Source organism: Patella vulgata, chromosome 1, assembly GCF_932274485.2.
Source record: "Patella vulgata chromosome 1, xgPatVulg1.2, whole genome shotgun sequence".
Taxonomy (NCBI): Eukaryota; Metazoa; Mollusca; class Gastropoda; family Patellidae; genus Patella; species Patella vulgata.
In genome coordinates this window covers 73,944,090-74,088,268 of record NC_065879.2, presented here as the reverse complement: position 1 = coordinate 74,088,268, position 144,179 = coordinate 73,944,090, and the positions used below count along the sequence as shown (strand labels likewise).

The window sequence follows — 144,179 nt, the reverse complement described above, 5'->3', positions numbered from 1 at the left end:
CTTGATAATACAAGTAGTTTCCCTTTTTAAATAATATATATCACGGTCGATATTTTAAACTATGGCGTTTTTACTCGCATACGTAAAGGAATATCGGGAATTTGGACTACTTTAACGAGTGGGACGAAATTGAGTACTAAAGTAAAACAGTGAAATCCCGCCCAGCGACGACTTCATTATTACTTTTGTGCACTATGCGGACCATTGAAATGAAATGGGGTTTAACGTCATACTGTTCTGCTCCAACAGGACTTATGAAGAGTGTGCTATGAGGGAACTTTTGCCGGGCAGCGGCGCTAGGGCCTACCTTTATATCGAATTCCAACTGCCAATGAACTAAGTGAATGGCAGACCAGGAACGAGAGGAGTTACCTTGCAACAACGACTAACACCCGCTCTTACGAATAACGGGAACTGCATTGGATTGCTAAACTTTGCCCTTATTTGAAACATGTTACCAATAACCAAAATGACACACACGTCTTTGTCTACATTAATTGGTTGTAATTTTAGTTTGACAGCCGAAGATTTGATATTGATTATAAGAATCTAAATATTTCTGTACACGATATAACTAGATTTGTTAACCCTATTTTTAAGCTCTAAATGAAAACAGTTTTCGGAATACTTTTTTTCAGATTGGTAGAATTATTATTTCAGGATGTGTTACGTTCAGTAGTCAGGGACGGAATGAGAAGGAGTGTGGATATGGTAGACTCACGGGCCCCTAAAGACATTATTGATCTCGCGTAGTTTTGTGCCGTTTTTATAGTTTTCTTACCCTTTCTAGTCTTGATTTTAAATCGTACTTGATCGTAATCGTGAGTCCAAGCATGAAACTATTCAATTGTTGTTCGGACAACTAGTTTCATTGCGTATAATAATCGTTGTTAAACTAAATCGGGGAGATTTCGATTTGACAGTTTTTACGTGTTTTTGAAACAGGTTTCGAAGTGTTTTGGTTCTGTTATGCAAGATCTTTTTCGGCGTTCCAAAGTAGATGTACGGTGCTTAGACCACCTAAAGATAAGTTTTAAATGTTCTTTTTATTAATTAGAACAGGTTTCGCTTTAGTTGTTATATTTTACGCTGACATTTTATTGCTTTAAATCTTCCTAGTGCAAAAACGGAAAATTTGACCTTTTGGCCCCCGGGGTCACCAAGAACAAAGGTGAATCTAGCAAGTTAACATTTTTATTGAAAGGTTGATTACTTTCGATCATTTTCAGCATGTTTTCATGATACAAGAATGGCTGCGCATTCACTTTCATTGTAAATGACCTCATTTGACCTTTAACCCCGAATATCTCCAAAACGCCCCAACGACGGACTGATTACCACTCGGCATCGTATTCTACGCAAAATTTTATTCTAGAAAAGTTGGGTCTGGTTTTGTGCCCATTAGATGGACCCCCGCACTGAACCTCCGGTCTATAGATATTAATCTCAACATTTCATATAAAGGAAACAACGTGCACCCTGTGCGATGTTTCATTGAATATGCGATATAAAAGGAATTAAAAATTAAAAGACCAATAAAGAAATAAAATAATTTGCAAGGTAACTCCTCTCCTCCCTGGGCTGCCATTCACTAAGTTCATTCCGCCTGGCTCAGTCATGGTCTGAGCGGCCGTCGTCATTTGCAAGATCCACTGTTCGGAGATGTATTGCATAGTGACTTTAAGATTTGTCTGAATTAAATTAAGTAACTTTAAGGTTTAAGAGCTAAAGATTTATATTATAAATTTTGGAACTCGTATTTTTATTACAAATATTACTACTATAGTAAATTTTAATCTCAACATTTCACATAACGAAACAATGTGCACCGTGTGCGATGTTTAATTGTCAGATGATTATGAGATATAAAAGGAATTAAAAACTAAAATGTCAACAATGTCTTTCACGACCTTCACATTTGTGTATCTGCTTTTTAATACACCCAATGGCGGCCAATGGCTTAACAATTTGATTTTGTTTTCCGCTATAGCTATTTTTGAATTGTTTTATCTTGTTTGTTTGTTTATTCTGAAAATGAAAATGTATGGTCAATGCGAGTCAGCTAAGGCCTCTTTTAAGAAATCTCAACTATGTAACAAATTTTCAGTAAAGAAACACACCGACATATCCTCATGTATTTTTTAAATCATTGATCACATGACATTTTCGTCAGATCGGCATAAAACATACATCCATGCCGATTTTAAACACTACACATGTGTAAATGATTGTTGGTAATTTGCTCATCACTCGGTTATAGAAAAAACCTCACTAAGTGGACGTATTGTAACGTAGTTTACTATTTAAAAGGGGCCCTGACCTGATGGAAGTATCACGAACTAAAAATAACACAATTTATTATTTTTTCAATCGCTGTAGCTCAGTTGCAGATGGTGTTTCGAATTGTCTTGGAGGCAGCATTTTTTAGAATATCTTAGGATATTAGACTATATTTCTGGTCATCTTAATTATTAATATATTTCGTTTCTGATTTGCTATGTTCTGCAATTTTTGGTATACTAGCCAAGTTTATGTCAAACCACTTTCAATTTACTTCTTCAGCCTCTCAAAAGAAGCTAATTTGCACTAAAGTCATTAATCTGGAGGAAATTCTAATACACAAATAATGTGTTAATGAAAGTCAGTGAAATGGAAATTTTAAATGACATTCTGAACTATAAATAACTTTGTTTATCATTGTTGTTTTTATGTTTATTTATTATTAATGTCACTATTTAACATTCTATCTTTTTTCATTGTTCTCCATAAATAACGCATTATTATTTTTTCTATTGTTATGGTGTCTCTGTTGCTATGAGACTAGAACAATGGCAAATGTAAACAATTCTTTTTATTAACGTTTTACAATCAAAGAATTCCATGCTGAATTCATTTATGAATATTTTTCTTGAATATTGCCAAAGAAAACAGACAGCAGAGGACGCGTTTCAAATTATCATATATATGCGCTGTCCCAACAGAAAACACCATATTTCCTCTACGACACACAAATATGACAGAGAGTTGCCAAGAGACACTTGCTATTTTTATGGCCATACGATTTTCTAAACAACAGTTCGCATATTTTCACTATCGGCTTTTATTTAGTCGTACATAATTCTCTCGAGTTTTAACAGCAAGAAACGAATACATAGATGTTTTGTTTGTGATTTTATTGTTTCATTTGGCATTGATGCCGAAAATTGATCAATCCCTGTTTTCTTAGTTCCTTATTTTTAACATCAACTGATAGTCACAGGAATACTCTCGGAATTGCTTAAGCATTTCTTCCGTGGCCTCCACTGATGCAATAACGTTGTTACAGCGCGTTTTTAAGCACTATTGACACACCATTCCCGTTTCCAGAGGTTTGCGGAAGATCTACACGGCCCCGCCCCCTCGGAAATATTGTGTCCTCCCTGTAAAATACTATGTTTACTACTGTCTGTTGGGGCAGTGGGACGAAAAGACATATGCTCGAAGAAAAAGATTTATTTCGAGTTTTGAAGTATTTTAAGATGCCAGAAATCACCATTGACACCGCGATTTTTCAAAATTTTCTCGCCATAAACTGTAATTTGTTTTTAATTACGTTGGTCTTTTAGGTTATTTAGTAGATAGTAAGCTATATATTAAAGACCAGAAATCAATGGACTTCTCCTTTTTTATTAGTTTTCTTTTCTTCTCATGTTTTCTTTAATGTCGAAGTTGAAATACTCTTTTAACAATGACATAGTCCAAATTAGTTTGTATTGAAGCTAATGTCGATAATGATTTCGTCTGGAACTGACTATAGATGTAATTGCTTCGTATTCTGTAGGTTTTTGAATTTATCAAACGGGACAAGCTAGACATATTGTTATTTTGTTGAATAGAATAAGGTTCGTTTTTTCCATACAAAATGTCCATTGAAAGGCTCTAGTAAATTAAATACTGAATTCCATTATTTCTCCTGTGGTACTAAGAAAATAGTAAGAATACTAAATAATAGTGGTTTATTTATTCAATTCTGAGATTTCTTTAAAGGGATATTGCCAGATATTTTCTTTGTGTTTAATCATGCAGTTGTTTGTCGCTGTTACAGTAAACTAATTCGTCTTAAACATTCCATTTATGATTTAATCTGTTTTCACGTCAATCGAGGTAATTTCAGTAAATGTCTCATGTTTACATGTAATTATTTTAATGCGATTAATATAATCTCAGTTATCCACATATTATCATCAAATCCTGAAATGTCTTATTGGATGAAAATTTCAAAATCTTCATTCTCGATTCAAAGATGTTTTCTCCCGGGCAATGTTTACTTGTTCAGTCATCTTATTTTATTTGTAATGTATAAGCCTTAAAGCTACGTTCCCAGAAAAGTATTTATCGGGTGGTTATTTCCAATAAAAGTATGGCAATTTTGGTATATATGGAAAGTAGAAATATCCAATCTTACTAGAAAAATAATGGATTCCCTGAAAAACACTCATGGAGCACATACGGGACAAAAATGTACGGGTTTCCCTAATCGACAGCCCGACGATTAGGAGTGTCTGCACTCGTGACGTCGAAGGTTGCACGCGGAGATTGAGCGCTTGATGTACATGTTGATAAACTTTATGAAGAGTTACACGTACAGCACTTACCGAGATAAAAATTTCGGAAAAAGACATGGGCAGTGGATAATCCGAGAATTTCATTAGGCTTCGATATTTGTAATAGTCAGTGATAATGCAATGAATTCTCCTCTGACCTAGCACCCGTTGTGGTACGTGACACAAAAAGGACCTATTTTGATCGATTTTTTTATAGCCGGCTATTCCGTGACAAATGCAATGTTTTGAGAAGGATTTGAAGCAAAATTATGATAAATTAATTAGTTTGAATATGTTTTTAGTCCAAATATATCATCAAATCACCCAGTTTGTACCCGGGAATGTATCTTTAACTGTAGACTCAAATTGCAATTAAGTAAGTCAGTTGTTACAAAGCGTCAACCACTAATGTTCATATCCTATCGCGTAATAGTAACCTTAATTAAATTTTAATACGAAACTGTGATCAAGTTGGTGGATTGACATATCAGAAAATGCGTGCATCGCAAATATGGATTGGTTAAAAAAGTTCAAAGAAAGGCAAACATAATTACTCATTCAAATTAACCGTCTATAACGGTAACATGCAACTACTTTAGATGTTTCTTTTTATTTATCAGTTGTTGTGTTATGTGGTTTGGAATAAATTTATTTACATCTTATTTAACGATTATAGCCTAGGGTCAGGACTAGAAACTTGAGTCTTTCATGTCAAACATCATGTGACGGGCATGTTATTCCTCCAGGCAATATTTGAAAAAATGGCTGCAATGTTTCGATTAATGTCTGAATCAATACCCATCAAGGAAACCACATTCTCCGCTTTTCTTCCGTTCCGTTTTATTTACAATCCAAAATATAGATTTAACCTGCTCTCAACAGCGGACATATTGATTAATAGTTCGTTACCACTGGGTTCTGGGAATGGAGTTGCTCTCCTTGAGAAACAAATGGATACTTTTTTTTAATCCTCCAAGGATATTTTACAATTATTTATATTTATGTTATTGTATTTGCTATCAACGGTGATTTCCTCGACCACCGCTATCTATCCTAAATACATTTCTATCGATTGGAAAACATATCCAAACTACTGGGAAATTATATTGTATATTCGTCGAGATACTTCCAGAGAAATCTATTTGCCAATCTACAACTTTTGATCTAGCCGACATCATTTATTACATCCACAAGACAAATGAAATGAAATGGAGTTTAACGTCCTACTGTTCTTCTCCTAACCTGGGCTAATGAAGACGGGCATACGCCATACAGTGTGCTATGAGGAAAATTTTGCCCGGACAGCAGCACTACGGCCTACTCTTATATCGAATTCCAACTGCCAAGGGATCATTTACGTGCACGCCCGACCTCCAGGCTAGCGAGCTAGCGTCTTACCCACTTAGCCACGTGATCCCCTCCCCAAGACAATGAATGGTTGAGCACCGGTGTTAGCAAGTAACGCGTGAGTAATGTAAACGCTACGATAGCAAAGTATATCTCAACGGTTGACACTCAGTAATTATGCTCGAGAGAATATATTTTTAAATGCGCATAAACAGATACGAGATGGATAGATAGAATCTTCTACGCAAGTTGATTTCTAATATGTTGAAATCATGACGTAATCCGGCCCTGGTCTTCTTTTTTGGTTAAAATCTTCCCATCGGATCTTGTGGATTCACTTTCGTCCCCTTTCCCAATCTGCGACTCTTTACATTGACAATTTAATCACTGAACTTGCACCAGAGAATTCGGTGTCATCAAACGATGTTCTTTTGCTTTCGTAATGTACTCTCGTTATTAAGTTGAAATACGGCAATTGTTGCATAATTCACAGTTCATCTGGGGTTTAATAGTCTAGACCGCCAACCAGTATGAATTATTGAAACATAAGCTTGTCCAAATTATGGTTCTAAAATTGGTTTGGATAGATCTACGAGTATCAAGTCAAATTAGAAAATATTACTGCAGGCTAACTATAGCTGGAATTCCATGTGTATTGCTTTGTTGCTTAAATAAATCATGATGTACTCTTCTACTCTCAAGAGTCGTGAGTTTATTCTGTTGAAGTTTTTAATTTGTATATACGATTTTTGGGGACCATCCGTATTTCAAAGGGCATCTTAAGTCTAAGGTAGTCTCTTAACTACTAGAGTTCACGTAAATATACGTAACTTTCTGTAAGTTAAGGGTAATTGGTATTCAAAGGCAATGTTAAGTATCAAATTTTCCTCAGAGTTAAGCTGTCTTAACTTATGAGTGTTTAATCTTTTAGTGGTATTCAAAGGCCAGTTTAAGTGAGAAAGATTCACTTAACTTTAAGTGGCCTATGGGGTTATAGTAGCTGACCCGTAATGGCGATTTTAAAAGTTAGGGAATAGAGATTGAAACAAAGACAATGTTGCCGAGTGTAGCTGGCCTCAGATTGTATAGTGCCATAATAGGGTATAAGGTCACCCCCACATAGGTCAAGGTATTTTTCCCCGATCATTTATCATGTTCGTATTGCTTCTATTACCGTACATTTTTATCTCCGCTGTTAAGACAGTTATCTTCTTAATAGTAAGAAACAACAGTGCAACAGTTCTTTTATACATTTCATTTAGCAACCACTGGTTACAAGCATAGATTACAATGAAGTCATTGTCTCAATCCCATTCCACCCAGACTCACTGGGAGTCTGCTGGTAGAAATTTCTACATCTTCTCCCTCTGGAATCTAGAGACTTTCTGTCGAATGCCCAGAAATATTATAGTTTTCTAGCTTTAGGGGTTGGCTGTTAATTATCTAATTGGTCAAATATTACGTAATTAATGATAATGATTGGTTAATTAGCCTAATGTGGTCGAAAACCACCCTTATATGGACAATAGAAACTTTCCACCAGGAGTGTCAGACGTGTTATTTTTGTTTACACATAGAACCAGCTATGTTATGGTTTCATAACCCTTTTTATGTGTCAATCCGTCACTCATCATTTCAGTACATGGGATCTGACTGCTCTACAATACATGTATTACATGTATGTGAACCTAATAATTAATTACAGATATAATGTCATTATTAATTTAAAGAGCAAAAATCCTATCATTCTTATAACATGCTGACCAAAGCGTGCCACCAATGATTTACAATCTATTTCCTGTGTTACCTATTGCGTTTTAATTGGTAGCATTTATTCCGATAGAAAAAAAAACGCCACGTGCATCTTTCGGACACGCGATGCACCGCTATGGCCATGCCTTTGGGATTTTAAAGTGTAGGCACTGACACAATTTCTACAATTTCTCAAAAGATAGATTGATAAACAACACCGAATTATTTGTTCAATCTAACTTTAAAGCCAAAATATGTTGCTAATATGTTGTTTTCTATTTGTTATACATTGTTAAAATAATAAAGTTTACAATACCCGTCATTATACTTCCACTATTCGTTGACTGCAATTGAAATCTATTGTTTTTGAAAATCATCTACTAAAACCACTGTTCCGACAACGGATGCGTACTATCATAATTTATCATAAATAGTCATGCTATTTTCATGCGTTAAAATATAATATTTCGACAAACATTTTCCTAGTAATGACAACTAAGATTTTAATATAGTATAGTGATGCTCTTAAGGGGACAAAACTTGCGTGCTTTTTTGGTAGCGAAGGTTATTCCATAAGTTAAAAATTCATGCTTTTTGGCTATCGTGGGTATTCCATATTTTAGGTGTGCAGTTAAGTTTTCCACATATCCAAGTCTATGTAAAATATAGCCTTTGAATACCGATTTAAGGTAAGACACAAGGTTAAGTAGATTTTTGATATGACGTTACAATTCCATGATGGCGACAAAGACGCCATGCTCGGTTCCTGGAACCTGTTTCACGAAATTTTAACTAAAGATAAAATCCAAATTTTAGTAGATACTTCAATTTTGATTAGCTAAGCACTAAAATCAATCTTATATTATCCAATCAAATTACTAAATTTGGATTTTATCTTAGTTAAAATTTCGTGAAACGGGCCCCTGGTCCATATGCTGTAGCACTATCTGACAAAGTGAAACAATCATCTTGATTTCGGAAGAGGTATCTGGTGTTCAAGAAAGAATGCTCATACACTATTTCGTGTACGATACCCTAACTTTTATAGTTAAATTATGATCAATTAATTTGAATTGGAGTTTCAAGACAGGAAGTGCCTTGTAGAAGTTTTAAAATTGTACTGGTGTCTGCGCTCTCGTTCCGAATAAAGGGTCCGGGGACATTAGTGTGTGTGTCGTCAGCTGACCGGGACTACTATGTCGGCAATTTGGTGTATATATGTATATCATGCATGTGCTTATGTCCAAATTTGAAGAGCACAAATACAGATCATTATCATACGTAATAAAATTAGCGTCGTGAGTAGGCTTGGAAATTAAGAAACAAACAAAAACGAATTATAACTTACAGCTAGTGATAATGTATCTTAATTGAATTTGTATAATTGAGAAACAAACTACTCTTCAAAAAAAGAAACGCATAGCCTATTTTTCATCCTTTTTTAAATTTGAACGGGGTCGTTGTTTCCATAAATCTTACTTGTTTTTCATGTCATTATGAAAGGATAACTGAAATTCATGATTGGTTTTAAATGTAAGGTCGCTAATTGTGACTGGTCATATTTTTTGCCTAAATTTGTTTTCGCTTGATTACACCAAGACACATGAGTTAACAACTTCGCAACCCTTTCGCATGAAATACAAATCTAAGGCCATTAAAATTCCTGGGTTCCCGGTTTCAAAATCAGTTGCACATGTAAACACCTAACGAGCCAAGTGATGCCACATCCGAACGAAGACTAACGCAACAACGCTATTAGTCGGTTACAAGCAAGTGAATCCCAAACAGATGTAGCCAGGCTGCTGAATGTTTCACAGAGTACCATCTCGCGCCTTTGGGAAAAGTACCGACAGCGATGTTCAACATCTGACCGCCCAAGCTCAGACCAAACAAGAGTGATCTCACTTGCCCTGGATCGTCATTTGCGGAAACGGTCCACAACAGCGACCAGACAGCCTGTAAACGCCTACGCGAAACCGGATTACGAGTCAGACGTCCCGTTCGAGCTGCTGTTTTGAAATACGCAGACACCGTTAAATCCGACTTCAATGGGTTCAGACACACAGGGTATGGCTACTGCAACGTTGGAGAACAGTTTGGTTCAGCGACGGGTCGCGGTACCTATTTCAACGAGGCGATGGTAGAGCGAAGGTATACCGATGACGAAATGTCACTATGCGTTTCTTTTTTTGAAGAGTATATAACTTACAGCTAGTGTTATGTATCTTAATTGAATTTGTCGCAAAACAGAGCCATGGAAATAAATTCTGTTTCTTCCAGATGGCATTTTGATGAGAATAATTATAGATTGTTTGGATGATTTGGTGGAATAAACTAAATCCAATTCGTTAGGGACACCAATTTTACATCTGGAATTGGTTATAAAAATATTGATCCGGGTTGGTTAAATTAAAGGTAAAAATATGCCGTAAAGTATGGCGATTGGATAATATTGGGAGAAATTAAATCAGATGTTAAGGGCAGGCCCTCATACGTTCATAGATCATTTATTCTATACTGACAATACTTAATTCTGTCTATAAATAATGTACTACTGTATGCATGTAAAGCTTGACCCAATCAACCGACATGCCGGGGTAAGCTATATATAAGAAATGGCTCTTTCGTTATTCAGACATGCCTGGAACCCCTTTTTAAATAATTACACACAATAACTAACCGTTTGTATTTCTTCGACAATTGTCACATGATTTCGGATGTTTGCAATGCACTAGGGCATATTTTTCTAAGATTCTTTCACGCAAAACTAACCTATTTTATTTTTATATGCCCACATAGAAATGTGGTCGTATATTGTCGTCGCCACGGTCCGTACGTAGGTCCGTTCGTCGTCTACAATTTTCTATTGAACACTCTACATACTACATTTATCATCTGATTGTTTTGAAATTGATTTATGTAGTAAATTACATCAGTGTTATGAAGAAGTCTATTTAATTTCAATAATTTCTTCTGAAGTTATGGTCCTTGTTTCACATTGTTGAACCTTGTGAACGCTATGACGACACAAGTGATCATCCGATTTGTATGGAATTTATATGCATCGTTTAAATTAGTGGCACGAAGACTCCTATTGAATTTCAGCAATTTCTAATAATTACGTCTAGAGTCATCGCCCTTGTTTAACTTTGTTGAACCTTATGACCATTCGAATGACGAAAGTTATCATCTGATTTGTACAAAATTTATATGCATCATATAAATTATTGCAACGAAGAATCCTATTGAATTTCAACAATTTCAAATAATTACTTGTAGAGTTACGGCCCTTGTTGAACCTTGTGAACGCTTGAATGATGAAAGTTATCATCCGATCTATATGAAGAATCCTATTGAATTTCAGCAATTTTCGTCTTATTTCTAAACTTATGGCCCTTGTTTTACTTTGTTGAACTTGTGAACGTTAGAATGACAAAAGTTATAATCCGATCTGATCTGATCTGTATGAAATTGTCTTGTAAATAAATGCCCCCCCCCCCCAAATTATCTACAAAAGAATAAATATGCGACACTCCTTGTCCACCGCTCGGGCGATTAAGCTGCTGTGGACGTATTTTTCGTTACCTGGCAATCTACCTTGAAAATATATCTTGGGCAAACTGACTGTAAAGCAATCAATAACAGAAGGTGGAAAAAGCCAGAGACAGTTTGTATTGCCATGCTTCTCAAATTTGCTCTCAAATATTGTATAGTTTCACTTTTTTGTCTGGGACCACTATAGGTCTGGACAAAATAGCGTCAGTTATCTATGGTGTGTCAAAGTTAATACGGAGACTTCCGTACGTCTTACCATTGATTGTGGTAGAAAGGGGTAGGATCGTTACACTTCGTTGAAAGTATGCAAATTATATTGTTAGCTGGTGTAATAGGACAGAATTTTCCAATATGCAATAATTGCGCAACATGTATACACTAATAGTCAACCTGTCCAGACAATTAATATTCGTTGTTGGCAAGGCGGAGACAATTTGGGCTACAGCGATCATACGGGGATAAACAGTATCTAAAATGAATTAATTTAAAATGATTGGAAGCTTGTGGTCTTCGCTTTCCGCTGAATGGTTTTAATCTATTTCAGAAAATAACAGCTTTAGAGTAAACAAATCAATCGCCATTATTACATGCTGTGTTGACATCCGTTACGTCATTCCATTTAGAGCTGTAATAAATAGGATAATGAACATTTAAAGGTCTACTTTCAGTTTTATCGTACGTCCATCAAATCCCGTGAATCTCATAAAATCTCCTGGATCTCATATAAACCACAATCGGATTTAACCATAGCTTTAAATTATTTCATTATTATTTTTTAAATTTCGTCATTAAGAAAAAAAGACAAGGTAGTGACAGGGAATAGATTAGTCTGCCTAACCATTTTCTTTTTATTTACATAATCCGGTCGTTAGGAGCAAGTGAATTATTAATTTTAAAATAAGAATGTACTATATGATAAAAGATAGTGTCACCGAAGAAGTAATTTTGGGACAGTTCAAATTGTGTAGTGAATTTACACTTTAAGAAACAAAGACAAGGTAGTGACAAGGAATAGATTAGTCTGCCTAACCATTTTATTTTTATTTACATATTCCGGTCATTAGGAGCAAGTGAATTATTAATTTTAAAAAAAGAATGTACCATATGATAAAAGATAGTGTCACCGAAGAAGTAATTTTGTGACAGTTCAAATTGTGTAGTGAATTTACACTTTAAGAAACAAAGACAAGGTAGTGACAAGGAATATATTAGTCTGCCTATAACCATTTGTTTTTTTTACGTATTCCGGTCATTAGGAGCAAGTGAATTATTAATTTTAAAATAAGAATGTACTATATGATAAAAGATATAGTGTAACCGAAGAAGTAATTTTGTCACAGTTCAAATTGTGTAGTGAATTTACACTTCAAGAAAAAAAGATTAGTCTGCCTATAACCATTTGTTTTTTTTACGTATTCCGGTCATTAGGAGCAAGTGAATTATTAATTTTAAAATAAGAATGTACTATATGATAAAAGATATAGTGTCACCGAAGAAGTAATTTTGTCACAGTTCAAATTATGTAGTGAATTTACATGTTAATGTGTCTCTGTTCTCTATGATATGTTGTCTCAAAATTTGTGATGCTTGTATTTCGTACTTAAGCTGTGTATATTAATGGCATTCCTTCTTGTTATATTTGAAAATATAACTCTGGTGTAACAAAGAAAATGTCTAAGGAGATCGAGAAGATTAAAGCTGCGAGGTTTTTCTCGATTATTAGGGGTTTCCAGATAATAGGACAAACTGTGCTGAAAATCAATCACCCTTGATCAAACAGCGAATGCTACTTAGCGGGCAAAATAAACTTTGGCGGAATGATTATTAAAAGAGATGGAACAGACTACAGGTCTTTCAACTGTGCAAATCGGGAGTTCCACCGGTAGCAATGAGTAAAGTTGTCTTCCAAACATCGTGCCCTGCCTCCCCTTCCACGCCCGTAACCAAAGAATCCTGCGCACAGGCGTATTAATCAAATATTGTACGACCTATCTTATCTTGGCGCTTTAATTCAAATTATTTAGGTTGTTGAAAATTTCTTTTTTTTCTTCAAAAAGCCATTAACGTTGTTGATATGATGATAGCCAGTGACAAGCATTGATGGTATGTTTCAAATCACTGAAGTTGATCTTAATTTCGTTTCGTTTACATTGAATGCAGATCATTAGGATTATAAAAAACGGAGCGAAATGTGGGATCAATATCTTCAATAGGTTTGTTTATGGCACGTTTCTCATTAAACGAGTTTTAAAACCAACTAGCTGTACTCCTGCAGTCTATAATATACAGTCTATGTAGTCGAGTCTGACATGTGCCATTGGAATGTGAGAAATCATAGCCCATATTAACTATAACCTAATGCATCAGTTAAGATTGTAAACAAACGGAAAAAGAACTAGAGGATTTGAAAAAAAAAGAAATTCTTGGGTATTCGATTATTATCATTTTGCTTCAAGATATCCGATCTTTGTCATTATTCTGGACTGCGATCCTTCTGCACAAAAAAGGGAACGCATTTGAATTTATTACTATGAAGGCATCATTCGTTAAAAAAAAAAACTAGGATGAAGTCAGTGCGTAGTAATAATCGTTTGTCCAGTGAACTGAAAAGAGCGATGTTGCTATTTAGACAGAGTGGCTCCGGTCCATTAAACGAGTTTTTGTTTACAGGTTTCAATTGTTTATGTTTTTATCTAAGTGTCTTCTTCTTAATCATTGACATATTTTATCGGTCAAGGGGATAATATTGACCGATTGAATCGTTATAATCATTATTATTTAACAAAAAACAAAACAAACCCAATTGATCTGTTTACACGAGATGTTTTCTTTTAACATATACTATTCAAAAAAAGTAGGGGATATTTGATTTTGGGGGCATAATACTAAAATATGCAAATGACTACGAAAAAAGTCACTATAGAACCTAACAGAAGAAACATTTCCAGTTACATGTGACGCCCAAACGCACCAATAGCTACCGCATGGAATGCAGGTGATGCTTGGGATCATCATGGGGGTCCAACCCAAGATTTGCACGACTCTGACTTTGAATGTTACAGTCATTGTGGCATTGAATTCCAGGGTGGAAACATCAGTTTAATTGTTTTAGTGACCAGAAAACAAATTTTGATATGCGTCGGCTTACCCAAAATGAAAGGTAACGTGCCCTTGGCATGCTACAGATCGGCACAACTCAGTCTGTCATAAGCAGGCTATGGTCCAGATACCGTGATACACAATCTGTACAGGACAGACCACGCTCAGGTCGACCAAGGGCGACAACTCAAGCCCAGGATCGATTTATCCGTACCTTGGCCTTGAGAAATCGTGTCATCACAGCAAATCAGATCAGCGCTCGTCTTCAAACAGACACTGGTGTGAGAGTGAGTGGCCAGACGATTCGGAATCGACTGCATAGGGGTCACCTTCGCGCCCGACGTCCTCGCGTGATCCCTTGTTTGAGAGATCATCACATTCAGGCAAGACGTCGTTGGTGTAGGGATCGTCAACACTGGGATAATCGACGCTGGAGCAATGTGATGTTTTCAGATGAGTCAAGGTTCACTGTTGATTTTTTGGACAGACGTAGGAGGGTGTGGCGTCGTCGAAACGAGCGCTTCCAAGACGTTAACGTCATCAGACATGCTCGATTTGGGGGTGGTTCTGTTATGGTGTGGGGAGGCATCACTGTTGCTGGAAGAACGGCTTTACATGTTGTTGCAGGGCGTGTTACTGGCCAGTACTACCGGGACAACATCTTGGCAGTCCATGTTGTGCCGTTCGCACGACGTCATGGCCGCCGTTTCATCTTCCAGGATGACAACGCAAGATGTCACAGGGCCAGGATCGTTACAGGTTACCTCCAACAACAGAACATCACCACATTACCTTGGCCAGCACTGAGTCCCGACCTCTCCCCCATCGAGCATGTCTGGGACATGCTTGGACAGAGTCAACGTCAACAACGTCCTGCCAATGTCCAAGAACTTGCTGCTGCGTTGCAACAGGAATGGGACAATCTGGACCAAAATGACCTTAGACGTCTCATTAGGAGTATGCCACGTCGGATCAATGCTTGTTTGGCAAACAGAGGAGGATTTACCCGTTACTGACTTGGTTGTGATGCTGTGGTAACTTTGCTGTTTGACCCCGGGTATCATTTTACCCTTATAATGGTCAGTCTGTGCCTTACTTAGTCTAACGATCATTTGGAATAAATCGATGAATGTGAACTTCATTTCATTTTGTCATTTGTTTCTTCGTCAGTTTCATTAGGTGACTTTAATAACACTTAAAAATCAAATATCCCCTACTTTTTTTGAATAGTATATTACAAACGCGTTTTGTGTAGACGTTTACTGAAAATGTTAATATCGGTTATAGCAGAGTAAAAACTAAATACGTCGATTATATGAAGCAATATGAACAGCACTATATATAATTTGTTATATTTACATTTAAACTTTTTGTGAAATTAAGTTAGAAATCAACGTTTAAGATAACAGTGTCGTCGTAGTGCATTGGCCCAAGGGCCATCTCTGGCGTGTTTCGGTTTATCTCGCACAAAGGGAGGGTTAAGGTGGGGCCAAGGGTGGCATGGCATTTATTTCCATAAAAGATGTTTAACCTTTAGGATAGAATAATTTATACATAATGAAGCCTACTTACGGGCAAACCACTAAACAGTCCACGAGAGTAGACTAGTTCAAAGAAATGTCACCCATACCCTTCTTTACTACATGTTTGTTTGAACTAAATTAAATATCGACTTGCTTTTGAAGGAAAAGCGATGGTATAATGCATTTAATGGTTGTTGATGTTGAGATATGTCGATCAAAATATTAAAGACTTTTACCACACGTGTCAATGTCTTTTTGAACTATTCTAATAGTAATATAAATCAAACGGACAGAACTAATTGCACAATTTTTATTAAACAAAATTCCCAAAGGAATATACCGTGGAAGATTTCATTTCTACTGTCCTCACTGCTGTAGTCTGTAATCGATTTTTGTTAAGACGAAGGTTTCACTGGAAATGTGTTTAATATGAGATTCAAGTTAATTTAAAATCTTTTAAAATAAATATAACCAAGTAAAAACAGGATGTTTGCAATGCTATAATCCAGAAAAAGAGCATTCTAAATAAAATCCACACATTTATTTAACTTTTAAATCGTCTTTAAGGGTATAGATATCACCTACGGTGCCGCCATATTTTGTCTATTTAAAATGGAGTCGCAAGTATCACCGCTGCTGCATGATCTAGGAGAGTATAATAAAAACAATTTATGAACGAGGCAGTAGTTTTATAATTGCGTCCTAGCTTAAAGCAGTTTCCGTCTTTTCAGTCAAATAAGACAACTTCCGTTATATTTTGATCCGATCTGTCAATACACTATTGACTGTTTCTGATAAATGACCATTAATTACATAGGTGTAGTAAAAGAACTTGTCTTATTTATGTTCGAGAATTTCCGTCCATCTTTAATTAATAGCCATTAATTATATCCAATCAATGAAGTGTCAATAAAGAAAAGTTCAAGGTAGCTCTGTTGCATTTAATTTTGCATTACGGTCACCAAGAGCACAATATTCCAGATCCAGACAAAAAGGCAAATACAGAAATTCCGTTCATTATCGTTTTCTGTCTTAGCACGTCAGTTCACATCCAGTTTATGTTCATTTACTTGTTTTTTGTGTTAAGCTAGAAGACATAATGCAGCTGAAATGTGATTTTTTGGCAATTACTCTGGATAGCAAGCAATAGTCATTATCATGGCTGTCCACCTTTAGCAGCTGCACACGCTATGCAATTTTGCCGGGCCGAGGAGATACTCTTCTGGATGACTGTTTGTATGAAACTAATTAATTATTTCTACAATGCTTTTTCCACTGGCTCTGGGAGTCATGGTGTCTTGAAGTAAAACGTGAGAGGGTTCTCGGTGTTCAGGTGTCAAGCTTGGTATATCGTAACATCTTCCACAGATCTAAAGCAGTTATACCTAGATCTCAGTCACGTGTTACACCCAATGGCTGAACCAAAAACTCATGATTATCAGCATTCCCATTCTGTCAAATTTAATGTTTTGTGAGATAATTGATTATGTTGTTGTCGTGATCTGATGATGTTGTTGCATTCAGAATTGCAAGATTCAAGTGTGCATCTGAAACTAGATTTACAATCCTCCAATTATAAAGGCATAAGTGGAAAATGTTCGATTTTTGACAATCAGTAAATGTGCTATGTTTATACATATCATATTTTAGTAAAATGATTACACCAAGACGTCAAAAGTTCGATTTCCGATTTGAATCCCCGCAGAGACAAAAGTTCGATTCTTCATAATTTTCAAAGACATCATTGTTAAACGATTACATCGAGGCGACAAGTGTTTGATTTCCAGTTTGTATAACTGGGGAAGGTAAAGTTTGATTTGTGACAATTCCATATCCCACCCTTTTGTACCTATTGATATGTGATGTTGGTAATGATCAGACCAAGGTCAATGGAGATCGATTCCCGATGACTCTGTGTATGATGTCTAAAGTTCGATTTTAACAGTTTACAAAATAGATACACAATATTTGCTCGTTTGTGATATTTCATATTATAATGATTAGATCAAGGTGAAGAGGATTCGATTTCGGATATTCAATGTTTCGTTTACTCAGACGTTCTTATCATGAGCATTTACCAAACACGTATGACAAGTCTCAATGTAAATATATTTTTTTAAGATAAATGCTTTGTTAAAATCGATATTTCTCCGACATTTGTGTTTGCTTGCTCGGTGTTCTCGGCTCCTCTGGAGATACTCTGCAATTTGAACTATACTTAAATATTTAAAAAAAAACTGTAACGATCACATCCATATTAACCTATTTTCTTTGATCTTTGAATTGATCTTTAAGAAAAACAACTCCATGCCACCATATTGATTGCAATATTTTAGTCGGCTCTTTTTACTACCATATACAATAAAATGCATTTTTAAATTATTTTTAATAATTTGAACTGTTAAAGGTACAATGCTATAGATTTTAGAACCATACACAATAAGGCAAAAGGCACATCCAGGAAGTACTGAAAACGAGCAACCAAACTTATGTGACCATTTAAAGTTCACTTAGTATTGGTTCCCGCTTCAATTGCTTGTAATTGTATGCATTTCTATCCACTAAAATCGACACCAAGATGCTATCTAACCTTCGTTTTTTGTTTCAATTGCCGAAATTACTATCTAAAGCACATATTTCAGCACTAATTAATTGACTGATCTATATGGAAATAACCCCGGCATTGGTATAGTTGTTCTATAAAAAAAAAACCCAATGTATTTAGTATTTTTGAAAATATTCTTCAGCCAAATTAAAAATTGCACAGAATTGATCTAACCACCATTTTAACACTCTTACTACATAACCTTTCTTCTTTTGGACAATTTTAGTTTTAATTCGGAAATTCTCGTCTAGACCTCCATGTTATTTCCAGCTCATATTCAAATGTCGCGACCTTGTAACTTTAAACTTCACCTCCGTATAGTATATCAATGTCGTCTGTTAAGGGAATTATTTAGAACTACAAAATGAGGATCTGGTCAAAAATAGATTTTAATTAGTTTGTGTAGCTCTGACTGGTCAGTAAAGGGCTAATCAATTACAGATAACCCATTTAAAGTGAAAGTAAAATCGAGACAACAGAATCTAAAGAACAATTCTAATCAATCAAAATGTGGATACTTTTTGGAGGGTTATGGACATAACGGCCAAAAGCAAAAACCGCCAAAACATACTCAACATAGCTCGAAACACCTATCCCAACTATAACTTTTTATTGATAAATTAGTATCAGCATTCGATTGATTCACATACACCATTCGAAATGTACAGCAAACAATCCCAAATCTTCGCCGTCTCTGATATTTCGGGCAATTGCCGCTTCCACCTACATCACAGACCGATGTTTCTGAGGTTATTGGCTAGTTCTAGAACCAACCCTGGGCGATAGCGCGAACCAGCACATGACCGGCACAAAACGGAATGAACCACTCAAATTCCGTGAATAAACCAACTTCCGGGGAAACAAGACGCCACAAAGACACCATTAAAAGTGTCCTGTCTAGGAGAGGTAATTACGTTTAAATGTGGGTTAAGAGTGTTTTCTCTGAGATCCGCTATACCACTTTGCGGTTCCCACTGATGCTTTCGTGTGGCAATTGCTAAACCTTTTAGACTTTGTTGGCGTTAAGAAATATAAAATAAATTTTACATATAGTGTTAATAATCGTATATGTGTATACGTAATGAGAAATGTTCTTCTGATTCTATCACTTTGACAGTAAATTATATATGAAAACGTAAGAGATCAGCTGACAAAAGGACAGCTATAACGAATGGCATGCAATAGGGTTTAACATAAAAGTCCGTCGACCATTTTGAGACTAGCATGCACACATTGCGAGAGATGGGAACAATTCCCGAACAGCGGCTTCTCCGGTTAATCTCTTTACAACTGTACAAGATCGGGCTTAAAAAGACCCAGGCCATTCTAATCGAGAGTCCAGCTCCGTAACCCACAAAAAGTATAACAACAATGAATTTGGGAGGGAAACTGCGTGGTTAGCCGGGTGGCACTGCTCCTTCCCACATACAAACTCAGATGGATTCCAATCCGCTAGATCACTCAACAACACAACCTCTTGGTGTAAATGGAAGACACTTTAGGCTGAAACGACTGTGGCAAATCAATAGATTGGTCGCTTGAACTGTTATTGAATAATATTAGTGAACTTCAGGTGTCGTTAATGATCTTCCCCTGTGTATCATACTTAATACAAGAAATTCGGTTAACGTATTCGGTGTATTAGACTAATGTCTCCACAGTTTAAAGACAATACAGTTCATACTAAGGTTCCATAGTCATCTGGTATACATTGCGAGGGACTTAATTCCAAAAAGGGGAGGGGTGAGAAGAAAGAGAGAGAGAGAGAGAGAGCAGTGGTGTGGGAAACCGGAGAAAACCCACGAAATAAGTCCAGCTACCCTACTCCTTGTCATCTACAAGCTTGCGACCGAAACCACGCCACCTGACTCAATGGTAGACCTTATGATCTAAAGCGCAAGCCTTTAACCACTCGGCCATCCCCACAACCATTATATTTCTATCTTTAGCTACGGTTTACAAATACGTTTTATTTTGGCCTCTTGTATGGCTTTTATTCAAACCACTTTCATGTAAACAATATAATTACTCGTGTGACGATTACTACCATTAGTGCTGGTTTACCTTGATCCTATGTATTAACAGGTGTACTTCAAACGATATGATTATTCTGAAAGTGGCTAGAAATGAAATTGTTTATTTAGTTAAAGGGACAAGACAGCTTTGAATTTGATCAAAATAAATTGTTGAAATTTTATGGTCTGGTTGATGTGTTATAATCAAATCTATTTTATTTTCTCGTAAAGTCAAAAACAGAAACTAAGTCAACTTAATGGGCTGAAATGGAAATGCAATCGTTAACCCAAAAGTGGTGGAAAATTATCGTGTACACCTCCCCCTTTAAATGCTTTTTCTTCTATAAATCTAAGGTTCACACTATAAACCTATCAATGCATTATTTCACCATTAATAAAGCAAATCGATGAAATAAATCTGCCGAGAAAATCTGAACTTGATTATTAGGCTACAATTATTTGTGGAACTGGATTTAAATGTATAATTATTTAAACACAATCATTCTCTTTAAAAGGGGGGTTTAAATCGATTCAGCAGTCGCTGATAAATTATATTACACTTTTTTAACTTTGTGGGTGAATCTAACTGAACACGTTCGGCATGATATGTGCACCATAGTTACTGGCGTGAAAGTGAGCGAGAGAGCAAGCGAACGAGAGAGCGAGAAATGGATTTAAACATATATTGCACAATTTTATTTCAACTCATGTTCACGTATAAGATCCAAACCACACCACTTGACTCAATGACAGATCTTATGATCTAAATCTCAAGCGCTAGACCCCCCCACACCCGTAGCCTAAGGAGTTGATAGGTCATATGTTAACGGCAAGTTTTAAATAGGGTGAATCTTTTGGGTTTAAATTTTTCAAAGTGTATACATATCCAGTAAATTTAAAAAAAGTTCAAAATCTCTTTTTGGTTTCTACTTTTCCTTTATAAATATGAGTGTGCCCAACACACGCATTATATTGTTTGAGTTGTACTTTTGTATTTACATTCAGTGGGTATTTTCCTTGAATCTATTATAACACCCATTGGAGTCAGTGGAGTAATGATTGCGAGTTATCTATCAGTAACAGCGAGTTTTAAACTAGTCTTGCTATCGATTTTTTTCGCTGGGTTACTCACTTAAACACAGTTCATGTTTTCAAACAGTCGATATTTTCACAGTTTCGTCTAGGTTTTTTCTCCTTTTCCACATCACGTTCCATGTTTTGTAACAAACCAGTAATCACGACTCATTTTATTAAGTTGCTTCTCCGGCGCTTGCGTCAATGTTTTTTTTTATGTTCAACCTTTTAGTTAAACATTCGTTCGGTAAACAAAATGAAATGTTTTCATTTATTACATAATATGAATACTTTCCTATGATTTCTATTTTTAAAACACAGACATAATCATTTCGTTATTTCCACATGTTGCATTAGATGGTCTCTCTAAAATGGCCAAAATATAGAATTAATTACCGATTTAACTAGATCAAGAAGCATATTGGTCGAAACAATAATAAGAATCAACCAATCCTAACGTAAATCATGGCCATTCGAAGTTTACATTACGTTCTTTTGATTTCACGGTGTCAACTTTATTGTTAGTTACACCATGAAGGATAATTCATTTGTAGCCACAAACACCTTATTTTTGCGATATTGAAGTTACAAAAATTGATAGAAATGTCTGTAAATTTTTATCATTATTTTATATGTATACATACAAATTTATTACTTCCCTTTTAAAAGAAACTATAAATTATGTAGTACCAGACCATAGACAACAACAACAATAACAAAATACAGACTTGAAAAACACAAGACAATCTCGGGTAGTCGTCCGGGTTTAGAACTGATGGCAATTCTAACGATGTAGAAGGCGTGATTTTGCCTGTAATCCTAGGATTAACTTTGTTTGGATTCTATATCCTAGAGATGACATGTTTCCAACTATTTAATGGATTTCCATTTATACTTTCAGCCCTCCACGTGATTCTAGCTGCGTCATTCCACGAGATACTTATAGGGAAATCAAGCCAAAAATAAAGTTTAAAGGAGCTAAATCGCTCATATTTGGGACCTAGAAATTGACACAAATGGGTCGCAACGCATATAATAATGTAAAAAGGATGTATATAAACTGATTTACATTCAATCGTTTCTGTTTTTATTGTAATTTTTAATCAGTTCGGTGAAATACGCCCGACGTCTCAATCGAATGGCAATCTCTAGCGTCTGGTTATTCAAGTCCACGCCGATAGTATTTATTGCGCATCCTCTCCAGATAAGAATATGCCGTCACCGTTTGACATGACTTGTGGAATATGTCTAGCCTCGTCGAGTCCCTTGTTACAAATGGCGCTGAAACGCATTATGTTACACGATTCGTGTATACCAATAGTATTGGATATCAGAAGCCATTTTTTCCCGATAAGATCACAACATCAATGTTGATTTAAATTAACAAATATTCGTGGTTTGAATGTCGAAGACTGGATGGTATTGAGTTAGAGACTTGGCTACTTTAAGCTCGTACACAGCGAAAGTACGCTCACCCAAAACATATTAATTGAACGACTGTTTAAAGTTTAAATAGTTTCTAGTGATTGCAGCCCGTCATCTGTAATAATAAATGGGCGATGTGATCCACTTGGATTATTTTCCCTTTAATTTATATACCAAGTCAAATCAAAATGTCGATGTATACAAGCAAACACAGAAGTGCAAATCAGTTAGTCCTTGTTGTTAGCTTGATTTTTATTCAATGGGTAATGGGTATTCTTTGAACGGTATAGATAATCATCCTTCTTAAAGAAATGTACCTATGAGTCATAATAATTTTAAAAGGCATACTATTCTAGACTGAAATACAAACCATTCACTTCAAAACAGTAGTATTATACTAAATTACTATCTAACGAAGACTTTTCAGCAGTAATTTTGTAACAACAAAACACATCCTTATGGAAAACAGCTACTAGTGTATTTAAGGCGAAGTTTCGTAGAGTATTCTCTCAACGTTATCAGCTTGATAGCGTTGAGAGCATACTCTACGAAACTTCGCCTTAAATACACTAGTAGCTGTTTTCCATAAGTATGTGTTTTGTTGTTACTCTATCCAGTTACTGAATGCAATTTTTGTTTAGTTTAAATAAAGAATTGTTGTTATAATAATGCAAGTTATGGTGCAGACAGTTTACACAACAAGTTCCAGACAGAGTAAACTAAACATAAGATACCGTTTTCCAAGAAAACATACAATTCAATATGCGTCTACTAGTATTTAACCTGACACTTGGAACATCGCTGACATCCCAATACCATAAACTTGCGACTGTCGGGTCCCTGGGGTGCTGGAGAACAGGGTGTATTAGGGAAAACGCCAGTAAATAACTATTAAAGATGCATTATTCAAATCTGCCTATTAGGCTAAATTTGCCTATTGCGGGCCTTTCTTTAGTCCTTAAATGTTATTTTGCATTATCTATTTTTGAACTATTATAGCAAGAACGGTGAGCTCTTTACCCAAATCTTCCATAATGAAATTCTGGGAAACAATAACGGTACGTATATTGAAAACCATACTATTATTGCGTGGTGGTCTATAAAGTGAACCAGTTGGCACGTGTTAGGGCTACCAGACGCTGTTTGTGCCGATTGTGGCATTGCTATACACGTTTTTGTATAATTGGACATCATTTTTACTCAAGGAACCTAATTCAAATGTCTGGTACTCCTGCCACAGTATATGGATTTTACAGGCTGTTTTTTCCTGAAATATCGGATTGCTGGATCGCACGAGTTTGAGTTATTCGATTCTACTTTAACATATACCCAATAAAGTATATATTATATTATTGCCCACGCCTGTGTATGTGTTTTGACATTAATTCTATAGTTTTTGTCTCATTAACGTTTTAATACAACCGGTTATGCGTATTCTACCCGGAACACCTGATACCACTTGTCACTGTAAGACTCAACTGAGGGGTCCCTAGGTTTCCTATGTGGTAAATTAAACTAATTTCTACCGATTCAAGATTAACTTGACAGTTATAGAATATTACACAGGGGCATATGTAAACCGCAACCAAATATAATCATTGAGCCATTTCAGAAATGAAATAAACTTCTTTTCGCATAATTACGGAAATTCCGAGAACTGGCCGTAGTATATACGAGGATTGTGGGCGATATTCTAAACTTGAAAATCTCAAAAGAATGAAATGTCAAATGGACTATTTTCATGCAAGCATACTCCGATACTAAAGGACACATTGGAAATGCATTGCTCCATGCCAGAAAATATAAGACTAAGAATATATAGTTGTATGTAAGCAGTCGGGTCACAACCCCAGATCCGTGACCATTTCTCGGCGAACAAGTTTTGACCATGGATTCTGATAGAAGTGCCCCCAGTGAAGATATTTGTGATTTGCTACCACTGAAAACTACGGGCTAACTCCAGGGGGCCGTAAATCCAAGATGGCGATCAAAAATGGTCTGACATTGACCTTGACAAACATTGTTGGCGAAATGACCCATGTTATGTATCATTTTATAAGTTTTGTTGTTCTCCGGACCCATCTTGGGCAGTTTCCGACTCACAAACGGTTGATCCAATATGGCCTTCAAAATCCAAAATGGCGACAGAAAGTGTCACGAAAAGTATTCCTTCACTACCAATAGCAATATACACGTGTGGTATGTCGTTTTAGTGGTTATGGGGGGGACGACAAACACGAATATGCCATTTCCGAGCTGATAGAGCTAATTTGAAAGGAGATATAGCATACACAAATTAAGAATTTTCACGACTACAGACCTAAACTTGTAATTAATAACAACCATAAATTGTTCCTGATATCCATGAATCTTATCTTTCATTTACTACAGCTATCATAATACACCATAATGCATTATATAATAATGTATTCCGCAGTATGACTCGTTAATCTCAGAAAACATGCGTCCAGCGTCTGAGTGTTTTGAGTCATCTATCGGACTTCCGCATTCAGATTGAGAAGTAATGTTATTTTGGGAGTTCTTTAAACACTGACACATAGAGCATCGGGTGTGTTATATATACTTTCCAGGCATGCCCAAGGGGCCAATGTGAATTCCGGAGTCTGTAATGTAGCATATGTAGGATTCATCCAAGTTACTGAATGGTTTTTTGTCAAATATCAGTGACCGCTTCCGACTTTAGGCATTTATAGTGTTTTCAAAGGACACTCAAGCCCAAACACATTTAAGTGTCGAATAGAGTTTATATTGCCAAATCTGCGTCTTTTTCAGGATGGGTGAATTGATAACCATGAAACGCGGTAAAGATCACCCTAAGATGATAAAGTTAAGAGTTAGTATGAAAGTAGAGTTGAAGAACTTTGATAAACTGTGGCATCAATGTTACATAGCTTGCGGTTATTGTGATTTAGTCTAATGAAATTACTCGATTATCAAGAAGAACACCTTGATAATCCTGGCAATAGGTTATGAATGTATCTACAAACCATCATAAATTTTAGAAAAATCAACCCCTTCCCCCAATTCCAGGCCTCTGGTCCATATTCTGTCCAGTTGAAAAATCATGGACAAGCATCGTTAAATCAACATCACTCAATTTAAACCCATTAGGTAGTCGAAAATAATCTTTATCAAAATTCTCCAATTACTTTCCGACAAACTCTTATCTTTATCATCTTAGGGTGATCATTACCACATTCCACAAAAATCCAGCCTTTATGAAAAAGAAGCACATTTTCTATAAAATATCTTCTATTTGACTCTTAAATGTGTTTAGGCTTGAGTGCCTATACCCCTTTTAAAGTGAATGCCCCGATTCCGATCCGCTCACTGTTATTAAAAAAAAAACCTATTCAATGACTTGGAAGCATACAATTTGTAGTGTGTACCACGCAAAAGGTCAAAAGAGCTAACTATCAACCCTACATTATGCTGCATTGCAGAATCCAAAATCCACCATTGCCTCTTTGGAATGGCTGGAAAGCAGTGAATAGGAAGTGTTTGTCTATACGATACACAGCCGATGCTCTATGTATTATTGTTTAAAAACAACTTCTCAGTCGATATCTCCCATAATAACAATACTTCTCAATCTGAGTGGCCAAGTCCAACAAATGACTCAAAATACTCAGAATCATTGCACATGTTTTCCGAGATTTGAGAGTCATACTGCGGAATACATGATTATATATTGCATTATAATGTATTATTATGATAGCTGAAATATTTTCAGGATAAGATTCATGGATGTCGGGAACTATTTATGGTTGTTATTATTACACTGTCTTGTAGGTCTGTAGTCGCGAAAATGCTTAATTATTAGATGCTCTCTCCTTTCAAATTAGTTCTATCAGCTTGGGAATGGCATATTCGCATTTTCGTCCCCCACATACCCTGAAACGTGTATGCTGCTATTGGTATTGTAAGAATACCTTTGTGTCGCCATTGTGGATTTTGGCGGCCATATTGGATCAACCTTTTTTCAGCTGAATCGGAAACTGTCCAAAATGGGTACGGTGAACAACAAAACCTAAAATGATATATTACACGGGTCATTTCGCGAATAATGTTTGTCAAGTTCAATTTCAGACCATATTTGGCCGCCATCTTGGATTTTCGACTCTCCTGGAGTTGGCCCATACATTTCAGAGGTAACAAACTCGAATATCTTCACTAGGGTCCTTTCTACCAGAAACAATCGCCAAACCCTGTTCCGCGAGAAATGGTCACGGATATGGGAGGTGTGATCCGACTAAAGGGAAACCAGTACATGTATTATTCGCCTCGACACATTACACATACATGGAAAACTAATACCTACTAGTGAACAACCACTAACCACAAGCTAAAGAGTACAATGGAGATTAAATTGATGTGATTAATTTCTGTTTCCATTCTCGGTTATCAAGACACTTTTCAATAACGTACAAAACAAAATAATGAACGCAAGTCGTCAATTGCTTATATCCATCCAATACACCCCCCGAGGGAAATCTACCAACGAATTTTTTCTCGTACTGGGACAAAGAGTTCCGAATGAAAGATTTGAGTGAGAATAAATGACTGCACAATTGTGACTATGATGGATGTTTAGAAGTGTGATGTCTCATATTAAGATATCTGATATTTAATGATATATATCTAGGCCTACATGCATGAATGACGAGTAGGTCTAGCAGTTTTCATCCAGACATTGTGTCGATAAATGATGTGTAATTGATCATATTTTGTTTCAAGAGAGAGAGAGAAATGGGGTTTAACGTCCACTCGACGCAAACTAGGTCATTTCGGGACTAACGTATGGTTTAATTTTATTTACATAATTCGCTTGCGTGTAGGGGTCTTTAGCAGTGGGAAATTGCATTCGTTCACAGTAAAATACAGTAAGATATCGCCGAAGGACAACACACCACATTCACACAGACGAGAATACATTTAAACTAATTTTATCGTCTCTACAGTGGCGATAATGATCTTTCCGCCCGAACCATAAAAATCTCTTAGAAAATCGTCCTTTATTATCCAGCCATGTTTACCCAGTTTTTGTCACTGACTACTATGTCTTTGTTTTCAGTAGCAACGAAACCATGTTTACAGCTTAAAAAGTATTGTACATAATAGTTCCCTTAAAGAATATCAGAGCATTAATCATCATTATATAACAAGAACTGCAGATTATGACAAAAAATTGCTTTCTTCCCATGTAGATTAGGTTATACAGACCTTGTCTATGTGAATACCATTTATCTCACGATACTTTACTATTTTTATCGTCATTGTCTTTTTTTGATAGACTGGAATGAACCAAGGGAGTAGAAATCAAATCTCAGTCTGAATTTTCCATAATGATGGACATCTCAAACACTTCACTTATTGGCGTGACCTGTCGATGGAAATCATTGAAAAGAGATTATTTACCTCATCATTGAATTGCAATAGCAATAGAAGTTCGCCTTCTGTCTCATTCTGTACGTAGACTAGAGATCTATTTAATTTGAGAATAGTTCACTGGGCCGAATGTCCACCATGCTGAAAAATTAGTGTAATATTTTATTATGCGGTTCTAATCCATTTCATATATTTCATGCACACAAATCATAAAACAATGTTTTAAATTTCATTAAAATATGAAAATGGAAGATAAATAAAGATTTCTCGAAGTTATAGTTGGGTCGGTCACCTATCTTCGCGTCTGTTCTCAAGCTTGCTAATTGCAAGCGGACGGCGTAAGTTTCGTATGCTTCTATCCGTATACAAAATTAAACAACGGCATAATTTCGACCAGATCTGGACGGTAAACCCACCACTGGCGCAAGTTTAGGTATATACCTAAATTCGCGCATTTGGTATATACCTAAACACTGCACTGTAATCACTTATTATGCTATATGAAAATGTAAATATATAACCTGGATAATCGGGATAATATAGTAAGTCACTTCGTTTAACCAAACCATGGACCCCACAAATCGCTCTATGGAAATGTACTTCGATCGGAATTTGCCTCGGTGGTAAATTGCATCGTTAACCATAGTCGTAATACCAGGCAATATCCCTTGAAGGTCGATTGTGATTTATAATATTATACTTCTGCGGATTATATAATATACTATTGTACCACTAGTTTTAAAGGGAATATACCTTTAATATTACCATGCGTAAAGTATACAGTTGTGCTGTGTATGCAATTATTATATTAGTAGAGAAAGAGAATCCATGTCCCCGTAGACCATTAACCAACGTCTACAGAATTATATGAAACAAAATGCCATCCAAACAAAAACGCTAATCCATCATATGGACTAAGTGTTTTTCTATTTACTGTTTAATGGGAATTCCATCAACTCTGCCTGACTTCATTTTAGCAAACAATATGGCGTCTGCATCCGGGCTTTATGGACTGATGTGATCGATTTCATCAAACAATATGGCGTCTATATCCGCACCCTTCAGCTGCTATGATCGATAGTCATTGTCGATAAAAACAAAGTTAACGTATGATAATATTCCGGAATCTAGATACATCATCATTTCTAATCTGTACATACAAGACTGATTAACAGTTGGGGAAAACAATTTGCATTAAGAAGATGTTACCATAGAACGCAGATTAATTGTTAATTAAAAACACATCAGAAATTATTACATCAAAGGCGTATCCACAAGTCTTAAAGTAGCTAAGTCTCTAACTCAATATCATCCAAAATCTTCAACATTGAAAACACAAATTATTTGTCAATTTAAATCAACATTGATGCTGTGATCTTACCGGAAAAAGATAGGCTTCTGATATCCAATATTTAAGACAAAATAAACATTTTACCATTGGTACACGAATCGTGTACCATAATGCGTTTCAGGCCCATTTCTAGCAAGAGACTCGAGGAACGAGGCTAGACATATTGCACCAAACCAAACGGCGAATGTAGACTGGAATAACCAGGCGCTAGAAATTTGCATTCGATGGAGACTGCTGGCTTATTTCGCGGAACATAACTGATTTGAAATTAGAGTAAAAACGGAAACCATTGAATGTATATCAGTTTATATACATTCATATTAAAGTATTATACGAGTTGCGACCCACTTGTGCCAATTTCTAGGTCTCAAATGTTAGAGATTTAGCTCCTTTAAAAGTAGAAGTAAATGAATTTTGATAGTTTAGGGGCCGTACAGGAAATGGCCCTTCCCCATTTGACCAACGACGTATATCCAAATGTCCAGTCCAGTCGTTTCACATTCCAATCAGTTAAAGCAACGTTATCACCCTCATTGAGCAAATAGATGCATGTAGATCGCTTATTACCTAAAATATTAAGCTTTTGCCTGCTTAGAGTACATTGTTTATGAACCATGGTCGTTCAGTTCCTTGAAGCCATAACCTAATATAAATAATTCGACTTAAGCCAAGTCTCTAACTCAATATCATCCAAAATCTTCGACATTGAAAACACGAATTATTGTCAATATAAATCAACATTGATGTTGTGGTCTTACCGGGAAAAGATGGGCTTCTGATATCCAATATTTAAGACAAAATAAACATTTTACCATTGGTACACGAATCGTGTACCATAATGCGTTTCAGGCCCATTTTAACAAAGGACTGGAAGAACGAGGCTAGATATATTCAACAAGTCATGTCAAACGGTGACGGCATATTCATATCGGGAGAGTATGCGCAATAAATACTATATAGACTAGAATAACCAGGCGCTAGTGATTTTCATTCGATTGAGACTTCAGTTAGATGATAGAGTGTACGAAGCGAGGTCGCTGTTGAGCGATGCCGCATGTCAGTTAATTTGTTTGAAAGTTCGATATATTATACGGCCTTGATATTATGTTCAGTTGTGGTTAAAATGAGAGTTTGGATGTTGGTATTATACGCTCTTTTGTCACTTGCGTTTACAGTCAGAAAAATTGATAAACATCGCAGCTAACACCCCAGTTGAATTGCAGCCCCATTGGATCACTGTAGTCTGTAGTGTTTCCTATTTATTTGTCTGCTTCGGGAGGAGTCACGTAGTCATTGGTTTTAAAGTTGATCTTTAAGTATTACATACGCCGGTCGTCAACGAATGTTTGCAGTCGAGCACCCGATCTGTTGTCTTCCATTACTTCTAACGTAGAAGGTGTCTCCACTACCTGTTCAACACGATTTAAACAGTCACTAAAATCGTAAATTCAGGTAGCATTTCCAGTTGCGATGCGTGTGGCCAATCTCAATAATTTTCCTTCAAAAGACTCCTCATTTCAAAAACAGAAGACATTTTGAAAATAAATACGACCCAGACCGTCTTCTATCTACCATAATTGAGTTGCACTTTCGTTCCTACTTTAGGGACCGGTCATTGTAAATACAATTTAAACAGCGCCATCATCTACATACTACGGGTTAGAAGAATATCGTATTTACTACATCTTGTTACATTTGTAAAATGTAAAAATGTTAACCTGCATTAATATCAAACATATGCCAGTAAATTAAAAATAATAATAGAAAAAGAACGAAACACTAACACCGAACGATATATTTAAGAAATAAGTCATACAAATTAGCATGTTTGCATGTGTAAATAGCCAATTTAACACGTGTAAGTAAGAAGTTACATGTATAAGAAGTAAGCATATAAGAGAGACACAGACTAGGTCATTTCGGGACTAACATGGTTCAATTGTATATCAAGCGGGGAATCGAAACCACACCTCTTGCCTCAATGACAGACCTTCTGATCAAGCGCTCGTGAAACACCCCCCCCCCCCCTAAAGCATATTAGAGTACCCCTTTCTAGGTTAAGGGCTAGAACTACATGTATAACGTAAATGCCGCTCCATACCGCTAATAGATGTCATAACGTGCTATTAATTTAGATTTGGTGATTGTATTCCTGATACATGGTAGACTATTATGACATGTCGTGATATTAACGGTAAATCTTAGAATCGTATTAATTGGGGTGAAATGTGATGAGATTTGTAGCGTATGATATATTGACAATGTCACGCGATATGTTTGTAATAAATAGCAACGTAGGCTATATACAATGACATCTGATTGCGTTATGGTACTGTGTCAAAGTGACATTGTAATTTGCATTTATCTGATGTATTGGTTACTGCCTTCTGATGTCTGCTGGGTTGTGATTTCACTGACATTATTTTCATTTGAAGTTTACATTAATTGCCATTGAATTCACACTGCTGCCGAGAAGCATCTGTGTTCATACAAAAAATAGTTGTTCTGAAAAAATAGCACATTCATTATTTTAATATTTTATGTGCTTGGGAATATGTCCTAGTGAATTCAGTAGTTAGTTCATGTTTAACAGAAATCATTTCGGTAACATAGCCTATTGAAAATAATTGTTTTTTTTATATTTATGATATTTAGTATTGCAAAGCAACATGTTAAGCTTTATTGGGCAACACAAAGTCTGAAATCAACAAGAAAAAAATATCGCCCTGCCGGCAGAATTTTCTATTGCTAGCATGGTTATAGAAATAAAAAGTTAATGTAGTTTCAAAATGATAAATTCTGTTTCAGTAAGGTTTCTCAGGAAATATAAGAATGTTTTCAGATGCATATCTTCGCTGTGTGGCGCAAAATTCTCTCCATTACTAGCATTGCCATGGAAATAAAACGTTACTGTAGTTTCCAAATTGCTTATTCGGTGTGTTGCAATAAATTATTTTATTCAGGTTTCTCAACTTGACTCAAGGAAATATACGATGATATCTACACACTAAGCATTTCTAACAATAAACGAATCTGTCTCCATCTAAAAAGCCGAATAACACCATTGTAGACACAACCGGCGTATCATATCAAGCTTTAGTCACAAGATTTCGAGAAGTTTATTTTGTTATGTCTAGAATAATATTTATCATATTGATCAAACTGAGAATCCTGACCTAAGGGTTACCGTGTGATAGATTATGAATGTATATTTCATACTTTTGAATGTCAAGTTGACACTGAGATATTATTTGAAATCGTTATACTGGTTTAGAATACGCGGCTCGCAATGGCAAACGGTTGGGTTTGAAAAAGGATGGGTTTCTTTGTCTGGTATTGATAAATGCAATGAAATGAAATGGGGTTTAACGTCCTACTGTTCTCCAACTGGGTACATGCAGTTTGTTATGGGGGAAACGTTGCCCGGACAGCGGCAATTTCAAATTCCAACTGTCAAGGGTTCTTTTACGTGCACAAAAATGTGTACACGGGACCTCGGTTTTCATTCCACTGCACCACTGACAAGGGGAAACCATGCGGGAAATCCCGAGGAACTTTCTCACCCAACTCCAGGAGCGACCCCGAGACCTCCTGGTTAGCGAGCCAACATCTTACTCACTGAGCCACCGCGAACCCCGTTTTGTTTCGGTTCCTTGTGTACAGGATTCGAGTGGTACCCCTTTGAATATATACTATTTTATCATAGCCGAGAACTGGTAATCCCGTAGCTTCATTTTTCATTGTCTGTATCTATTTCCGTGCTTGGGAACCTTTTAAAAAAACTGTTTATTATTAGTATTATTTGATTTGATTTATATTTTCCTTTCTTCAGCACTGGGTTTTATTGGACTTACTAAGTTCTATATTTTATATCATATAGGCCTATATACATGTACACGAAGGTTAGGGTTGCATATTTTGTTACTATAAAAATTATGGTAATAAGTCAAACCGGATATCGAATCATATGGAAAACAGTTTGAAGAAGAACTATTGCTAATAATTGTCTCTTGTTTTTTTAAGTAAACTAATATTGCGTACGTATACTTAATAGGGTTCTGGTTCCATCCAAGGGACAGGCGCTCAAGTTGGAACCGGATATGAAGCAACCCACACCGGGAGTCAATCAAGATATTTGGTTAAATGACTTGCCGTCTAGACATCTCCGATATACATTTGACGGATTCTGTAGTCAATTCTAAATGTTGTACAACATATTAACGCTCCAAAATCACTACTTCCGTCTGTCTGGACATTATGTAATTAATTATATTCATGCAATATGGTTTTACCATTTATGAATGAAAATGAAATGGAGTGAGGTTTAACGTCCTACATACATTTAGAAAGTAAATGCCATAATATTTTAATTAGGGATTTGAAGTGATTGGCCTTTTAAAGGATTATGTGGACATACAGTGAAATCTTGCCATTAAGATAATACGAAAGCTTACTCAATGCAATGCCCAGGTTAGCTCAGTAAAAGCCAGTACAATTTATTAAGACGCTTTTGTAATTTTGATTTATAACAAAATTACTGTTTTATAAAAACAAATATATGAATTATAGTCCGTTTTTTATCTAAACGTTAGTGGTGGTTAACGTCCGTTTCTAGCAAGGATGATATCGCGGAAAAATATTAGTCTAAATCCAAGCGAGATTTATCAATTACAAGTAAGCACTGCACTCTTTAAGGCGTCGATCGATAAGATCGTGCGCTTTGTATCTTTGTAAATATGGCTACAAATAGCATCCAAGGTACAAACCTATCTTAGGTTCAAAATTCTAACGTGCTATTGTCTAATTTCTAACTTCTATTAATTTGGGAATTGCTATGTCGGTTTTTATTTAATCTTTAGAAGCAAACATTTTAAGGTAAAACTGGCCGGAAACCTTCGACCAATCATAGTAATTTGCAACTGTGGTTCTTGTGCATGAATTTGGTCGAAAGTGTCCAACCAGTTTGCCCTTGAAATGTTTGCTTCTAAAGATTAAATAAAAACCGACATCGCAATTCCCTAATTTAATCTAATGACTGCACGTCGTATATAACTGTATTTGTCAAATTATACACAATTGAATCGCAGCACTTTTACAGCACTGTGGTAATAACTATATTTACTTGCGGGAAAATGTCGTGTCTTAGAATTTATAAATGTAATTCTTTTACCCAATGGCAGTAAGACGTCCGATTCAATGCGACCTATCATTTCTGGGAGAAAAAAACACTGTGCTGAAGACAGCAGCTGCTAAAACACAATATATTTTCAAAGCTGTTATTGCGGGAATGACACTTTGGCTTTAGTGATAATAGATTTAAAATGGGAATAAGTTTCTTTAGTATCATAATGTACAATTATCAACAGCAACATATACATGTATCTGCTTTCAAATGACAGAAATAAAATATTATTGTCCGTCTAATATAATTGTTCTACACATTTTTTAGTACACATGCTTGAAAACTGAGAATATTCTTGGAAATGTCGCCAAAATAAATTAATAATTGTTCTTCTATAAGTATATTGAAGTTTATTGCTTTTTTCAATTTATAAATGCCCCTAAAGAATTATTCATTTTTAGTTTTTTCCATTTACTTACCATGAATTTAGTACATGAAGATCGCTAAAATGTTTATGATTACATAATTGGGCCACATCTTTATTAAGACATTATTCACAAGATATTATCTCTGTCTTATAATTTCTGATGCCATGCACGTGGCGGGATACTATTCTATCTAGAACACATCCTTCTGTTATAGGCTACTTTTCTATTTAAATAAGGTAGGGAAATCCTGAAACCATATCAGACATATGAACCTTTTAGTAATAAGCTAGGTGTCTAGAACAAATTATTCCCGTTTTTACATTTACTTTGCTTGGAATAGTCCGACTTTAAACTGTGATTACATAATCGATTACATTCGATATCTAGAATTGTACGTAAAGAACAATTTATAAGCTCGGAATATTTTTTGCGTCAGATAACTGAATTATGGAGTAGAGGGGTTGAAGGCAGTAATTATAATTAGACATACACAGTATTAATAATATTAAGCTACTTTAATGATGTTGTATCCCATAGAATTAATGAAATTAATCATATCGTTGTAACACATAGAATTAATGAAATTAACGTTCTTTATTCGTTCTTGCAAGATGAACTCTTAATGCCGTTATTTAATCTTTTATGTCAACTATTCCTTACGTTGCTAACGTAACACATCTTTGATCATCACATTAAAGGAGTATTATCACTTTTCACCAAGAAAAAAAGTGTAATTGTGTCTGTACAATTTAAAATTAATCAGATCTAGTAATCTGAAAGGATTGACCTACATAACGCAACGTGGGAGCGTTCGTGAAATCTTTGACCCCCAGCCTCAGAAAATGTTACATGAAGACAGGCAATACGATATTGCTTCATTAATCACAATATTAATGTAGTAAATACACGGACATTGAAGTGCTGGACGACCCTTAATAGTAAATTAATTAAACGCCGTGGACAACTAATATTAAAATAGTCAGTCTTATTAAAATTGTAGCAACTTTCGTTTAATCTAATCCAATTCAGAATAAACGGAACGAAAATAGAAGAGATTCTTATTTTATTTAGATTGACCAAGTTCCTGAGTTAAATTTCCCTCCGTTCAAAGATGGATCTATTACCGTTCCTAGGAATTTAATAATGCTACTTTATATTTCAGATATAAGACGAACGTTTGAATTATTTGATAAGAATGGGGATGGTTGTATTGATGCATGGGAAATAAAAGATGTTGTACACAGTCTTGGTCAATGCATGTCAGAAGGAGATATAGATTTACTGGTTAAAAACGTAGATAAAGACGGTAAGTTATTTCCCTTTGATCCACCCTGTGTATGAAAGTTACCTCCCCTTAGTTTACTATTTTAATACCTATATGGGGTGATCGATTTTTTAAATCCGATTCTAGATTCCATTCGGATGTTTCCGATTCCTGATATGTGAATCTATGATGCATTGATGTGTATTCATGGATTCAAATTGATGGCCCAACAAGTCAACAACATAGTTTGATTGAGGCTATTGTGGTGCATGGACCCATTTAGATAACAAACCTCATCTATCAACCCTCCTTGTTTCGAGATAAGAGATGATGCTATATAGTTCCACGTAGGAAAGTCCAACGCCGATCTCATCGGGCCTCAGTAAGCAAAATTGACAACATTTTTCATCATAACAACGATTGATTATTGTTATTTATAATATTTCTGCCACCTCCAACTACAATTAAGCATAACAATCCTACCTGAAACGGGTATAAATCATCGTATTTCATATCGAGACGTTAAGCCGTTACTGGGAACACCATTTTTAAACGGGAGATGTATGACGGTGTATGTCGGATAAAAACAATTTAAACGCGAATGTTTGTTAGGCGATAGTTGTGCCACTACATTGGCCTCTGTAAGTTTAATTAGTCATAATAATATAAAATTATCTTATTTTTAAGATGTTACATACATTAATAAAGAAATTGAGTTTGCCACTTGGAACTAACGGCACCCAATTGTAGCTAAAAACAAGCACATCAGTATATCTCAACGTTTTTAGCTACGTTCTCGTAGCTAGGACCCATTGAGGATCAGTATCGGAAGGTCCGGTTTTTTGTAACTTTTCATAACTTTTAAAGCTTTAGATATTTTAAAAAACATTTTTCACAAAGATTTCGTCCTTCTCATACCCTACATTATACATTGATCGGCTCCTCTTTCGAAAGGTATTTACACAAGACAGCATAGAAAGTCATGGGATTCATCTTTAAATATAAATAACAAAATTTTCGACCTATGTGTGATATGTAAAAGGGAACGAATTACTGTCATAATACCACTTCGTCGTTACTTTTTTGCTTACTTCCTGTGCAAGACCATCTAATAATGTGTTCTTTACGACCGGCGTTCAACCTAATAGCGTACTCCATATATCAGTTAGATTAATGATCGAATTGGTTTGTATCCCCGAAGCTGATTCTATCCCAATCTACCCATTAACACCAAGTGTATCAATAAATAGCTCACAGTCGCCATGAATAATTGATGATATTTGACTCTTTAGCTAGAATTGGCTTATACTGCCAAGTGTCCATTTTACAATGGCTTCCACAGAAATGCGAATTATCGACAAATAATAGACAATGCTGGACGAATGCACAACAAAACTATAGACAGCTTAGACAATAAGGTGAAAAAAAGGACATCTAAATATTTCAAAATGGCTTACAGTAACGACAATTTATAGTGATAATTATAAGAGCCATAATCTCGAAACAATCTGGAAAATAATATATGTTAATGTACATGTAAAAACTAGAAACTGTGCAAACTTTGTGGTTTGTAGCTTGAAAATTGACTGGGATACGGGCATTTGAGTTTCATGAGTTACCGTGTGCAAATAGACCAAAGTCACCAAAAATAATATCTTATATTAGTAAATCAAAACTGTGTTAATGGATTATGTAAAGACAGATTTTTAAAGATGTATATATTGTATATATCGGTAATTGTTTTATAATAGGCCTACCTGAGACATAAAACTGTTACATATGTTGTATTTTTTATCACATATTTTTGGCAGATAAAATATTCCAGTTGGTGGAAAACAATATAAACCTTTTTTTTTTATATAAAAATTATCATCCATTTTGTCGGGAAAAACCGGTGAGTTTTCGAAACAAGATATGTATCAATAATTTACTCGAGTTGCAGATATCTTATTTTTACCTTTCTAGTGAAGATATACAGCTCGCATTTGGTGTCTTAAAGAACTTTTTGTTTTGATTACGAATCTGCAATCAGATTATGACTATAACCCAGTAACCGATACTTCAAAATTGTTGGAATAAGTATTTCTGGAATGGGAATTCCACAAGAACTCTAAATCTACACTTATATTTGACATCCGGGTGTGTTTTAAAGAGTGGAGAACTTTTAAATTTGACCATGTAGACCATGTGATCTTGAGATTAACTTTCATGAAAAATTTAGCTCAACATGTTTTCTACACAATGTCAAACAATTGGGGGTACAATATCTTTTATAAACACGCAAAATCAACTTATATATTCACACTTGCGGCTGAAAATCAGTGTCTTTGCACTTAAAGCAGGATTATGATCATGGATAAGCTCTGATGATACATAGTAAACTGCCGCAGACTTTCCTAACGCTAGACAACTATGATTCAAACAGTAAGACATCCTCTTTCCCATTCCAGAAATACTTATTCCAGTAATTTTGACCTATCGGTTACTGGGTTATGGTCTTTTGAATAACAGCGCCCACGCCCATCTTGGCCGAAATCCCCAAAATTGGGTGGACCGTATCTCAGGAACCGTTAGTCGGATCAAGCTCATTGGGCGATAATTGACATGGAATGACCCAAACCACACATTTGGAAATAATGGAAAAAATATCAAGATGGCATGGGACAAGAATGACTTTAACATATGTTGGAGACATTAGTATACACACTATAATTACACCAAGTTTCAGAATTTTAGGTGCTCATATACCGGGTTCTTTAGGTTCGAAAATACGAGACAATTTTCGAAAATTTGTGTCTAAAACCATGTTCGAGGCCAATTTTCTGGGAATCTAGTGAAGACGGATGTGTTGCTGTTGTTGTTTTTTTAGTGTTGAACGTCCGAAGGCGATATCACAGACAAGTCTTATTTTTTCATTTTTTAATTATCTTAGCGCACGCGCAGGGGTCTTTCCTGCGGGAGGAAACTGGAGTACCCGGAGTAAACCCACAAGGTTGAGAAGGCGCCCCTATCTCCAAGCCACATACGCTCACACCAGGGATCGATACTGCAAGCCAGAGGTGACCGGCCAGCTAGAGGTCGAAGCGTGACACTCTAGACCACTAGCCCCCGCCCCCCGAGACGGATACGTTCTCATATGTAGTACCTCCGGCAATCTCTGGATAGGTCAAAATATGGGTCTATATCTATCACCTTGTAGCTCCTGATTGTGCAATTCTATTTAATCAAGAGAATTGTCACTACATGTGGAAATTATTATGTCCGTAATTAAATACGTGTATATATGTAGTGGACAGTATATCTTACATCGTAGATCAAAATCGTATGGGGTTCAATGGGTTCACACCAGTGAAAATGTTTTTTTCTGTATTATATTTCTCCAGAATTCTAGTTTTCTTTGAACTTATGTTGCCGATACTTGGTGCATACACTTGCTCTATAACTGATTTGTTACCCAAGGCTTCGTTTTCATCTTGACGTTCTTCTACGACAACAAATGTATCATCTACTGTTCGATACTAGAAGGTGTTTGAAATGATAAGGTTTTTAAAGCAGCGTATTCAAAGGATGTCATGTAAATGTCTGTTATACGAAGGGTAAAAGGAGATCCCACAGGTAGATCATGTACTTTCTCGAAAAAAACAATCTTGCGAGTGAAATTGGCGGGGTCGGTAATGTTTTCTATTTGGTAGTAATTCTTAGACTTACGGGCTGGTAACATCGTGCGCTTCCGAGATTGGAATATTAGTAAAGAATTTGCCCCATCCCCCTGAAAATCAACCATGTTTTGATTAGTCTGATTTACTGTTGCAGAAATCCGACGAATCCTTTATATACGAATCAGCTGGGTTTATAAAGTAGCTATGCTGTATAGATCCTCTTGAGGAGACTAGAGGACGAACGCTCAATGGAATTTTGTGTAACTTAATCTGAGCCTTTTCACATGTTCCTATAGATTCTCGTCAATTTGGTTGTCTGTTTCCCGGTTAAATAGATCCTCTTGAGGAGACTAGAGGACGAACGCTCAATGGAATTTTGTGTAACTTAATCTGAGCCTTTGCACATATTCCTATAGATTCTCGTCAATTTGGTTGTCTGTTTCCCGGTTAAATAAATTGTCTTTCAACTGGTAAACCAATGCGGTAGCAAGGAAGCTGTGGAACACACGTTACGTTATACCTTGCAGTGGCATGCAAAGTCTTCCATATCTGGCACAAACTAAGGGTTGAGCGAATGATTAAAAGGTTTTGTTAGATTAGTGTTGGGATTAGAATATTTGAATAATTAAGATTTGATGACTGCCATTTGAATGAATTACACTCGATGTAACGCCCTGCAAACTGCAAGATATTGTAGACACTGAAGCAGATACCGCATCTCTAAATGATTCAATTTAGTTGAGTACTGAAACTTACACAGAAATGATAAATTGAAATGGCGTATGGTCAAAGCCAGTGTCACCTCTAATCTTCGCTAAAACCTTTAAATGGGCATCTTTTTAATCCAAGTCGGGAGATTATCCATCGTTGATATATTGATTTTTGATACGTAACAACATGTTAAATAATCTACCTAAGTAGCCTACATTTTAGCATGCGTAGCATGATATTTTCAAAAAAAAATGCAATTAACGCACCGAGACCTATTAAAAAGAAGCTAATTGCGTCACTGCTCTATATCCTGCACTCAACAACAGTCATTAACTAAATAACGAACGCGATCCATATATCGTGTTATAAACCGTGATGTAGCATGAACAGACAATGTTTCCTTTGTTATTCTTCATTCATTAAACCATTTATCAATAAATTATTTAAACATCTCGGTCTGACGACATCGATGTTATTTCATTAAACTGTCTTCTTTCACGGTTGTTACAATCACTTTTCTATAAAGTGTCAACGAAAGCCTTACTGGATGAACTACATATTGCAGAACATTTTTTCCAGAACCGATCAAATATCCTGAAACGAATTAAACACGATTAACGAGGCCACTGGATATCATTGTATAAAAGTGACATCTGCTGTAGAGATTCAAAATATTGTATGTTACAATCTATACATGAAAGTTCTTTTCGAAAACTTATTAAGAATTTTATGTTAATTCTCTTTATATACTCTTGATATCATCAACAGTTTCCCTGAACAAAAGCCAATCAATCTGGATTCTTCGGAGATGTTCCGTGAACTTCATACCATACCTTGGAAGTCTTACACGGTAATTACGCATAGAAATGTACGTGTTTGAAACATAATCTTTATGCGGCATTTAAGCAAAACACATTTTTTAGGGAATATCAGTCACTGGTTTATTCTAATATCACATTTCGTCAAGTATCCTCTTGTCGTTATCAAGCACAATGACATTTAGTAAAAATTTACTTTAATCAATATATATGATACCATGGACCTTATAATACATGTACCATGATGATACTAACGGATGGCCGGGCGCTGCATGGGTTGTGTCCGAGACCGAAAGTAGTATAACTCAGAAACCGGAAGCGATAGTGCAGCGCCACCAGGCTTATGTTACCCATATACACCAAATTTCAGCTTTATGCCAGCCCAATTGTATAGCTGCCAACCCTTAACAGACAAATAAACGACAGTCACAAATATAAGTATAGATAGAATATAGAATGAACGCACCGCCGCTTTGAATGATTATATGAGAAAATGCCTCAAGTGTAAATTTCGGTGCTTTATCACAATAGGCCACATGAAACTCTGCCATCATATTAACGAGTCGCAATGAGGTAAAGCAATTAGTATACGACAAAATGAACAACTGTTATAAAGTAATAATTTATCACTGTGTTACATTTATTCAACTTGTGTTAATAATGTCATTACTGTGTTTCCACTTTTAATTAATAAATGATGAACACCAATACAATTTACGCAGCAACATGATGGTTGCTATTAATCAGTTCTAGTCTATGTCAAGTGAAGTTGTTGTTCGGTATCATTAAATCTTGGTGTGTTTGTCACCTTTCGCGCTTTAGAGAAAGTTAACAAGTAGCATTGCATTTCCAAAGTTTAGCGAAAACTGCTAAATTTTATTTTGATATTTCTTAACTTTTTAGCCGCCACTATATCAAGGCAGTATGAAGTTAGCTCGATTTTAGTTTCGAGAAGTTCGTTTTTCATTATTTACCAGGTGGTAGGACTTGATTTCATCTGTTGAAAGATCTGGTATTCATGTAACAGATTAATAATGATTTCTTGATAAAAGTTTACTTTGTGCTAGCTATCGGAGCATTCTCAAAAATTTACAAACCTTTAGATCTGTGGAAAAATTACAAAACCCGGGGCTTAACTTTCGGACCTGTAACGGAAGTACAGTTCACCAAACGCCCCTGTATAGTTTTACAAAGAAACATAGATAACAAATGTTAAAAATTACCACATCAATGAAATAATATGTATGTTGATGAAATTACTAATAAATAATGGTATAATGCTAAGAATGCTGATGATAATTCCTTCTTTACTTAAGTAGTTTCATAGTTCTGAGAATCGACACCCCTTGGCTGCTAACAATCAATGTGGTCATCCAAAGCACGTGGAAAGTCAGTCAGACATTTCAGACGAATTATCTTCAAAATGATAATTGCTCGGAATAATGTTACTGTATGTTTATAAACCACGAGTGCAATTAGCGCCATAAAACATTTTTATTGATATCCTTGACGCTGCCCCAACCTTCCACAAAATTGATTGATATATATTTAAATGAGCTGATCTGTTGATATGTAACCGAACACTACAAAATGGCGTCTTTTTATTGATTGTGGTTCTGGAAACCACACTCATATTTTACAAGGATAAAATTGTAATTGTCATTTACGACTGGTTGGTTCTGTGTTGTAGGCTACAACAAATAAAAACATTGTAAAAAGACGTTCTTTTCATTGATTTGATTTGAGGAACGGGGTACATTAATTGTTAAAAGCTAACTAATAAACCTGTCATATGGCCCTGCCAGTACCTCTAGTGAATATTTATAGACAGTAAGATTGCCGGTCACCTCTGACTTGCGGTCTTGGTTTGAATACTTAGTGGAGGGTATGTGGATTGGACATCATTTTTACCTTGTGGGTTTACACCGGTTTCCTCCCACCGGAAAGATCCTTCCGCATTACATACTAATAGTAAGTGCAGGGGGACTGCACCACACAAAATTTACACAAAAACAAATACACGGACAGGACATCATACTCAGGAAAACACAAACATACAGACAATTAAAAAAAGTGAATGGATCCGGGGGCTAGCCGTAAGCGCAGAAGTTAAACCCTACGAAGAACAACAACGCATTTCAATGGACTGTCCATTGTTTTAATGTGACATTTTTACAGACAAGAACTTTTTTATGTTGTTTACCTGTTAATTATAATGAACCTATCCATAATATGTATTGGGCGTTAAAATTGTAATATAACAAGAACAAGGGTTAACCTAATTCACAACAATCATGACATACCTCAAATGGGTTGTTTTTGTATGGATAAAACATCATGTGATGAATAAGGATACACTTGGAAATTCACGTTCCACTAAGATATTTGTCCGTAAAAACGTACTGTCGTGATGTCCCTAGTGATGTTAGGGGGTTGGATGGCTGAATGGTTAGCACGTGCCCGCTGTATCATAAAGTCTGTCATTGAGTCAACTGGCGTGGTTTCGATTCCCCAGTTGTACGTGACAAGGAGTATATAGTAATTTTGCTTTCTCCTAAATCCCTTCTTTGAATCTGAAATGGCTTCACAATCTGCAGGAACATCAAATCAAATCGATTCTCTGTACACGTGGTCAAAATGATAGACTGGGTGGAAAAGACTATTATTTAATTAGCACTACCTAGTATTTTATACTAAGTAGAATTTAATTACCAGTCTTCGGATTAGATAGTGTTAATGGCTTTTTACATGGCGCCATGATCGAGACGCGGACGTAACAGTCATTGTCCGTCATTATCGTCTGCGACTGAAATACATTAGTCTGTGTGACTAGGTTACTTTTTGTCTTGACCTTTTACCTCTCCATTTTGGTAGTCAGTATGATATAATGGATGAGGAGAGAGTCAGTAATATACTAAAGTCCTTTTTATATGGTTTTTGTTTGATAATCCAACAGATTCGGAAGCTGGATTATTCACCATTCCAAAAACACTTAAAATGTCTTTTTGCACAATACCAATTTAAGTTACAAATGAGGCCTAAAACTCTTCTACACACTATAAATTGAAGCTCACCATATCATTTAGTAGAACAACAAACAAACACTTGTTAGCTTTGTGGTGTCCCCAAATTATGAACAAATATTTGAAGTCAGTTGGTGAAGTAGATTGTATGCGGATAGTAGCTGCGCGGCTGTAGTAGTGTATCGAATTATTTCATAGGCAGTTTGGGACGCTAAGGGCTCATGGCTAATCAGTGTTTAAAGTAGCTAAGTCTCAAACTCAGTATCTATCATCCAAAGTCTTCGACATTGAAAACACAAATTGTTTGTCAATTTAAATCAACACTGATGTTGTGATCTTACCGGTAAAAGATGGGCTTCTGATATCCAATATTTAAGACAAATTAAACATTTTAACATTGGTATACACGAATCGTGTACCACAATGCGTTTCAGCGCCATTTGTAACAAGGGACTCGAAGAACAAGACTAGACAAACGGTATCTGTGTGAAATAGCTTTATTTAACGTCCGCTTCCACCGAAGTGATATCGCAGATATCTGGAGAGCATTCGCAATAAATACTATCGGTGTAGACTGGAATAACGAGACGCTAGAGATTGCCATTTGATTGAGACTTTTTTCGTGTTAAGCCCAACATAAATGATTTGAAATCAGAGTAAAAACGAAAACGATTGAATGTAAATCAGTTTATATACATTCATTTTACATTATTATATGCGTTGCGACCCATTTGTGTCAATTTCTAGGTCCTAAATATTAGCGATTTTACTCCTTTAAATGTTCTTTATTCCAATAAGCCTCCGAAAATAGGTGTGTAACAGCCTAATTAGAGACCATGCTCTGGTACACGTATTTGTCCCAACAGTCGACATTCAACCCCTACCTGCCTACATCAAAGACGCTGTCCTAATCGGGGGAAAAAAACCCAAAGGGTTTCGCGTGAATTTTGTATAGAAACAGAGGGGGTCTACATTGCAGTTACCCGTATAAAGAAATTAGAGTTCATAATATTTAAATTTCATTTTTGTTAATTGTAGGCAATGGTACAGTCGAGTTTGAAGAATTCCTCCACCACTTTGCTCCAAGATATCGAACAAAAGATCAAGTTGAAGCCGAAATGATGGAAGCTTTTAGAGCTTTTGATAAAAATGGGGACGGATTTATCAGTGCGCATGAGTTGCGGGTAGCCTTGACATCTGTTGGAGAATGTCTCACGGATGCCCAAGTGGACGAAGTTTTACGAGATGCTGATAAAGATGGCGATGGACAGATTAGTTATGAAGGTACATATTGTTTTACACACTATAATAGTACTACGACATGACATCACGTATACTGGACCGATATCGCGGTTCCTTTCATAACAGCCAAGTGCTTTTTAAATACCTTGTTCGTTATAGGTCGACTTCGGTACATTGTGTTCTGTAATGAATGTGTTATTTTACTTGTTATGTTACTAAGCTGAAGGCCGCTTTTTTATAACTATATAAATCAGGCACCGAGCTCAATCGGATATAAAGTCAAACCGAAACACTGGAAGGGGCATCTGTACTTTTGTTCTTTCTTCAATACAGCTAGTCTAACAATAACAGATTTTAGTTTATGTTTAATTTACCTGTCATCAAGCTAATGGCAATGAATTGATGCGCTGACTTTTAAGCGATCACAATTGTTTAAATCAGACTTATTTTATTTGAACTAGATTGGGAACACACTGGAATTTCAGGTACGTTGCATTAAAAGCACCCACTATTCAAGACTCCTATGTTGCTTGTGGGTGTGTAATGGGAGTTGTTTGACTTCACCAAATTATGATTAATATGTATTTAATTTTCTATTTTCAGAATTTTCTAAATATCTGTTGTGTGGAATGTAGTGGATTTTTGACTGTTCACAAGTGCTACTTCATCAATCAATTAATTAATTTATAAATACATAGCCTATTATGTAAAGCAGTTAGTTATTATAACAGAAATTGACCTCAGATTAATTAAAGAACTTTCTACTTTCGATTTCTGTTTTGACCACAAGAATGGAGAAAAAAGACTACGATAATTTGAAATCATCGATTGAACCAAAGATCAGAATGAACTGTTCATAAACAGTTTGGTTTAATTAATCTGACGTCAGTTTCTGCCTCATTTAATTTTAAATGGACGCCAGTCCAATGTTTGTTAATCATTCATGCTAATGATGTAAACGAATATGTAATAATCAATTTGTTAGTGGATGGCCGCAGGATTGCTGAAATTTTCATCAGGTCTAATCCATATCAACGAGCTCACTCCCGTCGAAAGACCATGAACTGATACAAAAAACTGCCCATTGGTTGAACGGACCAATTATTAAAAAATATAATAAAATATCGACTATTTTGGCATCGTATTTTTTATTTTTAAATATACAATGCTGTTGCCATAATGATTAAAGGGCATTGATGTGAGATCCAGATAGAGTTTCGACTTTGGCAGTATGGTTGGAACGCGAAAATTCCATTCATCTGACGGTCATAAAGGCGCCAATCTCGCCATACACTAGCAATCATTTAAGATATTCACAATTTCAACTAACATCGAGTCATTTAATCTTTTTCATCATTTTTACCATTTTTCAATTTAAATATTTTGTATTTATCATAGTCTTATTTCTAGTCTTCGGCATTTTTTGATAGTTCGCGTATATGCACGTACGTAGCACTTCGGCAAATTCCGTTACATTCCGTAAGAGTTTGTCCCGGTTGTATTGGGTTATCTTGACACTCTGTCAGCTGTTGTTATTCCAAAACATTACCAATCAAACAGACGTACGAAATGTTATGGAAATTGTTAAAGTAATGAATGTTTATTTTATTAAATGTGGTATGAATGTATTTTGTTCAATTTTGAGGCACGCAATTCTGTGATTTTAAAGACTTATAAATTTATTAAGTAATTCATAGCTTTTCTGTAGTGTTAAGTCCTTCAGGATTGTATCTGCATTAAGGTAAATCTTATATTCAAACTGTTGCCTCACTTTTGCATTGAAAATTTTGATGTTCGTCAGTATTCTGGCACCATTGTTAAATTGTTGTTTCCTTTTTATCAAAAAATCTTTCATGTAAAAATTGACAAGACATATTCCAGTACGTTTTCTTTTCAACAAAAAAATTAAAAAAATGCTGCGGTTGATTCGTGTCGTATGTAAAATAATGGCGTGAGTTTTTTGGACTTAAATACAGCGCTCGAATCACGAAGGGAATAGCCGTTTACATAGAGGTATTCATTTACTTGCATTACTGACATTAACAATTATGGTTCTGTGTATGCTATTACGAAAATGCAAAAAATAACAAAACAAACGAACGCTGTAATAGTAGTGTGGAATAGCTGCCAGTGGTAGCTATAAGAATTAAAACCTAATATACAAAACGGATGCCATGGAAATACAGTGAAATCTCTATGATATATCGAATTAAAAAACTGAATTCCTGTTAGTTATATTATTATTATAATCTCTATAAATCTTGTTATTGCACATAATATACATTGTTGTTGTTTATTATAATATATGTTATTCTGGTCTATTAATACCATATCTTTTAAACATTTTAATCACTCTACAGTGAAATATCGTTATCTCGAATAGAATCAATACTTTGAAATTTCTGTAATTTAATAATCTTTATTAAAACAATCCTGTTGACATACTCTGTTGCACATAATATACATTGTTGTTGTTTATTATAACACCTGTTATTCTAGTCTATTAATATCATTCTTTTAAAATTAAAATCTTTTAATAAGATCTACCAAATGTTGTCGTGTTTATTTGCTACGTTGTCCATTAGTAGCATCGTTGTAAACGGAGAGATTTGAGGGAGAGGGATTATTTAGAGTATTCATAGAGACCATAGCTTATAACTTTCATTATATTAAAAGTACACAGGGTGTATTGAAGTCAAAATATTGAAGTCCATGTTGATGTTCAAGAAATAAATAAAACAGGATCACATGTTTAATATTTCGCGTGTTTAATAACTAACTACACTTGCATGCCGTATCATATCACAAGTCACAAATGGAAACCGATCTTCACAAATCGAGACCCCCGCGTTTACAACGATTTTACTAAGGGAGCGCCCTGGGTGGCCCTCGAGCGCTCATAGTGGTACGCTGATTCCGTCACTGAGTGATCTTTAATACAAGGTGTTCAGCGATAAGAAATAAGGATATTTTAAGGAGAGATGATTGAAAATATATAAAATATTGTTACTAGTATATCACACTCTATTAGCGGCAACTGTGACAGCAAAGCAGCTTTGAAAACGGGTCGCGGTTTGACAAGTAGGTACTTGTTTTATTTTTTTCTCTCCATTTACATCAATTTATGTCTCAGATTGACAGTCACGTTATTGGTTTTGTCTTACAAGTAATTAAAGTAGCTAAGTCTCTAACTCAATATCATCCAAAGTCTTCGACATTGAAAACACTAATTATTTGCCAATTTAAATCAACATTGATGTTGTGCTCTTGTCGGGGAAGAGGGGCTTCTGGTATACAATATTTAAGACAAAATAAACGTTTTACCATTGGTACACGAATCGTGTACCATAATTCGTTTCAGCTTCATTTGTAACAAGGGGCTCGAAGAACGAGGCTAGACATATTCCACAAGTCATGTCAAACGGTGTTACGGTGACCTCATATTCTTGGCTGGGGAGCATGTGCAATAAACACTATCAGTGCAGATTGGAATAACCAGATGCTAGAGATAGCCGAAATGAAATGAAATGAAATGGGGTTTAACGTCCTACTGTTCTGCTCCTAACCTGGGCTAATGAAGACGGGCATACGCCATACAGTGTGCTATGAGGGAAATTTTGCCCGGGCAGCGGCGCTACGGCCCTCTCTTATATCGAATTCCAACTGCCAAGGGATCTTTTACGTGCACGCCAATGTGTACACGGGACCTCGGTTTTTCGTCCCATCCGAACGACTTGACAGCTGTCCTTGTCAGGTCCTCCGTCCTGCATCACTGACAAGGGGAAACCACCTAGAGATAGCCATTCAATTGAGACTTCTGACGTATTTCTCCGAACATAACTGATTAGAAATTACAGTAAAACCGTAAATTTCTAGATCCCAAATATTAGCGATTTAGCTCCTTTAAGTACCTACCTAAAGGTTTTCTTCAATATGTATTCCCATTGCCTCTTGCAATCCAAATTGCAAATAATGGGGGTGAGCAGCGGAAAGGGTGGTTTGTTTATGACCGTATATTTCATTCTTGGAAGGCCTGGGGTATTTACTTTCAGCCCCCATGCAATATAATTTAGAAATATAGGTTCACATCGACTACTATTCATTTCAGTCATTTCACTAGAGTCTGCGCGGCCCTTGTTTTATTGGGTCCAACATCAATACAACGCGTTATCCAGATTTATGTAGCATTCTAAGGAACCAAACGGCTCAAATTTTCGAATGACCTAATAATGACCGCAAGCAAGCCAGTTTATAACAACTGCATAATATCCATTTTTTTACAAGAACTTTAATGACAGGGGTTATCGGATTTGCCGATGGCAAACATCTGTTTCAGGCATTCAAATAGGTGTACCCGGATAGAGCACTGCCATCAATGCTTAAACGATTTTGACAGCATATGAGTACTGATATTTCAATCGTGTCGAATGCGACACTACAAGAAACGCAAAATCTCTGTTGTCCGTGCCCTGGTGATATCATTGCTGTCCCATACGAGTGCAACTTTAGTGCTGTGGCACTTCTTATACGTAGATTAAAATGATTCATCACGTTTCTTGCCTTGGATGTGAGACCTTCTCTTCTGTGGCCTTCAAGAGAGGACTGACTGTTTAGGCTCTGCACCGTAGTTATCGTTTGGCTTGCTTGGAGTCTAATATTTATTGCATCCGTAAACCACTGCTTGATACGTCTGACAGCTAAAGTGTTAGTTTTCTGCGGTAAATGAGAATTGCATGTCACTAATGAGGATTGAATTATAAAGATGTTCTTATGTTTCAACATCGGTTAACTCCTGTATCCTAGATAATATACCAGGCGACACAATATTGACACTAATCAATATCTTCTGTTATCTCGTCATGCACAAGGTTTTCAATTAACAAATGTGCAAACACTAAGAACGCCGCATGAGCTTGTAAAAATGAGCTGGTCACAAACAAGAAACTACGGTGGCTGAGATTCTAAGTCGAGCGCTCGAGATAATTAAAGTTACAATTTCATATTTTTAAGTTATATTTTTAAAATGTATTAAAATAAAGCCCTAAAATAGATGGTATCTATAAACAGTCCTACCTTGTTAAAGAATAATCCTATTAATCCTATAATTCACTATTGCCAGGTGAGAAATTGGCAATAAAATCATTTTCAACTTCAAATTCAAACGTTTGAAGATAGCTATTCCATGGTGGGGAATAGGAAAATAATGGAGGTAATTGTGTTATTATTTCCGGTGTGAAGATTTTTAAGCGTGAGAAAGATAACCTATGATCGTATAATAGTGAGTTGACAACTTATTGAGCAAAAGACATAGAAATAATTATGTTTTGACTTTCTTAGAAAATATGAAATTGTAACTAAGTCGAACGCTCTAAATAATTATGGGCTGTAAAACGAACAAATGAATATATTTATTCTTCAAGTTTATCATTGAATGATGCACAAAATTATACGGCTTGAAACATCTGTTGATTGTATTATCTAGAGCTCTCGACTTATTTATCTCGAGCGCTCGATTTAATTATTTTGAGGGCTCGACTTAATTTTCTCGACGAATTTTATTATAAAGACATAAGTTTTCGTAACAACCACAATTCAGATGATAAATCAAACATTTCCACAATTTGAAATCCTGTGTGGGATAAAAAGACGTACATGTAGGCCTTAACGTTCGAGATTTTCAAGGTTAGTCAGCTCTGTCTTCACTGCGAGGCTGCATGGTATGGGAAATGTGCCTAGTCTATCGAAAATTCAGTGTCCACCGGACAGGCTACATTAATAATAATAATAATAATAATAATCACTTTATTTCAAAAGGGTAGAAACGCTTGACAATATTGGAAATCGCAGAAAACCTAGTAGGCTATCGAAACATCGAAGACCGGGCAAATTTCTCTTACCTGGTAGTTTGTTCAGCAGACAGTATAGACTATTTATCAAACCCATTCCATGTTCGGATAGGGTGGACTGAAGTGAACAGTTTGGACACATTTGATTATTGGTTCGAATTTGTATTGTCCGTCCCACTCTTCTCTGCCTTCTAAATGGTATTTAATTGAAGCCATTTTTAGCTAACGCAAACGAATGTCCCCCCATTCAATTGCCATTAAAGGGGAATAACTACATCATTCATGCATCATGCGGATGCAGACCAGCGAATTTCTATCTAATTCGTGTCTCTTCAGTCTTTGCCCGGTCCACCGTTTTCATAACATATCGCAATGTCTTCTGTCTCTAAACCCTGAATATTCACCCAAACATGACACAGGCGTGCGGATTCGATGACTGTTAGGAGGCAGAACCTGAAATGCCCGAAAAAGTTTCGATAATCTGGAAAATCTGACGGCCGCATAGCGTTTTGCTGCTATTCCAGCAAATGAAATGGGATTTAACGTCCTACTGTTCTGCTCCTATACTGGGCTAATGAAGACGGGCATACGCCATACAGTGTGCTATGAAGGAAATTTTGCCCGGGCAGCGGCACTATCGCCTACTCTTATATCGAATTCCAAATGCTATTCCAGCAACTTTAAAGTGGTCTAATATAGCCTAACATAGGTGGCTGACCTGAATCCCAACCAACCAGACCTCGCTCTCCCACAGAGCATTTTGAGAAATTTAACCGCCACAAAATGCATTTTTCGGCTGTTCTAGCCCTTTATTAAGCAACTTCAAAGTTTCCAATCGATTTGCAACCGAAAATTCACTCTATGTCGACCCGAATTCGAACCATGCAATCAGAATGTTGAACTGCATATACACATTAACAAATAATAATCGATGCCCAATAAATGTCGCCAGGGGCGGATTGGGGCCGGGAAACGGCCCGGGCTCCCGTGTCGGAGCAGCCCCTTTTACTGGCCCGGGAAAATTTTGAAAAATGAACCCCAAATATGCGATTTGGTAACATATCTGATTATAATCTCTGTCAAATTCAGCCAGCAGACCAGCTATCACCAAATTTTGCTGAGGCCTTAAAATCCCCATAAACAGGGCGCAGGTGACTTAATAATTAGTAAATTTGCGGGCGACAGTGTCGGGTGAATCCGATGAAATTTTCGGATGAAATTCTGAATCCCCATTGCAAGATTCCGAATTCCGGCCCACACCCAGCCCAGAAAGTCTATTATACCAGCCCATTCCAGACTCCAGTGATGGCGTGGCCGTGGCGGCCCGTTAAAGCCACCGGCAACATACAACATGATCATCATCGCTCCATGGCCGGTCCAATACCCCCGCCCCCAATATAATGTTCAGCAGAAAAAAGGTTTTTTAGACGAATTGGACAAAATTATTTTTTTCATTTTTTGTCCGACCGGCCCTTCGGGCGATCACCCGATCGCCCGATGGCCCAATCCGCCCCTAAATGTCGCACAAAGTAGGGTGGCTCCAGAAAAAATGTTTTAACCCGTGTTAAAGTTGCAATTTCATATTTTTAATTTATATTTTTAAAATTTATTAAAATAAAGCCTTAAAATAGATGGTATCTATAAACAGTCCTACCTTGTTAAAGAATAATCCTATTAATCATATAATTCACTATTGACAGTTTAGAAATTGGCAAAAATATCATTTTCATCTTCAAATTCCAACGTTTGAAGATAACTAATCCATGGTGGAGAATATAAAACAAGGGAGGTAATTGGGAGGTAATTGTGTTATTATTTCCGGTGTAAATGAGTTTTAAGTGTGAGAATGACACCTATGATCGTATAATAGTGAGTTGGCAACCTCTTGAGCAAAAAATATAGAAATAATTATGTTTTAACTTTCTTAGAAAATATGAAATTGTAACTTTAATGCAGTACAAATTCGTGGTATTTAATTTAAAAGAAAAGTGTTTCATTAGATTTCGGGCACGTACTTTTTCCATCTAGATGAAATAATCATTTTTGTTTTCACTTTACCCATCTGACCGAATAAGATTGCCCGAAAGTTGGGGGGTTGGGGGGGGGGGGGCAGCTATACCAGCCCCTCCGTCTCTTTCGCCTTTAGAACATTGGTGGTCTGCATCCCTTCTGCCGAACGGAGACTACCGATTGAATGGCCTTGGAAGTTAAAGGTTAAAAAGCATAAGAGTTCAAGGGTTATATTTTATTGTCAGATTGGCACGTTCGTTCGTTTGTTTTATCATATTTAACAAAGAGCCTTCGTTTGGACTTACCAAAGCTGAAGATGCAAGAAAGGTGAGTTCTTGGTGAATACAGTATGATTTTATTTTAGTTTTTATATATTGATGTAAGACAGACATACGTGCCATTCTGCACGATTTCCAATTTCATTCATAGGTTATGGAAAGAAAAGAAGGCCAAAAATCCTTTAAAATCCGGAGTCAATTTCCGCATCTCTCACATAGGCAAATGCGTTTTCTGCTTTATTCTAGCCCGTGGGTTAAGTAGCTCAAATGATGTCCAGTGGTTTTGTAACCAAAATCCCACTCTATGCCCACCTGAATTCCAACCATCCAATCAATAAAAATAATCGATGCCCAAAAATGTTGCACAAACAAAGACAAGTAGAGTGGCTCCAGATAAAATGTTTTAATCTGATAGTCAAATGTGAAATAAGTACAAATTCGTGGTATTGAATTAAAAGAAGAGTAAAATTATTTTTTTTATATGTATCAATTGCAATTACAGTTTTGTAAGTTACTTTAGTAACGGATTCTTATCGGACTCTGTCCACTATCGGTTACTGACTGATCCTATACACATCTAATTTGAAAATAAGGCTTTTCCCCCATCTCTAAGGCCATTTTGGAATCCTTTGTATTTTTCACTGTGATTCTTCTTTGTTCGCCCAAAGCAATCATTTCTTGCCACATCCAACCATAGGCGTACGAGCTGGGAAAATTTGGGCACACAATTGTACTTTGTAAAAGTTGTATAAAAAAATATTGTGTTCTTGAATGTATCCAATTTAACAGCGAATTTATTATTATTATGTAACATACTATAATAAGAACCTAACTACATTTTTTGGGCACCAACCACCACCGCCCCCCCCCCCCCTGCCCCAGTCAAAAATTTCCCCGTACGCCTATGCATCCAACATAAATTTATAATAATCCAACACTATTTTTATGTAGAATTTAGAGATTTCTATGTACGGTACCATTGTCGTGCATATAAGATTAGGCTGTAGTGCCGCTGTCCAGGCAAATTTCCCTGCATAGCACACTGTATGGTGTTTTCCCGTCTTCATTAGCCCAGTCAGAGCATAGGACGTTGAACCCTGTTTCATTTCATTTCATTAGTTTGATGGTATTGGCTCACTTCTTATTCTACTGCAGGCAATCTCATGACCTATAGTCCTTATCAAAATCAGGTTAGTCGATGTAGATTATTTTAGAACAGATGACTGATAAGAAAGATTACCATAATACCATACAGTTTTGTAAGAAGAAACTAAATAGCTATAATAGTGAAATATATGTTGCCAAAAAGGTGTCATATAAAAATAAATTATATACTGTTTTTGCTAATCCCACTATGTAATGTGTACTTAGCTCAGATTAGTTTAAAAGCCACAATTGTTCACAATTGACAATATGGATGTTTTGGTTCACCTCAATCATAATTCACTCAAAGAATCAATCAATAATCAATTATTCTTTTTTAATCTAATTCATCATTGGAGCAAACAGTAAACCATAATGGCAAAAATAGTGAATACAAGAATCTTGCAGTTCTAGAACTTTGTCCGTATTATACTAAAATGGCACCTGTTGACAAGGCAGTTTGACTCAAATACAGATAGAGTGCACATTAAAATTAGAAATTTAATAATTAAGTGTATTCGGAAACGCTGCTGTCCATGCAAACTTCTTCTACTATACTGTTAAAAATGACCATATGTTTGTCTAAAAGTTATCTAAGCTTATCTGAGACATTTGATTTCCGGACAATATTATTTGGTACAACTGGCACCCCAAGGTGAAATAGGTGAGATACATCTTAACCAAGAAAGCAATGTTTAATGCCTACAATATGGAAGACCTTATCTCTTCACTTATTGTAATCTAACGTCTTGGAAACAACTGTCACAGGAAGATAGTTTATAGCCCAGAAAGCGCTCAGGGACAGACACGTCAAAAGATTAATGGATACATAGTAGCCATAAAAGATTTAAGAAGTTTGATAAGTTTGTGACTTTCCACCATGATTTGATTTGTTTCCAGGTCAGACATGAAACCATCAGAAGAACTAGAAGCTATTGCTAAGCAACAAGGATGCTGTTTAGAAGATTTGAAGTTTGCTCAATATATGGACACTATCGACCCTATTCGTCCATTACGGCAAGATTTTCACTACCCAAAGATGAAAGATATCAAACATAGTAAGTATTGAATATTATATTTAAAAAACATATTTTCTTAGTTAGCTCACTGAGTAAAAACTATTTGAATTTATATCACATCAATATCACATCAGATAATGTTTTCCCCATACCATTACAGGGAAGGGGTTGGTTACTGCATGGTCTAGTCTATTAGAATTCATACGTGTAGCTATGTAAGCTATATGGAGTTATGGATTAAAACTAATATTGTAAATAAAAAGGAGTATGTTTATCTGCCTAAATGTGTGAGGTGTTGCATGTTCTACTTTCATTTGATTAATTAATTCTTATTGTTATCACCCAAGCATAAGGAAAAATCAAATGGATATCTTTCTGATCCATTGGTGGAATTAGAGGGGTGGGGTGGCATAGTGTCTGGTAAAGGCTGGATCTGCCCCAGTAATTATTTTGATATTTATTTACTTGTTGACATGAGTGAAATGAAGAATCATTTTGAATTCTGTAGAGTTCTCAAATCTATGTTCTAGTCTATACAAAGTATTGTATGTTTCAGCTGATCTAAGTATAGTAAATGGAGAAGAAGACTGTGTTTATTTCTGTGGTAATTCACTGGGACTTTGTCCTAAAAAGACAAAAGAATATATGGACATAGAGATAGATAAATGGTCTAAATTGTAAGTTATGATTAACTTGATAAATTGATAGAAGTTGAATAGTTACATTTGAAAATGTTTGCATATGTAAGTAAATGGGCAGTCTACCATTTCCTGCACAGCAATCATTAATAAATGACTATCCTTGCTGGTGTTTCACAAGGTACTGTCCTCGTAACCACTCAAAATTACTGTATTTCTGATAATGAACTACGAGCGTAGATGTACTGGTTTGTAAGGAACCATTGGATGTCATTAACAAATTGCCTTCAGAAAGTTAATCCATTATTCAATATAGTAGGCGAATGTAGTCATGGTTTTAATGTGATATGTTACCTTAGCCTTGTGTAGATGGTTTATTGTTACGTGACCATTAATAAATTTGTTCTGTCTTACCTGTAATTTTGATGTCATATTTTCTATCTACTTTCAGAGGTGTTCAAGGTCATACTAATGGAGATTTACCATGGGCTTACTGTGATGAAAGAATTGACAAAGATATGGCCAAAATAGTTGGTACGTTCAAATGTTTTTTAAAGTTGGAGTATCTGCAGGCAATGTGGGCCCAACTGGGAGCTATTTTATTTGTCAAACTGGCTTAATGCCGTGCTTACTCCAAGATAACATTAAAGTAATCCCATATATACCAGGTGACTTGATAAATCATGACAATCACTTACCAATGGTAAGTTACCAGCATACCTTTGGCTAGTGAGAACCAAAGCCCTGTATAGGGAAAGTTACGACAACTCATTTACAGGGTGCCATTTTGGGGTCCCAACTATGACGCCATAAAAACTATGACGTCATGGCGTCATATAGCTTTACTTAACAAAACGTTTTATTTTTTTCTTGGTACTGGTATAACGTTTTACAGACTACAATTTATTCTAAACAAATTGCAAAAAAACCCAATGCAGCTTGGTTCAATGATAGATATTTCCTACAAAATCATACTCAAAATCGGCCAAGGCAGAATGACATGATTAACAGAATGCAATTAGGCATTCTTCAGGAATTATCGGAGAGCGATATTTCGTAATCAGTGTCTTTCAGTGGTTGTAGGATAAATAATTCCTCAAACATGGAGTGGTTATGCAAGCGAAATGTGTCAAAAAATCGAATTTGACAAACATCAATTAGAAAGTGTATTTTTCATTTGGTGGTGGGCATTTCTTTCAAAATGAATGCCAAATTTAAAAAAAAAAAAAACCCCATTAATTTAGTAATAAAAGGGCAGCGATAATCTCAAAAATTTAATTTCGAGAATTCTTGATGGTAGAAATTCAAAATGGCCGGCAATATGAAATCCAAAATGGTGGAATTTTCATTAATCGTCATTTCTTTCCGTTGGGTATGATTTGTTATATGTGGTATATTAATCCTGAAATGACATAGTTGCTCTTAAATGAATATATTGTTTACGCACTTTAAATATCTATATGCAATAGACTTGGTGTAGAAAATTCTAGGTATATGTACATTGAAATGTTGGCAATAAGGATCCAATCATAGTTTTTAATTATACACTGTTAACCACCCATACATATTATATTCAGCTTGTCGCAAGACTTAAAATAAATAGATGCGGTTCGTTTAACTTGAATGTAGATATTATATATCTATGTTGCATATATAGGACCTTTCGGTTGAATCATATCATAGAAGTATCTTATTTCATAGTTTTACGTATTTGTCGACATTAAGGTGTACTTGTTCTATTGTTCCATTTAGCTTATGCATTTTCTTGTTTCGATCACTTGACTTACATTTTGTAAGAATGTAGGCATTTATAGATTGAACAAAAAGCTGATAAATGTTGAGATGTGTGGAACATGCTCGAAACGATTTGTAACACGATATATATTTAATACTAGTTGAGCATCAGAACAACATGATTATTTCATTGGAAATGGGGCGCAAATACCCTAAGGAGTAGGACAAACTCTAAAGCAACAGCATCTCCTTCACTGGGCCCCTTTAATGTCTGTCTACCTGTAGAATAACATATACATTATTTGTATCTGTTAAATTTGTGCGGTTTATATATTAGATTAATATTATTATTTACTCATGGGCTTGGAGTGATAACGTCTTACCCCAAATAAATTTCAAAAGACACCAGGAAGTTTCGGATAGCGATATCTCGTATCACATGTCACTGATGAAACATACATGTATGCCTGAAACACATGTCACGCTAGACACCTTATATTTAAATTACACAGATTTTACACTGATTCTAAGTTACACTGATTTTAAATGTTTTATCCATTAGTCAATTTAAAGAAATTTCTATTTTCGAAAAATTGATGATACAATTAATGATCGATGACCGAATCCGGAATGGCTCCAGACCAAAAAATTGTGGAGGGAGAGAAATGGGGTTTAACGTCCACTCGACACAAACTAGGTCATTTCGGGACTAACATATGGTTTTAATATTTTATTTCAATTACTCGGAGGACCCGGAGAAAACCCACGGACAGGCGACCCTACTCCTTGTCATATACAACCGGGGATTCGAAACCATGCCAGTTAACTCAATGACAGGCTTTATGATACAGCGCGCACGTGCTAACCATTCGGCCATCCAACCCCCCAAAAATCATGAAATTTCAGGTATTTATTTTGCCGGCTAGAAAGGCAAAATGGTTTTATCTCCCAAATTACTATTTACATTCTGATTTTTCACTTTACCCGTCTGCACAAAAATTCTGATTTTTAAAAGCCTATGCAACTTCGACACAACAGTATGATAGGACATAAAATAGATAGTGAGTAGGTACAAATACTTGGTACCCAAGATGGCGTCTTTGTACACTTGACTTCATATTTTCATGACGTCATATGAAATTTCTGGCTTCACAGTTGTCGCAACTTTATCTATATACGGCTTTGGTGAGACCCATGGTGGCTCAGTGAGTAAGATATTGGCTCGCAAACCCAATCTGATTAAAACACAGATCCTATTTCGTTTCGTTTTCATAGTTCAAAATTTCGTTTTGCTTATCTTTACTACACTAGGATCTGGATGAGTTGTTATCGTTGACGTGTTCTGAATGATGTGAGGGAATAGCTAATGAAACGGTCTGTTATGGCGAGCTTTAGGCGTGTTTTGCACGGAACTGTAGGTAATCCACTAGTAACATCAATGCTGATTGGTTAATCAAATGTCTGATGTCATAGGGTCGTAAGCTGCTCGTATGACCTCTTGACGCGACCTATCGCTACAGCCGGTCAGATCTTCATGTAGTGTAGGCCATCGAAAGTATAAAAAAACGAAACAAAATATAGATCTGTATTTTAATCAGATTGCTCGCTAACCGGGATTTTTCGGCATGGTTCCTTCTTGTCAGTGCTGTAGGATGGGGAGGGCTGGGCAAGAGACAATGTATGTTCAATCTGATGGGACGAGGTTAGTGTGCACGTAAAAGAAATCTTAACTGTTGGAATTTAATCTAAGAGTAGGCAGTAGTATGACGTATGCCCGTTTCCATTAGCCCAGTTGAAGCAGTAAAGTAGGACATTAAACCACATTTCAATTCCTTTCATTACACCATTGACTAGTACATATAGACATAGATATCCATGTACTTGCACAGCATGCAATTAAGAGATTTATGGTCAACTGAAGGGGTTTTTTTTAGATCTTACTCCTTATTTATTTTTGACCTTTCAGGTGGCAAAGAAGGGGAAGTTGCTTTAATGAATGGATTAACAGTTAATCTTCATTTACTGCTGGTAAGTACAAGTCCTATCAGTCAAAGTATCTAAAATACTTTGTCTGCAAATAACTGAGTATAGGTCTAGTGTTCATTAGCCGGGGTCGGTTCAGAAAAGAAAGACATTAAACTCCTTTTCATTCTTCTATATAAGTCTAATGTATCTTTTCACGGTATACCAACTAATTCTCAAGGTACATCCTCACTTTTCATGGTATATCCAGTCTTTCCATGGTGCATGAGGGTTTTTGCATTCATTGTGAAGAATCCTCCAGATCTCCTGTCTGGTTGCCATTAGTTTTAGAGTAACCCGGGATGTGTACCTATAAAACTAGGCTCCTCTGTGAAAACATTAGTGATATGTAAAATAACATTTAACAATTAGAGCAGAAGAAGAGTAGAAAAAACAGGCCTATTCAGATAAAAATGAGATGAAATGGGGTTTAACGTCCTGTTGTTCTGCTCCGAACTGGGCTAGTGAAGATGGGCATACGCCATACAGTGCTATAAGGGAAATTTTTCCCGGACAGCGGCACTACGGCCTACTCTTATATCGAATTCCAACTGTCAAGGGATCTTTTATGTGCACGGTTTTTCATCCCATCCGAACGACTAGACAGCTGGCTGCTGTCCTTGTCAGAAGTCATTACCTTTGCACTGCACACTTAGATACGAGTATAAAAATAAAAGTATTTTAGTCTTAAAATGACCCAAGTAAAGTGTTGAAAATTGAAAAGAGATAAGATTCAGTTAATTTCTACATGTTGTATTTTCAGATTTCTTTTTATCAACCAACTAAAGACAGACATAAGATACTTTGTGAAGGAAAAGCTTTTCCCTCTGATCATGTAAGTTAAAATAATATTTTAGTTTATTGTTTGAACTTATCCGACCTGAGACTGTATTTCTTAGACGTGAACACTTAGTTATAATCATATATTCTGTCTACAAAAGGGTAGGCATATTTTGCTTCTCCCCTGTCAACAATTCTTAGTAAACAATCTCATAGATTTATAGATACAACAATAAGTTGCGTTCTAAAATATACCATTATTGCTCTTGAACCCAATATTTGATTGTAATGCACAATAAATCTTTACTATATAGTTCTATTGATAAAGGCCATAACAAAAGTTATGTATAAAGTTTATTGACATTCATTGTGTTCTCGTATGTTGTTTTATTTGCAGTATGCATTTGAAAGTCAGATAAAATTACATGGTTATGACCCAGCGACAAGTTTACGTCTGCTCGAACCACGGGAGGTAACTTATCTTCAACTAATTCAACATTGTTACTTTCCAGTGAGAGTTGTCTCAAGCAATGCCGTGGTTATAGTGCACCAACATTCTGTGTGTTTTGGGTGATCGTCTCTTTTCTAGGTGGAGCAATTAGTAATCTGTTTAAAATCACACATGTTAATTTTGAATTGTGGTTGTATTGTGGTTCCCGCGATCTGTCTGTCATCCATTCAGAATTGTTTATTGACACTGGAGTGGTTACAGTTATCATCAGATTGTTGTCAAATTTGTACACAAATGCTCATGTTCATGTGACCAGCTCTGACTAAATGAGACACCATAGAATAAGCAAAGCAAATAGCAAATTTTGTTTATTTCTGTTAAGTTTTGGCCTTCGAGGTTTGGGGAATTAAAAATAAGGTCATCCTTGAAGAATGTGCAATGTGAAAATTAGTAAACTAAAGTTTTGTACTTGTTACATACCGTATCTACAACTTAATTTGTCACAATGATAAGGTGCCCCATACAGCCAAAAATGAAGGGATTACGTAAAAACTCTGATGCATGTCAACAGTATCATATGTTGACCAATAAATAACTGATCACTTAAAAAATTTTACCAAGTCTGAATTAAAGTAATATTTAGAATAATTTTTGAAAATTATTTTGGGCTTATTTTTGAATTTACTATTTTGTTAACTTTGCTGTATAGAGCGGCACTTTTTGGTTTAGTAGAATTTATATCTCGGAATCATTGGCAAGAATACAGTACTAATCATATTTATTTGTTATTTCGAGTCTCTGATTCCACCAATTTGAATTATTTTCCATTGCACATACTGGTACATGCACTGACAGACTTAACTTGCCATTTATAAAAAGTTGGTAAGATTACAAAACAAAATGAAATGGTAATCTATTCTTAAGATTAGATGAACATTGCAATTCTTTCTAAAAAATTATTTTAGCTTTTGAAATTGATATATATATATATTTTATATGTATTGTTTTATATAGGGTGAGTTTACATTAAGGACAGAAGATATAATAAAGACAATAGAAGAAGAAGGCGAATCTATAGCTGTTATATGTTTATCAGGTGTACAGTATTATACAGGACAATACTTTGATATACCTACAATAACACAGGCTGGGCAAAAACAGGTACGGTCAGATCCAAGTACCGGGGGGAAGAGAATGTAACTATTATAGCAGACCGACCACTATATAAAGAAAGAGAAATGGGGTTTAACATCCATTCTACACAAACTAGGTCATTTCGGGACTAACATATTGTTCAATATTATTTCAATAATTCGCTTGCATGTAGGGGTCTCTAGCAGTGGAAGGAATGCGGAGGATGGACTGATGACCCTACTCCTTGTCACGTTCAAGTGGGGAATCGAAACCACACCACTTGACTCAATGACAGACCTGGTGATTTCACTAAACCACCCAATCTGACGACAATAATATAAGTCAAATCATCTTTATGTGTAGATAACACCTGTGGAATGAAAAAGGTATGGCCCTTAACAGTACCGTTAGAATAAAGGCCATAAAATTCCCTACTCGCTGATCCATTTCCCTATACTAAACTTGCTTCTCATTCACGCACAACTGGCCTTTCCGGCAAGTCTCCTTGGAGACACAGTTCTAGGCATAAAGCTGAACCACCCACAGATCAGCCATACACACACTCCCTTAGCCCACAAATGGAACAAACCTAAAAATAGGGACCTGCAGGGTTAGGCCTTCTGTTCTACCATGGCTACTTCCACAAAGCTGATAATCGGGGAATCAAAACCAGTCTGTCAGCAGAACATGGAATCAAAACCAGTCTGTCAGAAGAATATTAATTCAAGTCTTCATTATTATTATCTCTATTTGAAGGATTAATTAAATACTTAAACGAGAAAAGTAAATAACTATGTTCAGTTAAATGTCTAAAAGCCCCAACATGCCACAAGCCAATTTCGTTTTCATGTTTTTTTTTTTAAAAATATACTTAATTACATATGAGCTTAATTACATATAACAATGGCCTTTACATTAAAATAATACATATTTCTGACATTTGAGATGTGAATTATAATCTGAAGGTAGTGACTTTGTTTTGCTTATCGCCAATCCAATATAATTCTTTCTGTGCATTTTATTCCATTTGAAATGTGCAGTGTATAGCAAGGTGAAATTTTTATGAATTTCCATACATGCCAATTTGTAGACATTCAAATGACTAGACAACGCTTTCTGTGTGAGCCTAGCTTGAAACATCCTGAGGTTTGTTATGTCGGGTTGTGGGTGAGTGGATGGCCGAATGGTTAGCATGTGCGCGCTGTATCATAAGGTCTGTCATTGAGTCATTTGGCGTGGTTTCAATTCTCTGGCTGTACATGTCAAGGAATAGGGTCGCCTGTCCAACCTCGTGGGTTTTCTCATGTGTTAGTCCCAAAATGACCTAGTTTGTTTTGAGTGGACATTAAACCCTCTCTCTCTCTCTCTCAGGTTTTTAACTCTAGTCAAGAAACCTCCTCCATAACCACTTGACTACAACAGTCTTCTATTATATCAAAACTTATGTTTTGTAGTAATAAATATGTAAGTTATGAAGTTATTTATGTGTATATTACAGGGTTGTTATGTAGGGTGGGATTTAGCCCATGCAGCTGGTAATTTACCCCTTTATTTACATGACTGGGGTGTTGATTTTGCTTGTTGGTGTTCTTATAAGGTAAGAGTATTTGCTGTACTATTAAGAAATTTCCTGTCAGTATATAATAAAATAATAAATAAAATCAAGAATAAAAAATGAACCCAAATTAAAAAAAAAATGGGTCCCCAAACTATGTAACATAATTAGGAGCCTCCGAGTCTACCATACTCACAGACTCTTTCACAGCACACCCTGAATAGTCTGTTAATTGTAACACAAGTAGCCTATGTTAATTGTAACACAAGTCTATTAATTGTAACATGAGTATGTTGATTGTAACATAAGAATGTTAATCGTAATATAAGTATGTTAATTGTAACCCAAGTATGCGAATCGTAACATACGAATGTGAATCGTAACTAACATAAGAATGTTTATCCTAACTTAAGAATATTAATCATAACATAAGATTGTTAAAGGGACCATCCCGATTTTAACAGAGTTTCAGAAATAAAATTCTGTGTACGTATGAAAATTAAGCTCCAAAATATAATTTCAGCTCAATATGTTGAGTCATTTGGACGTGAACATCAAAACCGCTTATTCGGACACCTAATTAACCCTTTTAAGATTTTGGGGTCAATTTTTTCTCTGGGTGAGCTGATATCTATTGCCGTTCTTTTAGAGGTCTATACAGTGCATGACCCACATGCTGTACTAGATAATAAAAGGTAAATTTCAGCTACACGTTATTTTTTGTAAAATAAAAGTCTGGTTTTATCCAGACACCATATAATACAGCTTGAGACACAAGTCTCAATTTCCAGATGAAGACAGGTTTAAGTTGTTTAAAAATGTATCACGTATATTGAGTTAGTTGCTCGCCCCTACAGTAGAGGATTTAAAGCGCTTTTAAAGCAAAATTAATCAGTTTTATTCTCCAAATTATAATCGAGATTGGCCCTTTAATCGTAACATAAGAATGTTAATTGTAACATAATGGTCTAGTTAATTTATAGTTGGGCTACCAACATAGATAACCTTTAAACGTTAATTGTAAATAAATCTGATAATTTGAATTATAAATTAGAGTTATCAACATAGTTAATTATTTTACTGACAGAGGTCTACCATTTCTTTGGTTCAAATAGCGAGACGTTTATTAATCTCGGATGAGCTACAGTTTTCACTCCCACATTCATGTTTAAACTTTTGAAATCTTATGACACTTTTTATGAAACTTTTAAAAAACTGGTTAGATTTTTAAAATAAAATTGATATACAAATTCAGGTTTATTATGCATTTGTTTTTTTTTTCTCATAGGAATTTCATGACGTTTAATTCTTTCTGTGACTCTTTCAGTATTTATGTGGCAGTGCAGGTACAGTAGCTGGATTCTTTTTACATGAAAAATACAGAAATAATAATTTCCCTAAGTTACTAGGATGGTGGGGACATAATATGGACACCAGATTCCAAATGGATAACGGTAGGTATAATCATTTCTGTCATGTCGTTATTTTATTCTTCAAAGACTGTGATGACAGCAGTTTATACTGTAAGTAAACAATTTACACATCACCTAATCCAAAAATACCGCATTACGACTGGTGACAGCATCAAAATAAGTGAATCAAGAATAACTTTCCGGGTGAAATTGACCAGAGAACTGATCTGTCAGTCAATTTACATGCCATAGTATTCGAATTTCAGTTCAGTTTATAATTTTTACATGTAAGTGTAAAAACACTTAAAAACATATTAACAAAATGTGATAATGCTAACAATGATCATATTCTTTGGAAAAATATCTTGCCAAGATAAACAAATTACATAAAAAATTTGGCCAGTGAAAGCCCTTTTACTGGTAAACACTTCAGGCATTATTCAAGTGCTAAATATGCTAATTGCAGGTCTGTCTTTATGCTTTAAATGTTATATAAATTATTAATTACATATGCCATCGTATAGTCTAGATTTTCAATAGATTTTAATCCAATATGCGGTTGAATGGCGGTTGTTAATTTACCGTAAAAAATGGATTATTATCATAACAACGGTAGCAGTGACAATCAAGGCTACAGTGTTATTGTAACGAGGATATTTCAAGTCAGCCTGAAGTAATTTTACTGAAATTTTCAACATGTTCCCTTTACATTATCTAGTTTTGTACCTATTATAGCGAGAACTGCCAGCTCTTTATCTAATGTTCTATAGTGCCCCTTTAATGATCAGCTTTGATCTTTGACCAGTTTTACTCCCAAAATTTAGTAGACAGCTATAGTGAGGTCCTAGAGTTGATTTAATATTTTCTAAAGGAAATTAGTGAGCTTATTAATAAAACAGTGTTTTGGCATTAATTGGAACAACTTATTTTCATTGGACAAAACAAATTGATACAATTTGTCAGATGTTGGTAAAAATGATTCCAGTAAAATATAAACAAAACAAATGGAAAAACATCTGATTTTAATCATTGATTATTTTCAGTAATGGATTTAAGTCCTGGTGCATATGGTTACAGAATCTCTAATCCCCCAGGATTTCTATGTGTTCCTATTAAAGCCAGTTTAGAGGTAATTCTGTGACATTTTTAAAAAAATTGTTTGGGTTTGAACATTATTTATTTTCGGTAATTTGATGTCCAACACAATATTAAGTAATGTACATGGAATTTAGATTTGACGTTATGCCAGAAATTATTAACAAGTTCATTCAGTCCAAAATGAAAGGTGCTACTTGCTCTACACTCAAATTTTCACGAATAGTTAACATTGGGGTATAGTTGGTTCCTTATGATTATGAAAAAAATAGTTTCAGAGCTATATCTCAGGTGATTGTTGATAAATATACAACTGGAACAGTTGTCAATCGACCCCGACCTAGAGCGTCACCTGTAACAACCACAGCTCAAGATCGCCACATCCGACTACAGCATCCGACTAGCTACTGCTACTGCCAGGGGAACTTTTGGAACGCGGCAACGTCAGATCAGCCCTCAAACAGTCTGAAGGCTTGCCAGACAGCAAATCAGGGGTATCTGCACAACACACCATGGTGAAATGTCATCTTCTTGGATGAATCCCGATGGACGTCACTGTATCTACCGACGACGACATGAACGCTTTGCTCGTAACTGCGTGCTGGAAAGGGATCTTTTCGGGGGAGGTGGCGTCATGGTTTGGGCCGCTATAAACGTCAAATCATGGGTCCCAGTTGGTGGTGGTCCAAGGCAATCGCAACGCTCAACATTATGTTGACGCTTCCATTTCTGGCTCAACATGGCGTCCGTCGACAGATGGTTTTCCAGCATGACAACACCCGACACCACACTGCCAGGTTGACAGGAGACTTTCTGAACAATCATCATGTCCGTGTTATGGATTGGCCCAATATGTCTCTCGACATGAACCCTATCGAACACCTTTGGGATGAACTTCGACGACGGGTTCGAACTCAAGCCATGCCACCACGAACTGTTGCAGAGTTGGCACAGGCACTCCAAAATCATTGGCAATCAATCCCACAGCGTGTAGTGAGACATCTGTGCCAGTCCATGCCCAGGCGACTTCAGGCATGTGTAAGAGCTCAGGGTGGACATACCCGATATTGACTTCAGCTGACCCCTGCTTTGTTTCATAGTTCTCTGACGTTTCGGTTTGTGCACTTGTAGTGAATTCTTTCATGAAATTATCCACAATTGCTTGTTATCTCCATTTTTTCAATTGTTATGTACATTTGTTAAAAGTTGTTGCAGTAAATAAACTTTGAATTTAACATTGCGTTTTTAATGGCTTTGAGTGTACATTACTGTAGGCTTACTATCTAGCTGTCATCTTAACTGATTTTGATCAGTTTTTATACGTCCACATGTTATATTGTCGTCAGCCCTGTCCGTTCGTCCGTCCACAATTTGTTTGTGGACTCTCTACAGGTCACAATTCTTGTCCGATTTTGACGAAATATAGGTTTATCCCCAAAAGATCTAGGCTGCTTTCGATATTGGCACGTATCGGATCGAAACTTCATGGATTATGGCCCCTCTTTGTACGAAAAATCACGTTTTTAGCTTGTGGACCGTATAGAGGTCACAATTTTTATACGCCCACATTTTCATGTGGACGTATATTGTCGCGTTTTTAGCGTTCTCAAATAGCGTAAAAATATGGTATATGAAGGTTGTGGATCCTATGGAGGTAACAATTTTTATCCGATTTTGTTGAAACTTGAAATGTAAGTTTATAACACAAAGATCTTGGTTCCTTTCGATATTTGCGCATATCGAATTGTAATTTCCTGAATTATGGCCCTTGATTGTAGGAAAAATCACTTTCTTTTAGCTTGTTCTCTATCCATCTCTCGAAAATGTGGGCGTATCCTGCCTGGCAGCCGCTGGTTATCCGATTTTGTTGAAACTTGAAATGTAAGTTTATAACCCAAAGATCTCGGTTCCTTTCGATATTCGCGCATATCGGACTGTAACTTCCTGAATTATGGCCCGTGATTCTACTAAAAATCGCGTTTTTAGCTTGTGGACCCTATAGAGGTCATAATTTTTATCCGATTTCAAAAACCGTATTATATCACCGTTACACCCTAAGGACAGCTGAGTTCGAATTTCGTGAAAATCGGCCCAAAACTGAAATGTAAGTTTATAACCCAAAGGTCTCGGTTCCTTTCGATATTCGCGCATATCGGACCGTAACTTCCTGAATTATTCCCCCTGATTGTACAAAAAATCACTTTCTTTTTAGCTTGTTCTCTATCCATCTCTCGAAAATGTGGGCGTATCCTGCCTGGCTTCCGCTGGTTTTAGAAATTGTTAGTATTGGCCTAAGGATGGTCTCTATCAAAACTGAATATTTCCAGAAATATTGCCCCTGACTTCTATGGTTTTCAAAAGCGTTAATTTTTTTTCTTTAGATATATAATAAAACATCGATGATAGAACTCCGAACGAAATCAAAATTACTGACAGGTTACCTAGAGATGTTAATAAAAAAACACTATGGCCGACAGGAAACCAATAATGCGTCTGCAACTGGTGTATATATAGATATATTTACTCCATCTGATCCAGAACAGCGAGGAGCTCAACTTTCGCTTTCATTTAGTATATGTATACAAACAATTTTTAAAGAGCTGGAAAAACGAGGCGTTGTGGTAGGTTGAATTGAATTTTTCTTTGTCTTAATTGTAAAGTGATGGTTTAAACATCTTTGTGTTTGTCTCATTTTTAAAGAGCTGGAAAAATGAGGCTTTGCTGTTTGATGCATGATGGATGACTATTTATGAAATAACTTTTGATTTTGTTTGTGTTTTTATTTTGCAGTGTGATAAACGATATCCTAGAGTTATACGAATATCTCCAGTACCAATATTTTGCTCATTCCAAGATGTTCACAGATTCATGAAATATTTATACGATTCTATACAAGCAGCCAAAGATAGTAATTTAAAATAAAAAATCATTTATATATCCCTTAAAGGAGAAGACCAACTTTTGCAAAATCTATATATCATCATTATCTAGAATACAAATAGTTTCCACAATGCAGAACCTCATATACAACTTGTTTAATCTTTAATTAACAAACTAACCTGACAAATGTGAAGACATCAAAGTAATTGTCAGCTACTCCTCAAACACTCTAAAGACGTTCTCAGGGATAGTTGTTTGATTGAAGACTATTATAGCATGGTGGAGATGACAGTAACCCTGATGACGTCAGTGGGTTAATTTATTGACTGGAGATCAAACAATTTGTTCATTGGGTTGGAAAGATTAAATAATGCTTTACTTTATAATATACATTATATTTCAATAATTGAATTGAATGAATGGTTTGTGCATACATTTATGACATATTTATACAATTCTATAAAGATGATCATTTTAAAAAATTGAAATACCCAGTTGTAAACCTGTAATGTTGTTTTGTTGTTGAGGATATAATTTATAAATGTTAATTATTATACACCAGTTGCTTTATTTTGATTTAATTAAATCTCTATGCTTTAATTTGTATTAAAATTGAAATTGAATCTGCTTTATGATTAGCTGAACATCCCCAGGATATTTTTAAAAAAAATCTAAAAAAAACTCTGACTGATAGGATGGTTACATGGTTTCAATAATAAGACAATAACTCTGTGAATATTAGTTGTGACCAAATTTTGACAGGGTTTCTCTTAGTCAGCAATGTATAGCGTGACAGAACAATTGCTAAACAGATTCTCTGAACATTCTTGATAGAATTTTGCCGGAACAGCTTAAATTAAATCACAGTTGTTTGGTAGGAGTTTATTAAAATAAAATATCCATTGCACAGTAATTTACTCATACCAAACACAGTATTAAATGTATAAAATATCCATTGTAATTCCAAATCAAAGTGACCTTTAAAGAAAAAGGTACTTTTTACCACAAATACTTAATGCAAAAATGTGCTTTTAGACTGGTCAATCTAACTTTATACATATGTCCACAACTTTGGAAACCTCTCAGTTTCTTTTACATTGGGTTGATTTACAATGTGACATTCAGGATTCCAGTATGTTTCTTTGCCTAGTGGATGTTTGGGGCCTTCAAACTTGAACTGTTATGGGGGGGGGGGGCTTTCAGAATAAGGTCTGGGTGACCATTGTCATTTCGGAACTAACACATGGTTCAATTCTTTTCAATAATTTGCTTGTGCAGAAGGATCTTAAGCAGTGGAAGGAACCAGAGTATCTGAAGAAAAAAACATGAGATTGGACAGACAACCCTACTCAATGGTATGTGCAAGTGTGGGCTCAAAACCATGCCGCTTTACTCTATGAAAGACCTTATGATATAAAGTGCATCTAAACCATTCGGCCACCCAATTCACCTATAACAGACACTTAACCTAATTTTAACATTATACCTCAATTATTAGTATAGGCAAGTTATTATTGTGTTCCAAAGTCTCCAGCAATCAGATTGAAGTTTCTACTAAGCAGAAAATGCTCATCATTGGGTACTGATGTAATGAAAGCATACACAAAGTTTCACCACTCTCACTCAAATATAATAGAAGTTATCAAGCCTCAAATTACTTACTGTTTTGCTTAGACTTCAAGGGAGGAAAACACTTAACCTAATTTGAACATTCTACCTCAATTATAAGGCAAGTTATTGTGTTCCAAAGTCTTGACTGATTAGATTGAAGTTTCTACTAAGCAGAAAATGCTCATCATCGGGTACTGATGTAAAGAAAGCATACACCAAGATTCACCACTCAAACAGAATCAAAGTTATTGAGCCCCAAACTGCTTATTGCTTTGCTTACACTTCAGAGGACGAAAAACAAGAGGTAGCCTGTAATTTGGATTTATTCCTAATGGAATGCTTCGGTAATTCAACAGACAAATCTGATGTACAAGTTTTCTAGTTCTTTTTATTTTATTAATTTACAAGACTGTATAAACATATATCACATTCTATTGTCAAAATGTTGAAACCATCAAGATTTATGCTCAACAAAAAAACACTGACTTCAAAAGTGTAAGACATTACAGTGGAAGTCAACAATGTTCACCATTTTAATAAACATCTTTTACTAATCAAATTAATTACAACTACTATACCTGGATCCAAATTTAAATGAACTACCTTAAAATCAAGGAAGTACCTAAAGCAGATGAATCACAGTGTAAGCATGGCTCTCATTTCAGAACTTGTTTATTTTATTTATTTTGATGAAATATTGTAGACACCTATACTCTTTGTCTAGTACTGGCATGTAAAAATTAGATAAAGAGCTGGCTGTTCTTACTATAATACTTCAAAAATAGATAATGAAAAATGAATATACCGGTATTGAAAATTTCAGTGCAACTGTAAAGTTATTAGTTTTTGAAGTTTCAACAAAATGTAGCGTAGATTGTCGTAGCAATGGTACTTGACAATTGAGACAAAGATTTGATTATCTTACTATTAAACTCTTAAAAGGCTGTGATGTTCTAATCTACTTAAAATCAGCATCAGAGAGTTGATTATGGGCTTGTCATGTCAATAAATGTTTAAATAATGATTTATGTAACATTTGAAGCCAAAAAAGAACTACAATAGGCAGATTTAGCTATTACATAATGTATCTTTAACAGATCCTATACAGAAATGCTTTTAGGCCAAGATGAAGGGGATAAATAACCGAAAAATAAAACTAAATGAAAATGGTGGTATAATTTTAATCGATCTGCATGTATGCTCTAATTTAATGAGATTTGGTATGGGTAGTTACTTAAAATTGGACCCTTGAACTGAGCTATCATTACATAAAAATAAAACTCACTAAACAATAGTAACTAATCTAATAAATACAATATCAATTAACTTTACACTCATCACTACACTTAATACAAAAACCAAATAAACTACATACATACATATTCTTGAAGCACTGTTAGCTCATTACCATTGCTTCAGGAATATGATTGACTTAAAGTACCACTTACGAGTTTGTTCTCATAAAAAAAACCATTCAATTATGATAAACAATAATATGTAAAGTCAAATGCATGCCTCTTTTCATATTCTGAAAGTCACACTGTGTAGTATACTAACCCATTCTTAAAGGCATAATATTCCAAAATGCTAATGAAGACTTTCAGACATTCCTTCCAATAATACAACCAGTGGTAGTACAGGTTCTTCGTTATTTTCTAAATTCAAACAGGATGTTAAAACATTTTGTCAAGAACTTGGGTCTATATCGTCCTCACTTGCAAGCTTTGAATGCAATTTTATTAAAAAACAGATCTATATTTTGTTTCTTTTTTTATACTTTTGGTGGCCTACACTACATGAATTTCTGACCGGTTGTAGTAAAAGGTTGCGTCAGAGATCGTACAAACGGCTTTTGACCCTATGACATCCGACATTGATTAATCAATCAGCGGTTCTAGTATTAAGAGTGTTCACTAAAAATTGTGGACAGAGGAGGTGACAACAATATACTCCACATTAAATGTTGTTTATTTTACCAAAAGTTCATTAGGAATAATTCTGATGGCATCAACCCGGAGGTGTTGGAGACTGCAAATAATCAATTGGTTATCCAATACATTTAAATCATACTAAAAATTAAAAAACAAACAAACAAAAAAAAACCAAACACTAAATAAACATGAACATCCACAATAAACACAAAAGAGATCAGCACTAATAATAAAAGATTCTAAAACTACGGTGTACTGTACACTGTAGTCAGCCATTATCAATACTGACAGTTTTGTTTCAAATGGTGTACCCAGTCTTCATTCGAATGTCTCCCATTTGATTAGAATTTTCAACTCTTGTTGAATCATTAATTTTTACCCAACTGGCATTTACTACCAGCAGCAGGTATTGAAAATGGCCACAACTACAAACAACTACACAGTAGCAGGTAGCCTACACCTCTGCAGCTCTATATTTCTTTCTAGAAAAGAGGCAACAGGAAAGGTACCCAGGTTTACATCTATATTTGACTAGAAATGATATATATACAATATTATTATTACACTGGTTATAAATTGTTAACATTCATAAAGCAGACTTTGATCTGATACAAAAAAAAAAAAAAAACTCACTTCATTTTCCAGTTCTTTGGTTATAAAATTACTCTTATGCAAGAAATTATTGCTTGCATTTTACCAATTCAAAAATATGTTACATATGTTTATAAATTTTGCCAGACTGCATTGATTTCTATCCGGATCAATATTTAATGCTTTTTCTGCAGAACTGGAATTAACTAACTGAAGATAAGCTACCTCATATATAAACTGTGTACATGCATTACCACAAGAGCTCTAAATTAAATATAGATATTTAAAATGCTTTTTACTCTTTCACATCTCATTCTATGTGTTCATTGGCAAAGCAAAGCAAAGCATAATATGGTGACACTTTTGTATAAAAATCCATTTTTCTTGGCAACTAATTAGTAATACAGTAATTGGACTGAATATCTTAAGTCTGCAAATCCCTGGATTCAACAACTCAACTTTACATTATCAATGGCAAAAACCATACTTACAGTTGGGTCGAGAACAAATGCCCCCACCCCCCTCCAAACAAATATACAAACACAGCTATTTAAAAGAAGAAAACCTCAAAGCATGCATGGCGATCATACAGAATTATTAACCAAATTGACACAAACAAATTTTAAAAAAACTTTCTAAAATCAAAAAAAGACCAGGAAGCACACTTTCATACACATTTTGATTTTATTTCTAATATTTACATGAAAGAATATCATTTCTGGTTTACTAACAGATTTTAAAATAAATATTTTTTTAATTAAAGACTTGCATTGAGTTTAATCTTGTAAAAATGTTTTAAGTATTTTTTAAATAATGCCAAAATGCTTTTTCTTCTCAAATCCACAACATCTATTGCTTTATTTTGCTATAACCTAATAGCGAAATAAAATGAAATGAAATGGGGTTTAACGTCCTACTGTTCTGCTCCTAAACTGGGCTAATGAAGACGGGCATATGCCATACAGTGTGCAATGAGGGAAATTTTGCCCGCAGCGGTGCTGCGGCCTACTCTTATATGGAATTCCAACTACCAATGGATCTTTTACGTGCATGCCAATATATACACGGGACCACGGTTTAATGTCCCATCCGAACGACTAGACAGCTGTCCTTGTCAGGCACCCACTCCTGCATCACTGACCAGGGGAAACCACGCTGAAAAATCTGTATGAACTTTCTCGGCCAATGCAGGGAACGAACACCCGACGTCCAAGCTAGCGAGCCAGCGTCTTACCCACTTAGCCACCGTGATCCCTAACCTAATAGCACTTCTCAGCTAACATTTATTGTTGTACTTTTTTTATATATATATATCAGGTGTTTCTTTGATAAACAATCTCATTCATTTGAACACATAGGGACTTTGATTACATCAGATTTATATTAATCTGCTTATTTTTATCGCAGTACACTCAATAATAGGAATATGCTCTGAATATGACTTCATTGTATGACAGATTGGAAATTTTATTTCCATTTGTTGATATTCATGGAATTCATGGAATTATGATTTTTTTTTGTCAAGGTTAAAACTCAATGCACTATATCAAGGTTTTTAGTTATAACATTGAATTTAATTTCAAAACTCATCAAGAAAATGAACCATGGATAACAAAACCAGTCTGAAAAAGGTTAAATAATAAAAAGTTATGTTAAAATCTTAATCTAAAACTAAATACCTAGCTTATGTAACTATTATTGTTATGGAAGTTTGACTGTAAGTCAATAATTTGATGCTTCAAAATGTAAATGTGTCTTCAATTTACGCTAAAGCAACAGTATTGTTATCGTTTTAAAGCCAATGATTGTCATTTGCATTTTGCAAACAATTTCATGATTCATCCACACTAAATTGTACTTAAATTGAAAGTGAAATGAAATAGGGTTCATTTTCCAACTGTTCTGCTCCGACTGGGCTATTGAAGACGGGCATACGGGCATATGCAATACAGTGTGCTATGAAAAACATTTTGCCCGGACAGCAGCACTACGGCCTACTTTTATATCGAACTCCAACTGCCAAGGGATCTTTTACGTGCATGCCTATGTGTACACAGGACCTCGGTTTTTTCGTCCCATACGACTAGACAGCTGTCCTTGTCAGGCCCTCCGTCCCCTGACAAGGGGAAGCATACTTATTATTGATTATTTAACATTTAATTAAGAAAACCAAACCAAAATATCAATGGTAGATTCAATCAGTTTAAAAAGAGGCCCACCAAAAGATTTCACCCAATACTTTTAGGTAGGACTGGCTTGTTTGTATAGTCTGGCAGAGGATGCTAAACATGGTAAAATTTCAAATTCCTCATATCTTTGTAAAAAGTGAATGGAATTAAACCATTTTTGAACAAATGTTCAAATTTGCCCATATTGCAGTTTGAAAGTGATTGAAAATGTCTCAAAAGACTATCAATGGCTTTAAAATTGAAAATATACATTAAACTGAAAAGATGCAATTGACAATTTTTGACCTTGTGACTGGTTTTTATATCCGGATCACAAATGTCCACAAGTTTTAAATTTGATTTTAAAGTAAATTACTGTATAATAACAGCAACAATATATGTTCCAATTCAATCTTACGTTTTAAATTTGATTTTGTAAAGTTTTAACTTAAAGCCAAGTAATTCTGTAAGAACTGTGGAGAAGGCAGAGAGAATGACAACTCTTGTCATATTATAGATGAAAGGGTTGGCAGAGAAACCAGAAATCTTGAATGGACTCTCCAATTCCTGTAAAATAAAAAAAAGGATAATGTACTACTTCCAGGGTGTTTTTTCTCAGATGAAGAGTTCACATTTTCTTACGATTTTCGTGGAATGAACTCTGTAGTTTGACTACTGGTCAAGGTGGATTAATGCTAACCACTTATCCCTTAGGAAATCCATATTGATTTAGTAATGTATATGGACAAATGAACAAGTTAAAAACTTTGATGCTTATGGTATGCCCCTCATTATATCTATTAACTATTTCTCCAATTTGTGTCCAATTGCCACGTAACTAATTTTGAATTTTAATATAGGGCATTCTTATGACAAAACAAACAATTCTACCCTGGTTTTTTTTAAAAGATTGACAGGATATTCTTAAAATATCAACAAAAAAAATAAAAATAAAATAACCCTGGCAGTTATTATAGGAAAAAGGTGCAGTTATTTAACACACGTTAACAGGCATAGTTGATAAATGTCTCTAATAAACTGGGCAGCATATAACTACTCAGCAACATGCAAAAGTTAATGAAAACAGCAAAGGCAGTCCAAAATGCCAGAGTGTTCACAAGTAGTTGCCTATGGATGGACAGACAGTCAGCTGTGAGGACCACCTGCAGTGTATTCCCAAGAAAACCCACCAACAGATGAAAGTAACCAATGGTTGAATCAAAGCTGTAAGTCAGTATGTATACCTTGAGGAGATCTTCAGCTAATTTTAAAACATTATTAGCCAGAATCAATTCTTCCTTTTTATGAGGTTTCTGTTCCATTTGTAAATACAGGTTTATCTGAAATCAGAAATCAACATTATCTGAAATCAGAAATCAACATTATTTGAATCAGAAATCAACATTATTTATCTGAAATCAGAAATCAACATTATTTATCTGAAAAGAAAATGCTCTATCACATATTCAATATTTACTTGTACAGGGATCTTTAGCAATGGAACCTCACAAGGTTAGTCTAGCAACTCATGGTACAAACAAAGATCAAACCCTTAAAAGCGCAGATATCCCACTGAAAGAAGTAGGGCAGGTGACCCAACATATATATTCCTGTAATCGAATTCTAATTAGCATTTGGTAATTGACTAAAGATCCATATTGCCATCGTCTAGAGTACCCAGTTCCTCATTTCCCCACCCCCTAAATTTTGTTAACAGTAACTACCTGTTCAGTAATAAGAACTGAGAGATTTCTATATTTTTTATTGATTTTAAGACCAAGTGTCATAAATCTCAATAAATATACTCCAAGACATAAACACCATACAATCAACTCCCAATTACATAAATAATCTAAATATGTATCGCTGTCTTTTAACATCTAAAATATAAAAAAAATAAACAATAAAGATTTGTCCTCAACAGTCTTAGAACCTAATAAATAACCTGACTGGAAAATATATTCGAACAACTGATATCAAATAATTTATGCAGGTACAATTATGAATGACACTTTTGACTAATTTAAGACAACAAGTGGAAAAGAACTCTAGCATGAGAGGTGTGTGTTGATAGCACTCAGCCACCCACTGCTATGGCCAAATGTTGTTAAACTCTTTGTGAGAGAGAGAGAGAAATGGGGTTTAACGTCCATTTGACACAAACTAGGTCATTTCGGGACTAACATATGGTTTAATTTTATTTCAATAATTCGCTTGCGCATAGGGGTCTTTAGCAGTGGGAGGAAACCGGAGGACCCGGGGAAAACCCACGAGGTTGGATAGGTGACCCTACTCCTCGTCACGTACAACCAGGGATTCGAAACCACGTCAGTTGACAGACCTTATGATACAGCACGCATGTTCTAACCATTCCGCCAGGTAAACTCTTTGCAATAATGAAATTCTGAGCATGAGTTAAAAACAAACCCCTTTATACAAAATTACCATCATTTCCAAATGGCTCAATATTTTGATTTGAACATTTTCACACAAATTTTGGCATCAAATTTTTCTTTATAATGTTCTGTGAAAATACGGACAACCCCTTTAATGTTTCGCTAGCTTTACTTTCTTGATTAACAGTATTAAGGTAATTTTATGAAGTTCATAGTTTAAAGATTATACACTACCTGTAAGCACATTAAACTGACGAGACTAATGGCTGTTAGAAATGTAGCAGACACAATTACATCTACTGATCTCTGGGGTCCACGTCTCTAAAAAAAACCCCAAAAAAACCCAATAATATTTACATTTATATTATTCTCATTTAAACACAGATAGCCGCTGTTTTTGCTTACTCTATTTTATTTCCAACTGCCAAGGTATCTTTTTCATTCACACAGACAATTACTCATAATCAATTAGAATCAATGTTATCATTTTCCAAAGCCTCAACAAATCAAATTGTGTACAAACGTTTGCTTAGCTCCTCATCAAACTCTGTCAAGAACATCTAAGCCAAGCTTACTAGAAACAAAGTTATTGTCTTGCAACAGGTTTTACAAAGAGACGGGCAAACAAACAAACCAATTGCAATAGTACCCTGCATTTTATAATTAAGTGTGGCTGGGAACAACAATTAAAACAAAGCAAAAAACAAAATTGAAACTTTTGATCCATACACCATTCTATTTTAGAAACAAGATAGTATTTGCAGACAGACAAGGTAATCAGTAGCCCTACCCACCATTGCAAGTAAAATTCCTGATAGCTGATTCGATAATAAGAAAAGTGTATGGTCATTTATAATATATCTATTATTAGACTGTCTTTTGAATCAACATAGAACAGCAGTATAATGTTGACTTACCTTGAGGTAACTTCGAAGGGACAGCCATGTTTTTATATTGCGTACTTTACTCAATCTAAAATGAGGCATGTCAAACTTTCTAGCTCTTCGTGATGAGGTTAGATAGCAAAAATGTTTTGCATACAAAAGGCGCTGAAAAAGATAAGCTAACACATATACGGTAGTTCATTATGCAATGAATTTCTGTTGATTTCTTTGGAAAACATAACTGAACGTATTCCTTTTCATAAAGACACATTTTTACTTTGACAGTGTAAGAAAGTTAAAATGTTATACTGATCGCTAACATTGGTTTCTGATATTAATCAGTTTAATTTTGATTTTGATTCAGATCCAACCCAACTTGTGGCCATCTGAAGTTCACAATAATGTTTATTCATATTATGCCACATCTATGGGCATTTTTAACGATCACTACTAGGACCATTGAGGCAAAGATGCTATCTAACTTCTGTGTTATGTTTTGATTGTTTAAATTAGGATGTAAAGAAAACTTTCTGACCTTATTCTTGTTAAATTCAAATAAGGAAAATTTAAAATACTTATTGGCCATCTGTTGCACTTAAATAGAGACTACAGTACAAAGTTTTCTGTATGTATGTGAGGCTGTTTTAATTGTGAGTCTAGAAAAATCATAATTATCTTAATTATAATTTATCTCAATATGTGTTATAAATTTTCGGAAATTCTTATTACAAATTACCCCAATTCTATTCATCAATAGTTTTTCATCAAATTTAAGTCACTCAAGGACAAAACTAGAGAGAGATAATATGAAATGTCTTGTGGTAATCATAAAAATATATATATATCTATACATATAACATAAGAAATATCTATTGCCAAAGTCTGGCCTCTGTCAGAAAAATGTCAGAAGGGTAAAATTTTGACACAGGAACCTGTTCCCTTATCGTCCTTGCCAGCCCATGAATTTTTTTGGTTAAGTAATAAGACTTGCAATTACTATAAAGTCTGTAGGCCTGAAGACATTTTTTCCTATGAATAAATATGGAAACCCACTCTAATGAGGGACAATTCATAAAATAAATTGAGGAATGAAAAGACAGGACCACTTTGCTCAAAAAACATAGTTTCTAGAAAATCCAAAGTAAAGATTTTGATAGTTTCTAGAAAATATAAATAGGTTTATATAGTATTTTACTGAATAGAATATATTAATAATTATAGTTTATGACTGTATAGAAAATAAGTATAGATAGTAGTTATATTTCTAAAAACTGGCATGCAAAGAAATAATAGTTATTGCATACTTAAAATTGGTTAATGTGTTAATAAATAATTATTTCAGAAAAAAAATACAGATTGTAGCTGTGTTTCCAATTATGGGCGAGCAAAGAAATAGGTTACATGGTTATGGCTGATGCTATAAGGTCTAATAAGAATAAACTTCCTCCTGCAATAAATTATGTGTTATTGCTTTCTCAAATCTAGTTAATGTCACTGTCAATAAAATATTTTGAGGATATTAATTACCTGGTCCCGAGTTCACAAGGCATTCTCAGGCTTAAGTTAAGAATTTACTCAAAATTGTTCCCTTTATCTTAACTAAAGTATAGCCCTTTATAAAACTTTTGTACATCAATAAGAAACTATGTGCAAAGAATTGTGTTTTTGGATCAAATATATTTCTCATAAACAGTGATTGAAACTTGAGTCAATTCCTAGCTTAAGCCAGTACCAGTATGTCTTATAAATTTTGATATTAATTTGTTATTTTTATTGTACAAAACCATGAAAATTCGGATAAAAGTATATGGCTCCTGAGATTGCATAAAGTTTTGTGAGAATGGGCGTGCTCAAACCAATTATCTTTGAAATAAGACAATCTGGTCTACTTCAACCAATTATCTTTGAAATAGGACAACCAGGCCTACTTCAACCAATTATCTTTAAAATACATATAAGACAATCTGGCCAGTAACAGCAGTGGCGATATAAGCTACTGGATTTAGAATATATATTCTGATACAAGGTATAGTCACTATTTTTTTGACACAATGAAGTTCTATAAATAATATGTTCTTATATTTGTGAGGTACAATATTTCAAGCGCAAATAATGAATCAGTTTTTCCATAAAAACATATCAAATATAAATTCAAGACCAAATCTAGACCTGTAAGACAACACAAAATAAATTTCTGTCTATTTTTCAAGATGATAAAAAAATATCTGTATTGTTTGGCCTGTCTTCGTTTTACTGTGCACATATCATTTAACAGAGATTCCATATAAGTCATATCAAATTAATGATGACTTAATTGAACAGTTGAAGTCTGAAGACCCAATCTATTATGGCCTAGTTGACCATTGCAAAATTTGTAAATATTAACTGGAGATCAATCTATTCAGAACACTCAATGAAATAATTAAATCTAAAAAATATGAAAATGATCAAGTCTCAGTTAGCAACCCAATAGAGTTGCATCCCTTATCTCTACCTGAAACTGACGTCTGCTAGCCTACATGCACATGTGCAGTACATGTTCTTTGGTCATGTGACATTTGCCTTCTTCCTTTTGACAAGATACCATACAAGAGGACTGCATGTAACAAAACACAAATCAAACAAGACACTATACAGGAGGTCTGCATAGAATGTATGTCTGCATACATATTCTTTGACAGAGAAGATATAATAATGAATCAGAAAAAAAGCACTGGATGTAATTCATGTTAAGGTATGTGCCTAAATCTTTTTAAAATATTGAACAAAAACAGCTTTGACTTGCAATGGCTTATATATCATTCCCAATGCACCCTATACATTCAATGTATCTCAGTCAAGGTTTTGAAGTAAATTGAAGTACCTGGCAGTGAAACTATACACTAAGTTTCATAACTCTCTATCAGTTAGAATCAAAGTTATCTTGTTGCAAAGCATCAGCCAATCAAATTGCTTAGCTCTGCTTAGCTTTAGCAGGAAATATTAATCATTGAATTCAGTCAAGACATTCGCCTTGCCTGTTGATATAATTAAACTATACTCATAGTTTCATCACTCTTATCCAATTAGAACAACCAAAGTTATTGTGTTCCAGAGTCTCAACCAATCAAATTGCTTATCTCTGCTTAGCCCTAGTGGAAAATGCGCATGATGGAAATCTGTCACGGTATTCACCTAATAGACACCTATACCAAATTGGAACATTCTACCTCAATTAGGAGAGTTATTGTGTTCTAATCAGATCAAGTCTCTACTTCGCCTAATACTCAGCATTAAACTTTGTTAAGGTAACGAAGTAAGGTAACTATTCACAAAGTTTCACCACTATTACTCAATTAGAATCAAAGTTGTCAAGCTCCAAAGTCTCGACCAATCAAATTGATTATGCTCTGCTTACCCGAAGCCGAAAATGCTCATTATCAAACTTAATCAAGATATTGATGCGTTGAAACTATACACCAAGTTTAATCACTTTCACTTAAAGATACATTATGGGAGATTAGATAAAGTGTTGGTAGTTCTCACTATAATAGTCAAAAACTAGATAATGTAAAGGGAATTTGCTGAAAATTTCAGTCAAATTTAGCGATTGAATTTTAGGCCTTTAGGCCTAGCCTGAATCATCATTACTAAAGTCGGTACAATAAAAAACATAGTCTCGATTATCCATATTTTGATTTAATCATCAATGAGCTTTGAGCAGCAGATAGGATTCTAATCCAGTAAATATTGCAGGCTAGCGATGACATCAAGAGTTGATTGTGGTCTGGGTAAGTTAAGTATTGTTGTGAAATCAAATGAAATGGGGTTAAACATCCTACTGTTCTGCTCCGACTGGGCTAATGAAGACGGGCACACGCCATACAGTGTGCTATGAGGCATTTTTTTTCTGGACAGCGGCACTTTGGCCTACTCCTTTATTTCAAATTCCAACTGTCAAGGGTTCTTTAACATGCATACCAATGGGTACATGGGACCTGTTTTTTTTTGTCCCATCTGAAGGACTATACATTGTCCCTTGCCAAGCCCTCCGTCCTTCACCACTGAAAAGGTGATCCTCATGAACTTTCTCGGCCACTACTAGAATTGAACACAGGAACCCTGGGTTAGCGAGCCAAGGTCTAACTCACGGTGTTGTTTTATTAGGGTCAATGGAAATATACAAAATGTTAGCATATAAAAACTAGAGTACAGGTAAATAGTTAAAGTAGCTACGTCTCTAACTCAATATCATCCAAATATCATGAAAATACGAATTATTTGTCAATTCAAATCAACATTGATTTTGTGATCTTACCAGGAAAAAGTAGGCTTCTGATATCCAATATTTAAGACAAAATAAACATTTTACCATTGGTACACGAATCGTGTACCATAGTGCTTTTCAGCGTCATTTGTAACAAGTGACCAGAAAGAACGAGGCTAGACATATTCCACAACTCATGTCAAACAGTGACACCATATCTTATCTGGACAACATGCGCAACAGACTGGAATAACCTGTCGCTAGAAATTGCTATTCTGTTGAGACTCCTGCCATATTTCGCTGGACATAACTGATTTGAAATTAGAGTCAAAACGGAAACAATTGAATGTAAATCAGTCTATATACAATCAGATTACATTATTATATGTGTTGTGACCCATTTGGGTCAATTTCTAGGTCTCAAATATTAGCGATTTAGCTCCTTTAAAGAAGCAATATTGTAAAACTCATATCATGTCAAATTTTCGCCTTGTGTAAAACATATATCTATCCTAAAACCTTCCACAATTTCTCAAATAAGCATTTGGAAACTACCCTTCTTAAATTAGTTTGCCACCAAAAGAGGATTTGTTAACAATTATCAATGTCATCGAGAGACAAACAAAGGGTGTTTTATGTAACAGAGCTTAAACTGTCAGAAGTTTGTTCATGTAAAATATGAAAATCTAATCAGTGTTAAGAACATATATTATGTGGATATTGATTAATAGCTCCCCACCCAATTCCATCAAGTTCTAACATTTAAGTCCAGTTACAATATAGGCTTAAAAAAAGCAAATTTATTATTAAAACATGTAAAAGATCTCTGCAGATAAGAAATGACGAATGTATTCCCTCAATTCCCAATCTGATTAAAATACAGATCTATATTTCGTTTCATTTTTTTTTATACTTTCGATGGCCTACACTACATGAAGATCTGGGCAGTTGTATGTAGCGATAGGTCGCATCAGGTGTCATACAAGCGGCTTTTGACCCTATCACATCAGACATTTGATTAACCAATCACCTTTGATGTTACTAGTGGATTACCCACAGTTCCGTGCAAAACACGCCTAAAGCTTGCCGTAACAGAACGTTTCATTGGCTAATTTCTCACACCATTCAAAACACGTCAATGATAATAAATCTTTCAGATCCTAGTGTAGTAAAGACAAGTAAAACGAAATTTTGAACTATAAAAACAAAACGAAATAGGATCTGTGTTTTAATCAGATTGCTCAATTCAGATATGAATATTTCAGACCAAATTTTTTTTAGTTAGTCTTTTATAAGCTTTTCTGGGGTGGTATCCAGGGCTTTCATTTCAATATATATGCCAGTCATAACTGACCAACAAAATTTATAATCACCGGTACCTGTTAATTAATTTGCATGCTATAAAATTTGGTACCATAATTTGAAAGTGCATAACTTTAAATTACAATACATACAGATAAATACATGTAGGATTTCTAGTTTCAAATTTCTAAAATTGGTATACAGAATGGGATAATGCTTAAATTTGTACTTTTTTCTGAAAAAATTATGTCTTTTTGAGGTTAAAGTGAGAGCCCTGGTGAAAACCACAACTTTCATTATACCATACCACATGCTCTAGCAAATCACAATTACGTTGAAAATTGAGTGTTTTACTAATCACCTGAACAATTCACGATGTACCGGTATATGAAAGTGAATAATATGGAGGGAAAATATGCCATTTTTACAGTACATTTTTACTGGAAGTTCGAATAAATTTTGATTGATTGTTCTGACAGGCAAATATGGAATTGGCAGTGACTTGGGACCGATGTTTTTCTTTCGAACTAAAACAAGATGTTACTTTTGTTCTATTTATTTTCATGGTCCATCTAAGTTAAACGTTCTGAGAGTGTGGCATCAGCATAAGAACTAGATCTCTATTCGTTTTTTTAGGACATTAAAAAAACCTTTTCGTCAGTTGAGTAAATTTATATATCAAGGTTCTATTTAGCTTTTTGGCCGAGGGCTGACAAGTCACACAAGTGTTCATATAAAGATGTCTATTTAGAGTGACTTATAAACAAACAGAACCAAAATAAAACTGAACAAAATATTTTGTACAATTTGAAATTAGATCCCATCTGTTGGTAAAAAAGCATTAATAATTATTTTTACAAAGATAAACCTGAAATTATTTAAATATTATTTATTTGTGTTTTATAGTTAATCCTATATAATGTACCTTACATTTTGGCAAGTGAATGTCTGACAGGTAAATTTTCTTAGGCTGGTCAATTTCAATGGCAGTCGATCAGGACTGGCAGATATGACCAAGAGCCCTGGAATAAAGCCCATAAAGCATACAAGTTATATATTCAATGTTATTTCACAATAACTATCTTGTAAAGTAATAATTTCCTCACAGAAACATCTAGCTAAAGTGGGAGTAGCCTCAGACAATATCAAGCCTGGATAAAAACTTTCAAATGTGTGTCTTACATCATGTCAGGCTGGATTAACATTCTGCCTGGCATTTTAAATTTTCGGTCGGACATAATATTCTGACATTTGGGTTGGCACAAAGTCTATCAAGATCTATTCTATGGACTAATATCTTTTGCAATCCACTTATCAATCGCGGCAGTTTTGCATAGTTTTTGTTTGTTCGATGAAATTGGTTTCGATTTGTCACGGATTTAAAAATGTTACAAATTAAAAAGCCTCGAATGTCACAATACTTGGGGTACATATGTTTCTTAATTTGTCGGTCGGGAAATACAGGGTGCTATTTTATATCAGGGATCAAACACAAAGACGATGTTTAAAGAATAAATAATTAGGTAACGCTTCCTGCGGATTTATAAGACACACCACCCATTGAGAACTATTTTCTGCATGATTAATAAATAAAGTATGATCAAGACTATGAGTTATTAACTGTTCATTACAATATAAATCCGTAATTTCATCGTACCTATCGTCCGATGATATAGCTTCCTGTCTTTGACAATGCTGGCCTAATCACGGGACAATTTCCCATCTTTTCTATAAAGGGTTGAAAAAAATGATCTTCTTTTGGGAACTTATTTGTTTGTTGTTTTATTAACTGATAAAGTATTATTTAGATTATCAGTTAATAAATGTTGAAAACGATACAAATCTTGACCGATCTCCCATTTTATTTTGAACTCGCAAATCTTAAAATATAAATCCCATTTATAAACTGTAGTAGCTACGCAAACTATGTACATGTTACCGTGAAAACATGCAGAAATTACTATGTCGTAAATACTACATCGAAATAGTAATATAATATGGATATGGAACTTCTGGGGTATGGATAATTATTTTACTGTAGTTTACGAAAAATTAAGAAATTAACAGGAAGCCTATTTTGTAAATAAGCAGGAAGATGTTTCATCAAAATTTTTAATAAATGGTTCTATGCTGAAAAACATAAAACCGAATTATTCCCCCTTGAACAGCTGATTGACTGACGACTGCGTAATGCGTATCAGCATTGGATTTATTGAAAAAATATCAAATCTCCACAACAATGTATGTTTTATCTTTTAAGATTCCCTTGAATATATGTGATAAAAATCAGTTAATTTCAGTATTTACTACTTCCGTCTTCAAGACAGTCTTAACTATGGAAAATGATGACATACAATAAAACTTTACCTGTTTAAATGTTCGATCAGCCACAGATAATAAAAAGAAGAAAATTAAACTCAAACACAATCTTTGAACAATTCCATTCACCATGAGAACATTTCTCCTGCAATAAAAATACTAAGCTAAATTGACACTTCATGCCGCTTTTAAGCCATCTCCAGGACAAAAAAATGTTTAACTCTTCAAATTTTTAATTACTTTTCAAGGAATTTCTAAATGAACACCTAAGAAAAATACCTTACTCTAAGTAAGGTCAGTGCTTGGATTGTCAATAATTATGTAAATCAAAGGCTTTTATGAATATACAATGATTTACATAGATAATATTTCATAAAATGTAACTTATTTGGAATCTTGGCATGGTCTAAAATCTAAAAATATAAATTTTTTCAATTACTAAATATAATGAAACATGATATTACCTCCAAGATGATGGGTATGCAGTTTCTAATAATTTAATAAGAAAACTGTAGCTAAGAACACTGGGTAATTCTTTGGTATGGTATGCACGGAAGGCAAGGGGAACACAACCGATCAAAAAAGAGAAACAAATGCCAATCCAAATATAGTCAGAACTTTCTGGAAGGTTGTCGACTTTATCAATAATGGCCCAACCGATATCTAATGCTGTCAGGTCAACTTTTTTACACTCATTGCCTTCCCATATAACACAGCTCACTGAAATGAAATATGAACCACATAAAACAACTGTCATGTTTTAACAAACTAATATAATCTTTAAGAAGATTATTACTCCCAAAAATATAAGTTTGATAATCTCTGATGTAAGAGAATACAAATTCACAAGATTCTATATCTGGAATCCTAGGATCTTCGGTAATGTCATTTATGATTACTTGATATGATCAGGGCTAGAAATTCGTCATTTTTTGCGAGAATCTAAGAGGATTCTCATATATGCAATCTGCGCGAATCCTCCGGTAGCCAGTTGAACCTAATGGCTTGGAGAGAACCAGCCAAATGTGCAGCAAATCTGGTGCCATATGGTTTCGGAAATTGCAGTACAATGATATTCAACTTTGATCCAAGTGCATTAAGCAACATCCACTCAGTTGGTGAGTTCTTGAAATGTTGGTAAATTTCAATATTAAATTCTAAAATATCCTTGAATGTCTGTTTTATCGAATCGCCGCCTGACAATTCAAGTCTATGTGCAAAGCAATGAATTGCAACAACCCAATGAGCGATTTTTTTTAAAATTGGACAGTCAATCCCTTTTTTGCTCCAAATTCACACTTGCCCCATCAGCCCCAGCTCCAATGCACTGCTTGCTGTTCGTGTTGTTAATCTTTTCAATAAGTCGATGAACAGGTATATCAACTGTTTTCTGGCCTTCATCGCTGTCGACATTACCCCCAGTTAACTGACAAAGAGCATACAAAAGTCCATGGAAAAGGTGATCGGAGGTCACTCTTCCATAATCCTTCATAGATATGAAGTCGAACAATGATTTTTGGGGTCGTAATTCAGGAGCAGTACGAATATATAATAGTTCACCTTCATATGTCAATTTGTTTTTACTGACAGAGGAGCCGTCAATTAGCCAAGAATAAAATTCCCCGTTTAATATATGTTCTTTTATCTCGTCAACCATTATTTGGGCTATGGTATGGTTGAATACCTTACATGCTCTTGGATTATTGAAACTGGAGCTAACCTGGCAACCTTTTTCTGCATTTAACCCAACAATGTCTGGGAAGTCTGTGTATGGTTTTTCCTTCCATCCAATAAACAAACTACATCTCATCAATGGGAGAAGGGCGTTTTTATGAACGTTCTTGTGCAGTTCCGAATGCTGAAGTAAGTGTTCTTCGACGTTTACATGATGGCTCTCCGGTTTCCATTTCTCAGCAGTTTATATGGCCTGCAGATGACATATGTCTTTCTAAATTCGGCTTCAGTATGTAACTTGTGCCGTTTTCACCGTAGCTCTTCACATCTTGCACCAATTTACCTTTGTAAGAAGCCTCTATTCGTTTATAGTGCTTTCGGCACACCTTGCACACGGCTTGAATTACGCGTTTATTTTCGGAGTCAAACGTAAATTCATAGTTTTCATTTAGTTCCTTGCTCCATTTCATAACAACTTCTTTGGATACAGCTTTTATTTTGCTTCCAGAAGCCATGTCATTGTCCGAAAAAGTTTGATAAATACATTATGTCCGCACAAAAGAAAGTGAAAAAAAAAACACGTGGCCGACCTTGACAGTGACAGAATAGAATTGGAATGACCCTATTTAACCCCTGTGGAACTAACGGAATCAAATCGCCACTCGAAAGAATGAAATCATGGAACCCAAAGCTATTTCGTTTCAAGGTTGGTCTACTAAAGCAGTTTCTTTTAAATATTATTTAAGAGGGGTTAAAATAAATAAAGTTTCATCGTAACTGCATAAATACTCAACTTCTAAAAGAAGTCGCCGTGTCGTGATCGGGGAATTTTCCATACAATTCATGACATAAAAAAGACAACGGCCAGCCAGAAACTCGTCAAAATTATAAGTTAAAACAAAAACACAATAAATATTTTATTTTATTACACATGTAGTATTCTATAAAGTAAGTCATACAAATTTGATCCAAAATTCACCGACTGACATTCGAAAGTCGGACTCGACAATTCTTCGAGATTTTTTTTTTTTTTTTTACAAAAGTTTTATGCGAATCCTTGCGCGAATCAGATTCGGAGATTCGCGTGAATTTCTAGCCCTGATTATCAAACTTATCAAACTACGGTACCGATACTATTGATCTGTCTTGATTTGAAAATGTTTTCGACACAGTTATGTTTTAGAATGTTGTCTTCAGATTAGAAATATGTGGAGTTTTGAAATAATACTTAAGGCTGACAGTTTGTCCATTTAGTCATAAATAAAACATTTACCTTTATCTGGAGGGGCATGGCTGACTCCAATGTTTGATGCTGTAGGCTGAATAAAGAAGAAAAGGGTATTTAAAGATTTATTCCTTCAAGAATAATTCGGTCAATCCACAAAACTTATTTTCTAATCTTAAATTTAAGTGTGAGATTTCTCGTGACACAAATTACATAAAGTTATTTAATACAAACAGTAATTTAAATCTCAGCATGTACTATCGTTGGATATATCTCATACCAGAGAGCTCATCCACTCCTTGTATTATTATTCAAAATGTGCTGGTCTTGAAATATTGTGCATTCCTCAATGGTTGAAAATAATTTCCAATCAGTTATTAGCCTCTCAACCGTTAAGGAAATGTATCTGGCAAGTTTAGAAATAAGTAATTAACATCATTAAGAGCTGCATGTTTTCAAATCTACCCCTTTCAAAATGAATTGTTATATGCTGTACAGCTTTTTCCTTTACAAATTACACACATACTTGTAAGGCCAAAGTAAGAAATACCTGTGTATACGGTTACCTGACCAACCCTATATTTTAAGAGCTTACCTCTTTTCCTCTCATTTCCCAGCCTTTATGACAAATAACAATATTGACATTCCGTTATTATTTTCAAGAACCCTACTCTGTAATTAAGCTAGAAATGCTAGGAAATACATAATATAAGCCCAAGTAACTGTCAACACAGGCATTTTTTTAAAATATCATTTTAAACATTATTAACATGGTTATATGTTTCCAAAAGTATACCGGGTATACAATAAGAAGTATTATAAAAACTAGGTTCTGTTTATCAAACCAGAAAATATACACTGCTGCATTACTTACTTGCTGTTTTATGAATTCCAAAATTAAATTTTTGCTCAAATGAATAAAAGTACAATAAAATAATTATAATTTTAAAGTTGCTATTTTTTTTTAGTACAAGCTTACTCTGCATTCATTATTCAACTTGACTATAAATTATAATATCAACTCTTCCTAAAATAATAAAATATCGGCCAATGTGATGTGTTTTAATAACTTTCATGTTGGTCATGCATTCACCAATCTGGTTTACTTAATGACCAATTACTCTCATAAGTTTATTCGATGGAATGACAAACATAAATTTTGATCGCACTGGTGAAAACCTTTTGTCAAAAAACAGTCTGTCAGAAGTTTTATAACAATGACAATATGGGGAAGTTAACGCCTACATCAAATTTATATACATCTACTTACAGGTTGTAGTAGGTTTATAACATTCAAACTTGAAGATGTCCAACCCTGATGTAAATCAACTATTTCTTGTTGATTGATTGATTCACCATCACTAAGTTCGTTAGCTGAATCACAACTAGTTGAATACGAAGACGATGTAGTTAAATCTGATTGTATTCTATCTTCCCATTCTTCTGTACTGATTGCAACCTGAATAATAACAGCTAGAATTGTAAGTCATTTATCGTTAGAAACTATCAATAATTAAGCTAGAGAGAAATGGGGCTCAATGTCCACTCGACACAAACTAGGTCATTTCGGGACTAACATATGGTTTAATTTTATTTAATTAATTCACTTGTGCATAGGGGTCTTCAGCAGTGGGAGGAAACAGGAGAAAATCACAAGGTTGGTAGGCGACCCTACTCCTTGTCATGTACAAGGGGGGAGTCGAAATCATGCCACTTGACTCAATGACAAACCTTATGATAAAATGCGCATGTGTTAACCATTTGGCCACCCATATGAGTGTGGACAATGTGATGAAAATACATTGTGTACGTGGACATGTGCTGGTCCTTGAATATATTATTCGATTGACTTTTTTTTAACTTTTGAAAACTAGCAGAGCTTATAGCTGTTGTTGTGTTTTACCACCACTCGAAATCAAACAGCTAAATAATTAAACTGTTCTTTAACAACATATTGAATATATAATAAAATACTGTGGACATACTGTTTTCAGTGAGTGTACATGTTTTATTACTTGAAAATATTTCCGGATTATTTTGTATGTGTCCTCATAAGATATTGAGATATGTCCCTTTTATATTACGAAACCTATGATGTCAATTGCAAACAGACACTACCAAAACAACTGAGCAGGAAACATTTTACTTACTGTATCTTTATTTGAATGACAATTTTTGCCTGAAAAACAGGTGTGCATGGGCTTGTATTATTCTGTCAAATGAGATATCTTTAATGTTTATCAAGATTGGTTGAGTTTGTTTGGCAAAAATCTCTCACTTACCCGATTGCCATCTTCTGGAGTAGACTGTGAAGGATCATTTTCCAATGAATTTACTCCTCTACGACTTAAACTGTGTTCACTGAAAAAAGTCAATTTAGAAGGCACAACTCTCGATCGTGCAATTTCACTAAGATCTGTACTTCTTGCTGTGCTTAACCTCCTTTTCCTTCTCCAATTAGCTTCAACTTGTGCCACTACTTCCTCATCGATGCATTCACAATCAGAAACCTCCCCTAAGTCTTCTGTCTGAAGTGATGTAAATCTTTTTCTCACCTGCGTAGATTGTCCGCCGCTTATGAGGAAATTATGTTTCCTGCTCAAATCATCATATTTGCTGTTTGATGGACAACACTCTTCATTTATTCGTGATTCAAACCCAGACATTTGATTGGATTCCTCGTAATGTGTAATGTTTGGACAATCGTCCTCAGAGTCAGTTTCCACTAAATTTACTTCATCCGAGACTTGTTCAATGTCTGACAAACTTTCATGATTTTCACACAGTGATTCATATGCGTGTGTACCAACATGATGCAAAACTTTGTGACACTTTTCACCACAACACTGCAAACACCCCAAACAAGGCTTAGACACTAAAGAAGTTAAATCGAAGTTGTTGCTTGAAGCCTCGTAATTATTTTGTAACTGATTAATTTCGTTGAGATTTTTACTGAGCTTACTCTTGGGTTTTTCATCAAATGAAACATTTGATTTACGATTGGGACATGATTCAATGGTCACTGCTGTGTCCACATTCTCCAAATCAGATCGACTAGCAGTTGTTGAGTGTTTAGTGATCGCACTATCTATACTCTTTCGCCTAATGGAACTTTTACCCTCATTTCCCTGAGATAAATCCCTATCACAACCAGCCTGAGGGTTATCTCCCCTTAAAGATAATTCTGGGGAGTTAACCACTATAGATTGAGTATTGGTGCCATTCTGAGACAGATTTGAGGAAAGCGTTAGTGAGCTACTTTCTTTGGTTAAGGCACTGTTATCTATTGTTTCCCGTACAACTGACGATGAGTTGGTTACAAGTTCATTAACTGTCGGTGGTATGCCTGATTCTTTTGCCCTTCGTTTGGCTTTTGATATGTTTCTGAAAATAAAATAATGAAAAATTAATGGCAGGAAAATGATTCAATCAATATAATGAAATGAACAAACAAGATACTGGATACTTTCCTTCCATCTTTGAGAAAAAAATGAAAGGACAAGAACAGCATGAGGACAATTGTGTCAGAACCTGTGAACATTTATTGACATTTATAAAGCTAATCTAACTAAATTATACTTTGGTCATTCGAGGATTTTGTATATCCTGCAAATTACAATTTTGTGAAAGTTGAACTATAAATGTAATATCAGTCCAAAAATGGTTCAATTCTGTTCAGTATTTACAAAAATACATTTGTTGTAGCATTCTCTGCAGACGATATATTATCAATACTGCGTTTTTTCATTTTTATGGTTCAATTTTTCATACCACGGTCAGGTTGGTGCCTTTTGTCCAGATCTGGTCCAAATCAATCAGTGACTCATGTGAAATGTCAATCATTAAGGAGAATTGAAATTCGATTTTTTCCTCCTCAATCCACTATAAGAACAAAAGATGAGTTCAGTATCATGAGATAACTATTAGTTTCAACCATAGACAGAAGGTCAGTCTACAGGAACCAGAGAAAGTGTTTTACTATAATAAAAGTACCTGAGTTTGATGTCTCTAACAGGAGGTTTATGTGAGTAATGTGATAAAACTGTCTGTGAGTGGATTAAACCCAATATAAATGTAATGATGATTGGAAAAAATACTTCTGACACTGTTAACTCCTGCAAAATAATATAAACATGGTTGTCTGGCAATAAAACATACACCAATGACTTGTAACAATTTAAAAAAGATCAGATAATAACCTATTTATCGAATATCATTGAAAATTAACAGGGTCCTTCCTTAATTTCCATAGGAAAATGGGTCAATAATTAAAGTGTATAGAGTGTTAACAATATTTCATAATAAAGGGGCATAACGCTGGAAGTAATCATCAAAAAATAGTGACGAACAATCAGATTGAAAACCCATATCATATGATATATTGACTATTGTAGCCTCTATTGGGCTAACATAAAATGAAATGTGAACAGACCAACGGGTAGACATGAGTGATGACAATATACATCCACATTAAAAAAGAGCATAGATTTATCTTAATTTTTGGACAAGTAAATCAAGCAAGATCTTGTAAAGTAACAAACAAGGAACATAAAATCAACTTACATCCTGTACAATGGCTTCTCCGCTGTTTCCATAGTAAATAAATAGAGTGAAAACTTGGGAACAGTACAGGAGGAACAACATGGCGAAAAAATAGGCTGATGTTTGTTGTATCCACCTAAAATAAAACACACCAAGGTAGTTCAATTTCACAATGATTGGTCCTTAAAATTGATGTATTCTTATTAATTTATAAAGCCCCATATTACTGAAAAACAACACTTCAAAATCCAATTTCAAATTTCAGGAAACTATTTTGACTTTCATAAACACATTGATCCTTTAAGAGGTAAGAATACTATTTCACACAAATGATTTCAGCAAAATAAAATTTTACAAACTGTCTTCTCAGGATCTGTCAATTTACTTTCTAATATTATCCCTGTATGTGCAATTAAAAAGTAAACAGCATTGCAGAATATCTTACCATCTGTAACAGAATGGAAGAAGAAAAACTCGTATTATAGCTTTTCTGGTGATATACGTCCATGGTGCTTGTGGCTTGGTTTTAGAAAATGTAGAACCTGAGTGAACAACAACAAAAATGGTCATTAAAGATGGAAAGGTAAGGATAGTGCAAGGTAAAGTTATGTACTAGTCAGGAAATATCCTCTTCAAGTGGAAAGAAATGGTGGGAAAAGGAAATAATGAACAATGAACAGGAAATTGTCTAAAACTATAATTTTATAAATTTACTACTATTTCAATACGTGTACATTGAGTTCTTAATGGAAACACATTTTACATTGATAATAGAGCGAGTCATCCATAACATACTACGACTTATTAATTTCCAAGAAATCTGAAATAAATAACACAATGAAGTAAATAAGTAAATAATATCCAATGATCTAACTCTCATTTTAAAAAAAGGCGTAAAATTTAAGTACAACAGACTTCGCATATAATGGACACTTCAGGACCGGAAGAAATCGTCCGTTATAAATGGTGTCCGTTATACAAAAAATCTGCCATCGACCCTGAATTCGAGACCAGAAGGTAATTATCATATTGAAATAACAACATTTATCATATGCAGAATGTACAGAACATACATGTATTTACATAAAAGTCATGTTTCCCATAAAATCAGTATGGATATTTTCTGGGAAAAGTATTCCGGTCACCGATAATAAAATCTGTAATATCATCATTTTGTTCTGCTTATTCGAGAGTCCGTTATAAAAATGGACTTTTACATTGATCTGTCGATTAGGGACCGATGAAAATCGTCCGTTATAAACGATTGTCCGTTATACAGTGTCCGCTATAAAAGACTTTGAAAATAAGAAATTTCTATTACAAAAATCGGAACCAAACTGTTGTGTCCGTTATAAGTGTTGTCCGTTGTATGCGGAGTCTACTGTATTTGAGAAAAAAAATTCAATTTCTGGCTAGTACTTTCATCGTGTTGAAATGATTCGTCAGGCCATTTTATAAATTTTACTTATATTCCCTATATATACATTTACATATTATTATGATTCCAAGATAGGGTTTTATTGATCATGTACCTAACTGACTTACAACTCCAACATTAATTGTTCAAGGCCTAGATGACGGAAAGTGCTACTAAAATATACTTGCCTCTAATTAAATCAACATCAATAAACTCAGTTTTAACACGAACACTCTTTCTAGGTGCATGGTGAACGTTAGCTGGTGCCTGAATAGGAAATTAAAAATATAACAATGAATACATGGGTAGAGAATGTATCCAAACAATCAAACTTAAAATAGGCTTATATTTATATAGAGAGAGAGAGATATGGGGTTTAGCGTCCACTCAACACAAACTAGTTCATTTCGAGACTAACATATGGTTCAATTTTATTTCAATAATTTGAAACAAGTAGAACAGGGAGAAAACCCATGAGGCTGGACAGGCGACCTTACTCCTTGTCAAAGACAACTGGGGAATCGAAACCATGCCAGTTGACTCAATGACAGGCCTTATGATACAATGCGCACGCACTAACCATTCGGCCATCCAACCCCCCAGCTTATATATAACTTTATAAAAAAAGTGCATAAGAAAAAAAAAGATCCCCTTGTTTCTATAGAAGAGCTAATAGTAATTGTTAATTGCCAATGTTCATCTTGACGTGCCTAATATAATCGGTTCATCAATACAGCCTGATCAACATCATATCTCAGAAAGGTTGGTATATACATCTATATCAGACATTCATGTACTCTTTTGAAAAGTCAGATTCTTGTATTAAAGATACATTCCCGCGTACAAACTTTGTGATTTGATGATATATTTGGACTAAAAACATATTCAAAGTAACCAATCTATCAAAAATTTGCTTGAATTCCCCCATATAGCTATAAGTAAGCTGTTGTTAGATGCAATGTCTGTCAGCTCAGCTTCATTGTGGGAGGGTTCATTTTTCAGAATGTATTTATCATTTACTTACTGTCCATTTACCATACATACATATTGAGGCCTAAGTAAATTCTTTATTATTTCTGTCAACTTCTTTTTCCGCCGTTTATTTGCAGAGTCTTTTGTACGTTGACACCCCTCAATCAGTCAATGTTCCCAAAACCGCCTAACCATTTGATCAAGAAATAACAAGTTGGCACACAACAAGCTGGCAGATAACAGTCGGGTTGCCAGTTAATAATACCATGACAATTTTGCCCAGTGCTTGCCCCTTTGGCTTTTTTCGGGTAATCCAGTATTTTTCTAGTAAGATTGGGTGTCTATACTTTCCATATATACCAAATTGGACATACTTTTATTGGAAAGAACCACCCGATAAATACTTTTCTGGGAAAGTATCTTTAAGAGGGTTTTGAGTTATTGGTTATTTTAGTTTGTTCAAATTAGGGACTCACCCTCTGTAGTTTCCGTTCTACTGACTGTTCCCATAACTGTTTATCATATGAACCAATCTGTAAAATAATTTAATATATGCATTTAATCACAACATAATAAAACCGAAAAGAACTGAGACCAAAAAACCTTTAAATGCAATACCCAACATATATATGTAATATAAATGGGGATTGATGCCATAGTTGTCTATCGTAATTTAATAATAATAATAATTATATAGCGCCAACAATTCAACTCATGCGCTTTACATAGTACAACTAATATAAAATTACAACAATCACAACACATTCATCCATAAAAAAGACATAAACAAAAAACAGAGAACATTATATTTAGTACACATGGTAAAAGTCTGACACAAGCACAACTAGAACCGTATTTAATCAGTTGTATATTTGATTAAAAATTGCAATCGATCTATCACCAGAGTAGATTTTTGAAAAGGGCTTAATTAAGAGGTTGTCTGATTATGATTTTTGGTTTCGTTTGATATTGAATTCCATAAATTCGGAGCACCAATTGTGAATGATCTATCACCAGAGTTGATTTTTGAAAAGGGCTTAATTAAGAGATTGTCTGGTTGTGATCTAAGGGTTCTGTAAGGTTTATTTTGGTGTTGAGAAGGTCTCAAGGTATTGAGGTGAAGAATCGTCATTTAGAGCAGAATATGTTGACGGACTGGAAGCCAATGGAGATCCTTCAGAATTGGTGCCATGTATTCATTTGGTTTAGTCTTGGTTATGATCCGGGCTGCTTTACTTTGAAGTTTCTGAAGTTGTTTAATTTTATTTTCAAGTAGATTGTACAAAAGTGAATTACAGTAGTTGAGTCTTGATGTAACTATAGTGTTTACCAGCATTTTAGTTGTGTCACTATCAATGAAAGATCTAATTTTTTCAATATTAAAAATCTGAAAATTAAAACTTTTACACATGGCCGCAATTTCTCTATTCAGTTCATGTCCAGATTAGAGTCAAAATAAACACCAAGAATTTTTACATAATCTGTTGAGTGTAATAGAGATATTGCCAGTTTGATAGTTTTCTGTTTAAGATTTAAGTAGTTGCTGCTGCTGCCGACGTTCATTATTTCTGTTTTGTCATCACTGAGTTTAAATAAATTTAATAAACAGGCCTCAATTTTGCACATCTCAGATGGTTCAGAAGAAGGCTCAAAAACTATATAAATTTGAGTGTCGTCAGCATGTAAATTGTAGTAAAGACTGTGTTTACGAGTGACAAATTTCCTAAAGATGTTGTGTATGTAGTAAATAATAAAGGACCCAGAATGGAACCCTAAGGCATGCCATACTTTAAAACTGTTTAGTTGGATGGGGAACCTTTGATAACAACTGTCTGTGTATGGTTTTCAAGGTATAACCGGAACCATGTAAGGGCTAGTCCACTTAACCAAAGTTGTTCAGCAATCTGTAATCCTAGCTGTTATAACTTTAAAAACATATTCAAACTAATTAATTTGCCATAATTTTGCTTCATTGCATACATAAGACGATGCTGTCTTTAATCGCTTACTATTTATTACAAATATCGAATCCTAATTAAATTCTCAGATTATTCACTACCCGCGTCTTTTTCCGTCATTTTTATCTCAGAAAGTGTTGTACGTCTAACTCTTCATAAAGTTTATCAACATCAAGCGCTCAATGTTCGCGTGTGACCTTTGACATCACGCGTGCATAAATTCCTAATCGTCGGGCTGTTGATTAGGGGAACTTTTACATTTTTGTCCTGTATACGAGTGTTTTTCGGGGAATCTTACTGTGAAAAGATTGGCTTCTGATATCCAATATTTAAGACAAATTAAAAATTTTAAAATTGGCACACAAAATGTGTGCCAGACTGCTTTCGAGCACCATTTGTAATGAAGCGACTCGAAGAACGAGGCTAAACAAATCCCACACAAGAATACTACCATTGTAGATAGGAATAACCAGACACCAGTAAAAACAGAAACAGCTGAATATAAAGCAGTTTATATACATTCACTAAATGCCACTTAAAGATTATATACATTCATATTACATTATTATATGTGTTGGGACACATTTGTGTCCAGTTCTAGGTGCCAAAAAATACATGCAGCGATTTAGCTCCTGTGTTTTTTGGACTGTAGTGTATGACAGCCATTCTGATAGTCCATTTTGATAAAATAAAGTTTGAAAAACTTGCACTATTTGTTAATACTGTATATTATATCTTCATATATATGCCACCATGTACAGTGCAAGTATATACTCTTCAAAAAAACTAGGGGATATTCAGAAACAATAGAAAACTGCAGAAATGCACTGCTGTTTTTATTAGAGGTAACCAGTGTATGTTAATAACAGGCCAATTGCCTACACATGAACATAAACAGTTCATATGGGCGGCTTATCTGACGGCCCCATTTCACTCGCAATGATATACACTGTCAAATCCAGAGTAAATCTGGGCTCATCTGAGAACATTACATGTACACGCACCCATTGACGATTACCCCAATTTCTACGCTGCCTGCACCATTGACGCCTGTTTGCCATGTGCTGGTGACTTAATGTAGGCACAACATGTGATCATCGCGCTTGCAAATGAGCTGCATGTAGCCGATTTCTAATTGTTTGGGGTGTAATTTGAATTCCTGTAACTTGGTACAAGTTTACAGAAAGCTTATTGGCCGTTTGTCCTCGATTTTGCAGGACCTGTGTACAAAAGTATCGATCCTGGGCTTGTGTAGTGGCTCTAGGACGACCTGAACGAGGTCTATCATCAGCATTGTGTGTTTGTTGGTACCGGTTCCACAGTCTGCTGATCACAGACTGTGACACATTAAGCATGTTGGCTACTGCTCGCTGTGTAGAACCCATTTGAAGCCTGCCAATAGCAAGTAGACGTTCATCACGTTGAGGACGTCTCATTGCAAATTAAACGTAACACACTAAAGCAAAGATAAGCTAAACAGTAAATCTTGCGCAAGAACCGATAGGAAAGCAAACATAGATTGGATAAACCAGCACGTAGCAGTTTTCATCAACAATTGCTTGAAGTGTAAAATTTGACAATGAACCCCTCCCACGTGTATGGCGCTATTGCATGTTAGATGTCACACGTGCAGCTCAGTGGTTCTGTTGGGGCGATAAGTTCTTCATCTGTGTACATACTCTCAAAGTATGCCAAGTGTCCATGACTATTTATCATATCACAACCTGCATAGGTATTTGAATTTCAATATCCCTTACTTTTTTGAAGAGTATATAACTTTAAAATTTAGAACATTAAAAATGAAATGAAATGGGTTTAACATCCTACTTTTCTGCACTGACTGGGCTAATGCAGACAGACAAGATTAGACCATGGATTAATTATAATTGCTGCAACTTTCCCTACCTAACTACTGGCAAATACATGGGTTTGGCTTTGAACCTACAACTATCAGCTGGCATTTAATATCATGCAACATCCACAAATAGAGAGATAGAACTCTTAACTTGCATGACAAATATAGCATCAAGAATCTCATTGATAAATATTTAATCAGGACTGAAAATAAAATGGTAACCAGCGGTTGCCATGCAAGATACATCCACATTTTGCAAGAAATAGATAGACAACAAGAACAAGCTCCCAAAAAAAATGTGATTTTTCATACAATCAGGGGCCATAATCAGGAAGTTATGGTCTGAAATGCGCAAATATGGAAAGGCACTGAGATAGTTGCATCAAAATCAGACACAAATTGTAACCTCTAGAGGGTCCACAGCCTTCGTATTACACTATTCGCTTACAAGGAGCGGCAAATTTGTCGGACAGTTTCATTTTGATTTTCCCAAAATTCGAACTCAACCTTCAATATGGTGTAACGATGATATATTTAAACAGTTTTTAAAATCAGATAAAAATTGTGACCTTTACAGGATCCACAAGCTAAAAATGTGATTTTTTTGTACAATCCTGGGCCATAATCCATGAAGTTATGGTCCAATACATGCCAATATCAGATGAAAATTGTGACCTGTAGAGTGTCCACATACAAATTGTGGACGGGCAGACGTCTGGACGGACAGGGCGCCAACAATATACATCCACATGAAAATGTGGGCGTATAAAAATGTTATCTAAATGTTGACTAATTAGTTGTATTTACATGTACATCATGAATGGTGGCTGATGTATGTAAAATTAATTATAATATATAGCTACAGTTTATATGAAAGACTGACAGAAAATCAATGTTATTATTACATACATTTGCAGTCAATGATAACATAGTAACAAGCCATCAGAGAGATACATCTGTATTAAATAACAAGATTGAACTACACAATTGTAGGGGTTTAATCCTTTGTTAGTCGTCAACATAACACATTGCATTGGCAGGGGTGGTTAGACAGTACATGTACCATACCGATGGGTGATATCTTCTTTTTTAGATACGCATTTTGGGAACATATATAAGTTACGAAAAGCAATAATAATTTCAGCTATTGCGGTACCATATGATACTGTATCTGGGAAAGTATACAGGGAGTTAAAAGTCTTTAACTCAATATTATCCAAAGTCTTCAACATTGAAAACACGAATTATTTGTCAATTTAAATCAACATTGATGTTGTGACCGTACAGGGAAAAGACAGGCTTCTGATATCCAATATTTAAGTCTTCAACAATGAAAACACGATTTATTTGTCAATTTAAATAAACATTGATGTTGTGATCTTACAGGGAAAAGATGGGCTTCTGATATCCAATTTCAAACAAAATAAACATTTTATATAATGCGTTTCAGCGCCATTTGTAACAAGGGACTCGAAGAATGAGGCTGGACATATTCCACCAGTCATGTCAAACAGTGACTCTATATTCTTGTCTAGAGAGCATGAGACTTCTGGCGTATTTCATCGAACATAACTGATTTGAAATTAGAATCAAAACGCAAACAATTGAATGTAAATCAGTTTATATACATTCATATTACATTATTATATGCGTTGCAACCTATTTGTGTCAATTTCTCCTGTCCCAAATATTAGCGATTTAGCTCCTTTAACACTGCAATATTTTTCGAAGGCGATATTAGTGACAATAATGTCACTATTTTTTTGACATGATATATAGATTAATAGAAGGATATATACAAAATATCAAAACATCGCCCATCCATAATGTACCACATACTCATTTACTCTTTCTTGTTAATATTACATTTTAACAGATGTGCAATGAAATTGATGCCACTGTGATAGGGTACATGAACAGTTAAAGAACATCTTGATGTAACTTAGCCTGTTTAAAAACATTTTTTTTAGTACTTTTTTATTGCTTCTAAGAAGAAATTATGGTCACATGATATAGACTACCTTACATGAATGTTACTCTCCTTATTTCCTGATAACTATAACACTTCATTTTCTTGTCACATTTATTTACAGTCTACAGGGTACATGCCTCAATACTTATTTTGTTAATGTTTGATGTAATTCATAAATAATGTGACTGGGGATTGGTATACCTGGCTTAATAGTAGTGTTTTTATTTGCTTTATTTTTTACTTCAGTTATATGTACCTGATTACCTCCACATACTGTGTGTGTGACCTTAGTTGAAATGTATATCAAACTTGTAAGACAGATTCTATACTGAGAATTGTCAATGACAAATCTGTTTCTATCTTATTAAAGTCATTGTAACATTGAACAGATTTATGTAATCTACATTTGTATAGTGTATTAAAGAGACATTAGGCTTATTTTTATTTGAAGTGATTAACTAACTGACTCTCTAAAGATATTTCTATATAAATATAAATTCATATGGATTAAGTTATAATTATGTGCATATTATATGTACCAGTACATGTAAGTTGTAACCTTTCTCATTCAACAGAAAGTCAATATCATTTACATGTTGTAAACACAGCATCAAAATTGAAACTAAATGATATTTCATTAAAGTATTTTCCACTGTAGATGTCTTAGCGATATGCCTGAAATTTGCCGTCATTATGCAATGGTTATCCAGGCCTAAATCCTAATGGGAAATAATTTCGAATAAAATGGCTCCAGCATAAATTTGACTCATTTGTAAATTTCAAATTAGTAAAAAAAAGTATGGAAACATTAAAGGAGCTAAATCGCTAATATTTTGGACCTAGAAATTGGCACAAAATGGGTCGCAACACATATAATAATGTAATATGAATTTATATAAACTGTTTTACATTCAATCGTGTTCGTTTTACTGTGAATTGTCATCAGTTATGTTCGGCGAAATACGCCAGAAGTCTCAACCGCAAGTCAGTTTCTAGCGTCTGGTTATTCCAGTCAACACCGATATTATTTATTGTGCATGCTCTCCAAATAAGAATATGATATCACCGTTTGACATGACTTGTGGAGTATGTCTAGCCTCATTCTTTGAGCACCTTACAAATGGCGCTGCAACGCATTATGGTACACGATTCGTGTACCAATGGTAAAATGTTTATTTTGTCTTAAATATTGGATATCAGAAGCCCATCTTTTCCAGGTAAGATCACAACACCAATGCTGATTTCAATTGCAAAAAAATTTGTGTTTTCAATGTCGAAGATTTTGGATGATATTGAGTTACAGACTTAGCTACATTAATGAATGAATGAATGAAATGTGGTTTTATGGCACGTCAGCTCCATCCGGGCTATATTGCGCCAAACATATGGTGAAAATCACAAGACAGGCTAAACTATATCACAGAAAAACATTATATGCATAAATAAAAACAATATCACAGTTAATAAAATTAAAAATAAAATACAACTTTTATGCATATAAATATTAAATACAAAAATAAAATGATATATATACAATTAAAATTTATTATAAAAACCTGTCTCCTTTAAAAAGTCTAACACTTTACCATATAAACCCGTTTGGGCAAACATGTGCTGTAGTAACTGACAACGGTAAAAATTCGATCTAATATCCTTGAAATGCTTGCACTCAATCAAAATGTGCTTAACTGTCAAAGGAAGATGACAGTGTTCACATTCTGGTTGAGGCTCTCGCTTTAAAATGAAAATATGAGTTAAAAAAGTATGACCAATGCGAGAGCGACACAAAACAACTTCATCTCTCCTGTTAGTTCTATAGGAGCTTGGCCAATCTCCTAAAAGAGGCTTAATGTGATGAAGTTTATTTGTGCGTGCAAGATCCCAAGACCGTTGCCAGCGGCCATAAATGAAATTATTTATAATAAATTTAAAATCTTTATATGGCGTTAAAAATTCAGATATGGGAAGATCTAAGGCAGACTTGGCAGCCGAGTCTGCTTGATCGTTCCCTTTGATATCCATATGACTGGGGAGCCAGCAAAAGACAATGTCCTTGCTGGTACACTCGAATGATAGTAGCAGACGATAAATGCCTGCCACTAATGGGTGATCAAGCTGTTTAGCTACATTAAAATAGTTTTAAAATATTTTCATAATTCTTTATAAACTTTTTTTTTATTTCTCTATCAAAAGTAGGCTAGTTTTGCAACACCCCTTTTCAATCAATCAGAAAATATCCGGGCCACATTTACATATATATAGATGTCCTAAAATTAGTGTGAGCCGACTGACTTAATCATAAGCAGAAGTCTCAATTTATGATTTATAGAATATTTCATTTTGAATGTACATGTATATTTTCCCTTTAAATATCCTTTGCCACTAGTACAAGCCATAAATACCTGTGGTATGATTGCATCATGATCACCGCAAGTGGTTGTTACCATAAATAGCATCACAAGTTTACATACAACAGTTACATTGTGGCTATTTTTAGGACTTCATGCATGTTGATCTATTTATCAAATGATTAAAAAAAACTACTGTATCATTCAGTGCTTCTAGAAGCCCAGAATATGATTTTTCCTAAATCAATGAATCTTTCTTAAATATTTAAAAACATATCATTACATATATATGAAAATATCTCAGATTTTCCCATGCATTCATACTTCATAGATTTATATAAGTAAAGTCAGTGACCATTAAATGCGTAAAGATAACCGATTTTATCAGTAAACTTATTTAGTTCAATTATAAGCTTAAAGATATATTCCTTTGAGATTGGACATAACTTCACCATTGAGTAATTGAGAAAATATGTTTTACTGACATATCCAAAACCAGTCATCTGAATGGGGGTGGGGTGGTGGGAAATTAAAAGTAACCATACCTGCTTTTGATACCAGGCTATAGAATCATGGACTCTGTCCATTCCTCATCAAAATTCACCAGGAGCTTTCTGTACTCTATCTTTTAATTCTTTAACAAATTTTTCTATTCAAACAATTGGCATTAATTTAGCAAATTTTGAATTAACATCTCCCAAGTCTATCAATCTTTTGTTTCGAACATGTATATATCTGTAAAAAAAAAAAAAAATTGTTTTTAAGTTTTATGAAAAAAAACCAATCTAAATATTGCAGTTGCTGAAACAGGGATTTTAGCCAACCAGACTTAGTCTGCATGTCAAAAGTTTTATCCGTTTTACATTTAACCCACCAGCAGTGACAGTTATGCAGTGAGTGATATGATGTTTGCTCACTAGCCTGGAGGTCCTGGGTTTGATCTCTTTGTTGGTCAAGAAAGTTGCTCCAGTTTATCCATCCTGTTTCCCCCTGTCAGTGGTGCAGAACATGGAAAAAGTGGCTAGTCATTCTGAATAACTGAGGTCCACCTGCCACGTAAAACAACCATTGACCTTGGGAATTTGTTGAAGAGTACTTAAGCAAACTTTCCCTCATGGCACTCTGGTTGGTGTGTGTCCTTCTTCATTAGGCCAGTTGGTACAGAGAAGTAGGAATTAATCCCCACTTGAAAAAAACCCCAAAAAATACTTGAGTTTGACAGTTTCTCTTGTTGTGGTTATGATCAATTGTGCTTGATTCTTTATACGCCCACATTTTCATGTGGACATACATGTATATTGTTGTCACCCCTGTCCGTCCATGAGTCTTTTCGTTAATATTTTGTCACAATTTTTATCTGATTCTGATTAAACTTAAAAGATAGGTTTATATCCCAAAGATCTTGATTCCTTTTGATATTGGCATGTATCAGGAGGTCACAATTTTTATCTAATCTTGATGAAACTGAAAATGTATGTTTATAACCGAAAGATCTCGATTCCTTTTGATAATGATACATGTCGAATCATAACTTCTGGATTATGACCCCTGATTGTACAAAAAATCAAGTCAAAATTTTAAAAACAATCCAATATTCCAAAAACCATTGAGTTCGAATTGAGACTAAATGGCCGATCCCCTGTACACAAATGGTCACAATTTTTATTCGATTATATCCCAAAGATCTTGGTTCCTTTCAATAATAGATCAGATCATATCGGACTGTATAACTTCTTGGATTATGGCCCTGATTGTACGAAAAATCATGTTTCTAGTTTAAGAACCTTCTAGACGTCACAGTTGTTATCTGATTTTGATGAAACTTAAAATATATGTTTATATCCCAAAGATCTTGATTCCTTTCGATAGTGTAACATTCTGGCTTGCTCTCTGTCCATCTCTTGCAAAATGTGGGCATATCTTGCATGGTACTGCCTTATGTTTAATAACATTGCCTGTCAGTGTGAGAATTATCTTAACCCTAAAACCATCAAGCTTCATTAGCCCACAGCCTTGCTTCAGTGCTCGAGCATGATTATATAGTTGCATTTGATTAGAGCTTACACATGTCAGTAAGGGATCTGATATGACAAGGAAGTAAACAATCAAATATTGTGTGTATAAAAACAGTTATAATGATTCCATGCAATAGAGTGTTTAAAAACATCATGAAATACATGTAAGGAATATACAGAATATATAAATATGTACATGTAGCTCTATTACTGCTCTAATTTCATAATTTGGAAACAAAAAGTTAAACATTATTACCGTACCATAGATCTATAGATAATAAATATTTCCACGAGTCAAATTATTCTCCAAAATGAATTTGGCCTAATTGGCCTAATATTTATCAAAACTATTCTTGACAATTATTTGTAAGTACTTCCTGAATTACATATACAGTACTATTTATTAATGAAACCATGTCACCCATCACTATGATTCAATGAAACAATGTATCTATTTTAAATTCTATAATCATTTACAATCTAGGAAATAATCACTGGAGTACATCTTCAAAAAGCGCATTTTATGTATGAGGGCCCATAAACGCTAATGTCAGTTTCTCATTTACAGAAAATCACATGTGCAACTTCTGGGTGGTATATATTTATAAGTATACTGTAAAGTATTCTAGCAGCAATTTATAAGAGATACGAAATGAAATGAAGTTTAACATTCTAGTTTCCTGCACAAAAGGGAACAAATTTTTTGAGACAATTTGAATTAGATGATATGCCTATATCATCATCACATTGGAAATTTTGGCCTTCTTTCTCTGTTGACAGCTATATGGTACGTGTACTTGTAGTTTGGTGGGTAAGATGCTGGTTCACTAGCTGGGACGTCCCAGGTGCAATCCCAGCAACGGTCGAGATTTTTCAATGTTCAGTTGGAATTCTACAAAATTTCCCTCATGTAGCACACTGCATGGTGTATGCCCATCTTCATTGGCCTAGACGGTTCAGAAAGTAGGATGTTAAACCCATTTCATTTCTATGTCTGTTGCAAAGTGGATTGTTATGCTTTATTATTTTACTAGAATCGCAGTGGAAGATCCACCTCTTTGTAACTTTTTAGTTTTTAATTACATACACTATTGTGAAATCGAATACCAAGCTTACATATCAAGTGTAATATTGGTATTTAGTGTAGCAACGACTTTGAGGATATTTATAAATAATTTCAATGAAAATAACCTTGACACTAAAATCATCAAATATACAAACATAATACTACTTAGCAATAAAATATAAAATGACAGTATCATGTCTCTCTTGAATATATATTTCCCCCCCCTAGGTTTATTTAATTAAATTTTCATTTTGGCATTTGTTGTGAGCATTTACTAATTTTAGATTTGTGGTTTACATTACAATTGTTAAATGAAATATCTTAAAGCTGTAGGGATATAAAATGTTATTGAACATCCAAAATGAACATGACATTAATAAATTTTCATTTAACACGTTAAAAACTGAAATCATTGTCTAAAAAATGTTGCTGCACATTTGCCATCCATGCAAAATCTGGACTATTCAATACTTATAGCCCTTGCATTGTCTGTTTAACACCTGGATGCATAATAAAATGATAATGAAGTCAGTACAATTACAGCTACAATGACAGCCCTGGCTTTATAATATGTCCCTTTGCTGTCTTTGTCCTAAATTTTAAAAGGGTAAGATTTCCCATTCATTCGTTTGGACTGACCTTTACAATACATGGTATCCACATTAGCTTTTTTATATGTTCCTTTTAGTTAAAAGTACTTTTACTCTTCAATCATTAGTACATAACACACATAAGCACTGGGTGTGACAGAATAAACCAGAAACTTAAGGTTATATTCATGTAGAGGGAAATAACAACATCTAGAATAAATATTTGAGGTGAACTCAGTTGTGACCTAACTATATGTACTTGTGTTTTCATTGTAATCGTTCATTCAAATTCTTGTCAAATCATCCTACAAACTTTTTTGTAGTCATTTGGTTTAGATACCAATCGTAGGTTTTATTCACTATAATTTATGCATGCGTCATATTCGGTTTCGTCATTGAGAGTATTTGATTAAATCTACAATTCTAAAGGGCCATTTATCTGAGCGCGAACATTACAGTAAATGCATTTGATTACTTAACTGCTATTTCAGTGAAGATGTTTATTCTGATGGCGAACACGACAGAATTTTTGTTTGCACAGAAAACCGCAGAGATTGCCTCCAGTCAGAGCAAATTTTTGGGAACAGTTTGCACGAACGATTTTCATTAGCCAATTCAAGTGCTAGGTCAAAAGTCATACATGTGACGTACATGTATCTGATCCAGAACAAATTTTTGGGAACAGTATGCATGAACGATTTTCATTAGCCAATCAGAGTGCAAAGTCGAAAGTCATATATCTGATGGTTATTGTTTGACCTTTTCCTTTAAAGGTACCACACGGACAAAATACTTACCTCAGACAGATGGAAAGTGTTTCTCCATAAGTTTGAGTCCTCTTTCGGAATGTTGTCTTCTGTCAGTCCAAGGACGTAGTCATATTGGCGCTCTGTCATCCTAAAACACTGCCCAAACTTGTATGGGTGAAACTAAAATTCCTGAACTAGGTGATGATATTCACCATACATACTGCATCTCTGGATGATTTCGTGTACTGATACACATCTGTGTGTTCTTCGTTTTCTTCTCTTGAGAAGAAAGTACAAAGCTAACATATCGTCGTCCCTGTCTGGTGATGTGTAACCGGACATGGTCAAATCATAAATCATAGACTTTCTTTTGACAGCAAATCTTTGTGTAAGACACTGTATTTGTATCCCAAATTTGATCTCTTAATTTAAAGGAGCTAAACCTCTAGATCAATATTATCCATATTTGAAATTGCAAATTGAAATTGCTTTTTAGACACATTTTCGTGAAGGCTTCATCAATGCCCCATACGCCCTTTAAAGAGGCGTTAGAACTTTGGAGATCTTCATTGGTGTTTAAAAAATAATGTTCGATTTTCCATGGTTTACTGGACTACATAGGCCAACAGTTTCATGAGACTGCATTCAAAACTTGTGACAGATTTGTCAATCCATCGCTGAGATAGAGACATTTAAGATTCTGTACAGCCTACCTTGGTCTTCAGAAGTTCAGGGATCAATCAATTTAGCAAAGTCTAAAATTGTTTTGAATACATTATTAATTTTTTTTCTCTTCTTGATAAAAATGCCTAAAAGTTAATACATGTGTACTACTGTAGTTGACTTATCAAAAAGTCTTTGAATTACTTTAGAATATACCATAATATATACGGTACCTGTTGTTACTTCCAAATATTTCCGAATAGGCACTTAAAATTTACATTCCCTCATGCAATTAACTATAAATTAAAAGCCATATACACATGTACATGTACACTGTCTTCAATCTCCTGTCTAGCTAATTAATAGCCTTCCTATAAAATTGTACCAATAAAAATGAATGTCTGACTGTTTATTTTCATTGGAGCTTATGAATCACCCATGGGTACTGTTCCTTATTAGTAGTCGTCTACATGTGTCCTATGCAGTGCACCATGGTACAGAAGAGAGTGCAATGATTTTTATAGAAGTTAACCAAATATAAAATACATGTACATGTATAACAAATTAAACTGAATTACAATAAGCAGAGTTTCATAAGACAATGCCATAAAAGCTTACATGTGAAGCTCATCTTAATTCTTATCAACTCTTGAGGCATAATGATTATAAAAGCTGTGCTGTAGATTTAATTGTTTTTCTGCAGTAGAGGAATTGTTTCATAAAAGTGTAATACATAGTGTTCAAAGCTCTTAAAATTCCATTCACTTCTTGAGAATGAATTTTATGTACAAACATCATAAAAAATTGTCATTCTAACAAAAACCTGGTTGAAATTGTTTGACAGCTCCATAAAACAATATAACCAGCGGTTGTCTTACAACACAATGTCACCTAGTTATTCTGCTTGCTCACAAAACTAACGCTGTGATGAAATTTGCAATGCTGTTCTGAATTATTGTGAGGCATCCAACACAAGTTATTACACAAGCTATTACATGAATCCTAACTTAACACTTAAAATTTACAAAAATTTATTGATGCCTCGTCTTTTAACAAAATATAATTTAAACAGCTCGTATGTGGGAACTTGAACCGTATTGTACTGTACATGAATGATTATTCATACTCATGGGTGCTTTTGGGGAAAAATTTTGAGTGGCCATAGAAAAAGAATATACCATAATATATACGGTACCTGTTGTTACTTCCAAATATTTCCGAATAGGCACTTAAAATTTACATTCCCTCATGCAATTAACTATAAATTAAAAGCCATATACACATGTACATGTACACTGTCTTCAATCTCCTGTCTAGCTAATTAATAGCCTTCCTATAAAATTGTACCAATAAAAATGAATGTCTGACTGTTTATTTTCATTGGAGCTTATGAATCACCCATGGGTACTGTTCCTTATTAGTAGTCGTCTACATGTGTCCTATGCAGTGCACCATGGTACAGAAGAGAGTGCAATGATTTTTATAGAAGTTAACCAAATATAAAATACATGTACATGTATAACAAATTAAACTGAATTACAATAAGCAGAGTTTCATAAAACAATGCCATAAAAGCTTACATGTGAAGCTCATCTTAATTCTTATCAACTCTTGAGGCATAATGATTATAAAAGCTGTGCTGTAGATTTAATTGTTTTTCTGCAGTAGAGGAATTGTTTCATAAAAGTGTAATACATAGTGTTCAAAGCTCTTAAAATTCCATTCACTTCTTGAGAATGAATTTTATGTACAAACATCATAAAAAATTGTCATTCTAACAAAAACCTGGTTGAAATTGTTTGACAGCTCCATAAAACAATATAACCAGCGGTTGTCTTACAACACAATGTCACCTAGTTATTCTGCTTGCTCACAAAACTAACACTGTGATGAAATTTGCAATGCTGTTCTGAATTATTGTGAGGCATCCAACATAAGTTATTACACAAGCTATTACATGAATCCTAACTTAACACTTAAAATTTACAAAAATTTATTGATGCCTCGTCTTTTAACAAGATAGCCCACACTTTGCAAGAGATGGATAGAGAATAAGCCTTTTTTAAACTGAATAATAATTGTGACCTCTAGAGCGACGATAATTCAGGAAGTTATGATCCGATATCCGTTATCGAAAGGAAATAAGATCTTTGGGTTATAAACATGCATTTCAAGTTTCATCAAAATCAGACGAAAATTGTGATCTCTAGAGTGTCCACAAGCTAAAAAGGTGATTTTTCATACAATCAGGGGCCATAATCCATGAAGTTTCGATCCGATACATGCCAATATCGAAAGGAACCAAGATCTACTGCAGATAAACCTATATTTCAAGTTTCGTCAAAATCGCATAAGAATTGTGACCTGTAGAGTGTCCACAAACAAATTGTGGACGGACTACGGACAGAGGCAACAACAATATACGTCAACATGAAAATGTGTGCATATAAAATTAACGGCTTTTCATACCACAGTATTGTATTGTTATTAAGCCTAACAATATATGTACATGCAGATATTGACTTGTAATAGTTAATAAAATGTTGTCTTCTATTTAAAAAATAAAAAAATCAATATTTTCTATTTTAATAAATAATGATCTCTTCCATCACAGCTTTATTCTTTATGTTTAAACATCAATTTTCTATGCATTTCATTTTCTTTACGTTATAGTGTCATTCAATTTTTTTAAGGACATTACTAGAAACCATAGGAACATGTATTTATGAAATTTAATTTTTCAATTACTTATATGTAGGCTTCCTGGCATCAACACATATATATGCCCATCCTCATCAGCATTCTGTTTATAAGGTTTCACGAACAAAGGCTTTATCTTACAAAAATTATTAAGGGTTAAAGTATATGGTAGGCTGCTCGACACAAAATAGATCATTTCGGGACTTACATGGTTCAATTTTATTTCAAAAATTCACTTGTACATGTAAGTGACCAGGAGTAGGGTCGCCTGTCCAACCTTGTGGGTTTTCTCTAGGTCCTCCGGTTTCCTCCCACTGCAAAAGACCACTATGCGCAAGCGAATCATTGAAATAAATTGAACCATATGTTAGTCCCGAAATTACACAGCAGTTTGTGGCGGGTGGACTTTAAACCCCATTTCTCTCTCTCTGTCTCCCTTAAGTTTATTCTACAAATTTATAACGTGAGTAACAAATATCATAATATGTAACATGAGTAAAGCACATAACCTGTAGCCTATATTAAAGATACATTATGGGACAAGTTGGCAGTTATCACTATAATAGTTAAAAACTAGATAATGTAAAGGCAATTTGCTAAAAGTTTCATTCAAATTGATTCACTATGAACCGAGAACTAAGCAGTTGAAATTTCCGGCTGGCCTTGATCATCATTACTAAAGTCAGTACGATAAACAGCATAGTCTTGATTATCCATTTAATCGTTAAATCCAGGGCCCTTATTCACGAAAACTTAAACTAAGATACAATTGAAATTTTAAGAAATACTGCAATTCGATTGGCTGACCAGTAAAATCAATTTGCATATATCCAATGAAGTTGCAGTATTTCTTAAAATTTCGGTTGTAACTTAGTTTAAGTTTTCGTGAATAAGGGTCCTGAAGGAAAGTTATGCAGTAAATCGGCTCATAATCCTCTAACGATCACAGGCTACCGATGCCATCTCGAGTTGATTATGGTCTGGATAAGTTAATTATTTAAATGTCTAATTAATAATTTAGATAACATTTCAGGCCCAAAGAAAGACCTGCAATAGACAGATAGCTCTTGCATAATATATGTTTAAGTAATAATGAATTTTTTATAATCTGTTTTCATTTCAATTATTTATTAGTATCATTCAAGGAATTTATTTAATATTTTTACAAATGACGTATTCATAATATGTAAATATTTTACAATTCAACTTTTTCAAATCAGTAAAATCTGTTGACAGGTTTTGGGGGTTTTTTTTAAGGCTTATGATAATAATAATAATGCTTTACCTGTGTTCTTTTATAGTATATAACATCTTTTTCTATGGCCACTCAAAATTTTTCCCCAAAAGCACCCATGAGTATGAATAATCATTCATGTACAGTACAATACGGTTCAAGTTCCCACATACGAGCTGTTTAAATTATATTTTGTTAAAAGACGAGGCATCAATAAATTTTTGTAAATTTTAAGTGTTAAGTTAGGATTCATGTAATAGCTTGTGTAATAACTTGTGTTGGATGCCTCACAATAATTCAGAACAGCATTGCAAATTTCATCACAGCGTTAGTTTTGTGAGCAAGCAGAATAACTAGGTGACATTGTGTTGTAAGACAATCTGATGTTGAATGGAAACGGCGCAAAAATGTAGCCTACGTTGTTTTTATTTTTTCGATTCCGATTCTTTTCATACAAAAATATTTGATCTAGCTATAATAATCATATTATTGTAAAATCCACAATGATGGCTCGTCAGATCTCTACGTCTACAACTGGATCTATAATTGGTTTACACTCGCCTGTCAAACAATGCCAGCTGAGTGCAGGGGGAAAAAAAAGAAACCCCTTTCTTATTTCGTAGTTAGCTAGAATTAACATAAAAATAGATTATATTACATAATAATGCGATATATTCAAAGCCTCCATTCAATACTCACCTAGGGGTTGTAAACTAAATTTGAATTTTCCTTTTTTCTTTATAAATTAATTCACAACGAACTGAGTTGTCCAATGCAATGTTTTTATTTAGTACGTCAGAACTGACCCTACCTTTCGTATTCTTCAAATCTAGAGAGTGCGCACCACATGATAGACTTGTACTTCAGGTCTCCTTCATTAAGGTCAGAGAGAGAGAGAGAGAGAGAGAGAGAGGGGGGGGAGAGAGAGAGATGGGGTTTAATGTCCACTCGACACAAACTAGGCCATTTCGGGACTAACAAATGGTTCAATTTATTTAGATCATTCGCTTGCACGTATGGATCTGTACACAGCAGTGGGAGGAAACCGGGGGACCCGGAGAAAACCACTGGCGATGCTATCACGTACAACCGAGGAATTGAAACCACGCTAGTTGACTCAATGACCTTATATGATACAGCGCGCACGCGCTATCCCCCCCCCCCCTCACGCACACATAGCAATTAAACAGCGTGATTCTATTATACACTCTTCAAAAAAGTAGGGGATAATCAGAAACAATACAAAACTGCGGAAATGCACTGCTGTTTTTATTAGAGGTAACCAGTGTAGCCTATGTTAATACAGGCCAATATGCCTACGTACATGAACATAAACAGTTCATATGGGCGGCTTATCTGACGGGCCCCATTTCACTCTCAAAGAGATACACCGTATAAAATTGAAAATGGACGTTTTTGATTTTTGTCTTAATAATGAGTAATTGCTCCACCAATCCTCAGACATTCAGCAATTCGTCGTGGCATGCTCCTAATCAACCGTCCAATCACGATTTGGGGCAATCTGACCCACTCCTCTTGTAGTGTTGTCGGTTGACGCTGACGTCGACGAATATGTCTCCCGATCAAATTAAACGTAACACACTAAAGCAAAGATACGCTAAACAGTAAATCTTATGCAAGAACCGATAGAAAAGCAAACATCGATAGATAAACCATCACGCGGCAGTTTTCATCAACCCTTCCTTGAAGTGTCAAATTTGACAATGAACCCCTCCCACGTATATGTGCAGCTCAGTGTCAGTGGTTCTGTTGGGGCGATAGGTTCGTCATCTGTGAACACAGGCCTACTCTCAAAGCATGTCAAGTGTCCATGACTATTTATCATATCACAACCTGCATAGGTATTTGCATTTCAATATCCCCTACTTTTTTGAAGAGTATGTCGACGACATAATATTTCAGCCTAAATATTTCATCCTAATTTTTTGACAAATGAAAATATCCAATATTTGCTCTTCGTAACAGGAAAGTTCGTATAGACCTACTCTTTCCAGTTAGTGACAAAAGTTTGCCAGGGCAGCGGCACAATTGTTATATAGTGCTTTATCCTTGTATATAATATTTACCATTATTCACAGGAGGCTACCAGTTTAGTTCCGTGAGTATAATCTCATAAATAGTCATGTATTTAAATACGTAGAAGGCTATATATTATGTTTAGAGATTTCTGTAGCAACTAGAAAGAGATATAGATAGCGTACGCCAGTAGTTCTTTCTGGTTATACTAATATACCCAATTAGAATAAAAGGATATTACTTTAAATGATATTGTGTGTTTTAGTGTTTTCTACACCAACCCCTCACATAAAATGGTGTGAATGAAATGAAATGGGGTTTAACGTCCTACTGTTTTGCTCCAAACTGGGCTAATGATAAGGGGGGCATACGCCATACAGTGAGCTATGAGGGAAATTTTGCCCGGACAGCGGCACTACGGCCTACTCGTACATCGAATTCCAAGGGATCTTTTACGTGCACGCCAATGTGTACACGGGACCTCGGTTTTTTCGTCCCATCCGAACGACTAGACAGCTTTCCTTGTCAGCCCCTCCGTCCTGCATCACTGACAAGGGAGAACCACGCCCGAAAATCTGGATGAGCTTTCTCGGCCAATGCAGGGATCGAACACCCGACCTCCAGGCTAGCGAGCCAGCGTCTTACCCACTTAGCCACGTGATCCCCGGTGGAAATGCCAAATAGTGAACTGACAATGATATGAAATTGCACTTGTTTTTTTTTTGTCAAGATAATATGACAGTTACGGAAAGATGGATTTTTAATACCGATTATGGATTTACATAATGTGAGTTGTGCATCTAGGATCAAGGATGATTTGACAATAACCTTAATTGTTTAATTTGAACAAGATACACACATGAGCGTAAATCTGGGGGGGGGGGGGGGGTTGTACACCCCCCCACCCACCAGGAAAAAAAATAGTCGGTCGCAAAATCAGTGCAGTCGGTCGCAAATTCAGTGCAGTCGGTCGCAAAATAAGAGCAGTCGGTATCAAAATAAGTGCTCACTGCACACGTCACGCTACTCACGCAAAACTTTAGTATAAAATAACCTTGTCAACTTATCATGTTTGAAAAAATGATGTGTTTCACTCTTATTGTGTTGTGAGTATGTAGGTCTAAGAACAAAATTTCCTCCAGGAAAAAAAATAGTCGGTCTCAAAATAAGTGCAGTAACTGCAGTCGGTCTCAAAATTATGCATCGCCGTCTTAATGAATTAATGAGGTAAACAAATAATGCCAGAATAGATCCCAAATACTAGTCGGTCGCAAAATCAGTGCAGTCGGTCGTAGGATATGAGCAGTCGGTATCAAAATAAGTGCTCACTGCACACGTCACTCTACTCACGCAAAACTTTAGTATAAAATAACCTTGTCGACTTATCATGTTTGAAAAAAATGTTGTTCACCCAATGGCAAAAAAATAGTCGGTCTCAAAAAAAAGTGCTCACCGCAGTCGGTCTCAGACTAAATGAATTAATGGGGTGTCTTCTGACCATCAGAATTCTGCAAAATCTCTCCCCAAAGTCCAGGGCATTTCAGAGACCAAGTAAGCACCCCATTGAGGTAAAGTGCCCTCAGACCCAGTCGTCAAAAATAAAAAGCTCAGTTACATATCGGCGCTCAATTCCATTATGCCATCATTCTTCAACTCCTTCTCTGTCTTATACTATCTCATCACTATCATATTCACAGTAACAGTGAATCGCCCAGTTAGTAGTACCACTAGTGAGTGAGTCGTGGGTCAAAAGACTGTAGAATTGTTAGTTCTACTCTCACAAAACAGGCGACATTGACAGATAGGCCTGAAGATTCTGTCCCATTTCTTAACCTCTCGTTAACGCGAATTTGGATCCATTTGCCATGACATTGACTAAAATTGTCAGACCCAGTCCCAAAAATTAAAAGCTCGGTTACACATCTGAAATTTTTTCGCGCCTGCGGCGCTCGATTCCGTTATGACATCATTCTTCCACTCCTCTGTTGTCTTACACTGTCTCAGCACTATCATATTCACCGTTAAACTGAAGTGCCTAGTTATGTTAGTAGTACCACTGGCACTGGTATGTGGGTCGTGGGGCGTCAGACTTACAAATATTCTGTCAACTCTTGCAAAACAGGCGGAATTGACAGAGGCGGATCTCGAGATTTTGTCTAATTGACTCACATTTCTGGTCCTCTCGTCCACAAGAATTTCTCCCAGCAATGACCTCAAATGCCAAGATATTGACTCAATTTTTCAAAATTTTCGCAGGTTGCTCAGCGTTATAGGCACAATCATATATGACATAAACTTTATGTTAACCTAAATAAAACTGCTTTCCAACGAGACAACGATCGGCAAACAACTATATAATTATACAATACCACCTATGTTCTACCGGGACGCTTAATGTTATAGCCAGTATTTTGATGACATTCATTGTGGGGTGGGATTGTGGCTTGGGTGGCGCCCTAGATTTGGACCCCCACCCCTATCTAGATCCGCTACTGCATATGGCCCCTACAAAACTCGCACCTGTGGTGCTCGGCTCTTGACTGCGTCACTCGTACTAGGGGTATGGGCATCAGTCAGTCGCATTTTGGCTAAACACCCCCCCAAACAAAATCGTAATGTACGCCCCTGGATACACATATACTATGAAATTGTTACCGAGGTATAGTTTAATTCATAAGTTTTGTGTTCCATGATGTTCTTCATTATTCACAGCAACTTTATGAGGAATTAACATGTTTTTCATGAAAATTCATGATCTTAATTAAATTGAGACGGCAATGTGCACAGTGGACTTTCTTTAATGCGCTTAGTCAACATTTTTCCTGGGGCAGTGTGTTTACTATACATATCGCACTTTATAGTGTTTTTGTTACAATGTCACCAGGCTGTGTCAAAGTCTTTGACCTGAACTGATTTCCAACTAACTCTTTCACTGGAATTCATACAGTGAAAGATGTTTTTTAGTCAAGATTCTAGATAATTATGGGATAATATCTTAGAACTTTGACAATCTCAATTTTCGCACATTTTTGTCACTCGTTTATCTTGAGAGACACATTTAACATCCTTTGTGTTGGATACTGGTTTCAATCAATGATCATTTTAAATAGTACTCATGCATGATTTGTATATGCCCACATTTTCATGTGGAAGTATATTGTCGTCGCCCCTGTCCGCCCGTCCGTCCATCTGTCCACAATTTGTTTGTAGACATTCTACAGGTCATAATTTTTATCCGATTTTGACGAAACTTGAAATATAGGTTTATCTCCCTAAGATCTTGGTCCCTTTCGATATTGGCATGTATCAAACCATAACTTCATGGATTATGGCCCCTGATTGTACGAAAAATCACGTTTTTAGCTCGTGGACCCAATAGAGGTTACAATTTTGATCCAATTTTGATGAAACTTGATAAGCATGTTTATAACCGAAAGATCTTGGTTCCTTTTAATCATCGCGCACATCAGATCGTAACTTCCTGAATTATGGCCCCTGATTGTACGAAAAATCGCGGTTTTAGCTTGTGGTCCCTCTAGAGGTCACAATTTTTATCCAATTTAAAAAACCGTTTTAGTATATCACCGTTACACCCTAATGATATTTGAGTTCGAATTTCGTGAAAATCCGACCAAAACTGCCGGACAAAATGTACGCAAATAGTGTAAAATATGGTATATCAAGGTTGTGGACCTTCTGGAGGTCACAATTTTCATCCGATTTTGATGAAACTTGGAATGCATGTTTATATCACAAAAATTTTGGTTCCTTTCGATATTCGCGCATATCGGATCGTAACTTCCTGAATTATGGCCCCTGATTTTACGAAAAATCGCGGTTTTAGCTTGTGGTCACTCTAGAGTTCACAATTTTTATCCAATTTAAAAAAAAAAAACGTTTTAGTATATCACCGTTACACCCTAATGATGATGGAGTTCGAATGTCGTGAAAACCGGACCAAAACTTCAGACAAAATAGCCGCTCTTTGTACGCATATAGTGTAAACGTGGTCACATTTGATCCGATTTTGATGCACCTGGAAGTAGGAAAGAGAATATTATCCATTGCCAATTAAGAAATAAAGCTAGTGACTTAAATAATCACTTATTCTACCATTTTATTAGTGACACAAAAGTGTGCCCTAGGTGTAATGTTACATAATCACAGATTATTTGATGTTATAGACGCTTCCTGCCAACTTGACACCTGTTCGCTATCGACATCCCTGGAGTTCTTGGTCTATGTGATTATGTAACGATTAGTTAACCTTACCTTGTTGGCGTGTCTTATTTAAACTTTCTTTGATGATAAGCAACTGTTAAACCTGATATGATACATGATACATCAGCCAGATGTCTAATAAGATTCCTTTGTCTGGAAGGATTTATAAGCCCAGAGAAGAAACGAATCGACAGTCGGGTCCGGTCAGGACACGAGAGCTGGGGCCGTGGGCGCCTCGGCTCGGCACGAGACGGAACGATTGAGAGCGCAAACATAAGATTTAACTATTTTATACGCCTGTTGTTCAATCCAATTCAGTTTATTGTTTAAACTAAATGCATGTTGTAACCCAAAGATCTTGGTTCATTTCGATATTCGCGCATATCGGATCGTAACTTCCCGAATTATCGCCCTTTATTGTACGAAAAATAGCGTTTTGTGCTTGTGGTCCCTATAGATGTCACAATTTTATACAATAATGATGGTTGAGTTCGAATTTCGTGAAAATCGGACAAAACTGACGGACATAATGGCCGCCCCTTGTACTCAAATAGTGTAAAAATATGGTATATCAAGGTTGTGGACCCTCTAGAGACCACAGTTTTTATCCGATTTGGATGAAACTTTAAATATATGTTTTTATCATACAGATCTTGGTCCCTTTTCATAATGACACATATCCGAACGTAACTTCCTGGATTATGGCCCCGATTTGGATGAAACTTTAAATATATGTTTTTATCATACAGATCTTGGTTCCTTTTCATAATCACACATATCCGAAGGTAACTTCCTGGATTATTGCCCCTGATTGGCCGAAAAATCGCATTTTTAGCAAGTGGATTCTCTAAGAGGTCACATTTTTTTCCATTACTGTTTATGGTAAAGTTCCTAGTGTATACAAGAACTGTCTTGTTTTAATGAATTCAAGAAAAAAGCTTTCTAAGTCTTGTGCGTCTTCTACGTTGGTTACGTTACATCCCAATAAAGCCGTATTTCCTGTATTCAACTCCAGTTCAAAAACTTTATATATACATAAATCAATATAGATGATGTCTTAGTTTGGCAAGACACTAATATTGTTGATGAGGCTAATCGCAGGAAAAATAAATATCCCCACCTTCAGACTGATGACCCTTAAGACATCTGAATATGATATGTTAGGCAAGAACGTAGATCTTTCAAAATCTATTCTCAGTGTATCCGAAATATATTCTTTTTTAAAGTTTCTAGAAAATAATCAAGATGTTTTTAGTATATATGGTGAGATAGGACAATGTCCAAATTTAGAAATTGATATTGAGGTGTCAAATACAGATCCTTTTCAAATACGTCCCTATTACGTTTCTGATTCAGATAAAACAGTTATCATGCTGAGTTAGAAAAGTTAGTCAAATTGGGAATCCACTGTTTAAGTTGCATTGACTTAAAGTCAACATTTTACTCTTTGGCATTTCATCTTAACATGGTGGTAAGCACTATTATTTCAAAATACTTACTCAAGAATTGAGGGGGGGGGGGGGGTCTTCTTAATCAGTGTTTTTGGCGACATCTGAAGTTGGTCGACTTATGCACGAAAGATGCTTGGTGTACGCAAAAGTCGAATTTAACTAAAAATTTCGTCGTTTTGTCGAACCCCCAACCCCCATGCGACAGGGACCTGCAACATAAGATGGGGTGGGGCATTAAATCCGCAAAATTACATTAATTAAGATTGGCCCTATTTCGCAGGGAAATGGCAATGTCAAGATTGACCATTCGATGACGGATTATAAGGTGTGGTGCAAGATTTGTACAACCTTACACAATGCAGTAAATAACTTACTTTCAAAGTTTCTCCTATGAATACTTAAAACAAACAGTGAGAGCTCCAGAAGAAACCATCAACCGCAGGGTGCGATGTCATTGGGACATTCATATAGACACCTTCCATTGGCTTACTGTCCAGGCTTCCATACTGCATAGAAGGAGACAACTTATTCTGTCATGCCATAAAAAAATACAAAATGTGGGTACAATATACCAGAAGGCCTGACAGATTCTGGACTTGCTAATATACAAAACAACAAAGATACTGATATTATACATAAATATTAAATACATTAAATATCATATATATGTACAATTTACATGAATTAATTAGGTTATTTTCCAATAATTTGGGTACCGGTATACAAAAACTAAACATTCAAAAAATAGATAAGACATTAAAATAACTTTGGTACTGGTATATAAAAACTGAATTCTCAGATATATAATACAACATTAAAATATTGTTTAAAAACATATTTTGAGAAATAGAGTTACAAACAATCTAAAATTAGCAAAATTGGTGCATCAATTAATTTAAAGGGACAACATGCGAGAATTAAAATCATTGGGTCAGAAAATTATTCAATATCCTTTTAAAGGTTAAATCAGTTTCTTATGTAATTCTTTTTTTTTTTTTTTGCATTACAATTTGATTTGATTACTTAAATTATATTAACAGTCTTTACTGTAAATAACACATATTTGTTACTTTAAAATACTGGTGAACTCTCTGGCACACTGTCCCTTTAACTGGTATTGCTTTATAGTTTTATTTCTTATCGAATAATGTTCATACAAGGAAAAACTTAAATAAACAGTTAATAAGAAATTAAGGATATCATATACATCCAAGATCGCTCTCTCAGAAAGAGGTGATCTCAATGACATCATTTTTAATCTTGAGGACCCCTTTCTTGAGTTGGAATCGCGGTGGCTCAGTGAGTAAGATGCTGACTCACTAGCCAAGAAGTCTCTAGTTTGATCCCGGTGTTGGCCAACAAACAGATGTGGTATGGGTACACATGGGCAACCTTTGACAGTTGGAATTCGATAGAAGAGTATATAGGTGAGGAAAAATAGGACTTTAAACACATTTCATTTCTCTTTTTAATTATCACCAGCCCTTAGAACTTTAGAATGAGCAAATCAAAAATAATATAATAAAAGAAGAGAACTATATGATATACAGAATATTTAGGTCTGGTACATTTCAGAAATCATAGCAATTCAATAACAATTTATTTTTTTTAAAAATAATTAATATAATCAAATTTGAGATGATAAATGAAATTATTACATTTAACAGATACACATGCTACATTTGTAGATTCCTTGCTCTTATTATTCCATTGCTTGAATATTAGATAATGGGGGGGGGGGGTAATTTTGAATATTATATTATAAAATAAATTACATCTATGACTTGTTTAAAGGAATAATACCCTTAAAGCTTTCCCCCCCAAATTTATCATAACTGTTTATGTTGCAGTCAAGGTATGTGATAAACCTTGGCATTGTGAAGATGTAGTTTTTGATATAAAGTAATGATCAGTTAACACATTTATAAAATGAAATTCTTTGAATGATTGGCAGTGAAAAGAAAAGAAATTAACCAAACATAGAATTATGAAGAGTTTCTTGTTCATATTCTCTTTGTTTTGCACGAGCCTGAAATTAAAAAAAAAAACAATATTGGTAAATACATCAACACCTGTGAAATAGTCTGGAATTCAAAATAAGCAGGTTCGGTACTTGCATCAGAGAATTCTTCGTTGTGGTATTGCCATGTTCCTTTTATTATCAAATAAAGATGCATCATGTAAGAATTAAACAAGGGTTTTTGAAAATAGATATAAATTGAAAATATTCAAAAATTTCATTCAAACTGCTTTATTTTGTACGAAGTTATGAGTGTTTGAAGTTTTGACAAAGTGTAGTGTAGATTGTTTATTATAAGTCTTGATTATCCATTTTATCATTAAAGACTTAAGAGGCTGTTATGTTCTAATCTACTCAAAATCGGAGCCATCGGATGGCTCAGAGGGTTGATTATTGGCTTGTCATGTTGATATGACTAAATAATAATTTATATAACATTTGAAGCCAGACAAAAGACACGCAATAGGAAGATTTAGCTCTTACATAATGCATCTTTAATATAAAATTGTTTATTGAAGACATATTCTGTTTTTATTTTATCATTGGAATTTAATTGTAAATTGAAAATCAAACCTTACTTTATGTTTACGCATTTCTTCATAATTAGGATCATCTGTTGGTAATTCATGGCGACAAATTGGACAAGAATTTACCTGCAATGGCAGAGATAGTTCATGTAATGAAAGGCGATTTTATTTTGAGTCATATAGAGGACAATATGTTCATAAAGCAAGATACATGTAACAATCACAATACAAGCTAAACTCAATTCTTAAGATTTTCAAAACATTTAAAAATGAATTCAATGCCACAAATTAATATATAATGCTGTGATTAAATTTAACTCATCAGTCTTTGGTTGGGTTATGAGAGTGTCTTAACCACAACTGCTCCAAAACAAGGTTTACTTGTAAATTGATATTTGATGATTTACTGTTAAACAAGCCAACAGTGAGACTGATGTCCCCTGCCGAAATCCCAAAATAAATAGATGACACATATTAATTAATAGCACATTTATTTTTTTCAAAAGTATTGAGCAATCAAACTGATTATCAACTATACACTAAGTTTCATCACTCTCTATCAGATAGAATCAATGTTATCTTGTCCCAAAGCATAGACCAATGAAATTGCTTAGCTCTGCTTAGCTTTAGCTCGAGATGTTAATCATTGAACTCAGTCAAGACATTAACCTAATGAACATCTACATCAAGTTTAAACATTCTACCTCAATTAAAAGCAGAGTTGTTATGTTAAAAAGTCTTGACCAATCAAATTGCTTATTGCTCCTTAGTCTAAGCAGAAAATTCTCATCATTGAACTTAGTCAAGGTAATGATATAATGAATCTATACTCTGCGTTTCATCACTCTCACTTAATTAGAACTAAAGTTATCAAATTGCTTATCTCTGCTTACCTTAAGCAGAAAATTCTCATCTTCGAATTCCATCAAGGCATTGATGTAATAAACACCTATACCAAGTTTGAACATTCTAGCTCAATTAGAAAGAGAGTTATTGTGTCCCAAAAAGTGTGACGGGCGGACAGACAGACGAACCCATTTTATTATAGTCCCTTGCTTTCTTAGAAAGGTGGGGGATAAATATAATACAATGATCCATACTATAATATAAGTCCCCAAACAACAAACTGGACAGGACTGTATAGTAATAAAAGATTTAATCCAGTACGCATTTCGAGCTATTGCCCTTCATCTGTGAAGTGGTATGATGTCCTGCAACTCAACCACGCAAAAAGGTGAGACAATGAATACTAATACCAACCTGTTTAAGCCATGTTATTATACAAACAGAATGAAATTGATGATTACAAGGTAAAACTTTTGTTTCATCTTCTTCATCAAAAGAAACCAAACATATTGCACATTGTTTCCCTAGACCTGAAAAACATTAATCTAAACAATAATCCAAAAAGTACTGCAAATTAGAACTGGTTTCATTTGCTCTAGAAAAAGTGAGAATATGTTGCCTCAAGCATGACACTAATCACTTCTTATAGGTACATTTAACTGGCATGTACCTGGATTTTAGAAGCCGACTTTTCAAGACTGTCTGCCATGCTTGGTCCTCTTGTGTGCCTGACCTAAAGCTGAACTTGCATTGCAGATGCAAATAGAATGTTATAATTTGTATCTTTATCTGATCTTGTTCTGTAACTTCTGACTTGTCATTTAGGTAGAGTAAGTTGTGTCCTTGAAAAAATCCTTCTGGACTTATAGTCTAGTTTCGTCTTTGAGCAGAGTAAGGGTAAATCAATTGTAATTTTGCTTTCAATCTGTTGAACCTAAAATCAGTTATAAATTTCAATGATGTATGAACACTTTTGATGAAGCATGATTTTCAGGTCATAAAACAAATTAACACTTAATCAAATCTGCAGTTTATCTTATTTAAAGGACAATATTGGTGCCAGTCATTATCACATATAATTTTAACACAGAGATCATTGCTACGATAGCTGAGTAATACAGGTTTCCTGAATCGGAAGTGACGAACTCCAAAGGAAAACACGAGTTACCCTCTATATAACTGGCTGATGTGACGAGTGATAACAGATATACGGCCAAATTTCTGCTCACTAATAATTCCTTCGAAGACCAAAAGTTGTTATATGGGACTGCAAGAGGATACCTGACAATTCAATAAAGTAATTGAATGTCATTAGATAAGAGAACACGAGAAAAATAGAATAGTCCGTACATTCCATTGTTTATATTCATTCTATACCTTACAAAAACATGGTAATGCACAGACTTTTTCTGTTTTTCTTTCGTGTTCTCTTATCTAGTGGTAGTCAATTTTTTTTATGAATTGTCAGATATCCTCTCACAGTCTCATACAACAACTTTTGGTCTTGGAAGGAATTATTAGTGAGCAGAAATTCGCCCATGTATCTGTTATTACTCGTCACTTCAGTCAGTTATATACATAGGCGTACGGGGAAATTTTTGACTGGGGGGGTGGTGGTGGTTGGTGCCCCAAAAATGTAGTTAGGTTCTTAGTATGTTACATAATAATCATAATATCTCTTTTGCGATGAATAAGTTCTTAATTTCTAAATCATCAATAAAAGAGAACTAAATTTTATTTACTTGTAATATACACAACTAAAAACAGTTGTTTATGTAACTGTAATTCGTGGCTTACTGTACTCCAAACAATAGAGGGTTTGCCTAACTATAGACACTCTGAATTTAAATTCGCTGTTAAATTGGACGCATTCAAGAACACAATATTTTTTTATACAACTTTTACAAAGTACAATTGTGTGCCCAAATTTTCCCAGCATTTGGTGCCCAAAATGGGGGGGGGGGGTGTCCGTTCGTACGCCTATGGTTATATAGAGGGATGACTCGTGTTTTCCTTTGGCATTCAACACTTCCGATTCAGGAAACCTGTATTAAACTCAGCTATCGTAGCAATGATCTCTGTGTTAAAATTATATTTGGAACGTGTTTAATTAGTTCAATCACATATGTGATAATGACTGACACCAATATTGTCCTTTAAAGAGACTATTCTACCCCATACTTACAGGCAGATGCTGGTGATACTAATTTTGTTTCTAATTCTTCTACAACTTTTTTGGAGGCTGGTGGAGCTTTCCCAGATGCTGACATAAACCTAAGAAAATAATGAAATGTTATAATAGAATACAAGAAGCATGTGTGCATTTGTTATTCCCTTCATTATATCAAAGAGACAATGAATTTTTTTAAAAATGCCATAAAATGCATATAAATATGATCTGAACAAAATTTGGTAGTAAAAAAACTTATGCCCCTATCCCTCCCTGGACCGAAGGAATTAATTTAGAACAACCTTGTTTGAAACCAATCCTCAGTTTAGGAGAAGGATTTACAGTACATAAATTTTCACAATCAAGGTGACATTGTCCCATAACTATAAGATCAACCAACTTCACTTGAAGAAACCTAAGAAATATTCCTACCAATTTTTTTTAAAATTTGAAGGACTAGTTGATGTTTCCTTAATTGCAAGGCCCTCTGTCCTACACTACTAACAATGAGTCACCATGCTGACTTAACCCAGGCCGGGAGCTTCTGGTTTAACTAAAATTAGTCATGATGCAGACGCATGATGTACACACTACTTGGTGGTTGACAATCGAAGCTGGCCTAACATAAACAATGTATTTTTTGTCAAATTTCTTCAGGCACTCTAAGTCTAATTTATTTTTTTGGTTTATTGGAAACAGGACCAGTTCAAAACATTCACAAATAGCTCACCCTAAATCACTAACAATTTCAACATCCATTTCTTCTTGTAAAAGTCTGGAGATAAAATTAAACAAAACACTTAAATTTCAGTACAGACATCTGAAGCTCCAGAAATTAACTGTATGTAAATAATTATAGGTAAATTCTATGTTTAAAAGTGAAAGATTAATAATCACCAATTTAATATATTTTAAGATTGTTAAATAAAGGGTGAAGACATAACAAGCCAAATCATCACATAATCTATATTTGAAACATACAAAAATATGTAAGATTTAAATATAAAGACTGTTGTTAGAAGGTACAGTAATTTATAATAAGCACATCTACGTATAAAATGACAAGCATGAGGAATATGCTGTCCAAGTCTACATATTTGTCATGTGAAATCCAACTGAAGGACTGACTGGTGGAAATGACTTGTATTGCAGTTTGGACTCTGGATCGACAAACTTCCTTCAAATTTTTAAGGAATAATTTGTTAAGAATAAGACTGATATTTTTATTGTAACTTAAACATACATGTACATGTATTACACATAAATCAGAGGCTGGATTATTCAGTCTCTATAATCAATCGAAGTTGGTTCAAGACAACAATGTTTGTCTGTTCAAGTAACAAATTTCACTGGCCAGTTTATCAAGTGCCTATTGACAATACTGGTCTAACCTATTCATTTGAAAATCTATTTGACCCAACAGGTATTATACTATAGCCACATGTGTTGCAGCCTGTGTCTACTTCTCAACTCTTTTTTGTGGAGAGACAACTAAACTGTTAATTCTTGAAAATGCACCTGCCTTTGTTTTCTGTTGTTGCTATTTTTTTTCATTTTTTTTTTTTAAAATGTAGGCTAAATGTGGAGAATAAAGTATCACATATTGTTATTTAATTTATGTACATGATGTTTATATTTTAGGTTCTATGATGGGCCTATATCATACTAGGCTATATGCTGTCCAAAATGAATGTTTCGATTATAAAACCTCTTGCCATGGTTTGTAGGTGGTTTGTGTTCTTTAGCTTTGAGCTGTGGCCTAACCATGAGCGGTGTACGATCGTCGATGAAGTATTGAACTAGCACATTTTCATCAACAATGATGAATGATTATGAATAATATGATTCAAAATCAATATGATAACAAAACAATTACCTGGCCATTTCTAAAATTCGGAGCAGTAGACTCTGGTCTGGCCGTGGCTGTGCAGAATCTTCGCCATTACTCATATCATGTTCATCAAAATACGAAGCCATATTTGAATGCTTACCGTACGTAATTATTTGATTTCAAATTCTGCTTTATCACTTGTATTGAATTTGTCAGACGATGTTTACATCATACTTTTCACCGGAAGTAAATAATGCAAGAGTTCCTTCCCCTTGTTTAATGGGCAACGTCGTCTGGCATGGTTTATGGAAAACCACTCCGATGAAAAATTACCGAATTTTAATTCCCTTGCTAGACAATGTTTACACTTAATTTTAATTTAATGCGATGTTAATACTCAAAATAAATTCCAATGAACACTGCAATTAAACACCCACACACGCGTATTCAGACACCACTTAAATTGACATTATTTAGGTCACCGTTTTGGTGGGATTCCCAGATTCTAGTTTTATGTTATACAGAAAACCACAGAAACTATATTTTGTCCAATAATTTTTCTAGAGAAACATTATTATAGACAGAACTAACTAGTTTCATTTATTAATACACCGAATAAATTGGGTATAATGCGCAACGTTACAATTAGCTGCAATATTGTAGACTTTGTGCGAGCAAGTATAGGCTATAGCCTCAAACAAATAATTTTCAACACATATATCCTCATATTTTGTATTGAAATAAATGCCTTTATCACAAATGATGAAGTATGAACCATTAAATTAGTTACTCACAATTTTAGTGGGTTAGCTCTAACGCGTTTTACATTTTCGAAGTGACATACCGCTATCCACTTAAAATATCGAATAGCCGTTGGGGTTTTTCTAAGTCAATTATGCGGTAAGATTTTACTTTTATTTCAATGTGAATTAGTTAATTATATGCATGTTTAGCTATGTGCAGTATAGACGCAAGTTATCAGTAGTGGGACCATTTTTACATTACAATTTGGTCATAAAACCCGAACAAAGACAAAACGATAGGCCTAAGTAGGCCTATATTTTATTACTTTCACTACATATGGGGAAAGTGGGGTAAAACGGACCCTTACGGACCCTCGGTTATATTTTGTAAGCAGGTGGCGTTATGTACTTGATGACCTTATGACGTCGTTATTCGACCTTCACGTTAACCGAGAGTAATGGGTGATGTTTCGACGTAAACATACAGTTTGACGGTCCGAATTTCTTTTCTAGCTGATTGGATCTAAGGTTAGTAGTTTATAATACTAAAGTTATTCACACCAGTCTTTGTAGGAAACCTTATGAATGCCATGAGAACATTTTTGTGAACATATAACCTATATTTATGGGATATGATAATCCATCTTAAAAACAAATTGTAGCAGACGTGATACTTTTTTTCAGCTCTGGACCTGTGGGGTAAGACGGACCATTGCGACGGGGTCAAAACGGAGTAGGGTCCGTCTTACCCCGATCTACTTTTGGTATATGTTCACTTGTATTGTACTAGTTTAGATTATTTAGAGTGGGGTTTTTTTTCTCAAAATTTAGGCTATGCATAGGGCCTATAATGTATTTATTTTTTCTTTCGCGTCTACTGATAGGTACATCATAATTTTTACGGTTTTTTCCCTGATTTTCAGATGCCTAGAATATATAAACGTATATCCACAAGGAATTCGTGGGATGTTTCTGCTATGGAAAGGGCCATTGCTTCTGTTCGAAATGCCGAGATGGGAATAAAGCGAGCGAGTAGAGAATTTAGAGTTCCAAAATCCACGTTACGAAGACGGGTGAACAATCAGAACATATTTGTTACATGTGCAAGTAATTCATTGGGGCGTTTTAAGGTAATGATAGATTGTTGTAATGCGAAAAACTTTCTTTGTTTGTTTGAATAGTTTAATATTAAATCTATAAAAGTATCTGTGGGAGCATGTTCTTTAGTCACCCCCCCCCCACACACACACACCATCCTCCCCCCCCACCCTCACCCCCCCCCACACACACCCTCCACGCACCCGACCCCCCCCCCCCCCACACACACTGTTGTTCTTTTTATTAATTCTGAATTTAAGGGTATAATTTTTATGTTTCAGCCAACATTCCCAGCAAAACTAGAGGACGAGTTGGTAGACTATTTAATACGGATGGAAGAGATGATGTTTGGTAATACCACAGCTGATGTACGAAGACTGGCATATCAATTGGCTGTTCAAAACAATATTCAACATCGCTTTGATAAAGAGAAAAAGATGGCGGGAAAGGATTGGCTTGAGTCCTTCTTAAAGCGACATCCTAATTTGTCATTGAGAACGCCAGAAGCAACATCAGCTGCCCGGGCAAAAGGGTTCAACAAAACTGCTGTAAATAAATTTTTTGATTTACTAGAAAGCCTAATGGACGAACATCAATTTGCGCCAAACAATATTTATAATGTTGATGAAACCGGACTTTCAACAGTACAATCCAGACCATCAAAAATTATTGCTAAGAAGGGACGAAGACATGTGGGGTCACTTACGTCAGCTGAAAGAGGGGAACTTGTCACAGCTGAAATTTGCATGAGTGCTACAGGTTCTTTCGTCCCTCCCCTATTAATTTTCCCAAGAGTGCGAATGAAACCAGAGCTGATGGACGGTGCGCCTCCTGGATCTCTTGCACAGTGCCACCAGTCTGGATGGATGCAGCTGGATATATTTACAATATGGTTTCGTCATTTCATTAAAGTTTCGGGCGCAACGAAAGAAAACAAAGTTCTCCTGATATTGGACGGACATTCAACACACACAAGGAATCTGGAGGTAATCCAGTTGGCTCGCGATAATGGTGTCACCCTGTTGTGTATACCACCTCACTGCTCTCACCGAATACAACCGCTTGATGTTTCGTTCATGAAACCATTGTCCACATTTTACACCCAAGCCGTGGAATCATGGTTAAGGAATAATCCAGAACGCGTCAAGCGGTTTCAGGAAAACGGGAATTTATCCTACCGACAGGCATATTTTTGAAGATAGCGAATTCGCAGCGTCTTATGTTACAGATAAACCACTGCCACCCGGACAAACATCAGCCCATTGGTGCAACTACAACATTTGTATTACCAGAAGATATTTCCCCTCCTCCCAAAGCATTCAGCGGCGAAAACATTCAAAAGAAAAGAAAATCTAACGCTGGCAGTTCACAGGTGTTGACTGCCAGTCCTTATTTGAATCAACTTTTTAAATTACCCGAAGCCAAGACTAAGAAAGTACAGAAAACATCGACTAGTGTAAAACAAAAGAAGCCGACTAAACCAACTTCCAGGGAGAGTAAATGCTCTAAAACATCTCTCGATGGTACTGAAAATAGCGTGTGCCTTTATTGCAATGAAAGGTATGGCATGAACGATTTTGACGGATGGATCCAGTGCATGAGATGTCAAAACTGGGCACATGACGAATGTGCAGGTGTTGACGATTCCGATGACACCTTTGTATGCGAATTCTGTTTATAATTTAAATGACCAACCCTAGATCGCTAGAGTTAAAATAAAATATTATGTACTCTAACAAATAATAGTTGATTTATTTTTTGAATTCATGTGGTTTAGGAGTAGGATTAGATTGGCCTCCAGTCTATGCATAATGCAAGTTGTCGCATTTACTAATTACTGTCTATTATCAAATTAGCAACCGGGGTTAGGCAATCTGTCAGTTATACAAAATCATCCAATGATATGAATTTGACGAAATTATCGGCCGCCCACGACCCACTGCTCAAAAGATGCAGTATTAATTTTGCGATCATACTGTTGCCTGGGTAAGAAACGAAAGATCGAAGTATTAATAGTATAGTATACATAGCCTAGGACCTGGGGTAAGGCGGGCACCGGGGGTCCTTCTTTCCCCTGTAGCGGGGTTCGTTTTACCCCATATAGTGGTTAAAACGGACCCCTGACACATTATTCTTTATTTATGCAAAACTTCAAAATTAATCATTATTTCGTAATGAAACCTTCGTAACTCGAAAAGTGCTCCTGATGCTACAACCCGACAAACAATTACGTATATTCTATTTCGTTCGACCAAAGCAGTGAACGTTTGAAGTTAAGGGGTCCCTTTTACCCCACTTTACCCCACTTGTATCGGCAAGTTTTATTATATGCCTTTGTTATATTATTTAAATTATAGTCTGTTATCACCCCTAATTCACCCTGTCTTTGACTAACTGACACACATACACGGAACAATAAACACAAGACATTCAATATGACCTATTACTAAGAATTCCATCCTGGCAAAATTAAAGGTCCTGTTAAAACGATCACATGGATATGTTACAGTCACGGAGGTGTTTGTAATCGGCATTCCTGTTATAAAGACGAAACTGTTTCCGGCACAGATTTCCTATTTGGAGGTTGAGTTAGGGATTCCTCCAAAAAATCTGAAATAATAAAGAGGAAAATAAACTTGAGGCCACAGGCCATCTTGAAAATATGATATTTAAATGTGGTTAACATTTAGAATCGCATATGTCTGGTGCTAGACTTGGTTGTATTTGATCTGATATGCCTGACTAATCTTAATGACAAAGACGCAAGTAAGCACAAATACGTACAGTTTAGACCCATTCCTATATTCCGTTTCAAAGGAATGGATTAATTCATTTGATCTGTGTTAGTAACAAAATGGGATATGAATGCCAGAAACTAGCATATTAATAAATAGTATTCCACATACGTTCCATCCAAAAGATATTTCCATTGTTTGTACTACTGGTTTTTCCAACAACTTTATCTTCATGAAATCCTCTTTCAAAATCATAACCCGTTTTCTCAACCTTTTCACCATTTCGTCCCCTGCTCACATTGCTATTTGACCCACTTTGTTTAGAAGTGTTGTGATGTTCTTCGAAAGAATCTTCTGAATAAACACCACTCTCTGTATCAGCACGGGAGCCTGTCTTGCTAGTGTCGCCACTCCAATGGTGCTGTGGCTTCTGGTATAGTGGTGTTGATGGATTGACAGAGTTTATTTTGCCATGTTTGCTAGCAGTAAAATCGAATAATTTGAAATTTACCTAAACCAAAACCTGTACGAATGTTTTTGGAGGGATATTACTATCGTTTTCTTCACCTTACATGACATTATTTGAATTAGGGACCCTACATCAAACATGACACGGGACTACGGCTATCAGGGTAGGGGTGTTATTACGTCCAAGAGGCGAAGAATATCAAATATTATTTGATTTCGTTATTTTCGGCGTTTTGTGCTTTTTTGTTTTGAGCTGTCTGACTAACAACCTTTGTCGTGTTATATACTCTTCAAAAATAGAAACGCACAGCTCTTTTTTCATCATTTTTTTTTATTTGAACGAGGGCGTTGTTTCCATAAATCTTACTTGTTTTTAATGTCAATAAGGATAAAAGAAATTCATTATTGGTTTTAAATGTAGGGTCACTAATTGTGACTGATCATCATTGTTGCCGAAATTTGTTTTGGCTTGATTTCACCAAGACACGTGAATTTAACAACTTCGCGAGCTGTTCGCATGGAACCTAAATCTAAGGCCTTTAAAATCCCTGGGTTCTCGATTTCCCAATCAATTGCACATGTAAACATTCAACGAACCAAGTGATGCCACACCTGAACGAAGACCAACGCAACAACGCTATTGGTCGATTACAAGTAGGTGAATCCCAGACAGATGTAGCCAGTCTGCTGAATGTTTCTCTGGATTCAATTTTTCGCCTTTGGGATAGGTAGGGACAGCGAAGTTCAATACGTGACCGCCCAAGCTCAGGCCAAACAATAGTGATCCCACCTGTCCTGGATCGTCAATTCCGGTTACGTCATTGGCAAAAACGGTTCTCAACAGCGACATCTACTGCAGCAGCAATTCCCGGACGGTGTAGAATCTCAGACCAGACAGTCCGTAAACGCCTACGTGAAACTGGATTACGAGCCAGACATCCCCGTTAGAGCTGTTGTTTTGAAATACGCCGACACCGTGAAATCCAACTTCAGTCGGTTCAGACACTGAGGGTATGGCCTCAGCAACACTGGGGAGCAGTTTGGTTCAGCGATGTGTAGCGGTTCCTGTTGCAACAGGGCGATGGTAGAGCGAGGGTATACCGACGACGAAATGTCACATTGCATTTCTTTTTTTGGAGAGGATATATAGATTCAATAAAACAGCACAGTTAATGGTTAACCGAGATACCTTATCGTGGACTCTGTAAAAAGTGGCAAAAATGTTCTCATGTTAAACATACACAGGGTTACCTTTTAGGGTTACGATATTAAACAGAACTAACTCACCTCGATATATTACCAGCATTACGTCGCCCCCCTGAGCAACAGCACCTATGCACAAAACAAGCTGACAATCCTATTATCAACAACAGTAACAGCGCGCCCAGAGCCACGAGGACAATATTCAATGGTGAGTCAAAGACACCAGCCTGTGATGGAGCCGTAGTCGGGCGAGGCGTCGATTGAATTGTCGTCGTTGATGGCAATGTTAATGCTGACGTTGCCTCTGCAACCGGTGTCTCAGTTATTGCTGGAGGCGGAGTTGTTGGACACGCAATACCGATGACAGATACTGTTCCGGCTGTGCTCGTTAGTGATGGGCTACCATTATCCTTAGCACGTATGGTTATTGAGTCAATCTGACCAGCAATTGGTGGAGACTTCAACCAAAGTTCACCATTAAGGTACAGAATCATGCTTTCCGAAGATGAAGGCAAGAACTCAACATCAGCATTGCTACCGAAGTCGTTATCTTGTGCTGTTAATACGGCTATCAAGCCAGTAGCTACACATTCTGTAATAGTGTAGACAGTTGTATACGGATCTACGACTGGTCTGAAGAAAAAAGAGTACATGTATTAAGTTTTGTGTCGGAGATATTAAATATTATACTAACAAAAATCACTGAATATAGTACGAAGTTATGCTCCAACTGTTCGCGCCGTTGCGGTTATATTGTGATTATTTACCTATAGAAGCTTTGGCTAACTTTGAACATATGCGGTGCGGAAAACTTAGAAAATTTTGATTGAATTTCTCTACCACCCACGTCATGACATACTTTTAGGAGTATGGACTACTTGAGATGCTATCTTTCTGTTTTAGCAATCATAATTATACGAAACAGTATTAGACGAAATTGCTCCGAGATAGGACAGAGTGGTGTTATTCCGAAGTCTGTACTAATATAGGCCTGGGTGATTTAATACGTTATCTAGGTTACAGGCTTATATTTATTTGCTTCGTGGTGCTATTCTATTTTATTTTTTAAAGTTCTACGGTTAAATATCTTAAAATAAAACGAGTGAAAGAATACCTGTTATCATTTATATCCTTAATTGTAATTATCAATCTAATCTGATTGGACACAAGGTTGGCCGAATCGGTTACGGATATGTCTACCACGATATTTTGAATACTCTGTTTATTTAGACTGAAATAAGCAGGAGAATATATTTCTCCCGTGGCGGAATTTATAATAACGTCACTCGTACTGGCGGCTGTAATGGCGTATTTATGTGTATCACCAGTATCTTCGTCAGTTAGGTTATAAACAGGTTTAACACTCACCTGAAAAATTAAATGCAATGAACAATAAACTAAGTTCTTACAACTAAACGTATATGGCATGTATGGAATTTTAATTGAATCCAACGCCACACTTTTCATTCTTGCGACTCTTGAAACCCGATTGCGCTTTCGTTCGTTTTGTCACTATACCTTTCCTAATATAAAGCAATATACCAGTATGCTCACATGGCAACAGCAAGTTGGTCACCCTACGGATGTCTTTGAACCGTGTGCCGACGACCTGGGATGCTCGAGTCACAGTCCGGAAAGTCCCGAATTGACAGAATTGCAATCGAGTGACGCGGAATTCAGTCCTGTCACAGTTCTGTCAGCCACGACGACGGAGGTGGTGTGAGTAGAATTGTGACGTAATTAAACACGAAGAAAATTAATGTAATAAAATTTTGAATGTACAGAAAGGTTTATCATTTTTAAAGGGAATAACATTCTGGTGATTCGAAGTTCTATATTCGAAGCTACATTATAATAATACTTCCGGTTTTCGAAGTTACAATACTTCCGGTTTTGAGAAAACTGGGTATTCCGACACTCTGCGTAATCCGACATATTGTAACGATCCCGTACGATGTCGGATGTGACAAAGTGCACTGTAGTGTTAATTAGGGGCTGGTGAACACATTTATGATTATACATCCGTTCCGTTCTTTATGGCTGCACAAAAACCTCTTTGCAAAATCTAACGTGAGTTCTTCAAATACTACAATCTCTCTAAAGGGTATAACCCACATTCTGTGCCTGACATTCACATTTATAACAATAAACAAATATAGTACTGAACTTACGAAACCTTCATTCGCGGTGTATGTGTTCGGACTGACGGCTAGTGTCGGCTTTTCTGGAACGTCAGACCATGTTAGATAATACCAGAATGGATCGGAATCACAGAAGCCGTTATTATAAATTATCGTATAATTCACTGGCGGGGTTACTTCAAAATTTATATCACCAGCTTGCAAGGCGTATACTTCTGGAATAGAGTAAAGTCAAAATATGTCTCTCTCTCTCTCTCCCCAGAAATATTAGCACAACCGTAAAGCTGCACTACTCTCTCTCTCTCTCTCTCTCTATATATATATATATATATATATATATATATATTTCGACAAAGCAAAATACCACGCTGTTAAAATCTCCAAAACATCTCAATTTCAGCAGAAAGTAGTAACCGCTTTAAAAGAAAAAAATAATAGATATTGAAAATAATAATAAGACTTACTATTGTCTGAACAGATAAACGAATACTGTGCTAACATGGTTATTGGAGATGACGCCACGGTACAGCTGCCGCCTTTCAGAAATTGACCACTCAGATAGAAATAATCCCCCTTATTATTTTCCACCACTTTCCTGACTACACTCTTACTACTTATAATTGGTTTGTAACTCACACCTTGATATCAAGAATAAAAAGTAACAATATAAACAGGACCAACATGTTTTAGCTACACGGCAAACGGTTTAATGGGGAGTGGTGTTTCGTAATCATAGCCTGCCTGGGAAGGTAACATCTGGACCAAATGCAACAAATCATCACCTGTAAGGGCACTCGCAAGATATTTGGTTAGAGTGTCTCCCCTCCGAGAAAATTTGGAAATATCTGGGTGTCAATGGTGATTTGTATTTGTGTCGTATATCTGGCCCCCTATACGTTTCCATAGAAACAAAACAGTAAAATATGAGGAATGGTAGAAACAAAGTGTTCTAGAGACATAGTAAGCATATCCTACATCGCGTACTTCACGAGTCACTTTTATATCTGAACGTTGATTTTAGAAACCAGTGCTACTGGTTACTACAAATGTATCAGGCAAGGAGATACTCATGGATTTAACAATTTTTAAACATTGCTGTATTTCATGTATATGATATTTTGGGAAAATGTATTTATATTCCTTTGTGTCATATAATATTATTTCATTTGTATTTACATTCTACATGCATTGTCGAATTCTGCGTTTTGAATTTCTTACACTCTTTACTGAGTAACAGTTAGAAGGTCAAATACATTTACCTCCCCTGTCAATGTCAATAGTGACCTTCATTGGGCCTATTGCTGGATTGAAACCATCTGATATTCGAATCAGCAGTTCTGTTGAATCAGCACACAAACCGTTTAAACTGGATTTAATATTAAGATTACCATTATCTACAAATATTATCAAACACTGTCAGTTCCAATATTATCAAAAATTGTTAGTTTAAATATTACTAAAAAGTGTAGGGGATATTGAAATGCAAATACCTATGCAGGTTGTGATATTATTATAAATAGTCATGGACACTTGACATGCTTGGAGAGTATGAAGAACTTATCACCTCAACAGAACCGAGTTGCATGTGCCACACACAATAACGCCATACACATGGGTGGGGTTCATTGTCAAATTTGACACTTCAAGGAAGTGTTGATGAAAACTGCCGCTTGCTGGTTTATCCTATCCATGTTTGCTTTCCTATCGGTTCTTGCATAAGATTTACTGTTTAGTGTATGTTTACTTTAGTGTGTTACGTTTAATTTGATCGGGAGACGTGTTCGTCGACGTCAACGTCAACCGACAACACTGTAAGAATTGGCCGTGGCACTGCAAGAGGAGTGAGTCAGATTGCCCCAAATCGTGATTTGACGGTTCATTAGGAGCATGTCACGACGAATTGCTGAATGTCTGAGGATTGGTGGAGCAATTACTCATTATTGCGACAGAAATCAAAAACGTCCATTTTCACTTTTGACAGTGTATCTCTTTGCGAGTGAAATGGGACCGTCAGATAAGCCGCCCATATGAACTGTTTATGTTCATGTGTAGATGATTGGCCTGTTACCTCTAATAAAAACAGCAGTGCATTTCCGCAGTTTTGTATTGTTTCTGAATATCCCCTACTTTTTTTGAAGAGTATATTATCAAATATTGTCAGTTTAAATATTATTATTTATTCTACACCTGAAAAATAATTAATGTTTAAACCGAAAAGGACGTTGTGCATCACAAGGGTTCTGCTGGGACATGTTCAAGATTCGAAGACGGTACATATATTCAGCCCCAATCATACATTTGAAAGACTCTCAAATTTTATAACCCATCGCTTTCCCTCGCTAGTCCACTTGTTGGTGGCAATTGAAGACCACTTCACAGGCTAGACTTTTTAGATGTTAAAACTGATCATCAAGATTCTTGGGATGGCGTGGTGGTCCTTTTACAGGCACAGCAAACCAAATAATTCACAAAAGTAAAACTATAAATACATGTACTACTCCCATAACAGAGAGTAACAAAGCTTTTATAACCTGATTCAAGTTTAACACACGTTAGGACCGGCAGATTAGAATAACGTCGGGACATTTATGCCGATTATTAAGAGGACTTTTGATATGTGGTCTAATCTGTAGGGGCTTTAAGGTTCGCTTTTACCAAAAATACTTAGATAACGTCAAGTACTACCACCCCGTAATTGGTCAATCTGGTCCTTCAAAGTACATGACTGGATGCCAAAGCAACGTCTAAAATTCCGTTACTTACTATCTATATAAAAGAATTGAGACTGGTTGTTATTATCTACAGTATATATCAGATTGGGTTTATCTTCCAGATCATCAACAGGTATGGTAAAAATTGATGTATCAACTGCCGTGCTAACTGCTACTGTTAACGTCGCTACAAAAAATGTAAATAGCACATTATAAAGAGGTTTTACGGCCATTTTATGATTAACGGATGTGTGATTGATATTTATGTCACCATGGCTTTACTTTTTATTTTGTTATTTTGTAAAAGAAATATATGAATAACGGATTTATTATTGATATTAGTGTTCATGGCTTTGCTTTTCATTTTGTTATTTTACGAAGAAAAGAAATCTCTTTACTTTTCATTTTGTTATTTTACGAAGAAAAACTCTATCAAAACAAGTGGCTGGAAATAAGAAATCTCCGCTGTGCTCTATCATATTTATATTTTAACATTTGAAAAAAAAACCCAAACAGTGCAGTAAACTGCGTATCTCCGCAATTGAAAATAAAAGAAGGGGGTTTAAAACATTGCGTAATATTTGTGTAGGCTAAATGGGTGGGTGTGGGGAGTTACAACACAGAGACGTATGGATAAAGAGAGAGCAGCGGGGTTTCACATCCACTAGACACAACTAGGTCATTTCGGGATAACACATAGTTCAATTTTATTTCAATAATTTGTTTGCGCATAGGGGTTTTTAACAGTGGGAGGAAACCACTAGGTTGGACAGGCGACCCTACTCCTTGTCAAGTACAAGCTGGGAATCGAAACCACGCCACTTGACTCAATGACAGACCTTGTGATTCCACGCGCACGCGTTAAACCACTAGATTCCTCCAACCACCCAACAGTTCCGTATATAACTTCTATCATTGAGGAGGTCACGGTGGCTCAGTGAGTAAAACGTTGGTTCGTTAACCTGGAGATCCGATGTTCGACCCCCGTAATGGCCGGCAAAATTTAGTGGGATTTTCCGGCGTGGTCCCCCTTGTCATTGGTGCAGGACGAAGAACCTGGCGACGGACAACAATAGTCGTTCGGATGGGACGAAAAATCGAGGTCTCGTGTACATATTGGCTTGCGCGTAAACGAACCCTTGGCAGTTTGAATTCAATAAAAGCATGCCGTAGAGCCTCTGTTCGGGAAAAATTCCCATATAGCACACTGCATGGTGTATGCCCGTCTTCAGTAGCACAGTAGGACGTTAAACCCCATTTAATCTCTATTTTGGAGGTTTGTATCTGTTATTTGTTTGTTATTCATTATCTAATAACCTCCATCTTCATTAGTCCAGTAGGAGCAGAGCGGAAAGACGTTAAACTTCATTTCAATTCAATTCAATCTAATAACCTGATGAAATCCCATTAGCAAAATATGGTGGAAGATTTGGGCTGATATTTAGGGTTACAGTGGTATAACCAATAGTCGCTGTTCCATCATCTGCCTGTACATCAAATGTATATTGATTAGCTTTATTATAGTCCAGTCTGTTTACCGTACTTGGTGTAAAAAATAAACAATATTTGTTACCTGAAATGCAAAACAAACCCACTAAACCCCGATTTAACTGATGTTTTTATATGCACATTTGGTCAATTGATACAAACTTTCTCTTAAGATGAATCCACACTACCATTACGTTTAATTAAATTAATATTCAGTAACAGAGAAAGTGTGGAAATACGCCACCACAGCAGCTATATCGCGAAAAAGAAAATACATATTGGTGACTTTTGACAGTAATCGTCCTCTCAAACCCAAAGATTCACATTAAATTTTAAATAAAGTCACTTAAAACTGAAGACTTTAACGCTGGAGGTAATTCCTGAATGGAAGTTTTTGGGATGCTGAATATCGATAGGAGTCGACCTCTCACTGCCTCAATGCTTCACACCAAATTTGAAAATAAACCGTTAAAAACTGTAGCTTTCGGCAAATGTGAGGTGACTACGGAACGAAAGGTGATAGAACGATGAAAATTATTAGTGTTAATTAGTCTTCAGTGTTTCCCACCAAACTTTAAACAGAAATCCATTAAAAAGTGTAGCCTCCTTTGCGTTAACGAGGTTTTTCGAGCTGAAATCTTGAGGCGACTCTTTTAATTTGTCTGCCGGATTGTTAGAGAAAGTATAAAATTTCAATTTCGAAAAATTGATGAAACAAATAATGATTAATGCCCAAAAAAACTGTCGCGCAAAGCAGAGTTGCTCCAGAACAAAAAGTCATCAGATTTCTGGCTCATTATTTTGATCGCAATAAGAAAAACTCCAAAATCTTATATCACTTTTTAAAAATTAGTTTACTTTTCCCATCTACCTATAGTCGATCGTATAAAGCCACCTTTCATATTAAAGTTTTTGTTCTCAGATCGGGTACTAAAAGGTATCGGAATGCCATTAAAAGTACCTTTCACTACAAAGTAACATTTCATATTAAAACTAAGAGGAAAATAATTCTAAAATTTTTGGCTGAGCAGTATGACAAATACAAATCTGTCGGCTACCTTAACACGGGACGTAACGGCTAAAACTAAAAACAAGCAGAATATTGATCATACGGGCATATATAGGTCCTCTTAAGTTTTTATATCTGAAATATTCACAGCCTTTTCTCCACGCCCTCCAATATTATTACCGCCTAGAAGCGGATATTAATAACTAAATAAATCAGCCTATAAGGAGTGAAATAAACCATAGTAATTGTTATCCACCAATAGTGTGTTATTTGCGAGAAAAGATATTAGCCTTGGAAGGTTTGACAAGATGTGTGAATTTATTGCAACGAGCGTACTGGTTGTTCGAAGCTAAGCCTCGCTTCTCCATTTTTAAATTAAATCAAAATACAACTGGGTGTTCTGGTCTACTTAATATCGGAGTTGTTTATGGTCTTGTCACGTTCATAAATGTCTAATTAATAGTTTATATAACATTTCAGGCCTAAAGAAAGACCTGTAATATGCAGATTTGGCTCTTGCATACTGTATGTTTAATGTATACTGACTGTTTACCTGGTGGATTCAGTCATTATATATATATATAATCTTTAAGTGGCATTTAGTGATTGGGGTACACAATAACAGAACACAATTTTTATGGGAAACAATCACTGGTTTTATTCTAATAGCACGACGTTTCGACAAGTATCCTCTTATCGTTATCAAGCACAATGACATTTAGTAAACTTGGATTTAATATATAAGAGTTTATGATGAAGCCATTTACAAAAATTAAATAATAATAACATTAAGAAGTAAAAGATTAAGCAAAAACAACACAATATAATAGACCCACGGTCCAACCAAAGGATAATGTTGACTAACAATGAATGCCTTCAAAGGGAGCCATTGGGTGAAACCATATTGCAGTTAATGAGGTGATCAAGATGAGACCATTCACCAAGAAATACAAACACAACATAACCCTACATCCATTGTCTAAATAAACATGAAAAATATATGCGTACTAATTAAGCAATCCAGGAAATAAATGATGTTAAACAAATGTA

The 144,179-nt window shown here is 35.3% G+C and overlaps 3 protein-coding genes and 2 long non-coding RNA genes across 5 annotated transcripts in view; 2 read left to right on the top strand and 3 right to left on the bottom strand.

Annotated features, from left to right (window-relative positions):
* LOC130014257 (uncharacterized) overlaps window positions 1–45,941 on the top strand; it is a 55,634-nt gene extending 9,693 nt beyond the window's left edge. The window contains exons 2-3 of the long non-coding RNA XR_008789239.1: window positions 36,451–36,594; window positions 45,802–45,941. This is a non-coding gene — a long non-coding RNA (uncharacterized LOC130014257). The remainder of the gene's footprint in view (window positions 1–36,450; window positions 36,595–45,801) is intronic.
* An 8,110-nt stretch (window positions 45,942–54,051) lies between these two features.
* Window positions 54,052–70,561, top strand: LOC126811831 (kynureninase). The gene is made up of 13 exons (XM_050537764.2): window positions 54,052–54,188; window positions 56,183–56,340; window positions 56,858–56,978; window positions 57,391–57,473; window positions 60,640–60,701; window positions 61,459–61,530; window positions 61,873–61,947; window positions 62,941–63,087; window positions 64,559–64,657; window positions 65,943–66,069; window positions 67,071–67,156; window positions 69,504–69,743; window positions 69,913–70,561. The coding sequence occupies exons 1-13, from the start codon at window positions 54,178–54,180 to the stop codon at window positions 70,042–70,044; spliced, it is 1,413 nt and encodes a 470-aa protein (XP_050393721.1). The 5' UTR covers window positions 54,052–54,177; the 3' UTR covers window positions 70,045–70,561.
* A 1,420-nt stretch (window positions 70,562–71,981) lies between these two features.
* Window positions 71,982–80,689, bottom strand: LOC126811873 (protein PHTF2). The gene is made up of 5 exons (XM_050537899.2): window positions 79,617–80,689; window positions 78,934–79,020; window positions 78,028–78,183; window positions 77,548–77,643; window positions 71,982–76,870 (listed from the first exon to the last, which is right to left on the bottom strand). Exons 1-5 carry the CDS (start codon window positions 79,683–79,685, stop codon window positions 76,718–76,720), a joined length of 561 nt encoding a protein of 186 aa, XP_050393856.1. The 5' UTR covers window positions 79,686–80,689; the 3' UTR covers window positions 71,982–76,717.
* Window positions 80,690–86,028: 5,339 nt separating this feature from the next.
* LOC126811800 (protein PHTF1) lies at window positions 86,029–115,232 on the bottom strand. The gene is made up of 13 exons (XM_050537720.2): window positions 115,130–115,232; window positions 105,959–106,148; window positions 97,757–97,813; window positions 96,497–96,575; window positions 95,337–95,433; window positions 94,913–95,027; window positions 94,343–94,464; window positions 92,632–93,733; window positions 91,620–91,808; window positions 90,398–90,443; window positions 87,915–88,170; window positions 87,499–87,595; window positions 86,029–86,153 (listed from the first exon to the last, which is right to left on the bottom strand). The coding sequence occupies exons 2-13, from the start codon at window positions 105,998–106,000 to the stop codon at window positions 86,112–86,114; spliced, it is 2,244 nt and encodes a 747-aa protein (XP_050393677.1). The 5' UTR covers window positions 106,001–106,148; window positions 115,130–115,232; the 3' UTR covers window positions 86,029–86,111.
* A 12,485-nt stretch (window positions 115,233–127,717) lies between these two features.
* Window positions 127,718–129,795, bottom strand: LOC126811889 (uncharacterized). Its single transcript, XR_007675773.2, has 3 exons — window positions 129,579–129,795; window positions 128,433–128,477; window positions 127,718–127,806 (listed from the first exon to the last, which is right to left on the bottom strand). It is a non-coding gene; the product is annotated as an uncharacterized LOC126811889 (long non-coding RNA).
* Between the last annotated feature and the right edge of the window lie 14,384 nt (window positions 129,796–144,179).

Coding starts and splice junctions, on each gene's coding strand:
- LOC126811831 (XM_050537764.2), top strand. Junction 61,948..62,940: donor GTCTGCTCGAACCACGGGAG/GTAACTTATCTT, acceptor TGTTTTATATAG/GGTGAGTTTACATTAAGGAC. Junction 66,070..67,070: donor CAGATTCCAAATGGATAACG/GTAGGTATAATC, acceptor GATTATTTTCAG/TAATGGATTTAAGTCCTGGT.
- LOC126811873 (XM_050537899.2), bottom strand. CDS start 79,685: ATGCCTCATTTTAGATTGAGTAAAGTACGCAATATAAAAACATGGCTG. Junction 77,644..78,027: donor CAGTTCTTATTACTGAACAG/GTAGTTACTGTT, acceptor TTCTGATTTCAG/ATAAACCTGTATTTACAAAT. Junction 76,871..77,547: donor TAGCTGAAGATCTCCTCAAG/GTATACATACTG, acceptor TTTATTTTACAG/GAATTGGAGAGTCCATTCAA.
- LOC126811800 (XM_050537720.2), bottom strand. CDS start 106,000: ATGGACAGAGTCCATGATTCTATAGCCTGGTATCAAAAGCAG. Junction 96,576..97,756: donor TAGAACGGAAACTACAGAGG/GTGAGTCCCTAA, acceptor TTTCCTATTCAG/GCACCAGCTAACGTTCACCA. Junction 90,444..91,619: donor TTATAAACCTACTACAACCT/GTAAGTAGATGT, acceptor TTCTTTATTCAG/CCTACAGCATCAAACATTGG.